Source organism: Emys orbicularis, chromosome 10 (genome assembly GCF_028017835.1).
Source record: "Emys orbicularis isolate rEmyOrb1 chromosome 10, rEmyOrb1.hap1, whole genome shotgun sequence".
Classification (NCBI taxonomy): domain Eukaryota; kingdom Metazoa; phylum Chordata; order Testudines; family Emydidae; genus Emys; species Emys orbicularis.
Window position 1 is genome coordinate 7,205,152 of NC_088692.1, and position 119,436 is coordinate 7,324,587.

The 119,436-nt window shown below is 45.8% G+C and overlaps 4 protein-coding genes across 6 annotated transcripts; 2 read left to right on the plus strand and 2 right to left on the minus strand.

The window, feature by feature from the left end:
• Positions 1 to 229: 229 nt before the first annotated feature.
• GID4 (GID complex subunit 4 homolog) lies at positions 230 to 13,581 on the minus strand. Its single transcript, XM_065411734.1, has 6 exons — positions 13,390 to 13,581; positions 9,118 to 9,177; positions 7,995 to 8,102; positions 6,106 to 6,207; positions 5,238 to 5,368; positions 230 to 3,068 (listed from the first exon to the last, which is right to left on the minus strand). Exons 1-6 carry the CDS (start codon positions 13,579 to 13,581, stop codon positions 3,005 to 3,007), a joined length of 657 nt encoding a protein of 218 aa, XP_065267806.1. The 3' UTR covers positions 230 to 3,004.
• A 294-nt stretch (positions 13,582 to 13,875) lies between these two features.
• Positions 13,876 to 24,502, plus strand: ATPAF2 (ATP synthase mitochondrial F1 complex assembly factor 2). 2 transcript variants are annotated; one of them, XM_065412165.1, is made up of 9 exons: positions 13,876 to 13,910; positions 14,268 to 14,420; positions 17,733 to 17,777; positions 18,207 to 18,352; positions 19,008 to 19,105; positions 20,604 to 20,684; positions 21,273 to 21,385; positions 22,994 to 23,109; positions 23,769 to 24,502. In XM_065412165.1, exons 2-9 carry the CDS (start codon positions 14,291 to 14,293, stop codon positions 23,904 to 23,906), a joined length of 867 nt encoding a protein of 288 aa, XP_065268237.1. In that variant the 5' UTR covers positions 13,876 to 13,910; positions 14,268 to 14,290; the 3' UTR covers positions 23,907 to 24,502. The 2 variants fall into 2 exon arrangements, with proteins under 2 accessions (XP_065268237.1, XP_065268236.1); XM_065412164.1 differs by lacking the exons at positions 13,876 to 13,910; positions 14,268 to 14,420 and adding an exon at positions 14,786 to 14,834.
• A 1,652-nt stretch (positions 24,503 to 26,154) lies between these two features.
• Positions 26,155 to 45,978, minus strand: DRC3 (dynein regulatory complex subunit 3). The gene is made up of 12 exons (XM_065412461.1): positions 45,819 to 45,978; positions 44,043 to 44,159; positions 40,671 to 40,837; positions 39,560 to 39,706; positions 39,097 to 39,216; positions 37,264 to 37,376; positions 34,966 to 35,140; positions 31,919 to 32,050; positions 30,682 to 30,752; positions 29,637 to 29,760; positions 26,603 to 26,734; positions 26,155 to 26,331 (listed from the first exon to the last, which is right to left on the minus strand). Exons 1-12 carry the CDS (start codon positions 45,976 to 45,978, stop codon positions 26,218 to 26,220), a joined length of 1,572 nt encoding a protein of 523 aa, XP_065268533.1. The 3' UTR covers positions 26,155 to 26,217.
• A 1,486-nt stretch (positions 45,979 to 47,464) lies between these two features.
• Positions 47,465 to 109,281, plus strand: TOM1L2 (target of myb1 like 2 membrane trafficking protein). 2 transcript variants are annotated; one of them, XM_065411662.1, is made up of 15 exons: positions 47,465 to 47,577; positions 70,295 to 70,379; positions 71,162 to 71,240; positions 73,430 to 73,579; positions 78,471 to 78,605; positions 79,721 to 79,879; positions 82,178 to 82,294; positions 84,955 to 85,088; positions 89,265 to 89,313; positions 89,845 to 89,968; positions 92,140 to 92,257; positions 95,061 to 95,136; positions 103,622 to 103,681; positions 105,554 to 105,590; positions 107,892 to 109,281. In XM_065411662.1, the coding sequence occupies exons 1-15, from the start codon at positions 47,526 to 47,528 to the stop codon at positions 108,038 to 108,040; spliced, it is 1,524 nt and encodes a 507-aa protein (XP_065267734.1). In that variant the 5' UTR covers positions 47,465 to 47,525; the 3' UTR covers positions 108,041 to 109,281. The 2 variants fall into 2 exon arrangements, with proteins under 2 accessions (XP_065267734.1, XP_065267736.1); XM_065411664.1 differs by lacking the exon at positions 103,622 to 103,681.
• The last annotated feature ends 10,155 nt before the right edge of the window (positions 109,282 to 119,436 follow it).

A 119,436-nucleotide genomic window follows, 5' to 3' on the forward strand; every position in this document is an offset into this window, starting at 1 on the left:
ATAAAGCTAACGATCAGGAAGAGTTTTACAGAGAACTTTCTCACTATGAGAATTTGATTGTTAGCTTATTTTCTGCTTGCCATCCTATTCCAGTTAAAGTCAGGGTAATTCACTTAAGACAATCAGTGGCTTATTGGATTCTCCAGCCATAAAGCTTGATCAGCAAGATGCAACTTGCTGTTCCTATAAAACAAGAATTGCTTTGATTTACAAACACACAAACAAGCGCTCCTTAAAATACATTTCTTTTTAATTTGGACGTTGATAGCTCTGCAAAATACTTCTCCCAGTCCCTGTTCCACAATTAATCATAAATATACTCAGACTCTGCACCCACGTTAGGGGTTGTTTTTTTTTTAAACTTTCACAAGACTCAAAGACCCACCCTCCCACTTACTCTCCCCAAGAAGTCTCACCTTGTTAGTTTTCTTTCACCACAATGCAATATAATTAAGAGCATTTCCTCTTAGCTTAAACAGTTTCAGAAGAAAAAAAAAAAAAACCAAGCAAATCAAGGCTTTAGAGAATAAAAGCTTCTCCTTTTCTGAATGTAAGACAATCCTTTAAAAAAAAATTGCATTCCTTTGCAACTTTTGGATTTCAGCTGAAATATGCTTTATGTGAGGGGGAAAGAGCCCCTTCTGTCCCAAATCCCTCTCAAAAACATCAAGTCTCAGTGGTTTAGGGAACACATTAGGAGAGCTTCCTGATTATAAGATGACCCGAGGGACCTCCTGCAACCCGGTTTCTGCATGTGGCCACCACAATGTTTAAAGTTAAAGCCTAACAATAATTGTCACAAAAATGTCATCATGATGGGTTGGGTATCAGTGACAATATTGCACACCGCTCCAGAGGCACAGAAACCACTAACAGATTAAAAGTATTTGCACATTTCATTTTTGTTAAAAGGGTCTAAGGAGACGTTACCGCAGATGGGCCTGATCAGTTTTCGTTTGGAAAACAGAGAAAAATGCTCCATTCATATTTTGTGGCCACAACCGCCTTTTCCGAAATAAGACAAACCCCTCCCAGTACACAGGAGTGAGCCAGCAGCCCCTGTACTGCCAAGGTGCCTTATTCAAGTCATTGTGTCATCAGAATAGTGGACCTAGACGAGACGCCTCTCTCACCCACCCTGTCCTCTGGCTGTTATCGGAGATCATTTCAGCATTTGTCTTCTAGCCATTTTTTAACTCCATTGTTGCTGTCCATCAAGACCTACAAGAAGTTACGTTCCCTCATCCTTCACCTTTTTTAATACACCAGGTGGTTTCCCATCTAACCTTTAAGATGGAAACCTACTCCTTGCCTGTTTAGGCAACTTTTCCCAAATGTGTCTTGAAGATGGGGTACAGCTAGGATAAATAGGGCCACAGGACTTTGACTATTATGTCACCGAGCAAATTAAACCGGTTCATTTTCTTAAGCAAAATAAACCAAGTCCCCAGTGTGGAATATACAAAGTGAGCCCACTGAGACCTGAATGCTTTCCCATTAAGGCTTAAACTATCAACTCAGCCTCTGCAAAATACAATACGGACACTGTGAAAAGGAAAAGTTAGTTAAAAAAACAACTTCGCACTCCATAAGTGAAGGGCTTTGCTTTTTGATTGCAAGTGGCAAACATTCTTTAAAAATGATTTGCTCTGTTGGTACAAATCTCCCTTTTCTTAATAGCTTTTTTTTTTTTTTTTTTTTTTTAAATAGAACAGCCAGAAAAAAGCAAGGTAAGTTGTCTCACAAAAGCCCTGCACGCATAGAGTATCATATTAAATATACAACTGATGCCAACTTTTAAAATGTCTTAAAAAAACCTCCCCACACACAGACACGCACACACTTTGGCACACAAGCCTTAAGTTATTTCACTTGAATGTTTCAAAGTTGTAGGACAGCCACTGTTCTTTTTGTTGTTTTTTCCGTTTTGCCTGGTATAAAGGTATCAAGCAGTGATGTTGGTGGAGCACGAAAAGTAGGTACAAATGCTAAACAGGTCACTAGCATCATTTCTGCAATGCTGCTAAACACTTGTACCAGGACGATTTTTCCAAAGCTGCTGGTTGATTACATACATATATATATAAAAAACTAATGTAGACATTCACGGTTTTCAATGTGAAAACAGTAAAATGTAATTCTGAATAATTGTGCATTTGCCATAGGGTCCTTGGGAAGAGGAACCATAAAAATATTTTTTTTTTTATTAAAAGTCTTTTTTATTTTTTTACCCTTAAGTAAAGAGCAAATATACACTTAGTAAGCAGAGCTCAGATCCACTTCTACTGAGGGCCTGGAAGTCTTTACATTTAATCTATTCCCCGTGGCATATCAAGACAAAGGAACAGCTTGCAGCTCAGAAGTGGCTAGCGTTCCTGAGAGATCTGCAGCTCCGGCTAACCTCATTAGCCAGTATGAGCTGGAGATTCATTAGGTCTTCAAGACTTGTCTGTCTCAGCCAAATGCTTCTGTAGTGGACTCTGCAGATCAGCAGTTCTCTCCGCTAGGCAAAGCCTCGCTAATGCATCGACACGCCCAGGCTCTGGAAGCGGCAGAGCTGTCAGACAGAGCGACAAATGTGAACGGCCGCAGTTCTTTGTATTTCAACCCATACTAGGATGTAACATGAAACCATAAGTGCTGAGCTTATGTTTTCTTATTACTCAGAGGAGAAGGTATTGATTCCAGCTCGGACCAAACTTCCAGAAGGGGGTCGGGAGGAATTTCAGTGATAAAGAAACTAGCTGTGCAAAAAGAAAGTGCATTTAAAGGTAGCTTTAAAACCAGATTAAAGATCAAATTGCCACTTGGCAGGAGGGAGACTCCAGCTCCTGCAGCCATGCTCCTTGGGTCGGATGGGCTGACATTCATGCTTTCTTTCACAAGTCCGTTGGGCAGAAGAGAAGCGCGTGTCCCCCCCACTCCGACAGGGACACATCTCTCGTGGCAGATCACGCTCTCTCCTGCCCGGGTTGTTTTCACTTGGTATCATTCTGTCCGCCTGTCATCGGAACTCATAGATGGGTGCACTGTGCTCAGGGACATGAGTTAGATTCAGAGACTGATACCTGAGAGGAAGGAAAAACAGGGACGATAACGACAAGACATAATGAGCCATTTCCCCTTCCGACCTTTCCCTGAGCTCTGCATCTGTTCAGCTGGTTACACTTTAGGATCGGACCATTCGACTTCAGAATGGACGCAAGCTCTAAAACGTGCCTCTTCGATTTAATCCTGATTGTCAGCCCCAGCACTTTGGATTGGCTACAGCTGGTTGTATTTTGCTGCAATTCACAAAACACTTTTAAATTAACGTCTGACACATTCAGAAAAAGCTGCACCCGCATCAAGGGCTCTCAAACTCTTAGACCGTTCCATTCATCGCTGTGCAGACTTCCCACCCATTCACAATCACCTAACAGCTCTGGCCGTTGCTTACTTTCCGAATATTGCTAAAAATACAGGGCTAAGAGTCTTTTCAAGCTATCTAGCAAAGGAAAGCCAGCACCCTAGGCCTTGCCTGCTCACCATGGGTCCGTGGCAGAGGCTCTGCAGACTGGGATGAAATGAATGAAACCTGACTGAAGGTTGTAACCGCAGAACTGTTAGCTACGAGAACACTCTTCGCTCTCTTTTCAGAGGGCCCTTACCTGCCTCCTCCACAGATGCCTGCTTTGCAGTTGGTCCTACCCAGGGCAGATGCAGAGTGTTGGGTGCATGGAAGCTCAAGTCAGAGGAGATGAGCAGAACAAGTAGTACAGGGGAGGCCAATCCTGGAGCGGCAAGACTGTATTGCTGTCCCCCGCCTCTTTTACCCTAGCATGGGAGAGGCTTGTGACTTGCTAGTGCGGAGGACACAATCTTACCGAGCCCACAGGCAGCCTCCGCGCCACTGCTCAGGAGAGCACCTGACTCTGCACCTTGCTAGAAGCATGGTGCACCAAGGCTGTAGCAGCGCAGCACCGGCATGGCCAGCAGTTTGGCTCTGGAAAGAGCCTCTTGCATGGTGTCAAGTATCAGAGGGGTAGCCGTGTTAGTCTGAATCTGTAAAAAGCAACAGAGGGTCCTGTGGCACCTTTAAGACTAACAGAAGTATTGGGAGCATAAGCTTTCGTGGGTAAGAACCTCACTTCTTCAGATGCAAGACATCTTGCATCTGAAGAAGTGAGGTTCTTACCCACGAAAGCTTATGCTCCCAATACTTCTGTTAGTCTTAAAGGTGCCACAGGACCCTCTGTTGCCTCTTGCACGGTGGTTCCTCCATTCCTTCCCCATGAACTACAGAGATTTCGGGATAGTAAAGCTGGAGGGGGGCTAGCTGTTCAGGAAGCCCGCACCTGCTGTATGCGTGGAATTACTGAAGGGGTCAAGTTAGCAGCTACTCACCACAAGGCTTGACATCAGTTCTTGGGATGGTGTTACCAAGATGGGGATATTAATAGAAGGACAGCTCTATAGCCAGTCAGAAAACCCTATTCACAGTATCTAACAGTGCCCCCAAAGCCTCAGCATCGAGCAAGAGCCAAGTCCAGGAGGCAGCCATGAGCCCATGACTTTGACCTGCTGGTGAGCCCTGCAACTAAGTGATTGACACTGGGCATCAGCACACCATGCTAACAGGGCAAGCGGGGAAGGGAAAACATCCCGAAAGTCAATCCTGAAGAGGTTAAAAGTGAATCGCCAGCATCACAGAGACAGTATTTTAATCTCAAGATGCCGAGTGTTCTTCGCTATGCCATCATGTGTAACACAAGTCATGGCTTCCTCTCAACAGCGGGCAGCTGAAGAATGAGTCACTCGGGTAGCATACAGTAAGTATGATGCCAGACAAGTAGAAGGAGGGAAAGAAAAGCTTTTGACATGTAGCAATAGTATTTGGCAGCAATTCACCAACAGCTGCCTGACCTCTCACTTCAGATCTTCTGACCTTGATTTTACTGTGCTCCATGGCTAGTGACAGGTATGTGAACGGGCAGAGCTGTCAGACAGAGCGACAAATGTGACACCACTTTTGGTGCTGGCACCTACAGCTGACCTAACCACACACGGTGTAGAAACTCTCTCTCCATGCGAGCCTGAGTTTCAGATGCCAGGGGCTGTGAGTAGGGCTGGTGGGACATTGTTCTTTCAGTAGCACAGTAAGGTCCTACATCCAATCCCAGGGCTGTGAAGTGACAGAGGAGCCCAGACACTGCCAGCATCCTTCAGCCTGTAGAAGGGAAGGAAGCTCCCCTTACCATTCTGAACTCCTGTGGTAGTAATAGCCCTCTATAGATGCTGCAGACTTCTGGAAGCTGATGTAATAAAACCCAGCAAAGGAAGCACCGCTGATGTCTTTGATCGTGTGATCTGGGACTAGGAACTGCTCCTGCACAAAAGGTAACAAGGGTTTGTATTTAAAATGGGTTTGAACCTTTGCCTCCCGGAAATCCTGGGGTGCAGATTTGCACTTGTTATAAGTCAGAGGGGCCGAGCGCTGGAAACTGAACAGAGAAAGATGTCAAGTGAGTATTTCATAGCTGTGAACTCATTTTAGTCATCCCAGCATGGACCAAAGGGACTATTCAGCATGTATATAGTGACCATTGTACCCTTTCACAAGATCTCCACTACAATGGTCTTAAAGGGACACTGTCCATTTGCAACCCAACCTGTTTTAAAGAACACATCAGAAGTCGTTTCAGCTCTTTCACCTGCCAATCTGTGGTTTGACAACCACATTTTCCTATTTTTAAAGACAGCGATTTTCTCCCACTGTAACAGCATGAAAGACCCACATAAATGGGAGGGAACAGACTTAGCTACCCAGTGGAAACAATGAAATTGGCTATACAGTGTGTCAAAACCACACAGCCAAAAAAAGTCTCTCTGATTGCTTCCAGCTACCTACATGTGTTGAGTGGTGCAGAATAACTCGACAGAAGTGCCATTTTTAAGATGTTTATGTCTCTCTCAAGCAAGGAGGGATAAATCCTTAGTGTTGCTTCAGAGACACCCTTCCCGGAATTTCATTCTGTATGCAGCGCCCATGTGTTTCATGTTCTAAGTGTTGGCAGTTTCAGACCAGCTGGCTGGGGGACACACATCTACAGGGAGTTTTTTTACCTTCCACCTCATGAAGACATAGTCCCCGTTCTTCAAATCCTCGTAATCAAAATCATCTGAGTTAAATGTTTTCGCATATTGGTAAAAGGCCTGGAATTTCCCCTGAAAGCACAGGAAAAACAAAAATCAATTCCTAGAGCACAGCCGACTTTCAGTTAGCAGAGTTTATGAAGGGAAGAACGTGTTACCAGGTAAGAGACTCTGGGAACCGCACCCTGCCTTGTCAGGAATGGGAAATGGATGATCCAGTAGGATTTTTTGCTTTTATCTCCAAGTTTGGCAATTTATGATTTCTAAGCTGTTGCATCACAGATTCAAGCTAGACTAGCTAGCCAACTTGCCTTGATCCAGGGCAAGCATCCATATCAAAAGCCACCACTGCTACTGGGCCCACTGCTGGCAAGTCACAGCAGAGGCACTAGGGATGGAATCTGAACTCCCCGTGTTCTCTCCAGAGCTGGCTGAAGATCGTACCCCTACAGCTACTCCTCCTGTAACTGTTCTGTTGTTAAAGCAGTGGCCCCAAAACTTTTCAGGATCGCCTCCCCCCCCAGCCAGAGATGGGAGTGGGGCTACAGCTCCCAGGGTGGGGGAGGATCGTGTACAGGGGTAAGGGGAATGAGGCTGGGGGTGGGAGCGGGGCCGCGGCCTGCGGGCAGGGCGGGGCTGCGTGGCGCTCCCTCCCTGCCCCGTGTGGGCTGGCCTGGGCCCTGCCGCACCACCTCTGAATATTCCTCCAAGCCCCCAAGAGGGGCCCGCCCCACAGTTTGGGGGACCTCTGTGTTAAAGGTTCTCAGTTTCCAGGACTGTCAAGCCAGCACCTTTCACCAACAATCGAGAACATTTTTAATGTTAAGGGCAAAACTCAAAAATACTTGACTGCAGAAATCCAACGTCCCTTCATCCCTCCCTACAGGAGAGAGAGGGCTCCAATGTCTAAGGCCTGCCACAGTTTGTGAAATGACTTCAATCAACCTGCAAGTGAGACTCTGGGGTATAACCAGCTTCGGCTGCGAAACACACAGCCGCTCCTTATACTCGCTGGGTAGAGACATGCAACTCACTGCGGTGAAGATGGGAAGGGATTGGTGCCCAAGAGAGGTACACCAGCATACATGTGAAATCCACCCTCAGTGAGGAGAGAGAAGCCCCCACACACAGGAGAAATCCCCTAGCCTGCCTCTCCCTCAGCACAAGTACTATGTTCCATTAGGAACTGAGAGGCAGAAATTCCTCCTACTCAACAGGTATCTATGTTGGTCTCTTCCACACCACTCCACTCCACTCCCCCTAGGCCTTACTCCAGATGTGGTCCCATCCGCCAGAAGATCATTATCATTCGTTCTCAGGAACAGATCAGAGATTTTGGCTGGCAGCACTTGTAAAGTCTGCAAAGAAATCCTCCAGCCAAGCCAGGGAAGGTCAGAACTGACATTCCTGATCTAGGGGCTTGTCTACACGGGTGATTCTTGCACGGACATAGCAGCACAGATGTCACTGCACTGCTGGAAATCACTAGTGCTGCACTTGGGTAAAGAGCGACTTGTGCCAGAGGAGCTTCCCCCAGTTTCAAACCAGCTGAGTCATGCTGGTGCCAGTCACTTTTTTCACCAGGACAGAGTGTCCGTACTGGTGCAGCAACATCAGTGGAGCTACATTAGCAGGAGTGAAAAAAAGGAAAGGAAAGAATCCCTATGGGAGAAAGCGACCAGGAGAAAAGCCTAAGGAGAGAACTTTTCAGGCTGTCTTTGTATATCAACAACAAAGATACACCACAACAAAGCCTTAATTGTTTCTTTTTTTAAAAAACATTTGCATATCCCTTTTAACCAGTTAACACGTTTGGGGTGGTTTTAGATCCGTAGTTGGTTGCCAATATGTTTAATTACCCAGTGTTTACGATCGACGTCTTCATCCGCATCCCATTTCCGCGTTAAGAAGGGGTGTTTTTTACTGATTATTTCCCCTTCAAAGAAAGTGGTAAGGGTCGGGTATTCCTAGGAGGAGGGTAAAAAAGATTAAAGAATTTTGCCAACAACAAAACAAAAAACTGGGCCCTGTATAGGAGAGGAGACACACTCAGATACTGGCTAGCATTTCAGCAAACAATGACATGTCAGCACCAACCCCCCCGAAGTGGTCGGAGAGTTCGGTCTGATGTCCCTCTCTCTCTGCTTTGCACCTTACTTTATCCCGTTCCAGACACTTCTAAAGGGATGCCCCTTCCCATCTCTCTCCCATAGCCCATTTCTTCCATTCATCTCTCCTACACTGGTCCCCTTGCCTGCAATCTGTCTGCTGACTCCCCACACCTTTAATTTGCTCCTTGAGAAGGGATCAGAGGCTATGGTGAAATTAAAGAAAAAGGTGACAGAGATCAGCCAAAGACATACAAAAGAATTAGGCTGGATGGGCTTCCCCTGCTCACATACGTTGAACCTATGATCTACTTTAGAGTTCCACTGTGTGGAAACTCTCAGCGAGCTCTACAACAGCGGTGAGCCATCGCATATCATCAGCTGAAATAAGGAGCCTGTGTCAGGAGAAGCTTGTGAGGAAAGGAATGCAGAGGTAGAAAGAAACCTGACAATCTGCATGTTAAACCAGTCATCTTGCTGAATGCCTGAGAGGTCCGCTGTTAATACAGGCAGGTCCTATATGAAAGGTGTGGAAAGAAGAAGTTCAGGAAGATCTGGCTTGTCTGGAGGTTTGGGGCAACAAAGATACACGCACAGCCAATTAACTGGTGATGGCAAAGTCAGGTCTGCTTCAGCTCAGCCCTTACAGTGCTGCTATCAAGTTAAAACAATTTTTAATTAAGTTGCTACAAAACCATTTATATTTGGTTTACACTGTGTAAAAAAAACAAAGGAAAGGGATTAAGGTACCCAACAGTCTTCTTAATTATGGGCTCAACCTCACAGACCTTCATACCTTTAGCCAGAAATTGGAGCAGAGGCTGCCCTTCACTCCCATGGAGTATAGAAAAGGAGTTTAGTAACACGTGCTCACCTCTGTAAGGCCTTTAATCTTCAAGTATCCACAAAGATAGGAGTTTTCCATATCCACATGCTAGGACAGAGAGCACAAAATCTGTAAGTGTGTGTATCCAGGGACAAGATACCCAAGTTGGCCCAATGCACTTTGGTCTCAGCTCTGTTAAGGATGGTACAGAACTGCATTGCCCAGCTTTGTTCATAGGTCATTCACGTTGATCACACAGTGGTATCTGGACTCAGGAGAGAATCATTTAGAGGTATCCACTTTACCTTTTCTGCAAGCGGGCTGGGGAATGTCTCATGTGCTTTCAACTAATTAATAATACGTTCTACTTGTATAGCACCTTTTTACCCAAGGATCTCAAAATGTTTTACAAAGATGGGTAAGCATCCCCGTTTTACAGAAGGGGAAGTTGAGATGGAAGTGAAGTGATTTGCCCAATGTCACAGCACATCAACAGAGCCAGATCTCCTGATTTGTCTGTCACCTGCTCTAACCACATGCTACCAGCAATCTAGACATCTGCGAGTGACAAGAAGGGAGGGAACATCCTCAAACAATCAGATCTTTCTCCCTCGCCACCAGAAACTCTGGTTTCATCCTTGGCTTTGATGGTGACTGTTAGTAAATCTGTCTCTCATCACTTCCATAACGTGACTACCCCAATGAGTTCTCTCTACTTATCTGGCACTAAGGCCTGGTTCCTTCTAAACAATCCCATCACTGCTGTACACAAGAGCCTTCTCTGGAATGTCTGCCATCCGGAAAAGTCTGCATGTACCTCTCTTCAAACTGTATCTTAACACATACCTGTCTCCCATTCCCAATGCCTTCATTTCTTCCCCGCTTCTGACTGAATGCTCCATTTACTTGCCACGCAGTGTCTAATTACTGGGATACTTCCATTTCTAGAAACTTCTGCTCAGAAACCCACAAATCACCAGATCAGCTCTCAAAGCCAAATGAAGAGTTTGAAAAACCCTGACATCAAAGGCAAAAATGCATCTTTCCCATCTGTAGCTAATTAAGTGCAAATATTTCACTGTGCTTATGCAGAATAATTGTAGTTAACTCCGCCCCTCAGAGGACATGCAAAACATCAGGGTTTAAGCTAAAAGACTGGGTATTCTTGGGGGGGGGGGTAAGAAGAGCTGTAATGAAGCTGATCTGCCATAGGAGGACTCCACTGAAGCTAGCTGTTTCAGGTACTCTTGTGCTGTTGACAAACGTAGCACTGTATGGGAAGGTTGAGTGTGGTTTAAATGCTACTCGTGTCTGCTGACCTTAGGACTTTGACATCGTTCCACAACACTGACCAATGCGTCAGGCTTCATCCTAGCTCTCGTTATATAAACCACCAGATCTTTTGCAATCCAGTAGGAAACAGAGCTGTAACAGGCAGCATGTTTTATAGCAAGAGTGTATCAGATATCTGGCTTGCCACTTATACACGACCCTACATCTCGCCAGCCCTGCCCAAAGTGATCATGCCAGTGCCTACAACTAAAAATAAAGCACGGAGAAACAATCACTCTAAACAGGAATGGGAGGGCTGCAGAGACAAGTGCTCATTTAAAGAGATCCCTGGAGCACAGCCGGGCCCAACAGCTGCTCTTGCTACACTCTGTTCCAGGACTGATTGCTTCGGTTTGCTCTAACCCCTGGTCTACACTTACAATTTATCAACCTCACTGAGGGCTGTGAAAGAATCACACCTGAGCACCGTAGTTAAGCTGACCTAGTTCCCAGTGTAGAAGCAGCTAGGCTAACAGAAGAATTCTGTCGACTTAGGCTATGTCTACACTTAAACCACTACAGTGGCATGCTGCACTGCTTCAGTGTAGACCCTCACTACAGCGATGGGAGGGTTCAATCCCCGTCCCTGAGTGTCCATTGACCTAGCACTGGGGGTTTGGTCAGCTTAACTACATCGCTCAGGGGTGTGGATTTTTCACACCCCTAAGCAACACAGCTGGGTCGACCTAACTTTTACTGTAGACTTGGCCTCAGCTACTGCTGCCCGCAGAGGTGGATTAACTACCGCAACAGAAAACGCCCGAGCCTCGCAGCAGGAAGGCCCACACTACGGCACAACGGCATAGCTGCAGCGCTGGAGCAGATGTGGCCGTCGTTCCCTTGTCAGCGTGAGATCCAAAGGCTTCAGAGCCAGGAACTAGACATGCAGGGATGGTGAATCTCAGGGCTGGAGAGCTGAAGTCCCAGGGTGAGCCCCTCAGGGCCAAACCACCTGTGGTGGCTGGAAAACCTGATGTCTGGGGCATCTTACGCCCAGATGACTAGTATCAAGTAGTTTCCTCCCCAGCCCTCCTGATGCAGGCTGGCCTGGCATGCAACTACCCACTCAGCCTATTACTCACCCACTCAGCCAATCCCAGCTGCTTGCTTTTTCTTCCTCAACTGAAGCTGAGGGACAAGCCCCCAGACTAGCAAAGGGTTTTGTTCATTTACTACGTTCTACCCCCACTGCTCCATGAAGGATGAGGGGGAGACATCATTTGCTGAGCAGATTTGCTCTAGCTCATGCAGGGGCAATCTGGGGTGGGGGCCTGGTGGGTCCCTAGAGAGGTCTCACCTGCCTCGCCCAGCTTAGAGGCTGTTCTTGTCAGTATTACAGCTGCCCTTGTGTTGCAGGCCTGGATTGGGGGATCCACCTGCATCACCGCCACCTCGCAGGTGCTGCTGGCCCAAGGTACATTTAGAGCCGTGAAGGGTCCCTAACCTCCCCTGGACGTCCACCTCACAGGCACTGATCTCTGAGAATGAAGTGTTCTACAGGTAGGGTGACCAGATGTCCCGATTTTATAGGGACAGTCCCGATTTTTGGGTCTTTTTCTTATATAGGCTCCTATTACCCCCCACCCCCTGGTTTTTCACATTTGCTGTCTGGTCACCCTACCTACAGGCAGGGGACCCCATGCAGAGGTCTCAGGAGGCAGTAGGTCCTGATCTGAGGGAAGGGGTGCCCTGGGGGGAGGGTGCGGTGCGTGTGTGTGTTTTGGGGACAATGTAGATCCCAGTCTCTGCTAGACAAGGTATGCGAGGGCAGGGGGCCCATGTGGAGATCTCAGGGAGCGGGGGTCCCAATCTAAGAGAGGAAGATATTTTAAGAGCAGATATTGCATGTATTGGATCCTGGTCTCTGTGAAATGGGGGGATTAGGGAAAGAGGTCTCCATGGGGTGGTCTTTGGGGGAGGGTCCTCAGGGGGCAGTGGGTGCCTGGACTCAGGGGGGCTGATGTGCATGGGGGTCCAGACTCTGGGCAACAGGCATCATTCTAGGGAGGCCCTGGTGGGTGCTCAAGAGGATCCCCAAGAGGTGCTCTAGGAGAACAGGGGGGATCTTGGGAGAAAGGCCCTAAGAGGCAATACAGGGAGCACTGGAGCGGATCCCGGGGAGGAATGGGTGCTCAAGAGGGTCCATGGGAGGCACTCTAGAATGGATTGAGGGGCCCCAGAAGGGAAGATCCCAAGGGGCACTCAAGTGGGAGGTCTCTGGGAGGGGAGCAGAGGATGTTCTAGGGGGGGATCCCCATGGGGAGGACCTCAGGGGGTGCTCTGGGGGATCCCAGGGAGGGGTCACTCTAGGGGGACCCAGGGAAGGACCCCAGGAGGGGGCAGGGATGCTCTAGGAGGTCCCCAGAGGAGGGGTGCTCTGGGGTCCCCAGGGGGAGGACCCCAGGAAGGGAGACGAGGGGTGCTCTGGGGATTCCTGGGGGAGGACCCTAGGAGGAAATGTGGGGGGCACTCTAGGAGGGTCCCTGGGAGGGGAGCAGAGGATGCTTTAAGGGGGTCCCCAGGAGGGGGGACCTCAGAGAGGGCGCCCTGTGGGGTCCAAGGGAGGGGGGGCTCTAGGGAGATCCAGGTGAGGACCCCAGAAATGGATGCAGGGGGTGCTTTAGGGGGGTCCCTAGGAGGGGGGATCTCGGGTGGGCGGCGGACGCTCTAGGGGAGTCCAGGGGAGGACCCCAGGAAGGGATGCAGGAGGTGCTTTAGGGGGGTCCCTAGGAGGGGGGATCTCGGGTGGGCGGCGGACGCTCTAGGGGAGTCCAGGGGAGGACCCCAGGAAGGGATGCAGGAGGTGCTTTAGGGGGGTCCCTAGGAGGGGGGATCTCGGGTGGGCGGCGGACGCTCTAGGGGGGGACCCCAGGAAGGGATGCAGGGGGTGCTCTGGGGGGGTCCCCAGGAGGGGGGACGCTCTAGGGGGTCCGGTGCGCTCCGGGGGGGTTCCCGAGAGGCGGGGCGGGGGATCCCCGCGCGGCTCACCTGCATCACCACCTCCACCTCGTAGGCGTTGCCCTTGCTGCGCTGCTGGCCGCGGAACTTGGCCCCGCTGTAGAGCAGGGAGGTGGCGACCCCGGGCTGCGCCGTGTTGATGGGGGGCGGCGGCACCAGGCTGGCGGCGGCCCCGCGGCCTCGGGCTCCCCCCGGGCAGCAGCACTCGCTCCGCACCGGCATCTCGGGGGGGTCCCCGGGCGCCAGCGTGACACGGGCTGCGGGGAGCCGGCCCGGCCGCCTTACCGACCCGGGAACTCGCCGGTACCCCCGCCGCCTGGCTCAGGGCCTCCCGGCGGCGCCTCCGCACATGCTGATTGGCCCAGAGGGCGCTGCGGGGGGCGGGACGCCATTCCCATTGGTCTACCGAAGCCACGTGGGCGGCTGCAATGCCCCCTGGGACTCGTAGTTTCCTGTAGGTCCCAGTGACGGTGCAGTCGGAGGGACAAAATAGCGATTATGATGCTGATTGGACGTCGGTGAGCAAGATGGCGGCGCCCAGAGGCAGAGAGGTTAGCTGAGCAGCGGGTGTGAGGGGAAGGCAGTTGTTCCGCAAGCCGCGTCCGTGAGGCCCCTACAGGGAGCGGGAGAAGGGCCTAGAGCCCTTATATACTCTATAGGGTCGTACAGGGGGTTCCGTGGGGGTCTGTCTTTGGGGCCCGGTGATCCCGGCTGGGGGCCTTGGGGAGCCCATCAATCCTGGCGGAGGCTCTTGGGGGGGGGTTCCTCTGAGGGGGGCCGTTGATCCCGGTTGGGAGCTTTTTGTGGCGGCATTGATCCCAGCCTGGGGTTCTTGGGGCGGGGGGAGGCGTTGATCCCGAGTCATTAGGAGCCCAGGTCTTTAACAGGGCCAGATCGTCCCCATCTAGCTGTTGCTCGCGGCCTCCCGAGAATGTGGCGCCGTTGTCAGCGGCTGTTCTACGCCAGGCCGCCCCAGACCCCACGGCTGTGCCCGACTCCTCCCGTTGCGGGCCCCAGCCTTTCACTGCCGGGCACGGCACGGACATACACCCCGCCGACAGGTGAGGACAAAGCTGGACAGCGATCCTGCTGCACACGCGGCACATTTCAACATGCTCAGTTCCACATTGCAGGGACGTTCGTCCGTGGTGGATTTAGCCAATCCTAAAAGATGGCTGCAACCACAGTTTATGAGAGGGGCATGATCCCCTATTTACAGAGGAGGGCTCTGGCTTGTGGGGTGGGCCCCAACTGAACCGTTGTAGCAGTAGTTGTGGAGACCCAGGTATTTCAAGCCTGACCATGAACATTTATTATTCACATATGTGCAGGGCACTGCAGAGGCAAAAGAAAACCACATCCCTGCCCCAGCTTGAAGTCTAATGCCTGCTGCTGACAGTGTGTGAGTCTGCTGCTGTGCCTGCATTCGGCCTCACAGATGCAGCAGTTAGCACGTGCTGTCAGTTTTATTTTAGGTACTGCTATTACCTCAGTCACCACGGTAGCCGAGTACCTCACATTGTTTAATTTATTCCTTCTCACCACCCCCCTGTAAGGTTAGGCAGTGCTGTGATTCCTCACTTTATAGACAGGGAACGGAGGGAAAGAGAACCCGAGGTCACACACAAAGTCTGTGGCAGAGCAGCGAATCAAATCCAGGTCTCCTAAGTCACAGGCTAACACCTGCACCACTAGTCCATCCTTCCTTAGTTGTAGAAGTGGCGCTTTAAACATCTTTCCCCTGTGGTTTCAGTGGTTTCTATGAGGATGGTGAAATTTGACCCTTTGTTTCTCACAAGCCAAGACCCTGAACTGGCAATGAAATGCATGTCCTGGAGCCCCATTAAAACAGGACTAGGGGATGTGTCTTGTTGCAGGATGAAGGCCTTGGGCGCATGCTGGAATAGTCCTAACAACATGGCATTCTTTAAGTCCCTTGATCCTGCAACTGGCTTGGTCTGGGCAGACTCCCTTTGCCTTCACTGGGACTCTGGAAACCCAGGGGCCTGCGTGCGCAGTCAGATGTAGGAAGGGAGCCATAGTCCAGACCCAGTAAGGACACGGGTTTGGAGGGGTAGCCCATTCTCCCTGCTTTGTGTGGGGAAATGGAGCCAGGTGTCTATCTGTCTCTGTAAGTGGTCCAGTCCTGTGTTAACACAGACTCGGATCTGGATCCACACCACAGACACGTAGCTCCGAGTTTGGGACTTGTTTATCTGCTGTGCTCTGCATGGCCTCAAAGAGCCTGTCTTCCTATGTTAATATATTACTACATTATAAAGCCAGATGGAACCACTGTGATCATCTAGTCTGGCCTGCGTAACAAAGGCCCTAGGATTCCCTTGAATTCATTCATTAATGTCGCGTGTGGTTTTTGTTTGGAGCGGGGAATACTGTGGGTGTGATGGCTGTCAGCGCCGGGATCTAGCTGTGTTACGTGTGGGCGCAGTCAGGGAATTAGCAGGTGCCGTTCATGCCATTTAGAAGTCTCATGGTTGTGCCTGGCAACAGTGCAGGTGCCAAATGGAAACTGCTTCTAAAACTGGGGCCTGCAACCCCTAGTGGTAGATTTGCTATTGCACCAGGTGGGCTCCTGGACATAGCAGGTGCAGCTGGGAGGGAGATCCTCCGTTTAAAGGCCTGGGGAAGAGCAAAGAGATCAGTGCTCCCCCAGTATATTAAATTGCACGCTGCAGTATACCTGGCATCTACGTGAACGCACTCAGGACATGGCTTCGTGCATTGTGGGCAATGCTCCTGGATCCAGCCAGAGGGCATTCAGGGCAGGATGACAGGCTAGCTTGTTGCTGTAAGTTAGGGGCTATTCTAGACTCAGGCACATCATTGGCTTCCGTCTGAAATCACACCCGAGGGAGCTGTTTGAAAAGCTGGCTGGATATTTGGTGACCCACCTAAGCTACATGGGAGTTGTAGCTCCTGCTGATTGGAGTTGCTGCATCACTCCAGCAGGTGGAACAGCTTTGACCAGCTGAGCAAAGCTCCTGACAGGTCACATAACTTTTGTTTCCAAGACAGTGTCCGGAGAGCTGGTCGACTGACCCAGAGCTAGTTTAATATTCAGTCCGGCAAAGAGGGGCTTCGGTGGTAGGGATTGCACCAGCATGTATTCCAGGCCTGCTCTGTGCCCTGGGGTCTCACATCTCTTTAATATTATCATCTGTCATGTTTATTACAATAGTACCTATGGGCCAATCAAGGGTGGGCCCCCACTGTGCAAGGTGCTGGACATACACAGAGTAGCAGATGGTCCCTGCCCCAAAGAGTTTACAGTCTAATTATACCAGACAGATGTGAGTGGGGCAGGTAGAAGAGTCAAGCAGAGTGGACACTGGGGTGACAGCAAATGACATGTTAGTGCCACGTTTTGTTTGTTTTTGTTTTGTTTTTCTGTGGTGGGTTTAGTTAGGAACGGATCAGCTAACTGGAGAGAAAAGGGCAGGGCAGGGGAGAAGAGGGGCCAGTGTGGAGAGAAACAGGTGAAGAGACTGGGAGAGCAGGTTGGAGCAAACAGCTGATCAGAACTGGCACAGACAGTCCAGTCAAAATTGCTGCAAATTCTCTGAGTGTCTTGCTTTGGCTTTTCCTGCCCTGATCAGCTGGAGTCTCTGGCTCCTCCTCCCTACAGGTGTCCCCCAAGGCCACCTGGTGTGAGGGAGGAGAAGCAGCACCTGGTCCTAGTGCCCCCAGAGTAAACAGCATTTGAGAGCTGTATGTAGAAAAAGATCTGGAGTGCGTAACAGGCCAACACCGTATTCCTCTGTTGAAATACACAGGACAAGGATTGCTTTTAGGAGGGAGGGAGTAGAAGAATGGTGCTATAAGTTGGGTGTCTCCCTTCTACCTGGGCACAGTTGGTGCTTAGAAAGTGGGTGGGGGGAGGGGTTAAAACTAGAATGGATGACCCAGATGCATCCCTGGGGTGACTCTTTGGCTTCAAAGGGCTCACAGCAGGGCTGAGCCTGACACGTTACTAAGCCAAATGAGCCATAACACACCTGTCGATGTCATGCCCATTGCTTTGTGTATGGGTGCCGCACAACAGGCATGAGACTACAGCTGGGCCTGGCGTGCTAGAGGGAAGCAGCTGCTCTGCTTAAAGAGGGGCCCCTGGTTCATGGTGAGTCCTCTCCCAGGACAGGCCTCGCACCAAAGCTCTGAGGCAGGTCCAGAGGGACTCGGGCACATGGGCTTGTGTAGAGGGACTCTGAACCAGCAAGGGAGGGAGGCCAGCTGTGCCATGCTCAGCACTGCCGAGGAGAGCCGGCATGTCAGATCCGCAGTGGGCGGGGATGAGGAGAGGGGCTTGACTGTCGTTCTCGCTGCTTTCTGAGTGGATGTAATTTCCCCCCCAGAAAGGAAGAGGTTTTACCAGAACGTTAGCATCTCCCAAGGCGAAGGTGAGTGCTTCCGCCAGGAGTCTGGCGGGGTGTCCACACATGGCCCTTTGTGTGAAAACCGGGCACAGGGAAGGGTGGTTATGGAACGCGGGCCCTGCCTACCGGCAGATGCTGGCCAGGCCTGGAAACCAGACCTTGAGAGCCAGCTTTGTCACAAACCTGGTTTGCCCTTTCCCCATTGACTGGCAAAACCATGGGAAGGGAAATGGCTTCCAAGAATGGTTCTTGGAAATTCTTTTCTGGTAGAGCGGGGCCCCCATGACCTTCAGTGGGGAGACTCCTGGGCCAGGTGTATCACTGGCCTTGCCCGGGGATGAGTTTGCCCCCTTCAGCTTAATCTCTGAATCTGCCCCCTGCCTGGGGGTTGCATGTGGATCCCTCGTGTGCTTTACCCTGGAATCCTGCTGGGTTTCTAATCTGATCCCCCAGGTGGCTTTGAAATAAACCTGGACCACAGGAAGCTGAAAACGCCCCAGGCCAAACTCTTCACTGTCCCCAGCGAGGCCCTGGCTATTGCTGTTGCTACGGAATGGGATTCCCAGCAGGACACCATCAAGTCCTACACCATGCATCTGGTGAGCACCGTGGGCTTTGGTGGAAGGGGAGCCCCAAGGTGGGAAGGAATCTAACAAGTGGTTTTGCTGGGGCCACTGCTATGGACAGCCTCATCTTGGATAAAGGTGGAGCATAGCCTGCTGGGAGCTGTAGTCTGTGCGGGCCCCATCTCTGAGCTAAATACATAAACTAGATTGATGTATAAAGGGGCTGAGTCTAGTCATTTTTTTAATTTTTTTTTTTACACTTTCTTGGCTTTTGCCTGACCCACAGTGCTGGGGCAAAGCGTGCCTCACCCGTTAGCAGCTATTGGGTCTAACCCCAGGATGAAAAACTGCCCCCTAACATGGGCCAAACTCCCATGTGAATGGGACCTGACTCGCAGCTGGAAATGCTTCTCATCCAGATTATTTTACCTCAAGGCCTCCAGCATGCTCCCGTCCTGTCACTGCTCACAGGAGCACTGTGTTTGTGGGCCTGATCCAAAGCCGGGAAGATTCCCGTTGCCTCCAGTGGGCTTGGACTCATTCACCTCCCGGGCTAGGTTTTGCATCACTATCCCTTAATCTGTCGCTAGCACAATAAGGATTCTTCAGCTGTTGTCTGGGACCTTGTAAAATCAGAGCTGCCGCCTCCCCAGGACTCTGGCCGGTGTAATTGCCTTTTGTTTTGCAGACCACATTGTGCAACACAGTTTTGGACAACCCATCTCAGCGAAACAAAGATCAGCTAATCAGAGCAGCTGTGAAGTTCCTGGAGACAGATACTGTCTGGTAGGAAACTGAATGGGCTTGCAATTCACTAGGGAAACCTCTGGCTTAGAAGCCAGGCCAGTCTCAGTGCATTATTATGGGTTATTACATCTTCCAGCTGGGCAGACCGGAAGGGTGACGAGAGGTTTGGAAACACATTAAGCTGGATGACTGGTTGGCACAAATACAGCCTTTGGGACAGACACCCTGGCTTGAACAATGCATCTGCCCTTCTCTTTCTGTAGTGGTACAGCCCCGGCAATGACCCCAGTGTGTAGTACGTCCCCTTGAGCCTAGCAGCCAGTGTGGATCAGAGGACAGGCCCCTTCTGAAAGGGGACCAGCACAGAGCCACTCCTTAGGGGTAGAGGAGCAGAACTCACTCATAGTGTCAACATACTGCCACGCCTTCTCCCCCAAACTCACGAACCCCAGGGAGATTTCACCACCTGCAAGGGGGGCCAGTTCAGCCCTGGCGTGATGGGGTTCAGCTCCATTGAGACTTTGCCCTAGGCCTGAATTGCTCCCCACAAGATGTTGCTGTCTGTAAGAATTTGGCAGTGCAAGAGCCTTGGATTTAGCTATAAGGAGCATGGCAGTTTCCGTGCTCGGCCTTAACACCTGGTTTGCTCTAGAATTCCTTTCTATTGTATTTTATTTTTTCACTGAACCCATCGGCCTGCCCTGTTGAACTCCAGGAGCTCTGACCAAGGGATCGGAACTGTCTTTGAAAACTGCAAAGAAAAACTTGTGGCGCCGAGTCTCTGAGCCCAGATCAATTGACTTGGGCTCCTGCTGTCGTGTAGACATTCGGGCTGGAGCGTGGGCTCTGAGACCCTCCCCCCTTGCCAGATTTTGTGGAAGTGTTTTTTAAAACAGATCGCTAACAAGTTTGTGCTTCAGGGGTCAGTGCCCCTACTCTGACCACTGGACAGCACTTAATCCCGCTGCTGATTTAGGGCCTGATCCAGTGTGCACTGAGGTCGACTGCTGGCCCATTTGGTAGCAGACAAGTCAGTGGCCTTCCCTGTGCCTCGGTTTCCCCATCTGTAAAACTGACTCATCTTTAGTCAAAGTGCTTTGCGGCCTGTGGCTGCAGAGGTCTCTAGTGGTGTGAAGCAGAGCTGTAGGCTGGCACTCCAGCGGGCTGTGAACAGCCCCCACAGTTATGTCAGGAGGACACAGGCACAGACCTGGAATTGATATCACAGCATCAGGCCCTAAATTTGGGCAGGGCTGTTGGAGCAGCATCCCTCCATACAGGGATCAAGAGCTGGCTGGTTGTCTGTCCAGCAGAGGGCTCTGGATCTGGGGGAGGGACATCAATGGAAGCTCTTCCTTTCCTTAGCCGGCAGCATCTGCTCACTTGAAGCTTACGGTCGGTACCTGCTCTTCAAATACTGGGCTCCCCTTGCCACCCCCGAAACAGGCTTAGCTGCCCGGTGGGTTTGCTCCACGTACTACGTGAAGAAGGCCAGTGATTTGTCAGTGAAGGCTGTTTTCTTGTTGCAATGTTCTAGCTACAGGGTGGAGGAGCCAGCCGGCCTAGTAGAACTGCAGAAGAATGAATGGGATCCCATGATCGAGTGGGCTGAGAAAAGGTAAGAAGTCAAAGACTTTTCCCTTCTTGTTGCTAGCTGCCCTCTCTGTGGTATTCCAAGGGTGCTCGTCACTGCACTATCCAAAAACCAATCATGCCAATGACAGTTTAGTTCATGAGCTAGGCTGGGGCCAGCCCGTTGGGCCACGGAAAGAGGCACTGTGGGGTACTGAGGAGGCTTTGGAGGGCAGAGACTGTACCTAAGGGGTGTCAAGTCTCCAGCAGCGAGGAGCTGCTGTTGGCCAGTCTCCAGCATGATGTCAGGGTGACCCCTTCACGGTGTTTCTCAGCCCATTGAGGAGGAAGGGAATTAGACTTGTAAATTCCATAAGCAAGACCAGATGTTGCTGCACATGCAACATTGCACTGACTGGCTCTGTGAATGAATTAGAGCGGTGCAGTGTGGGTAGGAAATGTCCCCACATAGATCCCGAGGGGAAAAAGCAGGTATAATCCCAGCTGACATCCGTGAGGGTCATATCTGCTTACGCCAGGGCTAAATTTAGCCAGAGTCTTGCTTCATAATGATACTGAGGCTCACGTGCCTCCACGACCAATCGTTTGTCTGGTACCATCTAACTCATTCCAGGTACAACGTGGAGATCGGCTCCTCTACTAGCATCCTGGGACCCAACATCCCAGCCAGGACCAAAGACACTTTCACCAGCCATTTGGCATCTTACAACACGTGGGCACTGCAAGGTACTGAGGACGACTTATCTGGTGTGTCCATCCCTCCAGGGTACACGAAGCACCGTTCGCATATATGCCTTTTCCTCTCTCAGAGCAGTAACCAGCACAACAAAAACGTTTTGGGGAAGGAAGGGAGACTTTAAATCAATGGGGGAAAACAAAGGGGGATTGGAGTTTAAAAGAAATAAATCCAAGCTAGACCTTTAGTTCTAGCTCTGTACGGCAGGGGGTCTCTCTTCACTGTACAGGGTCTTGTTGTATTAGGCCCTGATTCTCTCAGAGCTACTGACATCTATTTTTTTCCTTAACATGACATTTTCAGGTGATTTCGGTCCAAAATTTAGGCTCTGTTACCAAGAAAAGGGGTTTGAAACCCCAAGTGCACAGAAACGATTTTATGGTTTCGTGACTACCCCCTCCCCCAGTAAATGAAAACCCCTTGAGTTTAGATTTAAAATGTAAGAGCTGTGATTATTGGCAGCCCAGCTGTTCTACTCTTGTGCAACTGAAGGAGATCCAGAAAGTGAATGTGACTGGAAAGGAAGGTGAAACTAACTAATCTGTTCTCATTGCTCATCCTCCTTGAAGCGCAAGATGCGACTAAACAGCAAAAATGGTGAAAAGTGCCCAAGACTTTAAAAATTCTTTCAGGTCAATGGTAAATATTTTAAAATGGATTTTTACCCCGACACATCCCCTCTTTATTCCTTGTGTCATTCTCCTTTCAAAATAAAGATGTTTTAAACAAAGTAGACTAGAAACCCACCGGAATCCCTGGCTACCTCGTCAGAAGACAATGAGAGACACCAAATTCCTAGTAGAAAAGTGTGCTCTTTGTTCTGATTTCAGGGCCTCCAATCCTTCCTGCAAACATTTCTGGTCACCTTTTGTTCACACCTTGTGTTTGGGGTAAGGTCGGGGGTGCTTCTTTTAGTTGGTTGGTTGGTATTTTGGCACGTCTGTCTTCAGCTGGGGAAGGCAAGGCCCCAGGCCCCGGCTGTTGTATTCCTGGGCAGTCAGTTGACTATTGATCCCAAATCTGGCCTTGACTCTAGCTGATCACTTAGCTTAGACTGAGCATGATTCCTGCTTCTTTGTCTCCTCCCTTTGCCCTGTACAAGTGCCTGATGGTCAGTGGTGCTCAGCACCTCCAGCTGTCACAAATGCTCATCATCTCTGCAGATCAGGCCCCTTTTCTCTCTCTCCCTCTCCTAGATGGTTGTGTGTGTTCTCTGATCTCATCCCCAGCTCTTTAGCGGTAAGATGTGAGCTCTGCCATCCTGCAGAAGGGAATCCTTCCACATTTGTATCCAGTGGTGTGGCATTATTACGTTATAAGGGTGTGTTTCAGAATGAGAGAAAGCGGTTTGCAGTCAGAGATGCAACCATTTGCATCAAAGTAACAATGGATCCTGATTAGCAACAGAAATTTAATGTGTTTATGAACTGTGGACTTGACTCTGTAGAGTGCATTGATCCAAGGTGTGGGGGATCATCTACCCGTCTGATCCTGCTGAACATGTTATGCCTTGGCTGCACCTTCAGAAGGTGTGAAGATGCCGATGTGATTTTGTATAAATAACTGTGGTTCATGTTTGATATTTTCCCCCCTCCCAGGTATAGAATATGCGATTGCACAGTTGAAATCTCTGATTCTGTCCATGGGAGTGATTGACAGACACATTCCGGTAGAAAAAGCCGTGCTGCTGTCTCGCCTGGAGGAAGAATACCAGGTAAATTATGTTCCAGAGCAACCCTATCATTCAAATAGTGATAATCTCAGCATGACAAGTGATCTCCCAGCACAAACGACTGGCCACAGAACTGCCTGCTATTACAGGAGACGTTCACTCCGCCAGGCTGCCTCTGGTCAATACGGTTTGAGTGTTCAGCCACTCAAGTCACGTGATGAACAGCTAAAGGCGCTCTGAGTCCAACCTGCTGAGGGCTTTGGATTTCTTTTGCAGAAGTTGGACTGCTGCTTTTCGGCCCTCCTCCAACCTGCAGTGCAAAGCCCAAGGATGGTCTTTATTCTGTGTATTGGCCAGGCCTAAGCACTTTGCCAAGGACTAAGCTAATGCTAACGTGATTGTTGTGAACAGAAAAAGCTCTGTCCTTGCACAAAACCATCCTTGACCCAAAGTCCAGTGAAGTTAATGGAAGTCTGACTTGAATGAGCTTTGGATCAGGCCCTAATACGTTGCCTTCTATAGCCCCTTTCACTTGAGGGTCTCCGAGCGCTGGGCATGCACTGGTTAGTGAGGCTTTGGTGCCACTCCTGGGAGGTATTATCTCTGTTTTACAGACAGGAAAATGGAGGCCAAGAAGTCCTGAAGTCCAAACCGCTTTCTAATGAACTCTTGAGTGAGCTGCTTGTTCTCTCTTCTCTCAGATCCAGCGGTGGGGCAACGTGGAGTGGGCCCACGACTATGACCTGTACGAGCTGCGTGCCCGCACGGCCGCCGGGACCCTCTTTGCTCACCTTTGTTCAGAGAGCTCGACTGTAAAACACAAGCTGCTGCAGGACTGAGGCTCTGGGGAGCGACGCGTCAGGCAGAGCCGGAGAATGCCCAGTACAGATGACAAATGCAGCCTGGTGGATTCGAGCCACTGGCCGGCAATCAGCGCCTGCCAGCATGGTGACTTAGCATTGAGAGGGCCATGACTTTATAATGATTCCTAGTGGAGGCATTTCTTCCCTAGCTTGGCTAGTGCTGGAGGATGCCAGTGACTCTCAGCAGCCCTGACTTTTGTTACAAAGGAAGTACAGTCTGAGCTCCCTTCAGCCCCAATTAAATGCCCTGTCCCTGGCAGTTGCCAGAGGCTGCAGCTCAGCCAGTGTTTATGATCACTCAGAGGGGTAGCTAGTCTACATTCTACCCTCCAAGGCTCCCAGCCGTGGGGCCAGCAGCCCAGCAAAAGGGCTTCGGTAAGGCTAGGCACACACTCCAGCATAGGTCCCATCTTGGCATCTGCCTGCCCATGGCCCACGTTTGTTGCTAAAATCCAAAGTCATATCCTTGGAGACAAGACCCAGTTGTACCTGTTCCTCACCCAGTAATGTGCTTCTGCCCCTGTGCAAAGCTGGGCTCAATCCCAGTTTGATTAAAGGCGTCTCGTGCTAGATACTGGAAGCCAGTGCGTGTGGTCAGTTATTTTGTACTTCCCCACCGCACTGTGGGATGTGCGCTGCCTCTCTGCCCAAGAGCGCCCAGACAGCAGCAGAGCCATCACTGATTGACAGCTGTCTGCTTCCTCGCCCGCAGGCTTCGGCTGTGTCCCTGCCTGAGGATCTCCATGCTCAGTGCTCTGTCGCAAGCACCGGCTTGCCCGCCGAGGACTGGACAGGAGCTCCCCCTTGTTTTTGGACTAATTCTAACTCCCCAACTGTCTGAGGCCCTGATCCTGCAATGGCTTATGCACATGCTCAACTCTGAACTCGGAGCAAACCCACTGACTTCAGTGGGACTCCTAATGCATAATATGTATTGAGCAGGCACGTATGAGTTGTGGGATCAATGCCTGTGCCTCACCAACCAGGCCTGTGCTGCAAAGTTCTGATCTAACCTGCCTCTCTTCCCCAAGTTCAGGGGTGTTTGGCCCCTGGGCTTTCATTTAGGCCTGTCTGTGAAGACTTCAGACTCTTAAAGGAAAAGAAAATGTCAGCTGGGCAGTTGTTATGAAAACCTCCTATGAGCACAATCACCCCTGGCATCCTCATTTAGAATCAGCTTCGTTTCCAGTTAACACGCGGGGGAATCAGTAGCGCCAGCACTTTCATAAGTGACCACAGACTGGGGGCCCAACTACACGTGTAGAGCTTGACCTTCCAGAGGGGCTGAGCACCCGCAGATCCCATTGATTTCAGTTGGCGCCACGAGTGCTCAGCTCTGCCGAAAAGCCGGAGCCCGTGTGCAGCCAGTCAGGGCCGTTTCTCAGTGAGCAGGCGTGGGGTTAGCAATGATCAGAGGAGAGCCTGCTCTCACACCAGCCCAAGGGAGGACAGTGTTTTGTCAGTTGAACCAGAGCAACTGCAATCAGCCCACGGGCAGGGCTAGTGCCAGGAAAGGAGGAGTGGAAGTCTCGGGGTATTTGTCTCTTTCCCAAACTGGGCACTGCCACATCCGTTCCACAAGCATGGGTTTCCCTTCTTCCCCCTCTTCAGTGCCCTGCCTCCAGCAAGGAGTCCGAGCTCCCTGCCAAGCAAACGGAGCAGCTGCTGCTGAGCAAGGAGGGAAATTAATGACTCGGCACTGAGCAGCCGCAGGTGGGCTGCTGCAGAGCCACTGGTCTCCCTGCTGGTCAGAGGCCACTCTGAGCACGCTGCAGGAAGCTGCCTTAGTGTGGGGCAGAGGAAAGAGGAGGCTACCGGGAGTGCAGAGCCTCAAACCTCAGGCTTGCTGGGCCAGAAACCCCTGATTGTTAGGGAGAGGGCGGTTAGTCTGATGGAGAGTGTTCTCTTCCCCATCACCGCCCCGTGCCAGCTGCTGCATGAGTCCCAGGCTCCTACCACTGCCCGCAGGTGACAAACCTTCCAGGCATGGCCTGGTGGTGGAGAGTCGCAGCTCAATCTGGGACCTAGCTGTTTGTGAGCTGGCTTTGATTTGCACCATAAGTCTCAGGGCTTCAAAGTGAAATCCTCAGCTCCTCTTGAAGAGCTTTTCCAAACTCAAATGGTATTTTTATTTCCATATGATTTTTTTTTTGTGTGTGTGGGGGGGGTGACACCCCAGGATGAAACATCCCCACCAGTGAGTATTTACAAGGGGGCTGTCAGAAAGGGCGAGGCGCACCTGTTAGATCACCAAGGCCTGTGTCCTAACAGGGGAGCCACTGTTGGCCTACTCCATCTGCTCCAGGCTTTCCATGTTGTCCAGCTCCTCCTGCAGATGGTCGATGTGTTGATTAATCTCTCTCACACGGTTGCGGTTTCTGTTGAGCTCATTCTTGTGAACCTGAGGAGAGTGTGATCAGACAGTGGGTCCTGGGGCTTATTTCAAACCTTCAGTCACCTGCTGTTGCCAAAGGGCCCAGCAGAAAGTTAGGAGATACCTCCCCCCAGCCCCTCTGACTTCCTGGCAGTGGCCCAGTTACATTGGCTGGACCCTGGTGCCTCTCTGCCCGCTGCGCTAGGAAGCAGCTGCAGGCCAGTGTGCTTTCATTGCCTTGCTGCTTGTCTTTTCCCTAAGCAGGGTTTTGCTCCCCGAGCCGCAGGGGTTTCCTTACCTCCTCGATCACCGAAGATGACCAGCTATTGGCTTTAGTGACGATGTCATCCTCTCTGTTATCGATCTTCAGCAGGTGGATATCGTGGGAGGCATTCACTGCGTTGACGATGGTGTCTTTGTCCACAAAAAGCTAGGGAGTGAAATTGACCGAGCGATGGGAGATGTGGATTTTACATATAAATGCAGCAGGTCTCAAAACTAGATGTGTCGCATTGCAACGCTTAGTAGCACCATCAGAGAAGAAAATAAAAGCTCTCTCTGGTACATCTCATGCTGTTCAAAGCCCTGTACAAACTTAGCCTCACTATAGCCTTGTGCAAGGACTATTTTACAGATGGGGAAACTGAGGCAGCGCTGAAGTAAGTCGCCAAAGGCTGCATAGCAAGCAAGAGCTGGGAGTAAACTCCTAACCCCATGCTCATTCCTCCAGACAGTGCTGCCTTCCAGCATCTGGCAAGCCCATCTTGGCAGCTGTCAGTCCCGGGGAAGGCTGCATATGCTCCAACCTGCCTCTCCCAGCAGGTATAGTAAATGGAAAACTGCACTCAGAAGAGGTTGCTTTAACTGGTGGCATTTACTGTGTCTCTTTGTTCTGGCACCACAACTTTGAACAGAGGCAGCAGCTTCCCCCTGAGATTTTAAATAGAGGATGGCTTCTATAAACTATAATTACTATCCTCCTGCAGCCAAGCCTGCCTGTTAAACACCTGAAGATCGCTTCTCAGTGGAGATGGACAGGAGTGAGGAAAACTTGGTATGGGGCAATGGTGCAGGCTGCACTCACAGTCCATAAAGCTGGCAGCTGCCCCTGCCCCGGAGGGCTATTTTCTGAACACATGGCACAAAAGTCACTTATTTCCTTCTGACTTTACCTCATTACAACAGGTAAGAAATAATTACCTGTCACACCTGGTAGGCAGGGCACCAGCTCAGAGAATCTGCCATGCTAGGCTCGGAGCTGGCAGGGTGTTGGCTCAGAGGGGCCCTGGGCAAGCAGGGCAGTGGCTGAGAGGAGCCGTGGCTCTGGAAAGGCAGGGCACAGGCTCAAAGGGACACTGACATGCCGTTTTGGATATGTGAATTTCCCTTGCAGAAGCTTCTGCACTGAGCCAATCCCTAAAGAGTGATAGTAAAATTGGAACTAGATGTCTCCTATGAAACCATGCGCGAACCCCATTCACTCCTTAAGCACCTGGAGACAGGAGCAGCGATTGGAACGGAGCTTAATAAAAGTGGTGGAAGCCTGGATCTGTTTATTTTTCAGCAGTAATAGAAATGTTGGAGGCGCAGTACATCTGCTCAGTGCTAAAAATGTGGATTTGTTTTTTGGGGCTGGGGGTAAAGATGGGGAAATCCAGACTGACACATGTTAAAACTCTGAGACAGGTCAGGTGTAGTACCCACATTGGGAATGTAGTCCCTACTATTTCAATCCCCACCCCACCAAACCCCCTCGCCTGTAAGAAACTGTCATTTGTTTAAGAGCAGCAAAAGGCCTCAGGCTAGACGCTGGGCTCCTACCAACGTTAAATGGAGAGCCTTCCCAGGTAGGCTTTCTGAGGGGCCAGAATCCAGGAAACTGATCTCTAACCAAACTCCCGTCCTGTCCGTTCATATGAAAAACAGATCTTGCATCTGCAAACCTCTATGAAATCTTTGCCCATCATTTTTTTCCTTTAATTATAAAGCTTGGTAAATAGAGTTTAATAATGTAATTTTCAATGTATACAGCAGCTTTTGTTCTGATAGACTGCAACCTGCATTACGCACTACCTCCATCCACTGCCACTGAAATGCGGCCACCTGGGGCAGCAAGGAGGGGGGAGATTTTGGCCAAGGACACCAGGCCTAGCACTGCACTCTTACAAGTGCGCCATGGGATCTCGACTATTCCTGCAGAGCAGACAGGACCTTGGTTTGTGAGGTCTCAGCTGAAAGACCTATGTGGAATTCAATATATCGGTTTCAAAAGGACTGATTGATCTCTATGGAGATATGAAACTGTAGGGCCAAATAAAACCCTAATTAAGCAGGTGCAACTCTACTGACTTTAAAGGAGTGACAGCCACGTTACATTTAGCTCATAGGGTTGGGAAATCTACCAGTAGTGCACACTGCCCCAAACTCCTGCTGTGTTGGAGGGCTTAGAGATCAGCCTGAGAGAGCCATGCTGGCCTAGGAGGGGGCAGGACTGGGCCAGTCAGAACAGACACCTCTCCCAGGCAGCTTCCAGCAGCAGAGCTCTGGCCACAACACAAATAGGTCTTCATCCCTGGTGGAAAGCTGCAGTGCCATCACCCTCTTCCCTTCCCCATTCCAGCAGAGAGGCCCAGCGGTGCAATTTGTCCAGCACCGGTGCTTTTCGGGTACAGGTGTCAGAAAATTCTGGGCTGCGATTTTATTGTCAAACATAACGTAACTTTTTAACAAACATGGCAACTTTTTATAATTGCTGCAGCTTTGAGCGGCGCTATGCCCTGTGCACCAGCTCACAATGCCACTCACTCAGATTTGGCCTGGCTGCCCCTCCATCCTGCTTGCCTTCAAAAGTCAAGGGGGGGGTGTCACATGGTGTCTCTTCCGTGCCACTGCCATGCTTTGGAGGGGAGGCTGCATGCCTTGGAAGAAGTTGCTGAAGCAAGGGTAGTGCTACTTGGGGGGGGATACCCAGAGTGGGATCTTCATTTCTCATCAGGAAACAGGTTGAGGGGAAGCCTGAGACGAGGCTTTTGAGACCCCTAGGGAGTATCTGCCTCGTGCCATGCTGATATCTGACCATGCCAAAACCGCAACTTCAACAAACTTCAGCCACAATGTTTGAACCGACAAACCACGACTTCCTTGTAGCCTTATCTGGGGGCGGGGGGTTTGAAAGGAAACTATTTCTAGCTTTGGCAGAATAATTCAAAACGATATTGGGTCTCTGAAACCCAATCCTGATTGGGAACATGCTGCGCTCCCTTCCTCCTCCACACTCGGGATCCCTGCTTCCTAGAAGAGCCTAAGCTCCATACACAAGTGGGGGGCCTCACCAGTCGGACATCATCTGGCATCTCCTCATCAAACTCGCTCTTGACTATCTTCTCCAGAGTGTTGATTGCAATCTCCAGCAGTTTCTCGTGGTGATGATTTTCTAGATCCCGGCATTGAGCCATCGTATGGAAGAAGGTTAAGAAACAAAGAACAGTGGCATTTGACTGGCCTCTGACAGGCTGGACCTGGTCCTGAACATCGACAGAGAATGACGTTCTACATAAGCAAGCACTGCTAACCCTAAAAGGGGATTCGTCCACCTCCTGTGAAGCAGGTGACCAGTAATTGACCTGGCTGGTGGAGAAGGTCCTGGAGTGTTCAAAAGCAATATCCCCACTACCCTCATTGTGGTACGTTATCCAGAACAGACACTGGGGGCCGTTGGCACAGGAAGTTCAACGAGGCCTTTGTTTGCGTGTACAAAACTCTGACTGTGACAAGCACTTGCACAGGGCCAAGAGTTTTGTGTGTATAAAAATCATTTCACCTGCCACTGCAATGCAACCACCTCTGAGGCAGAAGAGGGCAACTGTTCTAGAGCACACAGCTGCACAACAATCTAGGGCACAAAGAGACAGTACAGGAGGAGTTTTAGGTATTTCACCTCTTAAAATGTCAGCAATACATAGATATCACATGGTCAGATTTACCAAGAATTTGCTCAGAAACAGAGGTGGACTTTCAAAGGCACAAAGAGCAGCTAGGAATCTAATTCCCATTGACTTTCACTGAGAATTAGGTACCTAACTCTGTAATTTCATTACATCCTCATCACTGAGTTGTGTAGCAGTTCCTGACTGTGTTCTCTTGCTGAGAATATGGTAGAGAAGTATTTGAGCAGAGTCTGTATTTCATGAACAGGGAAATGTTCCTAAGAATTAATCAATCAAAGCCTACAACACATTAATAAGCAACAATCCATTTCCGCACAGTGAGTGCTGACTTCTGGGCCTTGCAGTAATCTTGTGAAGTGAAACAACACATTTGCCACGGATCAGATTTATACAACACAGAGTTCAGGCCAGTAGACTGCCAAAAGGATATATCCCTTGGACGTTCTCAATAAATGTTGACACCTGGTCGGCAATGTTTCTTTCAAAATCCTTTATTATTTCCTTAACATGGAAAAGAAAAGGAAAAGTTACCAAGTACTCAAACACACACAACACAGATCAGAACCAGGGAGGAGTCTAAAATGCAGTATACTTTTGATCTGATCCATCAGTTTTATCAGCACCGCTGGGGACTGAAGGTACCTCAGATAAATTAATTGTGCTGAAGCACCGAAGGCATGTGCTTTTCTGCACTGGTATGCATGTGTCAGGGAAGATTAGATTCAATCCTTTTGGGAAGAGTTGATGGAGCGATGCATTTATAACAGACTCTGGGAAGTTCACTCCATCAAATCACTTTGAACCTTCTATGTACATTATGACTAGAGAACATTTTGTCTCTGATTAGAGACAGGTGTCAAAGTTTCTCATTCGGTTTATGAGGCTGCAGGCTTCTTGAAGACTTTGCCATCAGGAGCATAACTAACAGCTGGGATTATGAGAGATTTTGTTTAAATCCTGGAAGGTGGGTGCTGCTTCTTGCTGCCTCTCTCAAAAACAGGGGATAGTCTCTTAGAGCTTCTGCTTTCCCTAACATCCCTAATAAAGTGTTTAAAACATTCCGGTGCCTCAAATAGGGCATGTGAAAAGCACCTCTGATATTTCTGCAAAATCTATTGGTAATAATGAAATAAATAAATTAACACCCACTCACCCCCCCACACCCCCCGGATCTGCTAAGCATCCGGTTTGAACTCCGCTACGAGCTACCATAGTCATGCTCCCAGTGGGGTGCTCAGGAAAGTGGACTAACTTGGGGTTGAGGCATGAGAGTAATTTTTCAGTCATAGCAACGATCCCTTTGAAAGAATCACACCACTAGAACCTTGAAAATGGGTCCTATACTAGGGGGCAGCTTCCACAAAACGGCCCAATAACCTCCCGGATGACCCTTTAGCCAACGCCGATGCCTTCATCCTCAGTAGCAGCGCATGAATAGTAAGTGCCGATGCAACATATAAATACACTGGGTCCAATTCTCCACTGCCTTACACTTCGTGTACTCGCTCCTGTGCAGAGTGAGAATAAAGCCGGTGTCAGACACTACCCAGAATGATCGAGTTCTACGCTCATTCTGCACAAGTGGGACTATGCAAGGCATAAGGCAACAGAGAAGCAGCCCCAGTGTTTTCTATCTGAGGCTTAGCAGATATATCCCCTTGCCTTACCTCTAGCTGGTCAACCGTCTGCATTTCCAGGGTCATAAGTGTGTCTGACAGCTGACTGATGTCCTCATTGTACTTTACGAGTTTAGACTCTGCAATCTCAAAACTACTCATGTTTTGAATCATGTCCAACAACTAAACAGAGAGAGAGACATACAATATCATTTTGCTCACCATTCCATTGCAATTTAATGAACTGTTATTGTTACATGCCTGAGAAAAGTTCTGGCTCATGATTGGCTGAAATGAAATGTGATGGCTTGCTAAGTGGCTCTGGTTTACATACTCCGAGGTCAGTAATACCAAAGTGCACTACAATGTTAACCAACAAGATTCCACTGCAGCGAGTTGCGTGAAAACTCTCATTTGCTTGCCAGTCAGCAAATGGCTTTTTCCCTAGACCTCCTACTTCTTCTCACATGTAGAAAGTCCGTGTCAAAGGAAAAACGATAAGCCTTCTGAAATTCATAGCCACAGGGGAGAGACTTCCAATTACTCCTTATTAAGAAATGCAGGTCTAAATCCTGATCTCTTGAAAGTCAAGCAGAATTTTGCCTGACTTCAATGGGCCCAGGATTTTGCACTCAGAAGCTATGTAATAGAACATCACAAGTAATGAGTTCTTGTTGCAGTGAATGACAATAAATCTTGCTCTTCAGAGTTAAATACTGACATCAGCCTCACAGCGGTCAACAATCTTAATATTGCTGAGCAAAGTATATGCTAAGCAAAGGTTATTTTCAAGACACGTCTTTGTAATAAATCTCTCCTACTAAAATCTGAGCGTTAAAAATATATTTTGAAGGACCCTAATGCACCTCACAGTTGGAGCCAATAGAAGGGGCTAAAATTAGGCACGAACCATTGCAGAGGGCTATCTGTAAATCAAACGAGATTATGCAGACACTGTAATGTTAAAGGGGGCATTTCTTTATATAAGTTAATCAAGCCAGGAGGCCCCAAGCAATTAAAACCGGGCTCCTGTTAGCAACACCTGCTGCTTTAGGGCTTTGGCATAATTCTTTGCTCCTTAACCAACTTCAGAGCAAGCTGAGCTGTCTTGCCGTTCATATAGACCTGCACGATGGAATTATAGCTAGGCAAATGGAGCCTAGCAATGGTTTATACTTTATCACCTTCTAATCTCCTCCCACCCATTTTTAAACTGGTATGACTAAGCCTGCAAGATCCATTTAGCAGCATTTCTGACTGACTGTGACTCCCTCTCTCACCTTGACCAGCTCATTTAGGTCAGGATTTTTCATACGCCACAAGGTGCCTACATTCAGCACCTAAATCCGTATCTAAGCTTGTAAGCAGGCAGAGGAGTACACAGACATATTGCCAAAAATCCAAACTTACCCGCATTTTGAGTGTGGATTTATTGGTAACTCAAATAAAAACGCTTTGGGGCTGGGACTTTTTGTTCTGTTTGTACAGTACCTAGCACAATGGGGTTGCGAACATATTCCCAAGTGTGCTTCCCCCCCCTGGATTTCCATTCAACACCTCTGAGGCCTCAACCCCACTTCTACCCTGGCTGGAGTTAAGTCCACTTGCTCATGAGTCGGCGTTAATATACACTGTGCCTGCAGACAGGCTTCAAGCACTTGGTAACAGAATGACTCAGCATCCTGCCACATTGTTAAAAGCAGCCTGTTTTCAGAGGTGCTGAGCACAGGAGATCTCACTGCCACCAATCATGAGCGGCTTGTTCTATACAGTTGACAAAGCCCTTGACCAGAGTTTAGCCATGCTGATATTTCCAGGGACCTCTAGAAACAATAATAACTGCCCCTCTATTTTAAATGGGTAGAAAGGGATGCAGCTAGAAGCTATGACCTTGCCTTCCCCAGTGATGTGGCTGCAGCTCTCTGGAAAGCAGAGCTGGTTGAAAAATGGTATTTGGTGCCAAAATATTCAAACAAAATGAACATTTTTTTCTGTTCAAAGTCATTTCGTGGCTTCTTTTTTTTACAAAATGAATTGAAACCAAAATGATTTGAATCAATCATTTTTTGCAGTGTCGTTGTAGCCATGTTGGTCCCAGGATAAGGAGACAAGGAAGGTGAGGTAATATCTTTTATTGGACCAACTTCTGTTGATGAGAGACAAGCTTTCGAGGTTCCCAGTCGGGAAGAAGAGCTCTGTGTAGCTTGAAAGCTTGTCTCTCTCACCAATTGACATTAGTCCAATAAAATATACGTCGCCCATCTTGTCTCTTGAATAAATAATGATCATCTTGTCAGGTTTTCCCTTTCTTTCTCCTTTTCCAGTGGAGGCACAGTATCTGGGTATGGACCAAAAGGCAAAAATAAAATGAAAACTTCTATAGCTCAGTGGTTTGAGCATTGGCCTGCTAAACCCAGAGTTGTGAGTTCAATCCTTAAGGGGCCATTTAGGGATCTGGGGGAAAAAATAGTGGGGGATTGGCCCTGCTTTGAGCAGGGGGTTAGACTAGATGACCTGAGGTCCCTTCCGATTCTATAATGGAATCAAAAAATTTCATTTCAGTTAGTTTCATGAAAATTTTCAAAAGAAACTTTTTTCGTGAACATTGTCATTTTCTTAAAAAAACACCAATTTTGTGGAAAAAAATTTCAGTTAAAAATCTTTGACAGCCCTCCTTCCAAGCCTTTAAGAAGAACCATTAACATGAAGACTTGTCTGTAGTAGGAAAAGACTTGGTGTTATCATTATGTTGAATACACAGAGACAAGGACTGTCATGTTTAAAATCACACCAGCTGGTTGTGCTTAGCCCCAGAGTCCAGGTTTAACCACTTCCAGTTGATGTGATTTTAAACACACCAGCCCTTGTTTATACTCGATATTATGTTAGTTAACACAATGTCAATCCCTCCAGTGTAGACAAGCCCATAGAAACATATACAGTAAAATCTGGGGCTATATTCTGATTTCCCTTAACCTAGTGTAAACCTGGAGTCATTAAACTGATCTCCGTGGAGTTACTCCATACATCCCTGAGATCAGACTCTGGCCTCTGATACACAGAAATCATTTCAACAAATAAAAGCTGTAATCAAATACCCCCTGGTTGTCATTTTCAAAATCTAGGATTATTTTTGTGCCCTGCTTTTGACTGTCCTGTATCGCTTCTTGAAGGCACTCGTAGAAGGTTGAGACTTCAGCTTGTCGCTTTTCATGCTCTTTCAGACCATAGGCAAAGAGGTTCTCACAAATTAATACAAATTTACTCTTGTATGTGAAACCAGAGTCAAGGTATATAATCTGTAATAGTTTAAATGAGTCAACACACTAAGCATGGCTGCATGATAATCAACACTGCTCTATTGTGTCCAGCTATTACCAACCTAAATGCAAGGCAAAGCATCTTGACTGATAACTCCACCGAGCTCACTGACAGTTGAGGTGCTGAGCTGAGCATTCTTCACCTCGAAGGCTTGGGCCACATCATCTTTTCGCACTGGGGTTTTGCTCCCTTAACTGTGTGGAGAGGGCAACATGGTGGGCACAAAAGGAAACAACATGTGCATTCGCCCCTGGCTCTTCTCTGCCCTGTAAGTAGAATGGAGCATCTGACCCTATCTCTCTGCACAGCTGGGAGTACAGTGTTTGTAAAGTTAAAAAACCCTGCTCAAGAGCCAGAGCCCCAAACACACTGATTTGGTAGCACCACAAAGATAATGGCTATGGGGGAGGGGGGGTTGCAAGTTGCTTGGCAGTGGAATTGTTTCAAAAGTCTATTATATTTAGTCTCTGATGAACTTTCCTGACAACAGTCTTGAGCAATCATAAGCAAGGTCAAATGTGGAGCCTTGCCAATGTTCCATTAATCTGAGCTAGAAAAGGAAAGATACAATGATCTGCTTTTTGATCATTGTCCAGGATCAGTGATTAGAAAAATGTACCAGCCATGAATGTGTTTGTACTGGTCCTATAGGGTTAGTGTTTCTAACTGGCAGATTTTGAGTTTATAAGCTCAAAAGCTTGTTTCTCTGACCAATAGAAGTTGGTCTGTAGCGGGGTGGTTACCCGCTCCAGCCCTGACAGGGTTAAGGTCAGCCCTGGGAGAGGGCTGGGGCTGTAAGGAAAAGCCCAGGCCGCTTAGGAAAGCAGGCACAGCTGGGGCCACGCCCCAAACAGAGCACAGCAGGTCCTTATAAAAGGCTGCTAGCTTGGTGCTAGAGTAACTCTCTCTCCGGTCTTGGAGGGAGCAGGGCCTGGCTGTCGGTAGCAAAGGTACTGGGAGTGAAGCAGGGCTGGGGAAAGACCAGGGGAGCTCCAGGCTGGCAACCCCCCAGGCTGCAGGGCCTGGTCCTAGGCCCACCCCTGAGGAAGACAGCAGGTCCTACCCCCTTGCCTGTGATGACTGGCTCTTATACTGCAGTCTGCTCCAGGGAGCAGGGGCTCATTGCTGACTGGCAGTAACCACCGGCTGAGGCAAGGTGGGATTAGGGGGTTGGGGGTCCCTGGGGCGGGGAGACCCTGAGAGTGAGGGGTTACTGCCAGGGGGCAGCACCCCAGATAACGGGGCACCGGAGTCTGGGAGGGACACAGGGGCCAAGCAGCAGTGGGACACCGGCCTGCAGAGGGCACGCCAATGGCTGGAGAGCTAATTCCCTGAGATGACCAGCAGGAGGTGCCGCAGGGGTGAGTCCCACACGTTTACATGGTCCAATAAAAGATATTACCTCATCCACCTTGTCTCTCTAACATCCTGGGACTGACATGGCTTCCACAACACTGCATATAACTGGCAGGTTGTGAGATATTTGACTTAGATAATCCTGATTATTCTTACTGTGCCCTACCACTTCAACTGAAACATGATTTTAGCAATTGCTATCTCACAATCTGCTGCAGATGTAAATGAAATCTCTATGCCATCTGAAAGGTCAGATGCATTCTGGGCTTTAAGAGACTGTAAACGCCCTGATTTCTAGAGGTTCAGAAGGCATTGGCTTTTAATAGCAAGTCTGATTCAAGTGGAGAAAAAGCAAGATGGTAATCAGAATGATGTGATTGTAAAACTCTGAAATCTCATGACCTGTCAGTGTTGGAAGAAAGCCCTTTATACAAATGGGATTTCCTAATTTGGGGTTTCCAGTTAGCCAATGGGACAAAGCATTTGTTTATAGCCCTTGTGTTTCATGAAATATCAGACCTTAAAACTGTCAGTGGTCTCACGGTCTAGCAGTACTTTTAAGGCACTGGTCCAAGACTGAATACAGCAAGTCTCCAATCTCAGATCAATATAGCTTTCAGTTCTGCGTAAAAAGAACAGATGAAGAGTCCCTGTTGATGCACATCCTTGTGAACTGAAGTCATCAGCTTTTATCACTAGATTTTCTAACAGAAGGATATGTCTCCAGCAGGTCAGCCATTCCAGGGAGGTAAGCCAGCCTGGCAGCTTCTGTATCTTCTGCGTACATACTCTCAAATAAGAAGGGTCCATTCAGGTACTCGATGTAAGCAGCCTTTGGAGAGAACCAGTACAATATTAAAAAAAAAAAAAAAAAAAACAACAACAACAAAACCCCCCCAAAGAGCACCAACTTGCTGCAGAACTTAAGTAACACCTTGCTGCTTCTTGCAAAGTGCTAAGGAAGGTTCAGTCAGTCAGGCTGAACGGCCCATTGAAATCAATGGCACCTAAATATCTTTGAGGATCTGGGCTGACATTAACTCTCCAGTTCTGAATGATGGGTGCCTCCTGCTGTGGAATGTGAATCTCATAACAATGGACCAGATCATTATTACTATATAGTGGGGGGGAGGTTTTTGGCTTTCCAAGGCAAACACTATACAATCCTTGATAAGTCCCCTACTGGAATTAGACAGTGGCTCTTTCACTAAACAATGTGACAGAGAAGTTCAACTCCACTTTGTGGTCCTGCAATGTGGTATCTAAGGCTACATCTACACTACAGGGGGGGGTCGATTTAAGATACGCAAATTCAGCTACGCGAATAGCGTAGCTGAATTAGACGTATCGCAGCCGACTTACCCCGCTGTGAGGACGGCGGCAAAATCGACCTCCGCGGCTTCCCGTCGACGGCTCTTACTCCCACCTTCGCTGGTGGAGTAAGAGCGTCGATTCGGGGATCGATTGTCACGTCCTGACGGGACGCGATAAATCGATCCCCGAGAGGTCGATTTCTACCCGCCGATTCAGACGGGTAGTGTAGACCAGGCCTAAGCTACTCAGGCATAAATGGGACAGATTTTTTGAGGCCCTATGCAAAGGAAGACATGAAGGGCCCCATGCAGGTCCCTCAGCATCTATGACTTTTCCTCCTGGACCCTATCTCCATGTATTCGGCACTCCTCCACGTCAATCTTAATGCACAGGGATCTATGTCCTTGTGGAGGAGGCACAGGCCTCCAACAGCCACCCCGTGGAAGTGCTCCTCTGCTCGCTATCTGCTCCTTGCTCTGCCCATGTGCTTTGAGTGGGGAGCAATGCTGATGCCAAGCAGAGTGCGTGGAACAAGCAAGTGGCATGGAAACAAACCTGCAGCGCTCCCATATAGCCAGCAGATCAATGGCGGCAGGAGAGCAACACGCAGACAGCCTGAGGGTAGCCGAGGGCACCACTCTGCTCTATCCCATTCTCACTACATATCTTGACAGTTTCCCCATTGTGATCTTGCAATCACTCGTAAGATTAAATTAATACTGCAGTGTTATCCAGTCACTAAGTCTGAAGGGGGAAAATCACTGCACTGTGAATAATGCTAACAGCTCCATCAGATCTGATATTGTGTTAATCTAGCATCAGGCTGACAAGAAACCAAACTATGATTTACTCTGGAGCTTCCCTCGGTCCGACATGTAGGTTTAGTTGTTCAGCCCAATGAATTATGTTCTTCCATATCATGCGTATGACATACAGGGTGACCAGATGTCCCGATTTTATAGGGACAGTCCGGATTTTTGGGTCTTTTCTTATATAGGTTCCTATTACCTCCCCCACCTCCATCCTGATTTTTCACATTTGCTTGTCTGGTCACCCTAATGACATAGCAGCTTCTGTTTTCATTCAAAAGGTGAGATTTACAGACCCCAGAGATTAACACTGACCTTATTTTTATCTCAATCAATGTCAACCTCCCATTAAATCTTCTAACGGATAAAAGAGAAGCCGTTTGGTTTCTTTGGCGTGGGGTAACATACAGTCAGCTCCAGAGAACATACCTTGTGGTGCTCCAACTCTTTCTGCCTAGCCTGCTCTTCCACCAGCTTAGCCAGGGCCTGTGCTTCACCTTGCTTTAGCTCATCAATGACGTACTGATATTTTATGTCTGCAAGTTCTCGCTGGGAAATACACACAAAGAAAACATGTGGGTTAGATTACCCTGTCTCCTAATAAATCTGGTCAGATACAGCTCTGTGTGTAACATACAGCCAGACTGCTGTTGCTTTCCTATGTTAGGTGTAATCTACATCCTGTGCATGTTAAAAAAAACGGCCCCGGGAGGACATTTCTGATGGCTCTTATTTGTCTAGGTAGTATTTCAGTAAGACAGCAACTGAAAAAAGAGTTACTCTAACCCTTTGAATGCTGGTGTATTCCCAGAGTGCCAGCACGATGAATGCTTTGGAAAGTGTGTGGCTAGTCTCCAAATGGTTAAATAAAGGGGAAGGTGGAAGTACTTACTGTATTCTCATCCACAAGCCTGAAGTCCAAGTACACCAGATCTGGAAGGTGAGCGGCAATGAACATTGAATATTGTTCATTTTCGCAGACAGGGTTCCCAGTGAGATTCAATGTGCGTAGGTTTTTAAACTTCCTGAGGTAGACCACCTATGCCAAAAGAAAGGAGATGCTGCATTCCCGCACACCATGGGAACAACAAGCAGCAATGCCTTGAAATTCATGACATTTATCATCTCCGTCCTAGCTCAGGACCTTGCTCACATCTCCATCCTTCAGCGAGAGCTGGCACAACACATTGGACTGAATGTCTAAGCACAATTACAGGTTTAAAGCAGTGGCTTCTATCACAGTGTTGAACCATTTTATTTGAGAAAGAAACTGCTTTCTATATGGTTCTTATACATACAGTATAACTCTTATTCTGGACATACAATCTGTGGGCCTGGCGATGTGTTCTTTATATGGATGGATGATAAGCTTCCAGGGGTCTCAGACTAGTAAAACCGCTCTCCATAAAGGCCCAAGCATAAAATCAAAGCACCCAAAATAAATCTTTGCCTCTGTTTTCTAGTCACATAAGCTATTTCCCCTTTTTCTGGAGTCAACAGGAGTTTTGCCATTGATATCAATCGTAGCACGATCTGTGAGTGAATAATCCAAAAATGGGAAAAGGTAGCTGAAATAAGTATTTCCTACTTTAATATCTTACTAGAACCTTACTGTAGACTATACAGAAAGTGAGACTTTGAAGGGGAAGTCGCCCCTCTAAAAAGATGTTCAGATTCAGTGAGAGGTGGCAATATAAGAAAGACAGAGAGAGAGAGAGAATATGTATGAGGGTGCGTGGATATATATAGATGGATAATGGGTATATATGGGGATGGATGGATGATGGGTATATATCGGGAGGCATGAATGGATGGATAATAGGTATATATTGGGAGAAAGGGACGGATGGATAATGGATATATTTGGGGAGAAAGGGATGGATGGACAATGGATATATATGAGGATGGAGGGAGGGGAAGACGGATATATGGATAGATAATTGGTATGTATAGGGATAGATAAGGAAGGAAGGAAACACTGGCAAAAACAATGGGATTCTTACATTTTCCAAAGCAGTTAGATTATTGTTTCCTATAGAGAAGACCTGTAGTTCTTGTAGCGTGTCCAGATTCTCAATCTTAGATATTCTATTATTGTAGAGGCTCAAGTCCTGCAGTTTAACCAGAGATTCCAGACCTTCAATGACTTCAATATTGTTGAAGGACAAATCTAGAAAAAAAATTGTAAGTCAAGAAGTTTTAAATCAAACAATTTGCTTGTATCTTCAACTAAACATCATTGCTTGGGGCCTGCAGTTCAGTTTGTACCTTGCGTCTAGCATATATATTAATTGTTTTCCCTGGCAGTGATCAGTATTCCTGATGAAGCCCTAAGAAAGACTTTCCCCTTTACTCTCAAGGATCTGCATAAAATCACCACTCTTTTGGCAAAGAAGGAATAGATGCAACTTTTTCTACCACTTGTCCATGCAACTCTTAAATCAGACAGAGGAGTCACTGAAGTCCTCCTCTGCCCAGAGGCCGTGTGCACGACCAGCATATGACTCCTACCTTTTAGTGACACAGAGAGCAAGAGGCGTAGAGAAGAAATCCACCTACATCTCTTGTATGGAAGTGCAGAGCACAGGGGAATGGGTTAGGAAATGCCTAAAGAGATGCAATTTACAAGAAAATTTCTGCAACAAATTTGATAGCACCAGCTAGCTTCCTTTCCCTTAGACTGTTACCTGCATCACAAAACCATCACCCTAGTGGTGATGCACCCTGGGCCAACTCCTGCTCTCAGTTCATGCAACCCCAATGAAATCAGTGGAGATACACCAGGGAAGAGTTTGCCCATTGTGGCTATTTGACTCATGAATACTTTCACTCATCTTATTCTTCAAGAACATCCCATTCAGCACCTAAACTTATATAAAGATCTAGAGTAAAAATTTCAAACTTGTATAAGTGATTTAGGAGCCTACTCAAAGGCGCCGACTTCTACTCGCGCCGGTGGGTGCTTGACCCCCCCCTCTGGCCCTGCCCTGACTCCACCCCTACCCCGCCCCCTCCTGCCCCGCCCCCATTCCAACCTTTCCCCAAAGTCCCCGCCCCAACTCCGCCCTCTCCCTGCCCCTATTCTGACTCCTTCCCCAAATGCCCGTCCCGGCCCTGCCTCCTCCCCTGAGCACGCCACGTTCCCGCTCCTCCCCCTCCCTCCCGGAGCTTGCTACCAGGGCCGGCTCTAGGTTTTTTGCCGCCCCAAGCAAAACAAAAAACAAAACAAAAACCCTGAGAGTGCAACTGCCGAAGCAAAAAAAATGCCGCCCCTGAAATTGTGCTGCCCCAAGCACATGCTTGGTTTGCTGGTGCCTAGAGTTGGTCCTGCTTACTATGCCGCCAAACAGCTGTTTGGCAGCGGCAAGCACTGGGAGGAAGGCGGAGGAGCGGGGACGCGGCGCACTCAGGGGAGGAGGTGAGGTGGGGCAGGGAGGGGAGCTTGGCTGCCGGTGGGTGCAGAGCACCCACTAATTTTTCCCCATGGGTGCTCTAGCCTCGGAGCACCCATAGAGTCGGCGCCTATGAGCCTACTTCCCATTTTCCAGACTTAGGCACTTAGGAGCCTACCTCCTATTGACTTTCAATGAGACTTTGGCTCCAAAGTGCCTGAATCACTTTTGAAATTGGGACTTAGGAGCCTAAGTCAGTTAAGCACTTTTGAAAATGACACCCTAAGATGAGACTTTCCAAGCTAGAAGATGGACAGGCAGCTTTGAAAATCTCAGTCTCCCCTAAAATGTTTTCTTAAATATATATTTTTAATACTTTAGTTAAAAAAAATATTTTATGATATCCATGTCCTCTGACAATTAAATTGAGGGGCACTTCAGAGAGCTGACTGTATCCCTGGGGAATGTCCCCCTGAGCAGTGTTTGAGACGGGGCATAACATCCTGTTTTCATTGTGGAGCCGCAGATGGTGAGAGATGCTTTTGTTCGCAGTAGAACTGAGCTCCACTGTGTTCAAGTTCCAGCTTCTTAGAGCCGCACGATGACATCATCAGGATGGGTTTTGTTTTATTTCAAATAGGTCGATATGCCCAAAATAACACTCTTTGCAAACCGATTCCTGATACTAGTAAAGCAGCTAGATCATAAATGGAAGCTAGAGTTGTAGGATTCTACTGGCAGACTCAGAATAGTGGCCAGAGAAGGATAGATCTCTATCTCTTAAGAGTTTACTCTGTATATCTTAATTACTTGAATGCTACCAAACATAACAGGCATATCTGGCAAAATGCCCCCTACCATGATACCAGATTGATCAGCTGCATCCTCCTGAACATACCAGCAAATGACTGAGTCTGGGGTAACAGCAATGAAGGTGCTCCAAACCTCTCCTCACAGTGTCACAGCCTGGAGTGTGCATTCAGGCAAAACACCCGTTGATTTACTTCAATGGGTCTTTGCCTGAACAAGGACTGAGTAAGCAGGACTGGGCTGGGGGCCAAACTCCAGCTTCACACTGGAGTACCACCACTGAAATCAAGGCAGTAGTGAATCAGGCCCCAAGTCTGTCATGGGCTTGCCTGAGCCAGTGGAGCATCTCGCAACATGAGCTCGCCTAGTCTTACAGCAGTCACATTAATACTTGACTCCAAATGGCCCACTCTGGGGCCTTACATTCCACAAAGTACAAAACAGGCTTTTGTTGGCTCAAAGAACAAAGGAGCAGTCAGAGTTCAGCCAGGCTTCTTGGGTTAAGCCAGATGGACCTCCTTCCTCCTCCATCCCAGCATCACTCAGATCTAGTCCCTGGAAGCAGACAGCCTTTTTTATCCCGCCTGCTGGGCCCTGATTGGTTTCTGGCTGCTCCCAGTCCTTCTAGCTGCTGGAGGTCTGATTTTCACTAGTTCCACCCATAGCTGATCCCAAGTGGCCTTTCTTGGCAGCTCCTGGAGGTCTAAACTCTGTGCTTTTTTCCCCAGAAGGACACTTTCTTTGGGCAGGGTGCACCAAGGTCGCAGGGTCTCCATCTGGGGGCAACAAATACCTGGTACATCCCATCATATTCTATCACCCTTCCCCGTGCTAGCATAGGGTGATTGTTGCCAGTATCTCCTTCCAAACACCGTTACAGTGGAATTTAAAATCTTGCGTAGGCATTTCAAAGTACAATTCTATTTCATTCTAGAAGTGCAGCATACTCAATCTACAGACACCAATTTCATTTCAACTATCAAGCAAAATACATTTAACATATACTAAAAGCTGAGCCATCAACTGACAGTACCACTAACTGCCTTTTTCCAGTTATGACATGGACCTGAATCTGATCTCACTTACACCAGTGTAACTCCACTGATTTTAATGGAATTGCTCCTGCTTTACACCAGTGCAAGGTGAAGCCAGCCTCATACCCCTAACTCTTACCAAGCCAGATTAGGTGGACCAGACTATCCAGTGCCTCTATCTTCTCAATGATGTTGTTGTCTAGCTGCAGTTTAGTCAGATTCACAAACTGCCATAGGTTATCAATCTTCAGGATATCTAAACACACACAAAAAAATGCTGCAGTTCACACACGCCAGACTTTAGTTGCAATGCACACTATGTTGTACTAAGGACACATGCCCAATATTACCTCTTTGAGCAGATTATGATGGTGCACTGCTGTGTGAAAAGCACCGTGGAGACTGCTGAAAGGTCCTTAGGCTAGATGAGGGTTTAGATTGAAACAGCTGGGATAACCTCATTGTCTTGCACCACTGCCCACTGCTAATCAGTACTGCCAGGAAGTCATTGAGGGGATGCTGACTGCAACACTACAGTCAAGAGTGGCTTTATGGATTCACTACAAGAAGGCCTTGACCTTCACTTTGAGTTGTAACTTAAAGAGTGAGGCTTGGAATGAGACAGTACTTTCCTCTGAAGTTGCAGGCTACTGGTGGGTAGGACCTAATTGTAAACAGCTACCCTATCACATTATAAAGTTACCCCACATTCTGTAATGCTCTCCACCTGCTGAGGTTATGGAATCACTGCATGAGAACAAGGTGGAACTACTATGAGAATTACAACTCAATTTTTATGCATCGTATAGTCTTCTGTCTGGAGTGAAAACAAGAGTTATTGCATTTTGATTCTTGGAGAAAATTAGACACATGAGGGCAGGCTGATATGGATTACAGCAAAACATTGGGGTCATGGTGATGGAATGCATAGGAAATTCTCATTTCCCTTCTCTTTATACGAGTGGGAGTCGAGATAAAAAGTAAGAGTAGAAATACAGAAGAGGAAAACAACATAAAAAACATGTTTTGACCTCAGACAAACACGGCATGATTTTTTTTTTTTAACATTAGGCATGCAACTGCATGTGAAAAATGTGCACACAACTGCACATTCCACTTGCAAGCAAATGCATGCACAAATCAGGAAATGGTGTGTGCAAATTACCAGAAGTCATCATTTGCACACACCATTACCTCATTGGCATGCACACAATCACGATAACTGCATGAACAAATTAAGTGTACATTTTGCCCATCAATTTATTTTAATTTTTGTGTATTAATTTACTGCTGGTTTGACAGCGCTAGGGACCGAATTCCTATATCGACACAGTAATGGGGCACACTTCTCCCACACCACCTCTGGATGTACCTAGACCTGCAATGGGAAGGGCAAGTGGGGTAGTTCAGTCTCCTTCACCAATTAAATCTTTGGCCTCTTTGCTGAGCCCTTCAACAAAGCTGTCAATCAGTACCTATTGTGGTGCTGGGATATTATTTTAATATAGATGCTCGTCCACTCTGAACTGGACTGTGTCCACCATAAGCTACTCAAGTGCCATCAGATGAGGACAACTTGTGGTTACCAGAAGCTTGGGTTGGATTTGATTTGGCCTACCACAACAGGGCCAAGCTTGGTTGTTGCCATTAGGTGCCACCATGAGATAAATATTAAATAATAATAATAATAATTAATAATAACAGAGTTGAGAAGCTTTATAGCCCATTACCATTCAGCTAAGCCATCCAGCCCCTAATATTGTAACTATTTCATATGGCTACAGCTAAAAAGGTAAATTTAGTCACTTACTGTTTACATGACAAATTCCAGGCTAGTCACAATTATTTAATGGCCAATTTGTCACTTCAAACATACTACTATTATCCTTTAATTAAAAAAAAATCTGATACTTACTTCTAAAATCAAGCTGTAGCTCTATGACATCTTTGTAATCAATGCCTTCCCTTTTGGCAAGCTGTCCTAATTCCTCTTGGGGACCTTGCTCTTCCACAGCTTTTTGAAGCATCTTTTCATCAATCACATTTGGCTCTATGGTATCGTATAACCGACTCATTTTCACATGAAACAGGCCTTCACGAGCAGAACAAACAGTATCCCACCGTTACCTTTTTCAATGTGTTCACTGAACTGCACGCAGTATACAAAGAAACAATAGCACAGTGGGATATTCAGAGAGCCCAATCCTGCACCACTCAACTCAGATTTCTTAGACTTTACTAAACAGCTACCCAGCGCAGGGCCAGAAGACTGTCAAACTCATAGGCCCGATCCTGATCCCATGTAGAAAACCTGCATCGAGTTTAAGGAGAAATTTCCATGCAGAAGAACTGCAGCTTTGGGCACAATGAGTCTTCCCACAACCATCAATGAGCTGTTGCCACAGCCTTCCAAAGGAGCAGAAGAGGGCCCATCCCACTACAAGTATCTATGGGTGAAATTCACCCTAGTGGAGAGGGCATGTACCAGGCTCTATGTTGGGCCTCCACACTGGGGTGAATGTCGCCTCCTAATAAGACTAGATGTACCAGTCAAGAGATGGTATAATGTGCATGTGAGAATTACCAGTAACAGGTTTCTAAACTTTAAGCGCCCATCTGACGCTGCAAATTCTGGCATCACTCAGACTGGGCGGGGGCGGGGGGGGGGGGGGGGGGAATTTACACACACGCTGAGACTAGCCTGCCACACAGCCACCTGCCCAATTGCCACCCATTCTGCCATGCAACCATCCACTCACTGGCCGCCCAGCCTGTCACGCAGCCACCTGTCCACCTACCCATTCAGGCTGCCCCCCACCCACAGCCGCCTGCCCATCTACCCACCCAGCCAGCCACTGCTATCTCCCTAGAAGCTCAGCCGGCCAGCCGCGGGGCCAGGCGATGATCCAGGCAGCCAGAGCCCAAGATGCCCAGCAGGTGGAGGGCGCAGAAGCTGACGAAAGCGGCCACGCGCTCCCCAGACACCCGGCCCCAGTGACACTCGGAGGTCCCGCCAGCTCGTCCCACACCATGGGCACTAGGGCTCGCTGCTAAGGAAGCCTGCGCGGTTGCTAAGCAGAGTCATGTGATCTCAGGCGCAGGGTGACCTCAGAGGCTCTCTCCGTCACGTGACAGACCGCCTCTGCCAATCGCAGCTCAGTTCGGGGGTGACTTCGAACAGCGGGTCTGAAGCTTTTACACCAATCAGAAGGCAAAGAAGCAGTGTCGGCCAATCAGAACCGGTTCTAGATATAGGAGGGCTGGAGCTTCAGCGGACTGGTGTGGCCATTGCCCAATAGAATTGGAGGCTTAGTGGAGGATTGTCCAATGGCGGGAATCGGTAGAGGGGGTTCCTGCCTCTCTTATGTCAGTCAATGTGGTGGTGGGGGGGAATGTAACTCTGGGGCGGGGGCGCTGATTGGCGGAGGGGGCGGGGAGGCAGGACTGACGGTGATTGGCATGGTCCTCCCCCAATGCGGTCGGGGGAGGTGGGTGTCCCGGCCAGTGGGCGGGCTGTTGACGGAGGCGAAGTCCCCGGTTGGTCAGTGAGGGTGCCGGTCAGGGCGAGGAGGAGGCCGCAGCTGGAGCGGAGGCCGGGCCGGCTGTTTGTTGTCATCCCAAGATGGAGTTTCTGCTGGGGAATCCGTTCAGCACCCCGGTGGGGCAGAGCCTGGGTGAGGGGGGGCCGGGGCACAGCCGGGCCTGGGGAGGTGGGCGGAGAGCCTGGGGGGCCGGGGGAGTAAGAGGGGGCAGAGCCGGGCCGGGCAGGAGGGGGCAGAGCCCGAGGGGCGAGGGGGGCCGGGGGAGAGGAGACAGAGGCGGGGGGAATAAAGGGGCGCAGAGCCTGGGGGGTAAGTGGGGGCAGAGCCAGGTTGGGTGGGGGAGGTGGCGGTAGAGCCCGGGGGAGGGGGGCTGGGGAATAAGGGGGCGCAGAACCTGGGGGAGGGTGAGGGGGGGCCGGGGGAGTAAGTAGGGGCAGAGCCAGGCTGAGTGGGGGAGGAGGGGGCAGAGCCCCCGGGGGGGGGGTAAAGGGGGCAGAGCCAGGCTGAGTGGGGGAGGAGGGGGCAGAGCCCCCGGGGGGGGGTAAAGGGGGCAGAGTCAGGCCGAGTGGGGGAGGAGGGGGCAGAGCCCGGGGTGGGGGCTAAAGGGGGCAGAGCCAGGCTGCGTGGGGGAGGAGGGAGTAGTGCCCCTGGGGGGGGGTAAAGAGGGCAGAGCCAGGCTGAGTGGGGGAGGAGGGGGTAGAGCCTGGGGTGGCAGGTAAAGGGGGCAGAGCCAAGCTGGGTGGGGGAAGGAGAGGACAGAGCTCAGGGGGCTAGAGCTGGGCCGGGGGAGGAGCCATGCCTGCAGCAGAGCTGGGGAGGGGCAGATCCGCATAAACGGGACCCCAGCCAGTGGGGGGAGGATGGACTCCAGTAGGGTTAGGCTTGGTGGAGACGGGAGTCCCGCCACAGAAAAGGGTGGGTGAGGGGGGACACAAACCCTGGTGGGATCTAGAGAGTCTGGCACCTTAGGGTGAGAGCTTGTGTGGGGAGGCGCTGGCCAGGTAGGGCTGCAGAGCCCCTGTGGAGGTGAGTGCTGGGGTGCTCATGGCCTGTTCATTGCTGTTGTCCGTGATTCCCAGGGTTGTCCCCAGGGCTTGGTTTGCAAGGTACGGGTGCCCTACTTCACAAACAAAATCCTGCTGAAATCGTCTTTCTCCTGTGGGGTTTCCGGTGACAGCCCAGGTACTAGCGCACCTGTGCTAGTGAAGGCAGGGGACTGGACTCGATGACCTTTCAAGGTCCCTTCCAGTTCTATGAGATAGGTATATCTCCATATATATATAAAGCAGGAGTATAACAGGGCCAAAGCATCATGATGCAGTGGTTCTGCAAAGGGGAACAGAAGTCCCACCTGAAGGATCTTGCCTCACTTCAATCTGCGTTTCTAAGCAACCGGTGTTATGGTGTCCCAGGAAGTCAATTCCTTCCTAGACCCAAATAACCTGTATTTGGGCTGCTGCTTCTTTCCCTTGAATATCTGCTTTGGGGGTTGTATGTTTATATACAGGGAAGGCTGCATAGTTTGGAGACATAAGCACAGGCTTAGAAGTCAACAAGTTCCAAGTTTTAATCCTGTCCCTGCTCTTGGCTTTCTCTCTCTCTTTTTTTTGACCCTGGGCAAGTAAGTCATGCAGGGTATGTGTTCATGGGAGACACCCCCCTCATGTGTTGCCCCAACCCTCTTCCCAGGTGTGTACACAGGTTTTACTGGTGTTTTTAACCCTGGCTAGCTGGAGTCTGGCTTAAAGCCTAGGTTTTACTTTCACTCGGGCTGTGAACTCACTCACCTTGCAATGAGGACACAGACTGAGTGCTGATAGTCCTCCAGAGCCTTCCCACAATTCCCCTGTGTGCCCAATAGGACAGACACATTCTTCCACAATTCACTGGGAAAGAATTATAGAGCGGCTTAGCTTACTGCAGCACAAAGAGCCATGGAATATAACCCCAGAAGTCCTAGTGACACACATAGGAGCGCAGCACCAGTGAGGGCACAGTAACCTGGATAAGGCTTTGCTGTGTGGCTGCTCACCCCTGGGCTAGAGTAACTCTGGTGCTCAGACCCAGGTGCAGATCTTCAGGGAAAACCTTACCCTTAACTACTCTGTGTCTCAGATAATACTTCTCTACCTTGCCTGGGGGTTGTGCAGACTGTGTGAGTACAAAAATGAAAATCCTTTATAAAATGGCAGTTCTGGCCACAAAACCGGAAAGTTCCTATACTTTACCTTCCCACTCCAGCACTCCCTATTAGAACCAAAAGATGTGATCAAACAGATAAGTCTTTGCACTGTGCTTTGAAGATGACTGAACTCTGACTTTGGCAGAATACATATAGCATATGTATATCTGTCAAGCCAGCTGTCAATAGCGATCTCGGGGAGGTTGGTTTGTTCTAGATTATGGTAAGCAGTGCTGACTGTTTCTGGATATAATAATGGTGGTGAAAGTTAAATGTTATCTTAAAGTGGATTTGCTTTGTTGCATTTATCCACCTGATAAGCATCTGCCAGGGCAGCTGTCTGCTTAGCTGCTTGGATAAGGGAGCTACAGGAAACAATGTTAGAGAAAGGAATAGTGTCTGATCTATTTATTGTCTGATTCATTTAACATCAGTAAGTGATGTAACGGTGCCTTCTTAAGTCTTAGTAATTTTATATAATAAAATCTGTGTTCCAGCCTTCTTTTTCTTCTGCTTCTCCATCTATTCCTTGTAATCATGCTCAAGGCATTTAAAGCTTCATGTTAGTTCTTTCATCCCTTTCCTGCCCCTTGTTCTCTTGGAATTAATAATAGACGGTGACTGCCTGTTCAAAGTCTCTTATGACAGCAAAGCTTTGAGTGAGCTATGTTTAAGTCAATTATGCAGCTTTAGTGATGTGTACATACTGTAAGATTCTGTTGTATTTTAAGAATTTTCCTCCTCTTTTGGTGGAAGACATCAGCAGATTTTGTTCTGGAAGAAAAGTTTTGCTGCCTGTCTTATAATTGCCAGGCATGTTTTTCCAAGGTAACAATACAACAAAAGCAAGACTTTCCCACAGAGCGCTGCGTTTGTCCAGGGTTCCGCAGTTCTGCTTGAATGAGCTTGTGAGATACAATTATTTGTTTGTTGTATTATTTCTATTGGTGATTTAAATAAACCCCCATAAATAATTTCGTAGTTCCAGTTAAGCAAGTTGTGTTGAACATTGTGTTGGTGTTTGCAGTCGAGGCCTGATGCTTACCGTATTAGAGAACTGTAGAAAATTATGGAAGGCCGTAAGCGCATGAGGAGTGTGTGTTTTCTCTGCCAGGAAGCAGCAGTGGTTCACATGAAAATTTAATTAGGAGCATACAGAATGTCTTCAGGTAAATGTCAGGTTTGAAAAAGCAGATTTCAGAGAGGGTTTTGAAGAGCGGGGGGAGCTAATACAAGGCATTTCATCTTTCCTCTGAAGCTGGAGCGACCTTTCCAATAAACTGTTGCTTGAAGTATGGTTATGATCAGGAAAATACTATTATTTATTTGGATTACTAGGATGGGATTCTGTTGGACTCAGAGGTTTAGTAATGGGAATATATAGCATCTTTCGCATCTAAACTGGCCGATCAAATTCCAGCCCAGTTCATGGTGTGTGAAAGTTATTTACATCTGATTTTTGGCAAGTTGCTTTCTGTGTCCACTGCACAGAAATCACCACAGCTGCCTTTAACTGAAAAGCACAATGGAAGTGGAAGGAGAGAGGCTATGGATTAGATGGGCTATAAAGAAAATGGACTGTGAAGGTTGAGCTATCTTTTCATCTCTAAAAATGGTCCCCGCAGAGCAGGGCTGAGGTGTGTTGGTGGGGTGTTGTGGGGAAGCTCACTCCGCTGTTGGGATACACCTGGATGCTGTGTGTGAATTTATTTAAACAAATAATACTTGATTCATTTTGTAATGCTTTTCATCTGTACTTCTCAAATGTGGGTAAGTATCATTATCCCCATTTTATAGGTGGGGAAACGGAGGTACAGAGAGGTTAATATAGACAATATACTGCTTCTCAATACATGTTTTATGGGTAAATAGAAGATTACAGTGTCCCCACCAGGCTGTCAGATGACTAGGAGGTTGCGACCATCCCTTCTAGATGTGGTCCTCACCAGTTTTCTACACCTTAGTAACCTTCTGATTGGATTAATGCAGTGCACTCTACACAGGGCTACTCTTGAAGATGACCTGGAAAGTTTGCTTGTTCAGAATGTGGCCCCTCACATGCTTAACTGTGGTTCTGGCACGGAGCATAACATTACAGCTGTGCTCCATGATTGTACTGGCTTTCCAGATGCAATTCAAATTGTTGGACTCAGAACTATAATCCCCTTTTGTGATTTCGGCTCTGTATATCCCTGCCTCTCACCTCAGATTCTACTCCTGTAGTTGAGACCAGCTGAGTCAAATATGCTGATAGTGTCTAGATTTGTAAATCTAGGACTGGTGGCAGAATATTCTTAGTGAAAGGCGCTTGCCTGTGGAATTTACATCTTCTCATGGACTAAAAGAGCCTAAATGTGTTGACTTTCATGGAACAATGTAAAGCTTATCTATTTACCCAGGCTTTTCTGAAGGGTCTAGGCTAAATGTGTGGAGGCTCTCAATGGAGCAGAATGGCTGTGTTGTCGCATCTGTTCAGATTAATTTTAGGTAGTGAATGCAAACCTAGATTTTTATGATAGGCTCACAGAGTAAATTGGGGAAAATAGTTTTATGTGGAAGGGTGAACTCCAGGTAAATCTATATTCTGAGAATGCAAAACATTGTTTAGAAATGCTGCTGACCTGAGAATAGGAAGAATACAGAAAGGTGTGTACTAAAGTGGTGAAGCTAGCACTCTCCCCAGATGATACTACATTTTCCAATAGCAAGAGTCCGTGCGTCCAGGTGGGCATCCTCTCTTTAAATTGCATGCTTAGTTTTGCTTGCTCAAGAGAATCATCTTTAAAGGGTCACTGCTTGATTAAAGGTTATTAAAATAAATATCCTTTCCATATGTTGCTAAACTCATTTTAGATTATTAAAACTGATTGGATTACAAGAATCTGAAGTACAGCTGACCTTTTTGTTCATGCTTCCTGTGTATTTTTTGCTTTTCATTCTGCTTGCACAAGGAAATCAGTTCCATTTTCTACATCTCCTGAACTGGTGAGATCTTTGTAAACACTGCAGGGGAACGTTTAAATCCAAATCAAATCTTGCTGTGTTGAATTTTTGTTAATTTCCTCAAGTGCAAAGGGCTGACAATGAGCAGTGATCTGTGAAATGGGCTCCTCGCAGGTAGAACAAATAGCGAATGTGCACCTTTGGGAACAATGAGGTCCATCATGAGAACTGCTTCAATCAATCCTTTTCAACAGAGACCTAGGAGGCCTGATTGGCTGTGACCAAAAGGCCTTGCTAACCCAGGTCCAGGATAAAACTTGAATGCACAATTACAACTACCTAAAACTTGCAGTCTGACAACAATGTACTAGAAATGGAGAAGGGAGTTTCTGGAGCGAAACCTTGCGCCATGCCCAGAGTAATTTTGGAAGTTGTTTTTCTAATAACCAGGACTCCAAATGTTTGGCACTATAGTACCTTTATGGCTGTCATGCTGCATTTATTAGTCAAACACCAACTGATTCTAAGACCTTTGCCTGAGGATGGAGTGCGGGATTGGACCCTTGCCCGGGAATCCTTTTTCAGCAGGAGGCACAGTGCTAACTGTTGTGATTTACTAAATAGGATTGTTTAAGGAAGTTACAAAAACAGTGTTTCAGCAGAGGATACAGAGGCACTTTATTGAAGCAACAGTGAAACCAGACAACCTTTCAATCGATTTGTATCAAAGCACTCTCAGTTTCCATTTCAAGGCAGTTAAAGTGATGATGAATATGGTGCAGAGAGAATCTGTTTGTAGAGCTTTTTTTCATAAAATGAAATATTGGTGCAGGCTTCTTGGCTCTTAACATCTTTTATTTTCCTTTTTTTTCCCCCATGGGAAATATTTCGATGCTTCCTTGAAATATCCTCTAACATGTTTTATGACAGACTTAAACACATTTGTTCAAGAGCTATTTTTATTTTTAACAGCAAATGCAGGTCTAGAAAAATGTATTATGGTGGACAAGGACAACAAAAACTAAAAATCTAGAGAAAATTAACCCATGTTTCATTGTCCATATGTGCAGTGTCTCTAAATTCCTTTCAGAGTAAATGTTTGCTTTGTTGTGGTGTAAACCTGGTAAGATTCATTCTTCAGGAAAATGCCTTTTCCCAAGGACAAAATCAAGGCTTTAAAGAGCACGTTTATCTGCTTTGCTAGTAAAGTGTTCCATTCTCATGACTTCTGTTGTAAACCCCCCACTCCACCTGCTCAAAAAAAAAAAAAAAAAAGCCAGCATATGTCTTGGGACTTTATACAGAGACACATATGTACAGTGCACTGTTTTGAAGGTGGATTATCCTCCACTACAAAATTGGAATAGCTATTTAGTGTCAGATTTCTAGACACAATATATGGTACTTGAATACATCAAAAAGATGCATGACTTGCCAGCCCACTGTGAATGGGATGGAGATGCTATTCTCTGTATAGGTACCTAAAATAACATGGACTGTGGTCAAAACCCAGTCTCCCAGTGTTCATACAGAATTATGCTAGTCATGCAAAACAGTCTGACGATAAAGTGCTTTTAGTTTTATAAGATTACTTGGATCTGCTTTCACTTCATGATAATGTATTGTGTTGCAGAGAAAATCTCTTAGCAAAATGAATATCTTGCTTTTAAAAGGAGCAAATAAATACTGAGTCATGAATCTGGTAGCTTAGGGAAACTACATATATGTGAGAAGCTGGATAATTACTATAATACCATTTAATACCAGATTCCTAAAGCTGGATTGATTTTTTTTTTTATAGTCACAAAAGCAGATTGCCGCTCATGAAAGTATTAGACTGTGTGTTTTTGAATAATGTAGTTTTATCTGCTGCAGCATAGCATGCTTAAATGTATATTCCATTTGTTTCTAATATAAACCTATATGTACCAGGTTACAATTTGAGGATGGCCAGCTCATAGTTTGATATTGCTTTAAGTCCTATATCTTTAAAAGTGTGCTAAAAAATTAATGGACACCCAATATTTGGTTTTGGTTTTTAAACCTCCCATTGATGTCTCTTTATTTGAAACAATTTGCTTGCGGTACTGTTTCTTGCGTTCTCTACATATGTTTGTGGAATGCTGAATTAAGACAACTTTCATGAAAGGAATGTTAGAACAATTTGAATTCTTAAATTGGGACCAGCCTTTAATAAAACTTTCATTGAAGGTGAATGAGGCGTTTGATATGGTGCTTGGTGATACTTCTGTAAAATGATCTCTTACTGGGAGGAAAGAAACTTTTAGTATTTGGAGAGACGGTGTTGTGTTTAGTTGGGTGGTGTTGGACTGGCCAGCACTTCTGCCTTTTATTCTTGGCTCTGCCAGAGTCTTAGTAGGTGACCTTGGGCTAGTCACTTAATTCTGTGTGCCTTGGTTTCAGAATCTTTACAACATATTGTTGATGAGAGGCTAAAATGTTTAAGTGCTTTGAACTCATTGGAAGAAAGATTCTTATAGCAGCCCCAAGTATTATGAAATATACTCAAGGGTGAGCCTGTTTGTGGTGGCTAGTGTTTGGTGTAATATCAAAGGGATTTTTGTGACGACTGGTGCTGTGAACCTGCACAGGTCCTGCAGCACTAGCATTCAAACACAGCTTTCTGCTTGCATCCATGCAAACATCTTAGGAAGTGTTACTTCTCTGCATTTTAAAAACTGGTTTAATGTGGGAGGGCAAAAACCCAATCCTCTCTAAACAGCCATGTCTGCTGTGTTTTAGTCACATACTATGCTGCCAGAAGATCTACTTTATTCCTGATTATTCTGTTTATTCATTTCAGTTATTCTTCCTTGAAAAGGATTCTTTTGAAAGAGGCTGGTTCTTGTGCCCAAGAAAGCGTTAACCTGAATGCCTAGCTATATCTGAACCCCTTTTCCCTTAAGAGCAGATGGTTTACTTTAGTTTAACGAGTTGTTTCTCCACGGTTCCAAATCTTCCAACTCTCTTATTTATAAATACTCCTAAAGCTGTTCCAGAAGGTGAAATGAAAATGGAGTCAACCAATCTATCAGCCTCTTTTAAAAAACAAAACACTACATTACGACTGTCCTGTACAATCTGGAGCAGTATGATGAGTAATGCAGGGATCAAATGCTATAGTCAATAGTGTAATAAAGTATCCCAAAAAATCAAGGGTTGCATAAATGCATAAATTAATTAAGTGTATTTGTATCAAGACAATGCCGAGGTCAGACTATCCACACTGGACCATATTTGCCATTGCTTCTCTAACTTGGGAATCAGAGTAACCCAGGAACCCTCCAGGGGCTCAGCGTATGAACATTGCCAAACTATGCCACAAGATGCAAAGAGGAGGCTGACTCGTCACAAGCAGTGTCAGGAGACCGAGAAGACAAGTACACGTTCCAGTTAAACCTGTTGTATGCGTTGGGTAAGAGCTTGTAAATCTGGTTATTGTATGGCAGGCATGGGCAGACTGTTCTCCCAGTTAGCAGTCGGACATTCTGGCCTAGAAAGAGTGACTGCCAGGCAAGAGCTAGGCTGTTAAAATTCGGGTCAGAAGATGCCATGCAAAATGAGAGCAGATAATTGTTACAAACTTGTTACACTTCTAGGCTGTGTCTACACTTAAAATGCTCCGACGACACAGCTGTGGCACTGTAGTGTTTCAGTGTAGATGCTTATCTCTTCTGTTGCTTTGGGTAACCCGCCTCCCTGAGAGGTAGTAGCTAAGTTGACAGAAGAATTCTGTTAACTTAGCCATGTTGCATCCTTTGTATTTTATGGGATACATCTGCTGAGAGAAGTGTAGTGAACTTTGCATTTGACAAGAATAATGGGAATAAAAAAAAATTCATATTCATGGCATGGCTGAGGTAATATGGCAGAAGGGACCTTAATGCTGACTTTTGAGTGCTTGTTTCTCCACTTTAACCTTGCATTCATTACAGCTTTCTTCATTTATTTTCCCAATGGTTTTTTTTTTTTTTAAGAAAAAGACATTCTTCTCCTCCCCGCCCCCAAAAAATCCAACAACTCATGATTAGACTTACAGAAATTGCAAGCTCCAACAGCTTTGCCAGCAGAGCTTGAAGGTTCCTTTAAACCTCAAAGGGTTGCAGTCCTGCAGCGCTTAGTAATTCTGGGCCACTTTGGCTTCCCCAAGCTAACAAATGCATCCTGAAGTCCACCCGTTCTTAACAGAAGCATCCTACTTGCATTCTGAGAACCAAATACTACTTTTAATGGGGAAGTATGAAATTACTTGTTTTCAGCATTGGTAATTTTAAAAAGACTGATCATGATGATTTCAAAGTTAGCCCTTTAAGTCTCTGTGAGAACAATCCAAGAGGGGAAGTCTGAAGTCTCTACTTTCAATCATTTTTGATCTAGAAAAGCCGAAGAATGGTTGTCTTTTCCCCTTGTATTCGCATAACTCAAACTGTTTAACTGGTTCCTTGTGGACTAAAATGTTGCCTGCTTGACTTCTATCTAAAGGGTTTATTTTTGGAGCTGTAGAAGATACATTGATGAGATAGTGGTTACTGTAGATTAAAATGTAATGGCGTTAAGAATGTTAAGCAAAAGAGTTTGCATTGAGTCCTTTGTCAGTTAAGCCATCTGGAGTTTTGATTGCTTAGTATCTATGAAAGAGCACCCCTGTTGTGTGCTAAATTGCTTATCTGTATATTAAGCAGATGTTGACCACTACATAATTTGGCTACTTGCTTTTCATCTCACTATTTAGACTCTTAGGCTCTGCTAGCACGTTTTGTTTATAATCTAGAAATCTGTCTTGTATCATTGTGAGCAGTTATAATCCGAGTGCTCTGGAGTATTTCCCAAGAAATCAAGTACATGGCAAGCGATGTCACAATAACAGGGACACAAGCAGAAGAAAAGGTGCAAGCAAGGAACCTTGATTTATGGGTGCCATTATGTCTTGCCACTAGGGCCTGATGTGGAATAGGCAATAATAAATAATTTGGTTTATCTGTGAACTGTCTTCTATAGTGATGACATTTTAAGTTCTAAGTCAGGGGTAGGCAACCTATGGCACGCGTGCCAAAGGCAGCACGCAAGCTGATTTTCAGTGGCACTCACACTGCCTGGGTCCTGGCCACTGGTCCGGGGGGCTCTGCATTTTAATTTAATTTTAAATGAAGCTTCTTAAACATTTTAAAAAACTTATTTACTTTACATACAACAATAGTTTAGTTATATATTATAGACTTATAGAAAGAGACCTTTTAAAAACATTAATGTATGACTGGCACGCGAAACCTTAAATTAGAGTGAATAAATGAAGACTCGGCACACCACTTCTGAAAGGTTGCCGACCCCTGTTCTAAGTAAAAGGGTATTTTAGAGAAAAGAAACAGCGTACCACCAATATATTTTGCTAAGATTTGGGAAATACTGCTAAACATCAAATCATTTATTAACCAAGAAATTATTGTGGCAGCCATAAAATGGTTGGCTAATCAGAGTAAGATCAGTTTTTATTTACAGGCATAATGAGCAATTAAGTTTGAGCAGCTGTCAGACTTGGAAAGTGATTAAAGTTCAACAGAAAACAAAATGGGTCAGCATTTGGTTGTGATTGTTTTCTTGACATTGCAGCTCATTAGTGTGTGTGTGTTGTAGTTACTATAATAAGTAAAGCAGCCTTTAAAATCTCTATCTAATGCAGTGGCTTAACATAATGAGTGAGTGGTGAAGATCTGGTTTCCAACAAAGTTCCCTGGAAGCATAAATTTTTTTTTTGATGCAGCTGGATGAGTTGGGAGTTTTTGTATGGACCTCTTCTGGGGATGGTGGCAGAGTCAGGTGGTGCAATGCAAGACCTTATTTGAGGAGGAGAATGTGGAATGGTCTGTGAGGTCCTTGACACCATATAGCTCTATCCCAACAGAAAGTGATGACTTCACCCACCTACAAGACATCCTTTTCTAACAGATTTTTTATTTCATTGACCCAATCTGAAACTTTTTATGGATTTTTTTTTTGGTTCATAAAATCTTCAGGATTTTGGCTTTTTGTCCTGATTTGGGATGGGAAACACTTTTTTTAAGTTTGAATTCCTGCAGGACTGGAAAACTGTTTCCTGCCCAGTACTAATGAAAATTGCAAAGAAATTTTCCAGATATAAAATGTAGCACCTAAGCTCTATTTTGGCTTCATGGCTAAACATTGCACTGGGCCATGAAACCCAAGGGCTTGGAAGCAGAATTGAAATCGTTAACCCTCGGGTCAGTAGAGACTGAGGAGCTACATTTTGAAGGCAGTACAAGAAGGGTTACATGCGTGCATCTTGTTAACCATTGTAGGATTTATGCCCAGAACTTCCGAACAAGTGCTTTGAAAATGTAACCCCCTAAGCATTTGCCCGACTAATGAGCGTGGCCTCTTGGAAGGGGCGGCTGACAACAGACTACCCCAATGGAAACGGCTTTAGCGCAAAATTATTTCTTTCACCTGATAGGGCTTCATTGAATCCAACTTCCATAGAAAGGAAACTTTTAAAACTAGTGTCGGTGCTGTACTAGTTAAGCCACAGGAGCTTGAGTGAGGCAGAGATTGTTGCCTTTTAACAAAGTCTACTGTGTTCTTTTTAGCGGTGTGAAGGAAGGCTATGGATTAGAGAAGCAAATTGATGCACTTCCTGGTGCGTATTGCAACTTGGCTACCTCTAAAAGCTACAGATATCTGACTGCCTTGTTTTCTGCTGCTTGTTGGGTAACCAGCATCTTCCAGATGGCACTGAATTCAAGTTTTCTTATGCATAGAAATATTGGAGACGGATGAGGTGGAATGTTGTGCAATCATAGTAGTTCATGATTTGTTTGGTTCCACCCATGTTGTTGTTACATGCATATATTTTAATGGTTCCACCTATAATTATTAAGTACATTGTTTTGCTTGTCAATCTGCAGTAGTGCTATAGTTGTGAAGTAAGTCTGTTTTTATAACTAGTTTCTGTGTGGGAATGACAGAGTTTGCTTCTCTTTCTTACTAAGTGTAATTAATGTTTAAATTTATTTTGAACAAGTGAGAATGCAGGCAATTGACTTTAGTAGTGACCTGCAAAAAATAGAATACTGATTAGGGGTTCTACAAGGTGAAAAAAATCCAGCAGTTTGTTGTTTGCAGCAAACAAAACTTGTTACGAATGGGTGGGCAGGCGGGGGAGTTTTTTAAATATGAGAAGGGATTTTAGCCTTTGAGGCTACAGTGGTTTGGAAATTCTTAGAACATTTCACCCATGAAAGGTAATTAGTTTTGTTTTATGAATATGAAAGACACATCGCTTGTAAGTACCAGAGTGAAGTCCCAAATGGGTTATTAGAACTTGCTTTATTCATGTAGTACAGAATTAGCCATCAAGCACCGATGGATTTCAAATGTAGTTCACGGACACACTGATCGTCCATAATTTTCATAAAGGCTGCTTCTTTACCTGTAATTGTTTGAAATTAAACACCCTCCAATGAGCGAGGAGGTGACAGAACTACACACTGACACCCATCCTCACTCTTATTTGTGCTTTGAAGCTTGTCACGTAATGTAACTAGGCTGTCAAGCTCCAGAACTCTTAGATGTAATGTAAATGCTGACCTGTGGTACACTCTCCCCTCTTCCATATCTCATGGTTTCATCTCTTTGGTCTCAAAGGTAGTAATTCTTTTACTTTGTATGTATGGTGTCAGTCCACCTGTATTTTTTTAATGTATTTTAAACCAGCTTGTTTATGCAATTTTCCCTTTGCCATCCTATGAAATTTTAAGGACAATATATCTATTATATAGAGTATTTGTATATACCTATTAATTGGAAAAAGGCCAGGTTGGAAGATAAATCCTTAGCTTCACCCCCTTGGAATTTTGGGCAAACAAATATTGGAAGTTCAGTTGTGTTTTCTAACAGAATAGGAAAGGTTCATGAACGTGAGTAAGAAGCTTGTTGAGGCTTTCATTGGAGCTTTAATATGGACTCTAACGACTTGTCTTTATTGGTAAGGACAGTATTTTCTGGCTATTAAAGTACATACTGGAAAAGCTTTTCAGGATTTTTAAAAAATATCTTGTGATAGATATTCAGATCTCCCACCTTCCTCCAATCATAAATAATTTGTATATGGTCAGTCTTTGAATTAAGCAATCTTTTGTTCTCCTTAAAGGAAGCCTTTTTTTAATACCTGCTGTGTTCAGTTAAAACACCATGCGGTTCACCCTTGCATAACGTGAGGAATCTGGTCTGCTTAGTTATCCAAAACCGATAGAGAACTGAAAACTGTACAAAAAATGTTTTGGCCTACAATTGGTGGAATGTGTACACTAGCCAACCAAGATGCATGTCTGTAACTTCATGACATCTGTACACAAACACGGCTGCCTTGTTGTGGTCAGGGGAAGGAGTGAAAGTTGATTTGATGTATCAGAATGGATCGGATGACTAATCCGAACTCAGCACTCAACCATACCACTCAGTCACAACTGTACTTTGTTCAGTAAGTCACAGCTTAGTACAGAAAAGGCCAGGGAGAACATTGTTACGTTTATACTATCCAGAAGGTTTTGATTTATGCTTCCTTTGTCACTTCCATCCACAAACAAAAGATGGACGCTCAGGATGTGTTAATACTAGAGCACTGGAAGTGTTGCTTAATAGATCACAGGGGTTTGCACACTAATAATAAATCAAGACATGAAGTTGTCAAAGAACTTGATTTTTAGAGGAAGGTGTAACCTGTCCTTTTAAGAGTACTTTAGTTCATTGCCCTCATACAGTGAACTGAACAAGCATTACTTTCTCTATGAAATAACACAGTAAACACCTAAATTCAAGTAAATCCATCGAAGAAAAACTGTTATGTACACATGTGTGTACACACACACACACACACACACACACACACACACACACACACACACACCTGTCCAGAATTCCGATGGAAGGTTTCCTCTGCACTGACTTCTGACATGAGCTGGAACTCACTAGCCAATTCCACACCCTGTTGGGAAAGTGCACAACCCTTGCAGTACTTCAGGCTCACGGTGAGGTAGGAATTTTGCAGAGGTCATCACTGAAAGAGCTAATGTAGCATATTGGTGCAATATATGCTGCTTTTAAAGTTCCTAGTTCAGATAAATGCCTCTGGATTTTTGAAAATGGTTTGATGTGGCAAGGAAACATTTTCACTTGACCTAGTTCTGAAGGACAGCTATTTACAGTACTTGGGTCAGCGCCTTAGCTTTAATGAGGATACAGCACGGAGACAAGGGAAGCTTTTTATTTTCTGACGTGTAAAAATCCACTAGATTTCAAATGTTTTTGTTGTTGGTTTTTTTTTTTTTTTAAAGCTATGGCCTCCTGCTTGTCCCTAGCATAAGACAGACAGGTGTCCATACGCACATTGCATCCCGCCCTTAGCGAAGCATGACATCGCCAGCAATAATTTCAAACTGATGGGAAGCTGCAGTGAGAAGATTGAGTAAGGATGTTCTTCCTGGCCTGGAAGCGTATTGCTCTGCTTGGGGCACAGACTCCACTTCACCCCTTGGGGCAGCACATTTAAACCATCAAGCCGCACCAGAAAAACTTGTTTTTAATTACCTATCTATAGGTACCTCTATAGGAAGCTGTATGGCTCCCATCACTGTAGGACGTGAGAGCCTCCCAAATGTTTAAAAATAGCTACCACCAATATTTCTTTTCCTCTGCCTGTTGGAGAGAGAGCTTGATTGATAGGGTTTTCCTTTGCCATGTGTGGAAAGGAGTTTTGCATTCACTGCTGAAAGGGGTGAAGACTCTGGTCATTCTTATTTCATGTGACAGAGTTGCTGTGTCTACGTCCAGCTCCGGTGATAGTTCTGTCTCCCACACTCATGAGCCCTATTTCTCAACACTTATGGTTCCAATGGAACATAGCTGTCATGGGAGGTCATGGTCATGAAGGAAGAGTAGTGGTAGATAGTATTCAGAGCCCTCTGTGAAACTGGTCCTGAAACCTTGAACTGGGTTCTGCCTTGGTTGGGGAGTCAGTGCAGAGCATGAAACAGCAGTTTCAAGTTTTGTACCAAATGGGTATTTCAGGGCATGATGTGGCTTCATTCTGAGACAAGAGTTTTGATAAAGACTAACAGTCAGACATGCCTGGTTTGCTTCCGCCTGGTCTGTATCTTTCTCCCTGCTTTTTCTACCTCAGTTCCCAGTAAGGATGTGTTAATTGGCAGGGATGCCTACCTGCTCATCAGGTGCGGAGATCATTGACCCCTTTTGAAGGCTGCTGTTCACCTCTCCTGTTCTCTGCATTGAAGAGAGGAGTCTATGGACACAGGAGGGATTTTACATAAAAGTGGCTTTCTTAAAACACAAATCTTTACAGTTTGAATGAGATTTGGATGCTGAGGCCCCACTTTTCATCACAGTCCAAGATTGCCTTGTTGGAGCCCAGCCTATATGAGTTCGTACTCTAAGGTTAGTCAGGGTTTTATTCACCTCCAAACATGCTGAGATCCTTATGGGATCTCCTAAGCTAAGCCAGGTCAGGCTGATTAAAGAGACCTTATTCTGACATGTAAGGATGTCTATTTTATTCTTCCCCTTGTCTATTGAAGTTGTGAACCTAATGTAGGCACAAGGCATTCTTAGTTCTATATAAATGTTAAGTTTAATTAAGTTAATTATTTAATTTAATTTGTATATTAATCCTCTTTGGCATGGATATGGTAGGCTTTGCTTCTTGTTCTAACTGTCTGCTGTTAAACAGATGCTGTGTTCTGCTCCAGAAGTGGCTGGATTTCAGTGGTAGTTAAACAATACGCTTTATATACTGTACCTGTATCACAGGGATGTTGAAACGTAACTGTTAGTAAAGCACCTTGAGATCCTCTTAAGAGACGCAGTAGCAGAACATGGTTTGTAGCTGTGCACTGTTTATTTGTAATCACAGTCTAATGCCATATGGTGAGTAGTCTTCAAAAAGAGAATCAGACTGTTCATTGGGGAAATGACTGTTCCTAAATAAATTTGAACAGACTTCTTTCAAACTTGGAATGTGGGCTAAATATTTTAAAGTTTAAGTCTTGAGCACGTGCCCATTCTTTTGCTATTTTGGTGTTTAGTAAGTCTGTGGGTTCAGTACAAATTATTCATTCAGAACCACAAATGTGCATGGTGCTCTAGAGACAAGACAGTCGGCCTGCCCCAAATAGTTTTCAACCCAAGCGTAGCTAAAACAGGATGTAGGGTGACAGTAGGCAGGAGAGAGGACCAGGGCTACAGCAGTCCAATTCAAATCATGTTTCTCTATGCTGATCCATTTTCTTTGGAGAGCCAAGCTCAGCAGTTTTAGAATAGGGAGAGCAGAGAGAGAATGGAGTAAGCAAGGTGACAGAGTGGAAAATGTTGGCCTTTTGTCTAGCAAAGAAACTGACCTCCTTTCTGAATGACTTACTTAAAGACGCCCTCAGAATTGATCTCTAAATACTGAATGGTGGTTCATATTCAGTTTTAATAGCAGCACTTTGATCAGAAATTCACATCAGCTGCAGTGATATCTAATAGTTGCTTTTTAGAACAAACCTTTTGGCTCATTTGGTAGTTTGGGATGGTGAGATTATCCATGTACAAATAAATCCATGGATTTTTCACACCAAGGGCTTATCCAGCTGTTAGAACGTAGATCCACATAGCAGAATGTTTACTATTCAGACTGGAGACCACACCTACATAAACACCAGTCTCCCTTTCTCTTTGCATGTAGTTTGTACACAAGGCAGGACTTAAATGTCCATGAACAATAACTTGCTGCCTTTGCCCAATACTGGCATTTCCACTTGCGTTTTTCAAGCGTGTTGTGCAGCACAATGACTCTTGCTGTTCGATACTTGGTAGACAGACTTACTGATGGAAGGAAAGGGCACAGTGTTCAGAAAGCTCTATCCTAGCGAATGTCTTCACAGCAAATGAAAGGTGTGTTCTTAACTGGGGTTGGCTAAGATGGGTGAAAATAGCAGTGAAGACACAACAAGTCAGCTTTTAACTCGGGTTAGCAGCTCAAGTTAAAGCCTACAGGGGAACCTGGGATTGGACTCTAGTGATCTAACCCGAGTTAAAGGCCACGTTGCCACTGACCTTAAAGTATATGAGTCTTCACTGCTATTTTAACCGAGTATGAGCACATTTTTTTTTCATTATAGACATACCCCCACATCAGCCTGTTGCCTCATTTACTGCATGCTGTCACCATTCAGCTAGAGCAAGTTTCCATAGTGCTTCCTGAGACCAGCACTTCGTTCTCCAGTCTAGAAACATGCATAGGGTATATGTATTAAATACAGTTCCTACCTGAAACTAGTCTTCTCAGTTCAGATCCTGTTGAAAGTGTTAATCAAAAAACATACAGTGGCAGCTGGCATCATTAGTAGCAGATGAACCAGCGTGGTCAGATTGAGTATGGAGATCGAACTACCCTCGTGTTCATCAGTGGAGGTCTCTGAGGTCAGGGTTAAGGTGCGTTGTCAGGGCAGGGAGAGGGAAGCTTGCACTGCTGTTGCTTGTGCTGTATCTGTCCTGTCTCCAGGGCTATCAGGCCTGTAGCTTTAAAACAAAAGTACTAAGGGCTGAGTATGAGAGGATTGTGTAATAGGTGACCTTTTGTGCACTCCATGTCAGCTTTCATTTGTTAGGATGCTACTGAGCAGAGCTTGAAATGAATGCTCCTCCTAAGGGCAAGCAGCTGTTTTGTCCTTGCATTTAATTAAAACAAAAGAGCACTTTCTACCTCTCCTGCATAGCCTGTTCCGACACAGTTTCTGGGCACTATTCCTTAAGAAGGAATAATCAATTGCACAAATACAAAAATGGGAAATGACTGCCTGGGAAAGACTACTGCAGAAAAGGACCTGGGAGTTATGGTGGATCACAAACTAAATGAGTCAACAATGTAATACTGTTGTGTCCCCCCGCCCCCCCCCCCCAAAAAAGAGAACATCATTCTGGGATGTATTAGCAGGAGTGTTGAAAGCAAGAGACAAGAAGTGATTCTTTCACTCTACTCAGCACTACCAGTTCTGGGCACCACACTTCAGGAAAGATGGGGACAAATTGGAGACAGTCCGGAGGAGAGCAACATAAATGATTAAAGGTCTAGAAAACATGACCAGTGAGGGAAGATTGAAAAATTGGGTTTGTTTAGTCTGGAAAAGAGAAGACTGAGGGAGGACATAAGTCTTCAAGTACATAAAAGGTTGCCATAAAGAGGAGGGTGATAAATTGTGCTCCTTAACCACGGAGGACGGGACAAGAAGCAATGGGTCTAAATTGCAGCAAGGGAGATTTAGGTTAGACCAGGAGTTCTCAAACTTCATTGCACCGCGACCCCCTTCTGACAACAAAAATTACTACAGGACCCCAGGAGGGGGGACTAAAGCATGAGCCTGCCTGAGCCCCGCCATCCCAGGTGGGGGGCCAAAGCCCAAGGGCTTCAAGCCCTGTAACCTGAAGCCTAAGCCTGAGCCCCAGGTGCTGGGGCTCAGGTTTCGACCCTGGGCATTGGGGCTCGGGCTTCAGCTTTGGCCCTGTGTCCCAGTCTAACTCCAGCTCTGGAGACCCCATTAAAACAGGGTCATGACCCACAGTTTGAGAACCACTGGGTTAGGAAAAACTTCTTAACTTTCAGGGTAGTTAGGCACTGGAACAAATTACCTAGGGAGGCTGTGGAATCTACATCATTGGAGGTTTAACTAGTTAGACAATCCCCTGTGAGGGATGGTCTAGATAATATTCAGACCTGCCTCAGTGCAGGGGACTGGAATGGATGACCTGTTGAGGTCCCTTCCAGTCCTACATTTCTATGATTCTATGTCTAGCTTATTTCCTTATGGTGACCTCATCCTGGTCATACTTTCGAGAGTGGGCATAGCCTTGGCTAGTAGATGACGTTCATGAAGATTGATGCACAGGAGGCATTCTTAGTTGAGGAGCACCTTGTCTGAGTGCCGTAAAATGGGCAGCACGTAGCACTTTTACATAGATTTATCACCTAACAACCCACGGAGGTAGGATGGTATTAGCTGTCATTTTACAGATGGGCAAACTGCTTAACCCCTTTGCCTCCATTTCCCCAAGATGTCAGTGGCAGCCTGGAATTAGAACTCCAGAATTTCTGGCTATGTCCTGTGACTGGACTTCTCTGAGATTTAATGTTCAACAGCCATGAGCGCCTTAGATGTAAGGTGCTATCGAAGTGCAAAGTATTATTCTTTCCCATCGCTGGCCCTGGGAACTAGAGACTTAAGTTTGTATGAGGTGTTGTTTGTATATTGCCCAATAAAAGTCTCCCAGAAATTATTCACTTTTCTTCTGCCTTTTTACTTTATCTTGTCTGGGGTGGGTATCAATTAAGATGCCCTGCACCATCCCAGAGTTGTGCTGATTGTCTCCAAATCCTTTGCAAGCTAATGCCAATTGACATGTGCTACGGACCTGTTGTGGGCAGTGGGGGAACTGATGCTTTTCTAATATATTGACTATAGGTGCACCTACATGAGGAAAGTGTGCCATTCTTCCAGGATTCCTGCACTAGGCGTTGGAAACAGTTTGACCCTGTCAGTATTATCAGCCAACTATTTCCTGTCCAGTTTGAGAGTGAGTCACAGGGAGATGCGTGATTGACACCCAATATCAGTTTTTCCAGCATTTAAAAACATTTCTAGTGGTTCTTAAGGTTCTGCAGTTTCCCAGGTACAGGATGGGGATTTTCTTACTCAGAGAAGCATGCTACATGACCCCTAGTTTATACTAATAGTACTGTTCTGATGAGTTTCTTGGGGAGCTGGAATCTATCCCTGCATTGTTGGAGCTACTTGTGAACATGGTTGTTGCTAATACTGTTTCAGTTTTGGTGTACACGCGGCTTTAATGTAATCAAGGGAAGTGCTTTCACAACTGTTAGTTCCTCTTGTCCATGTAATGTGTGCTGCTTTTGAAGTGATTTGTATTTAAAATCAGAATCTCAACACTCAGTCAGAAAGTCACAACCTCTTCTCCATGCTCTGAGGGGAAGAATGATCACTGAAACAGCAGGAACATACTAGCACAGTGCCACCAGAGAGAATAGTATGCCTTAAATATGGGGTATTTCTAAGCATGGGCACTTGACATGCTTTGTAAAGAAAATCCAAAAATGTGCTAAAGAAAATTGTGTTCCCCGTTGCTCTTGCTCAGTCCCTGTCCTGATGTCAGCTTTCATACTGTCTGACTCAGTCAAAGGCTTAACTTGTCTTTAGAAATCATGTGGGAAAATGCTAACCCTGCACATGGCAATGCCAGCAGCCAATTCATTCATTGATCTTGTGATAAATATTTGGCCATGGTTTATTTGGGCAAAATGTCCATGTGACACGGCTCTGTGACTGAGAATCATGAAATCTTTTGAAACTCTTTCTCCATTTAGTGCAGCGCTGTCTCCACTTGATGTTATTGGAAGTAGCAGAGAGATTGGCCATTCAGTTAGGGCCACCAATAATTTGATTCGTGTGTTGTTGTTTTTTTGTTTTTTGTCTTGTTGGTTTTGTGTGGCCAAGCTGGAGAATATAGATAATGTTGTGCCCCTTTAAATGTTTTGTTACTGACACTGACTGTACTTTTATTTTACAGTTTGGTTATTTCCTTGGCATAATATGTGGTTCAGGGCTTCTGGTCTGTCTGTCTGTCTCTTTCTCTCTCACACGCACACTGACACAGAGTTGTAAATATTTAAAAAAGCCTTTGTGAGGGGTACTGATTCTAGAAACAATTAGAAGCTTATTTGTTTGTTCATCTTTCCTTAGAGAAAAACAGAATATGTTATTTTTGTCGTCCGTAATCCTTTGTCCATTTCGGTGGTGCGACCCAGATTCGCTGCTGTGATGCTTTGTGAAGTGCAGCAAAGGGGTTAAGCTGCTGGAAAGAAGTCTCACGAGTATGCATTTGGTTTGTTTGAAGAACAGTATTAAACTTCAGTGACTAGAAACCACCTTGAAATCTTAGGAATGCTACTATTGGTCAAAACACAGTAGGTCATAGTCTCTGAACTCCCTCGTTGAATTGCTGGGGAATGGGCGTACTTCATATGTGAATAGATTTTGTGCTACTTGAACTATACCATGAGATAAGGTTGACTGACTTTTTCGAATCTGTGTCCTGTACAAAGATGGCGCTATGGCTGGGTTTTTTTTCTATTCCTCTTTGGACTTGTGGGACCCAGACAGAGATTGTTTGAGTGCCTTTCAACACTCCTTATGAGGCTGAAAGTGTCACTGTTGAGAAATGGGATGATCTCACTTTTCCTGTGTTCCTCCCACTCTGGGATTGAGCGAACCTCTCTTCAGCGCTTCTAACTTTGGCCATGTCTATGCCAGTCTTTTTTCTCAAGTTGCTACCGTTGGTGGAACTGCCGTGGTGGGAATACTGGTTGCTGGCATTTTAAGCACCATGTTATGTGGCCCTTGCTCTGAGCTGGCACTTGGTCTGTGCTAACATTGCCACAGTTACTACTGCCAGGGGAGCTGTAACCTTGGTCTCAATGGTAGGAATTTTTTTGGGAACAGTGTTACCATAGATGCAGCTTTCTGGCCCGGGAAGCACAAGGCAGAGTTATAGAACAGGTTCAGTCTTCTAAAAGTGAATCCACCCTGTTCAGGCAATTTTATCCTTTGCGACAAATGGGTTTGATTTGGGGAATTTGATATAAAGAATTCAAGGTGATTACAAGGGGAACAAAGGAAACTGCACTTCTGCTGTTCTTGCTGCTTTATAATGTATAAACTATGCCTGAAAGATTTATTTAGGAAAGTTTTGCTTGTGTGTTGTACTTTTTGTTGATTGGTTGGGTTTTTTGTTTTGGTTTGGTTTTTTTATGTCAAAAATTCAGGTCTTGTTTACCCTATTTTCCTGGAAGCTTGGTAGTAGGTCTGTAATTTCAGATGACAAGGGATCTGAAATAAAACATGATTAATTGAGGAGGGAAAGTGATGTTTATCCAGACAGCTGAGAGCCCTTTTTGTTTGTAAGCATATTTAAATCAAACATCCAACAAACAGGTGGGAGAAAACTCCTCTTGTTAAAGATTCAACACTACCACCTCTTCTGTTAAGGTCTGAGTGCACTTCCAAACTACATCTCCGGGTCCTCCAAGAGACACTTTCTGTAAAATAGGGAAGGCAGGAATTTTACATTTTTGACACTTCGAAGGTAAAAAAAACAAGCAAGGAAAAACCCTTGGTGTACAAAAAGGAGCCAGGTCTTCCCCATGAAAAGAGAAATATGAATTCTGACTCCACAAAAATAGGGAGGGTTGACATAGAGGTGTTAAAATATAGTAAATTAGAACTTTGAATGATTAGCCCCTTCTCCCATCAAAATATCAGAGCTAAAGTAGGGTGGTAGCTAAGAAGATAGGGCAGGAATTAACTGACAGCCCGTCTGTGGATATTGAGTAATCCAGCCCACAGGATTGACTTTTACTCCGGAAGCTTTTAGACTGGTTTCTAAATTAGGAAAAACGGTATGATGTTGTCCAGAGTCAACAGTGCAAGAGCTTGGAAAATTTGTCCCTTCCTCATATGGGGAGTGCTAACTTGTGTACAAGGCACAGTAATAGAGTGAAGATAAGATGAACTATAGTAACTTAATCAAGGAGAGGTGACAGAGATTTTTGTGTTGACTTCACAGAAAAGGCGACTGATGGCTCCTTGCAGAGTGAGGATTGGACACTTAACATGGAGATCTGCGACATTATCAACGAGACAGAAGAAGGGTATGTGCTATTACAGATAACTTTGGGCAGTTCACACGTTTTGCTGTCACGCTGACACTGAGCTTTGTTCTTCAGCATGCTAGGTGGTGCAGTGGGCTAATGCACAGGTGTCCTCAGATTAAATCCCATTTTTAGGTAGCAAATGAGTTGTTTGGTCTCCTCATCCCAAACTGACACTGCTCCACTTCAGACAACCAGCATGTCTTATGGCACTTGCTAGTGTAGACCTCTGCTCAGGAGAGTTGGAGGGTTAGAATAACATGGGATGTGGCATGTCAGGATTGAGATTCATTAGCAGAGCTCTATGTTGGCCCAGCACCAAAATGACAGCACTAGATTTTCATGGTGCAATATCTAATTCCTGGGTGTTTCCAAAAAGCACATACTAAATGTGCTACAATAGGGATCATTGATCCTGTATTTTTAGGAGACTTGCTTGTAACTGCCAAGCTGCCAAATGCTGCAATGCTACCAGATCCTAACATTTGAAGAGCGGGACCTCTCCAGTATCATCTGTCCCTTCAGCACTCAGGCTGTGTTGCTTGCGCTACACAGCAGGCCTGTTCTCAATGGTGTTACGCCTGTGGCCTCTTCCTGAGTGCCTGTCAGTCTTGCTGTCTCATTCAAACATCGCCCTTGTATCTGCATTCACATGCTGAGCTTTCAATGATTATAGCTGGGTTATCTAAAGTTAACGCAAGTGCTCCTGCCCTGTCAGGAAGGGTTAGGGAATGCCGATGTTCCCACCTTATGAGTGAAAATGATATGTTTTTCTCCTTCAGTCCAAAGGATGCTATCCGAGCACTGAAGAAAAGGCTGAATGGAAACAGAAATTACAGAGAGGTGATGCTGGCTCTAACGGTGAGTGTGGTGAGCTGGGAAAGTGCCAAAGAAACCTACCACAGTAGCGTTTACCTTCAGAAAGGGGAACTACACAAAAACGAGGATGCTAGTTAAATGGAAATTAAAAGGAACAGTCACGAGGGTGAAATGCCTGAAAACTGCATGGAGACTATTTAAAAACACCATAATAGAGGCTCAAACTAAATGTATTCTCCAAATTAAAAAAAAAAAAAAAAAAGCAGTAAGAGGACCAAAAAAAAAAAAGCCACTGTCACTAAATAGCAGAGCAAAAGAAGCAGAGGCAAAAAGGCATCCTTTAAAAATTGGAAGTCGGATCCTAGTGAGGGAAAATAGAAAGCAGCATCTACTCTGGCAAGTCAACTATAAAAGTATAAGGCAGGCCAAGAAAGAATTTGGAGAGCAACTAGCTAAGGGCACAAAAACGAATAGTGTAATTTTTTTTGTAAGTACATCAGAAACAGGAAGCCTAAGCTAAATCAGCATAAATTACTACATTGTGCATTTGCACAGCCCTACTGGAGTGTGAGGTAATTTAGCAGTGACCTTTCCTGCTGATCATGTCAGCAAGGCTATTGGTTGAAAAGGGCCTACTGGGTGACATGGCAGATCAGAATGTGTTTTGGTGGGTGAAACTTGCACTTCCTGAATGTAAGGGACAAATACCATTGACTAGATCAAGGCATAATGTGGGTAGGTGATCTGCATGTGTTTCCCCTGCACTCTGCCAGCACACTTCAGTCCTCCCTTGCTACATCCTATGCTGCTCCCTCCTTAGCATAGATGGTTGCCAGTTGTGCTGACCTGTGTGGTGGTTGTCACTTGTATGAAGATGACCGTTCTAAATTCTTTTTCATTCTTTACCTAACTGGCTTTGACTCAGTCTCTGAAGATGAAGTGCTCTTGCACTAATCCATTGTTAGCTCTGTCTCCTCGTGGCCACTTCCTGCCCTGGGTTGTCATTCTGATAGCTGCCAGTTAAGGGTTTTGTTGGAGAGAATTAAAATAAGGTGCTAGTGCCCCAGGGAGCAAAATGAGACTGCTTTGTCCATCATAATGTGGATATGGAATTATATGTTGTCTTGAAAAGAGGCTGAAATCTGGACTTGCAGGCCTCAATGCCCATGTCGTCAGGTGTGAGGACATCAGTAGGAGCAGAAGCTCCTCGGCTATGGGGTCATGGCAGTTATTAGCCATGGTTATATGTAAAAGCTGTGTGTTGTATTCATCTCCATGTGCATCATGTTCGTCACAGAAAAGAGTCAATAGCTGCTGTTCCATGGTAATTGAATGTCCAAGTGAGAATGACTCCAGCTAAGTTATGGGGAAAATGTGTATTGGGGTATAACCTGTCAAATAATTCAAAAGCAGAGTGTTTTGAAGGATTTAAGATAATTTGGCATAATCCCCATGTAAAACTCCATAACATGGATTGTAAATTGGGGTGTCCTGGTTCAATCACATTTCAGAAGCATTGAAAATGGGTATCTCTAAACCCGACCCTGTGACAGGATATCCATTTGACATGTCCTTGCTGTAACAACCTATGTGCTGAAATTTGGTGTACAAACAGCATTAGTGAGCAAATTTGAATGAAAATGGCAGAAACTTTTATTTCTTCATCTTGACAATGAGAAAAGTTGGATCACAAAAGTCTCAGGTGTTAATATTAGTGATTTATTTTATCACAAGACAAAAGCTATCAAGAAAGGAAAAAACTTTAATATGAATCACATTTTGTCAGCATCTTTTGGTGCCCAAGGCATAATTTCTAGTGATATTGTCTCATCAGCTGGATCACCCCCTCACTGACTAATGTCCAAAAGCAAAGGTCCAAAATTACTAGTGAAAATTATAATGAGAAAGGGCTACATATTTGATCTAATTCAGCTTCAGGGTACATCTAAAGGAAAATTGCTACACTTTGGCTATTAACCAATCGACTGGTTTGCATGGTTCCTGGTAAAGGTGACTGAACATATCAATGAATTCCTAGGGTTGTGTGTAGAGGAGGAAGCTCTGGAGGGGTACTGTGGGGGGTGCGCAGGGGAAAGAAGCAAAAACCGGGTACTAAGCCTCCTCTTCCTCTCTCCTCCCCCCCCTCATGCCCCCTCCCCCCAATGCAGACACTTTGTACCAGGAGGACTCTTCCTTTGTTCCATCAGAGGTTATTTGTGTTTCTTGTGTAGGTATTGGAGACCTGTGTGAAAAACTGTGGCCATCGCTTCCATGTCCTCGTGGCAAACCGAGACTTCATAGATGGTGTTCTGGTGAAAATCATCTCGCCCAAGAACAATCCTCCCACCATTGTACAGGATAAAGTACTCGCCCTGATTCAGGTATGCAAGTCAGCTCTTCAGTTCTGTACGCCATCTCTGAGATGGGGGCTGTCTCGCTGAGCACTGTACCGTGCTGAGCATGGTGTTCGTGCTAAATGTGCAATGGCAAACCCACAATGAAATGGGAGACACTAATATATGACGTTTAGGGGCAGAACTTACCTAGGGAAAAATGCCTTCTCAATTCTGAATACACAGGATTCTTTAAAGACACCACTTTGGTAGTGAGTTTTTTTTTTAAGGGCAGCACATCTACTGGTTAGACAGGCGACCTAGAAGTTGGTGACCTATATTCTGTTTCCAACCCTAATTGACTCACTGCGTGAGGTTAGACAAGTCATTTTAGCAGCACATTCTGCTCTCAATGAAATAAATGGGAGAACTCCTGTTGATTATTTTTTTAAATAGTACAAGATCAATCTTTAATCTCTCTCTGCTCCATTTCCCTGTCTGAAAATGGGACTACTTTTCCATCTTTAATAAGCCCTTTGTACTTCTATAAGGAACATTCATCGAAAGATCTCATTGCCTCTGCTTGCTCTGCAGCAGCAGTTTACTCTCATACTGTTTCCTGAACTGTCAGCTCCTTGCCCAAAGTGGTAAAGGTCAGAAGTGCACATCTGCCACTTATTTGTATGCTGCACAAAAAGCTAAAGCAAGCCGTGCTAATTTCACGTCCCATTAGAATTGCATGAAGAAACACTGTTGCTGGAGGAAACTTGACAGTCATAGGAAGCTTTATTTGCAAGCTTCTACTAGGCTATTGCAAATACCAGGCAGTTAAAAACTTTGTATATTAAAAACTATATAAAGGTGCTGTGGTGGTTCTTGGTGGGAATAGGTTTACAGGCCCATAATGCAGTTTTCAAAACATATCTTGAATTTGAGCGGGGAAACGGGCTACTGAATCTCTAGTTGTTTCTCAGGTGGTACATATTTAAAGCATATACAGGAACATAAACAAAGCCACTAAGACTTACTAAATAAGTTGTATTTCTTTAAAACAGGAAATAAATTTGGTGGAAGACTTAGGAGTGGACTGCATAGGTGCTTCAGAAGCTCCTTCGCCCTCCCTTCCAACCCACTGCTTCTTCCATAAATAATGCAACTTGAATAGAACTGTTTAAAAAAGACTCCTCTTAGTCCGAGTGAACCTTCACACGTCCCCTCCCTTCGGTGGGAAAGCCGACGGGTGAGGTCACAGTACAATAATCTGTATTATGTGCTATTAATAGAAACTTCTTAACACCAAAGTGTGTTTATTTCCTTACTAAGGCTTCTACAGTGGTTTTTTAGGATGCTGGCTAACTTGATACCCAGATTCACGTCGTTTCCATCCATTAATAGAACCAGAGTGGAACAGTGGTTGCAACGTTACCATGAAGCCAGAGTCATTGCTCTCTATAGTTACATATATTTATATCTGAATAGTTCTAGTGCGGTGGGGTTAAAAACCTTCATTGGTTTAGAATCCGAAATGCCTTTTGGCGTATACAAAATGGAAATTGTGAAGAGTTGCCTGTGGTTGGCTCCTCTCACAACGTCTTTGTTTTGTCAGAGGTGGTGAGTGACTTTGTTTTCTAGATTATCAGATAATTCAGAGAAAGGGACTACAGAAGTACTTCTCAGCTCCCTGATGGGGGCACACAAACATGGAATATCCTGCCTCTCATCCAGCTTTCCTCAGCTTTAAGACTCTACTCTTCTTGTTCTCTGATCCAAGGGGTTGCTGTCTCTTCCCAGCTCCACTCTATTATAGCGTTTTAATGGCCCACACTTCCCTCTTCTGTAGACTTTGTGACAAAGTTCCTCCTCTATCTTGGTGGGTCCTGCGCTTATTGGCAGATTTTCTTGCCTCAGAGATTCACCATGTGGGTTGGGGAACAGCCCAGAAACCTTCCCCTCTGGAAGAACCCACAGTCCAGGTCAATTGGGAGGTTTGGGGGGAACCCGGGCCCACCCTCTACTCCGGGTTCCAGCCCAGGGCCCTGTGGACTGCAGCTGTCTATAGTGCCTCCTGTAACAGCTGCATGACAGCTACAACTCCCTGGGCTACTTCCCCATGGCCTCCTCCAAACACCTTCCTTATTCTCACCACAGGACCTTCCTCCTGGTGTCTGATAACGCTTGTGCTCCTCAGTCCTCCAGCAGCACACCCTCTCACTCTCAGCTCCTTGCGCCTCTTGCTCCCAGCTCCTCACACTCGCACCACAAACTGAAGTGAGCTCCTTTTAAAACCCAGGTGCCCTGAGTAACCTGCCTTAATTGATTCTAGCAGCTTCTTCTTAATTGGCTCCAGGTGTCCTAATTAGCCTGCCTGCCTTAACTGGTTCTAGCAGGTTCCTGATTACTCTAGTGCAGCCCCTGCTCAGGTCACTCAGGGAACAGAAAACTACTCATCCAGTGACCAGTATATTTGCCCTCTACCAGACTCCTGTACCCCACTGGTCTGGGTCTGTCACAACTTATGATTTAATAATAGGGAATTTTAATGCCTATACAAGTGAGGACTAATAGCATAAGCTAGAAGTATGGGAATGTGCTGTGCAAACATCTCCTGAAACAACCCTAGCTGTTATACTCCTGTGTCTTTCCTGAGTGTGGATTGCTGCAAATTGGATGGTGTCTCCATCTTAAAACTAGTTAGGTAGTTTGTGCCCCCTACTGCTGTTGGGAAGCTGTTCCAGAACCTCCCTCCTCTGATGGTTGGAAACCTTCTTCTGATTTCTAGCCTAACTTTATTCATGGCCAGTTTTATACTCATTTGTTCTTGTGCCAACATGGTTCTTTAGCTTAAATAGCTCTTCTCCCTCCCTTGTGTTTACTCCCTGATGTATTTGTCAGCCTTCGTTTTGCGAGGCTAAACAAGCCAAGCTGTTTTAGTCTCCACTAATAAAATTGGCTTTCAATTCCCCCAATCATCCTCCCAGCCCCTCTCTGAAGATGTTAGTTTGAATCCATCTTTCTTGAACATGCGTGACTAGAACTGTACACAGTATTCCAGATGAGTTCTTCTCAGTGCCTTGTACAGTGGCATTAACAGTACTACCAGTACTACATTAACTATCCCTGTCAGTACTGGAAATAGCTCACCTGGGTGCTCTAGGTGCTACAGTAATACAAATGATGTTGCACTGACTAAGGTGACCATAACAAGTAGGGCATGTAGTGTGGCCTCTATAGTCAACCAACAGATTTCACAACATTTTAAATTTATTCATAGAGTGTCAATTAAAACTGTATTTTGGAAATGTTTTTATAGAATACGGCTCTCGCCTGGATCAGGTGCTCACAAGATCAAATCTAGCAGGGTTAGGGCCTGCACTATGCCACACTGCAACTTTTGGAAATAAGAGTTCAGTGGTTCAGCTATTTGGATGTGGGGTGAACCGAAGTTCCTTCTGCCCGGCTGTGCCACGGTCCAGGTGAAACCTGGACCCCTCAAAGAAAGAAGCTCAAATCAAAAGGCAAGATTTAAAGACTGGAGATGATTCAATGCAGAGGGAGATCCACACAGGCAAAGCAGCACAAATGAGTGTGTCTCCCCTTTCTGCAGGGGTGGAGAGTTGCAGAGGAGAGGCCAGATTAGCAGGTAGAAGAGTAGGAAGCCCCAGAGCTAGGGTGATGTGAGCTCACTGATTTTGAATTGGATGCAGAAATAGCTACAGGAAACCAGTGAAACAGGGGTGCAATTGTCCCTCTTCCTGGGGAACCAAACCATAGTAAGAGCTCTGTGCAGCAATGCAGTGCACATGGGGTGGTACTCGGCGCATGAGTCATTCTGTGCAATGGCTAAACAGAGCTCACCTGGGGCCACTTCAGTTTCACTCTATTAGTTAAGGGCCAATAGAAAAGCAGAGTGGAAAATGCTATTCTATAGAAATGGGTTTAAACTGCCTCTCATGTAAATTACAAACATCAGGACAGTACAAGATTGGTTACTTCTGCAACAAGGATGCTTCTGTTGTAATTAAGGAAGCTTCCTTGAAACTGACCTTTCAAACCGGAATGGCTCTTGCCAATTGGAGATAGTTTCTCCTGCTGAAATGAGATTGGTGGAACTCCCATTGCATCTGAACAATCAATGCAATTAATTTACTGTAACAGTACTGGGAAGCAGAACTGTTAGCCTCCAAGAAATGATGGAGGTATATAGGGTACTAAATACAATTTCCTAGAAGTGAGCAGAGTAAGAGTGTAAGTCAAATACTTAATCTTATTTTTAATCTATTTTATCCTTGATTGAAATGATGGCTGAAAACTTTTTTGGGGTGAAAATAGTCAAAGTATATTTTCAGAAAATGACTACATGGTGAGCGTTCGTGGAGAACTTTTTCCAATCTTACCCACATTTCTCTGAATAGCTCTCTAATTTAACAGTAGTTCTTTTCCTTCCATGTGGCTTCTTTCATATGAAAAGCCATGTGGATCAAACTTTTAATGAAACTATGGTCTTTTGGAATATGACCTAAGAGATTTTCGTGTGTGCACTTAGATTATCCTTTGCCTTTTATTACATTTCTTAGGAATTTTACTTAAATTGCTTCTGTCTCAAAGTTTATTGCAGGGCTAGAGTTAAGTATGAGGACAAATATCAATGTACCACCAAATATAACTAAACGAGTGCATTAACCGCTTCTGCCTATGTAATTGTTATGTGGGACTGCTATCCACTGTGAATCCCCATTTATGTTCTGTTTGATGCTTGACCATCTGGGTAGAAACCCAGAATCTTTCAGATAAGCTGTAATATAAGCTTTCAGATAAGCTTTGAGACTGAAATGCATGGATGTGTTTCTGGTTTGGATGAGTCTCGTGTGACAGAAGAGGTAGAAGGGAACTTGCAGAGCATATGGAAGTTTTATGAATAATCCTGTATATTGTTTTCCAGGCTTGGGCAGATGCATTTCGAAGTAGCCCCGATCTAACTGGAGTAGTGCATATTTATGAAGAACTCAAAAGGAAAGGGATAGAATTTCCTATGGCAGATCTTGATGCTTTGTCTCCAATACACACACCACAGAGGGTAAGCTGCAGTGAAGCATTTTCCAGGGTCATATGAATAATTGGATACTACTCTTTTAACTTCTGCTCTTTTCCTCAGCTATTGATTTATTAAACTTGCCCCAAACTTTCTCAAACCTGGATGGCCTTTGTAATAGTAAAAGGGAATGGAAACAAATAAGGGAACTTGGTTGACAGGCTGATAAACTACTGGCATCCCCTTGAGACAAACATCAGCGCAAGAACAGAATGAGTTTGAAGGAGTTTTATACACTTATTCTGTACTGAATATTGTGATGTATCACCAAACTGCCACACAAACGTAACTAATCTGCTCAGGACCAGCCCTGGCAGGATCTATTGTTCAGTTAATTATCTCTCCCCCAGAGAGGACAATTGTTTCTGTTGATGATATGGCGGCACTGCCTTCAATGAATCTTGTGCAGATGAACAAAGAAGGCCTGACTTTCAAAGGTTGCAAGCCAGTGTTCTGCATTTTGTGTATTTTTTATTTTGCTTTACACAATTCATGGGCGACATCACGAGAAACCAGTAGACGTCCCCCACTTTCAAAGGTGCTAAGCAACCACAGCTCCCACTGACTTTGTGTGAGCCGCAGGTACTCAGTACCTTTGAAAATCCGGGCTTACAAACTCGACTCCGCTATTACTGTTGGAAAGTAAACTTACTGATCGCAAATATTCAGACTGTTCACTGTGAAACTATATGGCGATGCACATTTAAATACACAGAAAAACAGGAAATGCACTTACGGTTGCGACAGCAGAATAAAGTACCTGCAATGTGCGTGTAGCAAATGATTTTGTAAAATGTGAGTTCGTTTCTAGGCTACGTTTCTTTCACTCTCTGACCCTTGTTTTTATTTTCCTTCTTGCCTTTCTTGTGGAGGAAAACTGGAACTAAAAGTTATGGATTGGGACAGAAGAGATTAACGTAGCTTGTCATTGCTATTCCACATTTGTGCTCTGATAGGTCAGCTTGTATTCCAGAACAAAAATGGACCTTTTCCTGAAGGTGGAGCTATGGCCTGTATTTGGGCATATTGCTTTAGGATTGATGCAAACCGAGCACTGTCAGCATTCAGCATTTGAACCCTTTCTTTTTCTGGCGTAACAGAGTGTTCCTGAAGTAGATCCAGCAGCAAATATGCATGTGTCCCAGTCCCAGCAAAAGACGAGCACGAGTTCCTATTCATCCCCATCTCCAACTGCATATTCAGCTCCTCAGGCCCCACCTCTGAATGTGACTGGTCCCATCACTGCCAATTCTGAACAGGTACTGGGCTATAATTCTGGTTATTTCAAGTGAATAGGTGAGTAAGGCTCTTAGCTCAGCAAATCAGCCTGTCGTCATAGTCACCTATTTTAATTTTTCTGAAGGTAAGTTTCAGTTGCAACCGAGACCTGGTTTTGTCTAGTGACCGTTTCTCCTGTTGTGGATTGTGAAATCAATCTGCCTTTAAGGCTGTAAGAAAGTTGTGATTTTTGTGGTTGTTTAAAAGTTGTGGCCATGATGGTTAAAGTTGCAGTTCAAGGCATGTAGCCTGCCTTCCAAAGCAGGGCAGCGGCGCAGAAGAGACATCGTGTGTCCTGCTTGGCTCTCGAAGGCAAGCGTGGCAGTGGGTGGAGTGGGGCAAATTTGAGTGGTGGTGTGACCCTGTCCAACAGGTTGCGACGCCACTTGCTCAGATTACACCCAGCCATCCTTCTGCCATGGCGGGAAGGGAGGGCAGGCCTAAAGTGATGAGTGGCTTTGCGACCTGGTGCAGGGGATCGTAGCATCACTCAAATTTGCGGCAGCTGTAAAAGGTTTTAAAAGGTATTAAAAGTTGTGGTTTCCACAACAAAATTGTGGGCTGCAATTTTCTTACATCTGTGTCTATCTTAGGGTACGTCTATACTTACCTCCGGGTTCAGCGGTAAGCAATCGATCTTCTGGGATCGATTTATCGCGTCTTGTCTAGACGTGATAAATCGATCCCGGAAGTGCTCGCCGTCGACACCGGTACTCCTGCTCCGCGAGAGGAGTACGCGGAGTCGACGGGGGAGCCTGCCTGCCGCATGTGGACCCGCGGTAAGTACCTTGTAGTTCGAACTAAGATATTTCGACTTCAGCCACGTTATTCACGTAGCTGAAGTTGCGTATCTTAGTTCGAACTGGGGGGTTAGTGTGGACCAGCCCGAAGATACACACATGAGCCCTATTGCTGTAGTATCTGAGCATCTGTCTTTTAATGTATCCATCCTCCCAGCCCCTGTGTGGTAGGTAAGTCTTACTATTCCCACCTCATGGATGGGGAACTGAGGCACAGAGAGACTAAATAACTTGGCCAAGGTCACAAAGGGAGTCTGTGCCAGAGCTGGGAACTGAATTTGGGGCTCTCAAGTCCCAAGCTAGCCCCCTAACCATTGGCCCATCCTTCCTGTGAGATGAAATGAATGCAACTCCAAAGTGGAAAAGCCCTGATCAAGAGGTCATGCCTCCTTTTCCCCCTCATCCGTCTGCATTTTGAGAGAAGAGCGTTATGTTTTGTAGCATAATTCGGTTTAATTTAGCTGCTCTTCTTGTTTGCTTCCATGTTTCCATCTGAGTGTTAGCACAGCTGGCTTTGTCATGGTGATGAATAACTAAGCTTGGCAGGATTTGATTTCAATCCACAAAGGTCAGTAAACGTCGATTTCAGCTGACACTGAAATCGACAGAAAAAAATCAATCGGTAACAGTTGGTGCGCCTGCAGGGAGAGGGTTCCCAGCCCTGCAGCAGCACAGGGAGCCCTCTGCAGTCCTGCTGTCATGGGAGTGAGGGAGCAGGGCCGCTGGGGCTCCCTGCACTGCCGCAGGGCCGATGAACCCAGACTCTGCAGGTGCAAGGTGCAGGGAAGTCTGCTGTCCTGGCCCAGAGAAGCAGAGACCTCCTGGCCAAGACTGCGAGGAGTTGTTGTCCTGGGCCACCGCGGAGGCCACCTTGCTGCTGAATGGCTCCATCCCCAGGTAGGAGCCATTCAGCAACAGGAATGTCTCCCCTACAGCCAGGGACTCCTTGTGGTCCTTGTGGCTCTGGCTGGGGGTGTCTGTTCTGCCCCACCAGGACCACAGCCTTCCCCACACCTTGTGCCTTGTGATTCAATGTCACCAGCCTTCCGGCAGCACAGGGAACCATCTGCAACCCGGCTATCAGTGCTGCCCTAATCCCAACCCTGCCACCCCTTAATTTCCAGCAACTGTAAAAAGAAAAATGGTTAAAAATCAAAAAAAGTCTTAAAAATAAAACTGAATATTAATTGTTGAAATTAGAGAAAACAAAAATCGAATTCTGCCAAGCCTGTGAATTCTGCCACGTCCTTCATAGCTTCTTTCTTCATCACCGATCTAAAATTTACATTACTCTAGATAAGTAATCTTCTTTATGATGACATGTAGTAGCCTCTCTGTGATCTCCAATGACAAGCACCAGATGTACTGCTCCCAAGTCAAATCGCAGAAGCAGGGGAGCTGCAGAGCCAGTTCTTAAAAATGTTCTGCTTAACACTGAAAGGTAATATGGTCCTTGCTTTCCCTCCTCCCCAAAAACAGATCGCCCGGCTGCGTAGTGAACTGGATATTGTTCGTGGGAACACACACGTGATGTCTGAAATGTTAACAGAAATGGTTCCTGGACAGGAGGATTCATCAGACCTTGAGTTACTACAGGTAAGTGTGTTTTCCAGCAAATCTGTTCCTGCAGCCTGGCATGATGGGGTTTCCTTTTCCTACACTCCACTTCAGTTCCTTGGTTTGCCTGGTTCTGTATTGGAGGTGTGCTTGTGTCTGGACTCCTTAACTGGGCAATAGTCACGCTTTTTGGATGCTGTTGTGCAATTGAGGTATGTGATGAAACACTCAAGGCAACTTCAGTCCTGTTCTGTGAACTTTGCGTGCTCCTTAAGCTTTCGCTAATGCTGTGATATGGAACCCGACGAAAGAATGGAAATTGGAGGAAGGCCTAAGCTATCTATACTTCAGCAAATACTCAGGATCATCTTTGTAATGGCAAAAAGACCCAAATCCTGACAGAGCACAAACCTATTCTCTGTTCCAGGATGGATTAAATTTTACCAAGGGATACTGTCGATTCTTCGTCACTTGAAATCTTTAAATCCAGACTGGATGTCTCTTTCTAAAAGGTACTCTAGCTCAACCAGAAGTTATGGGCTTGATATGGGTTTGTTCTCTGGCTTGTGCTGTGCATGTCAGACTAGATAATCATAATGGCCCTTCTGGATCTGAATCAACAGTGTTCCAGATGAGCCAGCCTTAGTGTGGGACTAAGTTCATCTCCCAGGCTTCATGTCTTGTTCCCCAAGCCAGCAATGGTTAAGGGTGCTACTGGGGCAGTGCACTCAATTTGGGGGCAGGCAGGTAGCGCTATACAAACATGAAGTAAACAAGGTCTCTGCCCTGAGAAACTGATGAGCTGACTTTCCCCCTCCTGTCCCTGTTCCTGTAGTTGTCTACTTTGGAAGAGAAGGCATCGTCTCATCATTGGACCAGTGGGAGGATGGGCCCCCCCCCGAGTGGCACAGTGGGAGCAAGGCAGGGAATTGCTTTCTGTGATGCACCAGAGTTTGAAGTTGGTCCAAAAACTGCTCTCTCTGATGCAGCAGCAGTGTGTGTTGTCTCGGAGCCATCATGGCAGCTGATGAGACACTTTACAATAGATAAAGAGCCTTTCAGCTCCTAAGCCGATTGGATTGATCAAAACAAAAGCAGCTTCCAGGACACCGTGGCAGACCAAAACCGCACAGAACCATTTGTTTACATTTATAAACTACCACGAAAATCCTGACCCAGTGTAATCTCAGTCTAGCTCTGAGGTTAGAGAAATGATCACACAGCGAAGTGTGAGAGTAGTGATTCTTTATTCAGACTGGTTCTCTCCAGCTGATGCAGCCTAAATCTGGGTCACCGAGGAGAGAGACTATTTTTGACTTTTCAAGAAGGAAAGGTGTGAGCTGGATACTTATATGTGAAGGACTTCTTGCTTTGAGGTTTTATATAGTCGTGCTTCTTAAATAGTTCCTGACATTTTCCTCCACAATTAAATGTAAACAGCCTGCCTAAGAGCCAAGTCTGAGCAGAATAGATAGGGACTGTCAGCCCTATCCACTATGGCAGCAAGCAAACCTCTGAAATGTCACAATCTGCTTCTAAAGTGATGGGATCAAAACTGACATTGGAGAACATGTTCCTCAAGCTGTTAAGGCAGCTGGATTGCATGAAGTGAAATTTATCCAGAGCTTAGAATGTCAGAGCAAGCAAGGAAAACAAACACGTTTTGCTTTCATCCCAAAGGTTATGTACCAACAAGTCATCCTTGTTTAGTGCTGAATTTCCTCCCTGGGGAGGGGTGGGAGAAGAAGTGGGACATGATTTGGTTGAAAAGCTTATGCTCATTGGAGTAAAACTGGGGTCTCACCAGTAGCGTCAGGCAGCTCTCCTGACATGTCAGTTTTAACCTCTGGTCCATACAATTGCAACCCTGTGCCCTCTGTGACTAACAGAGGTGAAAGAGTATACCCATTAATTTGGTGATGGCAGAGAAAGCAGGAGATCACTTAACTAGGCAAACTAGAACCCATATCCTTTGGGGTGAAAGACTTCTACAATGCACACATCTATGCAGCCTAGCCTTTAAGGTTCTCTCCTTAATCACTCAGTGCTCTGGGTTACATCTTATCAGTGGACACACTGACCATGACGAGACGCTACTATTTGGTGTTGCGTAATACTACTATCCAGAATGTGTCCGCATGTAGTTCAGCAATGTGTGTAGTTTTTGTGTTTGTTTCCATAATACATGGTCACACTTCATGCTGTGTGCCTCCACTTTCCCAGCTGCTGGGGTGTTCCTTTTTCACTGTGTCTAGCCAAACCAGTGGCAAATACCAGTGATCGCTTCCCCATGCTCCCAAGCCCCACAGGACAATACCTTTGGTGCTTTGTGCTGCTAGGCAGAAAACCCGGTGTCTCCATTCTGGGAGGCCCTGGCTGTAGTATGCTTACTCTCAAAAATATTTATGAAAATAATCCATAGGTATTTAATTTTTAAAAAAGCTTTGCCATGTATTTATGATTAAAGAAGAACTGGACACAGTCATAAATAGGCCCTCAAGGTTTTAGGCCATGGTCCTTCTGAAGTGTGTGTTCTCTTGGGTGGCATTTAATCTTCCATAATCCACATTGTGTTGGTACTTCTCAGCTGATTGAGAACGCTGAGCCACTGATGCATGTGGCTGCAAACAGAGCCCAAGCAAATATACTTGTTCTTCACTGGTTATCGTAATACAGGCGTGTGCAATTTATTTCCTTAGGAATTGAACCGAACCTGTAGAGCTATGCAACAGAGGATTGTGGAACTTATCTCCCGAGTGTCCAATGAAGAAGTCACGGAGGAACTGCTGCATGTGAATGATGATTTAAATAACGTCTTCCTCAGATATGAGAGGTGGGACACCTTTTCCAGTAGTCCTATTTACTCCCACATGTTGGGTTTTCTCACAAATGGAGGACAAATTATTAAGCAACCAATAAGATGAAACACAAAGCAAATGGGAGGAACTGGACCAAGAAACTTGTATGAAGAATTCATATGTTCTCTGTTGTGATTGGCCTTAAATTCCTCCGCGTCCCCCAGAAGGCTTACAGATACCGGTTTTAAAAGCTGCTGAGATTTTTTTCATAGCCACTGAATTTTGGTTTCTTTTAGAATCGCAAAAAAGAGAACTGATTTGAATGTAGCTGTGTCTTCTCAAAGCACTGGGTTGTAAAAGTTGCAAATAAGGGCTGGGCTCCTACCTTTTAAATTCAAAACCAGAAATGTGTTTTAAAATTAGGAGACTGATTGCTGTTACATTACATACCCTACTAACTGTAGCACTCTTGGGGGAAAGTTTAATCTTTCCCTGACAGATTGGTGCAGGAGGCAAACCTATTAAAAAAAGGATGCTTGTCTCCCCTACTGATAACACAAGCCTCGTTTATAAAAAGCTTTTTAAAAATAATTTAGACTCTAGCTGTGTGATTTTTGCTGTCACAGAAAAACTGCACATTGATGCAAAAAATCCGTATCCCCCAATCCATTTCACCTAGTCTTTTGCACCAGACTCGTCACAATTTCCAAACTAGAATTGTTCCTCATGCTCTGAACTGGGACAATTCAGCACCTGTGAGCAGGATTTTACAAGTAGCCAAGTGTAAATGTCTCTGATTAAGGCTCAGAATGAGACCGATCACCCATAAAATGGTGAAACTTCAAACATTTTTCTCCATCTTGGATCTCACTGAATGGGGGTAAGCTGCTTATTGCATTTTACACCTAAAGGTCAGCTGCACAGTTGAAAAAAATGTTTGAAAAGAGCAAATAAATTGCAGAATCACTACCCCTGCTTCTGTTTTCCCTGCCAGCTCAGGACTCCAGCACCCTGTTTTGCTGAGCCAGACACTCCAGTCTGCTCTAACAAAGACTCAGGGTCTGAATCACTTGTCCCAAAGCTGCAAGTTTACCCAAAAACAGCGTACAGTAGTGTGCTTGTCTTTAGCACTCAGATGCCCAACTCCCAATGGGGTCTAAACCCAGATAAATCCGTTTTACCCTGCATAAAGCTTATGCAAGGCAAACTCATAAATTGTTCGCCCTCTATAACACTGATAGAGAGATATGCACAGCTGTTTGCTCCCCCAGGTATTAATACATACTCTGAGTAAATTACTAAATAAAAAGTGATTTTATTAAATACAGACAGTAGGATTTAAGTGGTTCAAAGTAGTAACAGACAGAACAAAGTAAGTCACAAGCAAAATAAAATAAAATGCGCAAATCTATGCCTAATCAAACTAAATACAGATAAGTTCCTCATCACTAACTAAATTTGTTAGTCTCTAAGGTGCCACAAGTACTCCTGTTATTTTTGCGGATACAGACTAACACGGCTGCTACTCTGAAACCTGTGTAGGTTTGAATATTTCAAGCATGTGAAAACCAGTTTATCCTCCTCCTCCGTTACTCAGCGTTCAAAATTCCAGATGTTGGTTTCTGGCGCCACTGAGGACATAAAATGCAATCAGTGGATGCAAGCAGGAACTGACTTCTTGAATTTGGGGCTTGTTGGTTAAGAGGAGTAAGTGGCTTGTAAATCTTTCTAGTGAGAAATGTGTGCTACTATGGGGATGCTTTCATTTTTGGGAGCAAGCAGAGGGGGACTTGATATTTCAGAGAAGCTGAGCATGCACAGTCTCCACAGACACTTACAGAAATCTGGGCCTAAACTTCCCTTTGTTTGCACTTAATTAAAAATTTAGCTTCCACTGTTAGTTTAAGAAATCTTTGCAGTTCACTCTGACATTGTCCTGCTGACAGAAGGCCCATGGTATTGAATGAACATGCACAGGTCCGGACTTTCATTCCGGGTGGAGAGGGTTGAAGTTTCTAATTGATCTTTATTCAGAAACAGGCTGACTTTAAAATGTTTTGTTGGGTTTCATAATAAGGAAAGAGGATGATAGACGGCTTTTGTAAAGGGAAATCATGCCTTGCCAATCTATTAGAATTCTTTGAGAGGGTCAACAAACGCAGACAAGGGTGATCCAGTGGATACAGTGTACTTAGACTTTCAGAAAGCCTTTGACAAGGCTCTGAAGCAAAGCAAGCACTCATGGGATAAGCTGGAAGGCCCTCTCATGGATCAATAACTGGTTAAAAGCTAGGAACAAAGGGTAGGAATAAATGGTCAGTTTTCAGATTGGAGAGAGTTAAATAATGGTGTCCCCCAGGGGTCTGTACTGGGACCAGTCCTATTTAACATATTCATAAATGATCTGGAAAAAGGGGTAAACAGCAAGGTGGCACAATTTGCAGATGATACAAACCTACTCAAGATAGTTAAGTCCCAGGCAGACTGCGAAGGGTTACAAAGGGATCTCACAAAACTGTGGGACTGGGCAACAAAATGGCAGGTGAAATTCAATGTTGATAAATGCAAAGCAATGCACATTGGAAAACATAATCCGAACTAGACATATAAAATGATGGGGTCTAAATTAGCGGTTACCACTCAAGAAAGAGATCTTGGAGTCAGTGTGATAGTTCTCTGAAAACATCCACTCAATGTGCAGCAGCAGTCAAACAAGCTAACTGAATGTTAGGAACCATTAGGAAAGGGTTAGATAATAAGACAGAAAATATCATAATGCCTCTATATAAATCCATTGTACACCCACACCTTGAATGCTGCGTGCAGATCTTGTTGCCGCATCTCAAAAAAGATCTATTTAGAATTGGAAAAGATACAGAGCAGGGCAACAAAAACGAGGGGTGGGGGAACAGCTTCCATATGAGGAGAGATTAAAAAGACTGAGATTTTTCAGCTTGGAAAAATATGAAATCAGGTCTATAAAATCGTGACTGGTGTGGAGAAAGTAAATAAGGAAGTGTTATTTACTCCTTCTCATAACACAAGAACTAGGGGTCACCAAATGAAATTAATATGCAGTAGATTTAAAACAAACACAAAAGGAAATATTTCTTCACACAATGCACAGTCAACCTATGGAACTCCTTGCCAGGGGATGTTGTGAAGACCAAAACTATAACAGGGTTCAAAAAAGAACTAGATAAATTCATGGAGAATAGGTCCCTTAGTGGCTATTAGCCAGGGTGGTTAGAGATGTAGTCCCATGCTCTGAGTGTCCCTAGCCTCTGTTTGCCAGAAGCTGAGAGTGGAGGACAGGGGATGGATCACTTGATGATTATCTGTTCATTCTCTCTGAAGCACGTGGCATTGGCCACTGTCGGAAGTCAGGATACTGGGCTAGATGGACCATGGATCTGACCCAATATGGCCATTCTTATGTTCTTAGATCTGCATGAGGGCAACCCCGGAGAGTAGGGAAGATCCATTTTTAGTGACTGTTAAGGCTTAGTCTGGGCCACAGACGTACAGCTAGTGGAAACAAATGACCCTGCCCAGCCAGGCTTTTTCCTCTAATCAATCTATTTTAGCTGAAGTGGTTTATTTTGTGCTTGGGGAGTGTCTGCCTGGGCATTGGCCCTGAGCAGCTGCTGAGTGCTGGGGAGTGTTTAGACAAGGGGACGGACCCATGAGATGGGGTTTGCAGAAGCACTGAATGTACTGTAGCGTGCTCCTTGGGCAGAGCTGTGCTAGGGTGCTGCTCTGCAAAGCAGGAAATGCTTGGGGAAGGGCGTGTACAGAAGTTTTTCGGGTGATGGGGAGCTCTTAGATGGGAGCAAGACTTGTTAGTACTCAACTCTCCGGTCAGGGGTATTACCCTTCTGGCTCCAAGTTCTCCTACCCCGTTTCTTCAGAAACTCCTTTCAAGTGGAGGTTGATGAAGGGAAGCTGTGCAGGTTCCTTCACGCTGCTTACCCTGGATGTACTGACCTCTATGTGCTGTAAGAGCAAATTAGTCAACACCATCCCTGCTGGAGCCCAAGAACACAACCTCTGTAATAGTTTCCTTTCTTCCTTCATAGCAGCTGGGAGATCCCACCAGAAGCCAAGGAAAGCTATCTTCACCCTCGCTGACGTGTCCTGGCTTTGTCTTGAACTTGACTTGCTCAGAGTGCATGTGTGGGTTTGATAGTCTCTCTTTTGTTTTATAACAGGTTTGAACGGTACAGATCAGGCCGTTCGGCACAAAGCGCCAGTAATGGAGTAAGTATCCAGTTCACCTTCGACAGTTGTGGTACACTCGGAGGAAACTTCTGCCAAACACACGCTGAGTGTCGGCGTTGTAACACTAGTTATGGTGAAGAACATTTCCATGACTGGTATTGAATGTACAAAATGAGGTGAAAGATAGAGGCCTTTTGCGGCTCAGCTCTTGCTATTACCCGGCTCCAAAGCTAAAGGGGGTGCAGAAACAGAAGGCAACTTAACTAATTCTGAGGTAATAGGGGAGATGTGTGAGAGGTTTTTCAAGGCTGTGTTGGATGGGATAATACCATAAAAGCAAGCCAGATGTTGAGCCTATACTGCTTTTTGGACAGTGACCCAGCAAGATAAATATCTTTTCTGTCTACTTGTGTTGCATTCATAGTCTAAAAGCCTAATTAAAATACTCCCATTTGCAACAGCTTTCCACAGAGGGCTTTTTTAGGAAGCATCCATCATTCTCATTTTATTTTGTCTCTGTTATAATTGCTCGGCAGGAAGTATAACCTACCATCTTGACTGTCCCAACAGGTGCTGAGTGAAGTGACGGAGGATAATTTAATAGATCTGGGCCCTGGTTCCCCAGCTGTTGTGAGTCCAATGGTGGGGAGCACAGCACCTCCAACTTCACTTTCCTCGCAACTTGCAGGGCTTGGTAAGTACCTAGTTTTTAAAGGGCAGATCAGCATGGAACGGTAGCTGCATACGACTAGTCCCAAGCCACTCTGTGGTGGGCCTACATTTGGGTCATTGGGTTAACAAGTGCCTGTATTTTGTTTGAGGTAGTAGTTACTGGTAACAGTCTGGTGACATTAAGAAGAGCTGTGGGTAAAAAGCATTGTCCAGCGGTTAGAACAGGGGAAAAGGAGATGGATATGGGCTTTAGTCTGTCACAGATTCACTCTGTAACCTTGGGCTATTCACTTAACCTCTGTGCTTCCATTTTCCTATCTGTAAAGTCAGGATATTACTCATTTACTTGCTCCGAAGGGGTTTGAGGCTTAGAAGCACTTTTACAAACTTTAATAGAAATCCTCGGATGAATGGTTCTATGCAAGCGCAAAATCTTGTGTTTTAAACTAGATGAAAGGGCTCTTGATCTGGTCATTCCATTTGACCTCTGCATTGGATTCCCAGCCGATTTAACAATGGAGAGACGCATAGGACTAAGAACTACAGCTGAGAAGACTGGAATCCTTGTGCAAAATAGCTGTCCTCTTCTGAACCTTAAATGAACAGTACTGAACCTTACTGAACAGTAAATAGTTCAGCGTGAGCATTTTTCAACAAAGAGAAATGCCAACATTTGGAACTTGGTGTTCTGTATTAATGCAAGGGACATTGGGGTTTAAAACCAATTAAAATATAAAATTTGTAAAACATGGTGAAAAGATTAAAAAACAAACCCCAAATCATCACTGATAGTTTGCAGATGAGACAAATGTTGGGGGAGTGGAAAATGAAGAGATCAGGTCACTGATACAGAGCGATTTGGATCACTTGGCGCAAGCAAACAATATGCATTTTAATATAGCCAAATGTAAAGTCATACATCTAGGAACAAAGCGCTGCCAGCTTTTCTGCCGCCCTAGGCGGCAGAAGGTCCCGCCCCGAAATGCCGCCCCCCCACAGAGGCGGCGGAAGGTCCTGCCCCCGAAATACCACCGCGGGCGCCGCCCCCCAAATTGTAGTGCCCTAGGCGACCGCCTAGGTCGCCTAATGGGTTGTGCCGGCCCTGCAAAGAATGCAGACCATGCTTACAGGATGGGGGACTCTCTTCTGGGAAGCAGTGACTCTGCAAAAGACTTGGGGTCACGGTGGATAATCAGATGAACATGTGTGATGCTGCAGCCAAAAGGGCTAATGTGATCCTTGGATTTATAAACAGCGGAATATCGAGTAGGAGTAAGGAGGGTTATAGTACTACTTTGTTTGGCACTGGTGCAACTGCTCCTGGAATACTGTGTCCAGTTCTGCTGTCCACAATTCAAGAAGGATGTGGGTAAATGCACACTGAAAATAATGCACACATTTTTAATAGGCTAAGTAACCATTGGAACAACTTAACAAGAGTTGTGGCAGATTTCACCATCACTGGCCAATTTTTAAATCGAGATTGGATGCTTTTCCAAGAGAGAGGCTCTGGTTCAAACAGGGAATTAATTCTGGGAAGTCCTTTGCCCTGTGTTACACAGGAGGTCAGACTAGATGTCACAGGAGTCCATTCTGGCTTTATCATCTATGAATCTATGAAAATTGTTTAAAATTAGCTATGTGGCTGTGATTGCTCCCTTATCACCGACAGAACCATGTGAAACCAATTGAATCTCAGTGCAAATTCATAATACAGAAAAATGCAAATGACTTTCTCTCATTCCATTAACTTTCTTCGTCTCCTCACTTTCCTGCGTTTGTTTTTCCTCATTCCCTCCCTGCCTGGGTTCTCAAAAACATAACGAAACTGGGGGATGGGAGGAGAGAAGGCAGCTTTGTACTACTTAGGCGGTATAGTCTGTATCATGGTTCTTGAGAGATGGGAAATCTCTCTCGATGCTACTCAGAGTAAAAACTCTGCTAGTAGTTACCATCTATAAACAGGACTGTGGCTAGTACAGTTTCAACCCTTTTGTGGACAGGGCCCAGAGGATGTCTCCTACACACTTCATCAGTGCTCAGTGCAACATTATGACTCATCTACTTTTCACTGTAACTAACCTATATTGCTGATGATTTCTTGTGTATCCTAGGTATTCCTGACTGGTACTTGATCACAATTCACTATTCTATTGGTCCCTTATACTCTGTACTTTGTTGTTGTTGTTGTAGACTTGGGCACAGACAGCGTCAGTGGAACACTCAGCTCCCTTCAACACTGTAACCCTCGCGACGACTTTGACATGTTTGCGCAGACAAGAGGCAGTTCCTTGGCTGACCAACGGAAGAGGTAAATTGGCATTTGGTTTTAATGCTCTTTATTCCTAGGGAACAAAAATGTGAGGCCTCTTCAGATCAAAGTGATTTTATAGCTCAAATTATGTGGATTTTCGTCCTCTGACTTTACTTAATCTAAATTTTCTCCTGCTGGATTTCATCGGATTATTTGGGTAGGTGGAGAGAGTGTTTTTATAGGCCAAGGTCCACTGTAGATTGGTTCAGTAATTTCAGGTGCCGTCTCATTTCACCTCTGAATTTCCAAGTCACCTAGAAACTTAGGAATTAAGTCACTTAAATTATTTTTCTACACAGTGAGGGTGTGGGAATTAACCTCCCCTAATAACCCTGAAGGTATCAGAGCATGAGAGTCAACTTTGGGAGACTAGCAGTGGCTTAGGGTAAGTCCATACTGCAGTTAAAAACCCGTTGCTGGCCCATGCCACCTGCGTTGGGCTCAGGCTGGGGTGCTATTTATTTGCAGTGTAGACATCCACAGTCAGCCTGGAGCCTGGGCTCTAGGACCCTGCAAGGTTGGAGGTTCCCAGAGCTCAGGCTGCAGCCAAACTGGAACGTCTGCACTGCAATTAAATCGTCCCGCAGCCTGAGCCCCGCAACCCCAAATCAGCTGGCACGGGCCGGCTGCAGGTGTCTAATTGCTGTGTAGACATGCCCTTGGAGTCTTTCGCCTATAGGTCATGGCTTCAAATCCTGCACAGGTCTGTAATGACCAGTGGTTATCACCTGGGCCTGGGAACTGAATTACCATCTCACACTTAGGGCTGGTTCCTGCTGCTCCAGATCGAGGTATGTTGGCTGGGCACCATGAAGAAGCTCCCACGCTCTACCTAGTCTGTAGAAAACAAGACTTCAGCCTCCAGGGCTGCAGATCAGGCACCTTTCCAGGCACTAAATAGGCATGAATATTTTTAGTGGAAAACTAACCCAGGTTCTTCTGAGAGCTTTTGATCTCTCTCAAGTGAGGCTCATTAAGAGGAGACTGTCAAGTATTTTTGTTCCACGTAACCCTTCTCTAGGGCTCTCCCTGGTTTCAAATTCAAGGAAATACAGGTAGTATCAGAGATTGGAAGCGAGTCCAAGTATCACAGTAGGAACAGCACCAATATCCTTCAGTGACAGGCACCTTAGAAATGCAGCTAGATAGCATCCCATGCACCGTAATTACCTTTCTCAGCTAGTAACTACCCACTGCATTCTATTTGTGCCTGTTTTCTCCAAAAAAATCATCCTCGTCAGGCAGAGACCGGGTCTGGAAAATCACAGCTATGAAGTTACAACTCAAAGGTCCTTAAGAGCAGGAGGGCTTAAGCAGCCATAAGTACGGATGTCCACGCTGCTCCAGCTGTAATAGAAATATATTTGATCAGTTTAGCATTTTAATTTAGAGTTGCTAAATTAGCACTAAGGGTTTCTAAATTCACACTGAGGTGCTAAGCCTGGGGTAAATACATAATAGTGGGATCTAAATCCAGATCCCTTACAGGGTTTCCATTATGCCCGTTGTACTAAATGAAACGTGAAACTGCTCTTCTCAGCCTGCAACTCCATCTCCATCGTATGGGAAGTAATGGAGCAAAGAGCACGCTGAAATCCATCATTTCAGAAGGGAGGATTATTGTACCTTCATTAGCTCTTATGCTGTTAAAATAGAGCGAAGCAACTCCCTAAAGACTTGGCTGTAGCTTATTCTGCTGCTGAAGCAAGGCAGAGGTGCCACAAGGACTCCTCATTGTTCAGGCAGAGACTGTGGATTGCCGGCCCTCAGGCTGGTAGAAGCAGGCATGCCAGGGAGAGGTGTTTCACCAAGTCAGGCATGTAGCACCACCCAGTGGCTAATTTACAGGTAGGTGTTGGTATCGGCTTGAGAGAGTCGATTACTAGCCCTTGGGCATGAAGGGGAAGTGATGGTAGTGCTCCCTTAGCTTAATAACTATGATTATGATCCTTTTCAGTAGCAATTTTGCTTATCTTTTTAAATACCCAGTAAACAGGCAGCAGATCTGGTGAACTGAGCTAGTGGGTTTTCCTGCATCTTTGTTTCCTTATACCACTTGTTGATTACTGTGGCCACCTCCATCATGACCTCCCCATAACTGGTAGGACCTTCTTCCCTACCTGTTATCTGATGAGGTCATATCTCCCCTTCCCTCCACTGGCTCCCCCTTCACCACATCATGTTCAAGCTTCTTGTCACCACCTTTTAAGGCTTCACAGAAACTTAAGTGCTCTCTATCCAGTCCCAGCATTTTGCGCCCCACCCCCACCCCCACTCTACCATTGATGACAGCTTCCAAGCCCCGTGTGCCTGTTTCTTCCCAATCACCTTCAGGCATTCTTCTGTGCTGTCCTCTGCATTTGGAATGCCCTTTCTGAGCTGACCTCCAAAGCCACCTGAAGGCTCACTTCTACCATGATAACTGTAAGAAACTTGCCGATTTAAATCTCATTCTGTCTCAAAAAAACCCAAAACTGTTTGCTCCATTGTACTATGCCCTAGCCTTCAGTAAGTAACTTGGTAATCATATTTGATGCCTGTCCAGCCTCCCCTCTCGCTCCCTACTCTGTCTCTTACACATCACATGTTGCATCATATCTGAAATCCATTTGTAATCTCCTCGGGTCAGAGAATGTATTTTTATCTGTACTGAGAGGCACCTACTGCACTCAAAAAAATATGCTCCATGCTAGTCTCAAATAAAACAAGAGGCAGACTAGTAGATTAGTGCCTAATGCATTTGTCCTGGCATTCAGTGATGGCTGGATTTGCATCAGTTCTGTTTGTTCCTTTGTTTCAGTGTGACGTATGAGGATCCACAGGCTGTCAAAGGACTGGCATCTGCTCTGGATGTTCGAAAACAAAATACAGGAGGGGTACGTCATTGCTCTGAATTACTGCCGTCTGAAACAAGCACAAAGCTGGGAGCATGGCTTGCAATGCTGCATCTGTGTCTGAGTTAAACTTTTCATTTGGTATCCCACCAATAATTCGGAAGGGACCATTGTCCAGTGCGTTTAATGTGGATGCCAGTGAGGGCCATTTTGAAAGAAATATCAAAAGAGCACGTACTTGCTTTGTAACCATTCCTAAGGAGAATTGCTACTTAGTGTAATCAGTATAGTGGGTGAATGCTTCTGTAATCTTGCAGTCTGCCTGGATGTCTAGCTTTCTGGGAGGAGCCGCTGCAGAACTGAGTGTGGGTAACCTTCTATGAACGCTGATTAATTCTTGTCTATGAAAGTTAATATAGTTGTGCAGAAGGAACACAACCTGTCTCTAGTTGTAACAAACTAGATAGTAGTGACTTAGAGCGAGAGATCAGACTGGGATGCCTTTAAATCCTTTGGCCAGCCCCATCTAGGGATGTGAGCTGAGTAAGGAGCAAGTGAAATTCTCAGATATTCCCTTAACCCCTTTTTACCACTTTGTACTCTCATAGTTGTCAGTATAAGTCTAGTGATGGCTGAAGGAGTTCAGAGCCTCTGCCTAACCTGGCTTTGTATTGACCACTAGGGAGCATGGAAGAGCCAAGCAGCACACAGCCTTCTCCATCAGCTGAGTTGCATCTCCCCATCCCCTCTCGATTCTCTCACGTGCTGGCAGGTTGCAATCTATTCTGAGCCATCTGGCCAGCCCAGTGAACTTTCACTCTGAGCCAGTGAGAAATGGGAATGAATGTTTGTGAGTGAGTCAGGTCAGGTGTGCCCAGCTCCCGCTTAGACTATTGAGAACAGAATCTTTAATCCCTTCTTTGTTGCTGGCTAACTTTGGAATTACCAATGGTGAGTGCTGATGTGAGGCACAAGCCCTTGGCAATGGGGGCTCTATTCCACTGGTGGCTAAGGGGTTAGTATCCTTAATCATTAGCAATTTTGTTCTTATTTTATACCTGCTTCAGGCACTTCCGCCACCTGTCACTCACACCAGCATAGCTGTTACTCTGCCTGAAGCATTGTCAGTTCAAAGGACCATGTCTGAATTAATCTGACTGGTCAAAGTATTTGAAAGCAGTCACTCTCCTGGACTATTGAACTTTGGGCTGTGGGATGTCATTACAGCTCAGATCTTCACCCTCTTTTCAAAGGTCCCGATGACTGTACCACGTAGTCAAAATAGCCCATTTTATGATTAGTTAACATGGGCACTGCTTGTCTGGGAGGAAACATAAACCTGAATAGCTAGGAGACAAAATACACTTTACAAAATGATGCAAGGATGTTGGGCACTGCTACTTAGAGGTGATAAAAATGCTAATAACGTCTAGAAGTTATCAACCCCTGTTGGTGTAATAAGAGTAAAGTTGTTGGTAGCTCCTTGTTCTCTATAAACTAATGTGTGGTTTAAATAGGACAGAAGGCTTAACTGAAGGATATTTCACTTATAGGGCATCCAGGAAGGGGCCAAAGCCTATTACAGCACATTCTGCTCAGGCTTCTCATTTTAATGAGGTTTTCTTACGTTAAAATTCTTCTCATCTAACTGAAGTAGTGCAGTCGTTCTCAAATGGTGGTCCATGGAGAGATGGCTGGTCATAGGCAGTTGACTATCCTTGTTTTCAGCTGCTAAATCATATGACAACAGCTAAAAATATATTACTTTTACCTTTCCATTTTGGGAATTGCTGTAGTTGCCAGCGAGATGTTGCAGGATGGCAACTGGGAAGGGCAGTGCCCATGAGATAATCTTTGTTAGCCACACTGTGGAGAAGTTGAGAAGATGAAGTGTTTCCACCTTATGATACGTTCTCCAGCCCAACTCCTGAAATGAGAGATTATGGTTTTGGTCCCCTTAAACTGTGAAGCCCTTAAAGATGTGCGTTTTGAAAGACTGCCAAAACATTTCATCCAGCTTGGGTTATTTGCTCTCCCCTGGCCACTATCATCATGTCCTTCATAAGGTTGGCATTGCCAGGCTAAGCATGGACAGTCTGTCTGGAGACCAAGAAAAATTGGAGGAGAAATAATGTTTGCTGGGAATTATAAACTCCAAAAAGGGAAGTTCCAGAATGTCTTAAACTTAGGGATTTTTGTGAGGTCCAACAGATTTCTGAGTCATCCAGTCCACAATCTGCCGACTTTTAAGAAAAATAGAAACGTCAGCCTCACTTAGAAATGGTTAGTTCTCTAACCTACTCAAAGGAAGCCAAGAGGCCAGGACTGCTGTTTCTGATGTACAGATCGCACAGAAGGGTGACTGACGCGGGTGGTGTCTTTAAGTGGGTATTACCAGAAAGGACCCTATGCATAGTATATGCTTCTATTTTACTGCTGTTGTATTATTACCTTATCACGGGTGTTGCTGTGGTTTCTTTCTTTATGGGCATTTCTGTTCTCAACACAGAGGAGAGGTAAAGGTGGGAGCTCAGACATGGAGCCCATAGACAAGTGGCTAATTACACAAGGAATGGTGAGGATTTCACCAATTAACATGAACCCTGTTCCCCACTCCCGTTCCTTCTGTAGAATAACCATCCTGTGTTTACCTCTCACCCAACCTGCTAAGCTACCCCAAATCAGACAGTACAAGGATTTTATTCCCCACCTGTATAATTGTCTAGGGGATGGGGAAAGATTAATATTCAGGGGGTAGGTTTCCCCAAATTCATTTTTATATTGCCCAGAGACCTGCAGCCCCGTAAGTCTCTTGTTGGCCTCAGTTGTAGCAGTTTCTATTGTCCATATTCACCTTCGAAACAGGGCTGGGGATCCAGTTAGTTCCTTTTACTGTCTCGATTTATATATGCAGTATCCACTTTTCAAGCATAAACACAAGCTCCATGTATTTAATTCAGGGATGGGTCATTTTCTAGGCTCCTTTTTGAACTCCTTTAATAGCAGCCCACTCCTGTGGCACTTAACTTCATGTGCTGCACTCACCATGGAGTTTGCAGGATCAAACCTCATTGGACTGAGTAGCATAGGAGAAGCGTACTTCTCTTTTTCTGCTTACTCTAAAACAAGGGAACCTGAGTATGCTAGCTGGATTGATATGTTCCATTGGTACTGGCAAATGTCCCATTAAGGAATATTTCCTGCATTAAGGCTTTCAGGATTGGACTTTATTGGGAGGACCTGGTGCAGTGTTTCCAACACTTTTGGAAGTGGGCTGAGGCTTTTTACTATTAAGCTTTAGAACTGGGACTATCAAAAGAGCTTACAGGGGCTGGGTATCCAATTCCTACTGAGATTCAATGTGGCACCCAACTCCTGGAGGGGCCTTTGAAGATCTCAGCCTAAAGGGGACATGTTGGGAGAAAAATTAAGGTCCAGAAAGTAAAGGGTGTAGGGCATCAGGGGGGAGGGATAGCTCAGTGGTTTGAGCATTGGCCTGCTAAACCCAGGGTTGTGAGTTCAATCCTTGAGGGGGCCACTTAGGGATCTGGGGCAAAATCAGTACTTGGTCCTGCTAGTGAAGGCAGGGGGCTGGACTCGATGACCTTTCAAGGTCCCTTCCAGTTCTAGGAGATGGGATATCACCTCAATTTAAATGAAATCGATGGATGCGAAATCGAAAAATATAACACAAGCCCAGGTTTTTAAATGAGGTGTGTGAAACTGCACGTTGCCTAAAACATGCATGCCAGTGCCCAGTGGAGACACGGCAATCGGATATTTGGGCATGTACATAGCCAGTAAGGTGCCTGACTTGGTCACGTTCATTTGCAAATGCCTGAGTGCATGCTGGGTTCTCTGCGTGTATCAGGGGCACACTGTGTGCCCAGTTGCGTGCACCTAACTTTGAAATGGAACTCTGGTTCCCAGTGTTTGTCAGACCCACAGTTACTAATATAAGCTTGAAAGAGCCGTAAAAGGAATGGCACCTGCTTCTCCACTGATGCCTTAGGAAGCAGTTCTGGTCTGTGGAGCTGTAGCGGACACTGATGATCTATTCCATTTTGTTCGAGGCTCATCCATTATGAATAATCCTGTGATTGAGTTGGTTCCCCGTGTTTGCTCTTCCACTGTTTACAAGTGCAGGGAAGCATGAAATTGGCGCCCCTGCTGTTCACGCCACTCAGGCCACTGCCTTATTAAAAAACCAAACACAATATCTGCTTATTGGCTTGTGGTTATTCGGCCTGGAAAAAAGGATACTGCAGCATTCATGGAGGCACACAGGTTTTGGGGGGGATCTGGCTGCCCTAGTATGAACAAGGTGCCAGTTTCTGCCCTCACAAGGTGCTCACCCTTGTTCATATTATATCCCTACAATAAAACAGGACTAATCATTAACTCAGTTTCTCTCAACCGGCTGTAGTTCTTAACCATATTTATTAATCCCACTTTGTAGTATTTACAGTGTAAATGGAATAACTAGCATCCTAGTCCTGAACTACTGTGTGTTCAAATTCTTTGGAAACTTTTTGTACAGTTGACATATGGAAAAGAGGGATGATATTGACACACCTCTCAACTGTGTCTGGGCAACGTTAGGGATGTTAAAGGGGAGGTTTTTTGCCTTTTTAAAAAGCTGCCAGAGCATCATTTAAACTTTTCATGAACCGGCACTTGGGATTGCCTTCTTTCCAAACTGTGACAGCCTTAATTTAGGATTAGTTCCTTCCTCTCTCTCCCCCACCCCCTTTGTGCCATCCCCCAGCACCATACCCACATGCATAAGAAGTTCACTCTAGGATTCTGTGCACACTGTTCTAGTGAACTTTGCACTATTTGCTCCTGCTTATGGTGCTAGCCCATTGGGGGCACCAGGCAGGAATATTTTGGGGGGCTGCCCACTCAACACATACTAATAATTAATAGGGGCCCACCTTGAGCTGCTTGGGGCCCTAAGCATTTGCTTAGTCTGCTTACACCTAGCGCCGGCTCTGACTGAAGGTAGGGCAACGTAGTTCCAGTGTCTCTCTCCTAGATTTGAACAGCTGCCAAAGTGTAATGAAGATGTTGGTTTGTCTGTTATCTACACACTACCTAGCAGCATGCCAGCTGGGTGCCTGTTACGTAAGTCAAAAGCTTACATCGCATAAGCCACCCACTTTACTTTACAATTCAAAACCACCACTGTTGCCAGCAGGTCAGTAGCCAAATTGTTTGGGATAAAAAAACCAAACCAGAATTCGCCTAAAGCTAAAACAAACTGCTCTCCGCAGCAGATCCTAAAAGACACGACGCTGGCAGGGGAAGGGGCAGGTTCCTCTCAATAATTAAGATACTTTGATATACTACCTTTATTGTTGGGTACTAACAAATTGGAACGCCACCACGTCTGCCTGGGATAAAGGAAGATTTGGGACTCAAATGTAACAGTGGCCTGTATGACATGGGACAATTGAGAGGTACATCCTCTTCCCAGAGATAAAATCCTCTTTCCCTGGAGCCTGGTCTGCTCTTCCTTGTGCCACAGACGAGCTACAAAAATAAACTTTTGGTGAAAATAGCGTCAAACGTGCCCAGATGAACTCTCTCAGCCAGAGTTTTTGGAGATCTTTATTTCCCTTAGCGGCAGGATCCCTGTCCCCGTCCTCAATACACACAGGGCCAGTTGAGTCACTTCCTTCTGAAGACAATGTCAAGCTCATTGTCTGTCATTTCATTTTCACTTTTCCAGGGATTCTGTAAAGCGCTTCCTACAGTGTTCTGAAAAGGCTAATTCCCTGTACCCATGATGGCTTCAACTGCCTGGGCTTGCCTGACCCATAAGATGTTGCATCTTATTTACAACGTCTCGGGCACAACAGGCCGTGTTAGTGAACATATTGTACATGAGTTAAAACCTCCACTACGGTATATGCAGTAAACACACACAGTTACAAGTTGCAGACAATCAAGTAGCCAATTAAATTGTTTAAAATTAGGATTCACTTTAGCTGCGTGAGGGTCACTGCAGCCTTAAAAAGACAAGATTGAAGGATTCCTCTGAAATAGGAGTCATCACACGTGCCTTAGAGCTCTACTGTTACCGTAATATATCATACGAAGAATTTTTGATCACCAAGCGAGGGAAGAAATGAATAGCAGCTAAGCAAGTATTGGTGTCAGTTGTATTAAATATCCAGAAAGGAACAGAATTAGCTATGCTAGTACAAGGCTGTAGTCTAGCGACAAGTAGTATGAACCTTGTTGGACAGACATTCTAAGAGCATGAATGAGTTCACCTAGAGACTCAAGGTGTCATTTCATACCTGCTTCTTTTCCAGTGGGATCCTAGTGAGTAGAAACATAATTTGTGTTATTAACAACACCCCAGGCCTTTTAAAGGGTAGAATATTGGATGTTATCAGCACTAAGGAAACGGTTTGGCAGTATTTCTTTGGTGGGGTCTTTATTGCTGATGAAACCACAAACAAAAACTGCCTTCAAATAATGGTGTCTAACTTTAATTCCAAGTTTCCTTGGATTTTATGAGTTGAAGGTTCATCCTCTGTTCTCTTACCCCTCCTTTTTCATCTTTCCCGATTGTCCAAGTGATCTCACTAATTTTGGAAAAACCCTACGAAATCGCAAAGAAATCTTAACAATCCGTCCTTAGTTTTTGAACTGAAGTCTATTCTTAATGTTGCTTGAATATTTTTATAGGTTAATTCCCATTTTCTGTTTGTATGTAGACTTTTGAAAAAAAAAATGTATTGCAATAGCTTTATAAAATAACCCTCCTTTAAAACAAAACATCATAGGGGCCACATAAATACATGAGAAAGAGAGACCGTAGTTTAAAACTCCTATGATGGTTTTTAAATTGCCACTGGCTGAATAATTGCACGGCTGGGGCTCGTGTCTGAAGTCTGTAATCTCCAAAGCTATTAAACCAACTAGTCAGCTCTGCAAGACACAACTTGTTCGTGGAGGCTAGCAAGTCAAAAACTGTCTACAGAATCTCTCTTCCAGTTAATGGCTGTTTAAGCTAGTGCTCAGCAACTTGGAACCACTGCCTTCAGCATCATACATGCACGATCCAATTTATCCTTGCAAATTAAAAACGGAGACTTGTCCTGCACAGAAATCTGGCCTATTCCAATCTAAACTGCAAGTGCTCCTGTGGTGTTCAGGATTTTCATATCATTACTGTCAGTTACTGGGCAAACTGCATCTCTGCCCCATCCTGGTTCGGTCAAGTGCACCCTGGCGTCAACCCTCTAGCCATCACCTGTCTCTGGGTGGAATCACATGATTCTCCCACTCTCAGACTGGACCTAGTTTACCAGATGTTTTACCATCATCCACACAGGGATCCTGGTAGGACTAACTTCCCTGAGCCTCTTCCATGGAGCTTTGGTCTGTCACCTTGTTTCCCCAGCTTAGTGACCTCTTCCTGGACAGCCCCTGGCAACTCACCCCCCTTCTTTTCCTCCGAAGGCTCTAACTGTTTAGTGTTTAGTCTCCCTGCCTGACAGAACAGCTGTGCCACTTCAGCTTAGAGCCTGCAAGCATGCCATTGTCTTCCAAGTGCGTGCTGGGGTGTCCTTATTTAGGTCTATTGCGTTACTTTCCTGTTGGCTCTTTCCACAGCCCCTCTGTTAAGTTAGAGCCATACAGTCCTACAGGAACTTCTAAGAGCCCAGTGTACAAGAACTTCCCCTCGCTGACCAATCATACGCAGCATTAATACAAAGTTACATCCAAGTATCCATAACATTATTACAGATCAGATCCACGTCCGTAACCATTACAAAGCAGGAGATGGTGGTTTTTATCATAATGTGTTTGAATAAGTAGGAAGAGAGCCATAAATAATGAAGAGTCCTCTTTAGACAAACTACCTTAGCAAGATTCGGGGAGAATCTCCTGTGGAAGAAACATTTCGGTATAATTTACTTTTGATTCTGAAGAGTTTATCCTCAATATGGTCATTCTGGGTTACGTTCTCTCTGGAAGGGCTGATCAAATTGGCTTCATTTGCCTTTGGGAAGACTGCAGTATTTGAGCCCCTTTGTTATGTTTGTTACTAACCTTAGACAATGATTAATGTCCATTTAATAATAATAATAATAATAAAAAAAAAAAAGTGTGGTGGGGGGACATGGTTCTGAAGTTCGGTATTTCAAAATGTAATCCATATCCAATATTCTATCCTCAAAAGTGTTACGTGATCCAGATTAGAGCCATCAGTCCGCATTGATGGCTTTAATATGTAATCAAAAAGTTCTTGCATCTGGTCATATTCTCCATAATCTTTTGTTTTGGTTTTGTTAGCCTCACTGTTCATAATTGACCTTTAAGTGTTGCTTTGTTTGCGTGCTATTTGTATTTTGTTGCTTTTTCAGTGCATCTTACAGCTTATTTTGTGGTTTTTTGTTTTGTTTTTTTCCATCTTATTTCTGGCATTTTCCATCATTCTGTGGCCATGATTGTGGATGTATTTTGGTTTTGCCTGCCTTGCTGTGTCTCTTGCTGCACTCCATAGATCCCCGTTGCACAGTCCTCTGTCATGGATGACATTGAGGAGTGGCTCAGTACCGACTTGGTGAGACTTGACTTTTTATATTTCGTTTTTCATGTAGGAAGTAGGACTTGTGCATATGCATAACTTTTAATGCAAGCTATTGGTGCCCCTCTGTGGTTACATATACAGGGAGGGAATGACACCGTATAAAGCATATATTTGGGTTTTTTCCCCAGGGAAGGAAATAAATAAGTACATGGACTTATAGTTGCCATTTGCAGTCACCTCATCCAAAACACGTTTCTGAGCTGCTGTTGTATTTTCACTTCTCCATTCTCAGTGTCGCCGAGGTGGTATGATTATCAGGAATTTGGATTTAAGGAACTCAATTAAGGAAAGCATTTAAGCACATGCTGCAGTCCACCTTTATTTAACACAGTATTTAAGCACATGCTTAAGGCCTATTGAAGTCATTGGGATTTAAGCACATGCTTAATTTTAAATCTATGCTCAAGTGCTGAATCGGGGCCTAAGTTCTTTACAGTTAAACAGTAAATCTTACCTGTCTCCATTTAAATTGGTTTGACAGCAGTGGCACACTTTCAAGAACTTTTAAATGTCTGTTCTCTGCCCCTGCACTCCTCTTCTTTTGGCTAATGTCATTTTACAATCTTGAAACTTCACTGGGGAAGGGAGGGGGGAGTTTCTCTGCTGATTTTTGCTTTTCCCTATTTTGACAAATGTTTAGTTCAGCCTCCTGTTCCCCAGTTCAAAGTACGTGACCAGGCCTTGTCACGGAATACTTCAAGGAAGTAACATCAGTACAGCTCAGCTGATGGACACGGTAGAGCAAGCAATAGCGTCATACACTAAGCTCTGGCTACGTTAAAAAACTCATTAAAAAACTTCTGTACAATAGAATGATGCTTACACCTTACATGATGCTTAATCTTCAAAGTGTTAGTCTTCCCAAAACCCTGGTAAGGCAGGTGGTATTCCTGTTTTACAGATGAGGAAAGTGAGGCAGAGAAGTTACTCCTCACTTCCAAAGGAGACTAGATTTGGGGCGGGGGGGGGGGGGGGGGTTAAATACTTGACAGTGTCATTTTTTTTAATGTGGTAATTATTTGAAAATTATGCCACCTAGTTGGGATTTATTACAGTTTCCTTATTTAATCATTGTGAATTCTCAAATCCTGGTGAAACACATGCTAGATGTCTGAAGGTAAAAATGTACAGTACTAAACTTGTGGCATGTTAACCATTGCTACTTCTCCTGGCAACACACTAGCTTCCTATCATTTTATTTCAGCCCTCCCATCTTATTCTTGTCTACGTTCATGGCGTCACATGCTTTACAATCAGCTTTCCCCCCCCCCCCCCCCCCAATCATGAATTCTAAATCCAAAATGAACCATCCATTTTATTCAGGAAAAATATTGTCCCTAAACACTTCATTGGGGGTCTCTACCTCATTTGATTAAGCTTTTAAATAAGATGCCCTATTAACGAAAGCCACAGCCATGATGTCCTAAAGGAATTGTAAACAGGTGAGGTGGCATCTCCTGTAGCTATTCAGTTTTGTATCAGGTAATGGCTTCTCTTGATAAGAAAAGGCCTGCTCTCTTGAAAGTGGAGAAGATGGAGATTAACTGACTGTCACTCAGGTCTAATGGAGAGTGCACTGATAATGGATGTCACCAATAATCAATAGCACCATCATTTGGACTATTTCTCTTGCTCTGCAACGCAGAGAAATACTGGGTCGTTCGTCTGCCTCCTGACATGAGCACCATGTGACTCATCTAAATCATCTTGCTCCAGTAGTAACTGTGGTTAAATAAAGGGGCAGAGGCAATGAATGGTTTCAGTTACTTGTAAACTTGCTTAGGGTGAAACTGAAAGCGAAGTGAAGTACATATGTTCATACTTGTTTCTTTGTTCCAACTGCAGAAAGGAGAAGAACTGGAAGAAGGCGTGACAAGTGAAGGTAAGCAGGGAAGCCTCTGGCTTTCAGAGCTGTCTCAGTCCAGTGCCTTTGAGTAGAATATCCATATTGCTCTCTTCTGATACAATCACCCAGCAGAGATCCTCTTCCAATCCACCAAACTCATGGTAGCTGATGTTCCATAGTGCATCCTTCTGGGGCATCTTCACTGAAATGGGAAGTGGTGGAGAATTTCAGGAGGGAACTACAAAAAACCCACCTGTTTGTGCTGGTTACCTTGGTAGCTTTCTGTGCTTCACTTCTTCACTGTAGCGGTGTAGTGCCTCTGTAGCAACATATGAGACACTGAACTCCCTAAGCACTTTGAAATGATTGTCCCTTGTTTATATCAGGATGGGATGTTTCTGTTCCCAGTTTCCAGGACTCTTTTCTCTCGCCCACCCTGCCTCCTGGTGGAAGGAACTGAGTTTTCTCTTCCTTTTCATCTCACTACTTTCCCCTTTTATTTCAAATCTCCCCTCTGCTGATCTAGCTGCCATGTGGCGCCTCCCTGGCAGATGGGCATAACCTTGTATATTTATCCTTCTTGCCCCTAGCAGGAGTGATCAGGCACCTTGAGCAGCTTTTATTAGTTACTTTTAGAAAAATAGATTAATCAAGAGCTGGGTAAACATCCCAAATGATCATCTTAAAACGAGCTGTTTAAAAGGGTTAAATCAAGAGCCCAGAAAGCTCCTATTTTAGCCTCATTAACAGAAAAAATAATTCTGCAAAAGCAGCCGCACTGACTTTGAGGAGCCGGAGAAGGCAGGCAGACAGCAGGATAGATCCAAACAAGAGAGCAATCTTTTAAAAAAATGCAGTAGCCATATCCAAGCAGTAAGACATGTTGGGGCATATTCTGTTGGCTCTGTGGAGGTAGATGCCATGCTTCCACGGTGTTAACTAGTTAATCCTGATGTAAACAGTGCGTCTGATTTCTGAACTTCAATGAGACACCACAGTTAATGTATAGGTTGAGGGTTAATGAAGCATGCCCAGGCATGTCATAAAGCTGTAACGAGCTACGCACTATATAGTGCTCAGCAAAAAACAAGCCCAAGAAAATGCCCTCCAACTTTTCAACTCTTTTCCTCCTCGCTGCAGTTTTTTCACTTTCCCTGGATATGCCCCACTTGTACTGTGTGTTCCCAGACTTTGTTCCTGCCCAACATGCCTGTACGCGATGCTCCGAAACGAATCCTGGCACGTGATTTGCCCATGTGCTTTGCTTAGCAATTGAGTGTGTGTGAGAGAGAGAGCAAAGCTCACTTAAGGGATTCTAAACTCCATAAGAATGGTGGGGGAACCTATAAATATTGACAGGCATGACTCCGATACCATCCATTGGAGTGTGGGAAATGTTCATTTCCTCCCCCTTTCCCTACCCACAAGAATAGCACTTGATGGTATTTCTCCCTATGTTTGGGATTGCACCGTTGACTGGCATTTGAGTTTTGATCTACTCTGCTGACTAAACTGTATTACTGTGATGCTTAATATAATATATGGAGATATACCTATCTCATAGAACTGGAAGGGACCCTGAAGGGTCATCAAGTCCAGCCCCCTGCCTTCACTAGCAGGACCAAGTACTGATTTTACCCCAGACACTTAAGTGGCCCCCTCAAGGACTGAACTCACAACCCTGGGTTTAGCATGCCAATGCTCAAACCACTGAGCTATCCCTCCCCCCAAGGCTAGCTGTACCCTTGTGAGGAAGCCATATTTGTGCATGTGGCTTGTGTCTACGAAAGGTTGGCCCAGGGGATTGACAGTGGGGACAGAGCAACCTAGGGCTCGTAACCCTGTATTGACAGCATTCCCCCTCCCGTGTAGCAAGGTGGGAGGAGGTTGTTCCAAAGTGGGGAAAAAATTGAGACCCACTGGTACAGAGCCTTTCACTTTGGTCAGCGGTGACCATAAGTAGTTGTTACCCTCAGATGGCTGTACCGGGGGCCTTGTGTGAAATGCGTTTGGGTCTCTGTGCTAGTTCTGGTAGTGGATTCTCTGGCATGGATACCTGTGCTCTGTGAACTGGACCAACTGCTCACTTTGTTGGCAAGCTCAGCAAAGGGATAAGAGGTTTTGATGGCCCATGGAGACAACTCTTATCCCTTGCGGGGTCAAGGATGGGACACACTGGGGCAGGGGGCAGCATGAGGAAGCTTTCAGTGATAGTGCCTATGCTCTGCTTGCCCTGTGCGTACCCAGAGAACCGTCAGTGCACTGCTAGAGTCATGCAGAGGACCATCCCTAGTTCGACCTTAACTCTGATTCTTCTCCATGGTTTTTGCGTTGCAGAGTTTGACAAATTTTTAGAAGAACGAGCCAAAGCTGCCGAGACGGTCCCAAATTTACCTTCTCCTCCGCTGGAGGCCCCCACTCCTCCTACGAATCCTTCAGGCAGGAAGAAGCAGGAGCGCTCGGAGGATGCCCTCTTCGCACTGTAAAGAGCACTCCTGGCTACCGTCCCCGTGCTCTGCGGAAGAATGTCTCTGTACAGTCACATTGTCCTCTCACCGTTCTTGGCTAACCATGACCCCCTTACCCTCCTGGTTTCATCAATTGCTTCTCCTGCTTATCTCTGAAACACCCCCCCCCTCAGCTGACTTTTGTATTAAAGGCCAGCTCTGCTTCTGCCAGACCACAGTTCTCCAGCACTAGCTTAACCTGCCCCCCTCCCCATTCCCATCCAAACAGCTCTTAATGCCGAAAACCCCTTTAAAACGCATGAGTATTTCTTTACCTTGTTGATATGAAAGTGTAGAGAGAGCAGCCTTGCCTTTGACTTACATAGGGACCACCCCCTTCTGCAGGTAGGTGCTTCCGAATAGGCCGGTCTGAGTGTCAATCCGCATGTAATTGACTGAAACGGAATGGAGATGTATTTTAATTTTAGATACAAATGTCAAGCTATCAGCTTCTAATAGGTTTAGACAGCAAAGAACAACAGCTTTTCCCTTTCAACATGTGCTTCACAAGTTACGTTTCGCCCCCCACCCCCAAATCTCCTAGTACCGCATGGTGGTTGCTTTTCTCCACTCTGTGGTGCTTCCAGTGTGTAGTCTCACGGGATTTTTTTTCTGAGTTGATCTAAGCTTGCTCTGATTTGAAAGCAATTTGTTAGCTTTGTCCAGCAGAGTCGTGAATAGGAAAATGCTGGGATAAATGGCTATTGTAACACTAACTATTATATGAAGTATTTCACTCATTGAGGGAGCTTTTCCCCTATAGTATTTTGTCTAGAATGTGTGCCTTTTTAAAACCGTTACATTTCTCCCTAGCTGGAGAATACTTCTCCAGTAATTAGCTCTGATACTAAGCAGGCGCTGCCTTCATCTCCTCAACTGTTTGAATAACATCCATTTGCATGGATGGGACTGAAAGACGTAATGAGTGTGACTGGCCACACTGGAGGGGCATGTTTCCTGAATGTCCCTGGTATGCCCTGTAGCACTGGAGGGGTAAAAACAGAAATGTTGTTAGAGGTAGGTCATCAGAAAAAGGGGCCAGAGTTGTGATTTCTTGTAGGAGACTTCCTAGACAAATGGATACTGGGGGAAAGATTTTAACTGGCACTTTGGCTGTGCATATTGGAGAGGCCGTTCTTTATTTTCCTGCTAGAAGGTTTGGGCTCAAACACTGGCTGGCTGCGGTCCCATTGTATGTAATGTGAAATAGACGTGGGATGCCCTTTGCCGTCTCTGCCTCCTTACAACCACCTAGTGCTAAGAGGCGCCTGTATTCCCCCCCCCCCCCCGCTTCTGCCTGCATGCTTGGATTCTGTTCCCTCTGCTCGTCAGAGGAATAAACTAACAATGCTGTCCTCCTTGGAGCTGCCCCAAAGGATTCTGCAGTGTGTTTGCCGTGTGGAGACCAGCATTTCCAGTATAGTCCTATGCTACTCTCCCCCACGCCCACCCCCTCACATACCCTGCACAGATTCCTGGATAGCAAGCCAGTGGAGCAAGATGGAACAATAGAGTCCATACACTTGAGAGCCGAGTTAACAGAGGCGCTGTATCAGTTAAGCACACTTGCACTTAGAACGCTGTTTCTCCCAACTCACTAGTCGTTGTTACTGAGGGCACAAGAATTTTTAGGCAGCAAACTGCTTCGTTTTGATTCGGCACGTCATGACTTCCCTGCGTACTGCTATGTGTGCACCACTCTCACCTGCTTTAGACCACACTTCGAACCATTCTTACAGTCTAGTATTTGGATTTAGCTAACGCTTCTCTCCCCCATGCCAGCTCCCTGAATGTTGATCTGAAATTGGTTTTATTCTGGTCAGTCTCCATTAGCCTGCACGTGTAGGATACTTCAGGCTTTGGCTAGGCCGTGATATATGCATGAAACGTTGTCAGTCCCCTAATGGCCCACTGCAGTGTGTTAGTCTTAGAGACACAGCGGTGAAGCAGAATTGTCCATGTTTACTCTTACTCTGAAAAACAAATGTAGCTTGCCAGTAGGGGCAGACCTCGGGACAGGACCGTGCATGACTTGGAGCATCAGTTATAGAGGGGAGGGGGAAGTGCCATCTCAGCCTGCGTTTGTTGGCACAGAACAGCTTGGGTGCAGTTACAATCTCTGAAACAGGCCAGCTGGGGACGGGGCTGTTCAACAGTGAGTCTTGGAAGAGGAGCAAAGCAGGAAGTTGCAAGAGAATTGTTAGGCGGGGCAGGCGAGGGGAGAGACAGAGCGGGGGTCGTCCGTGATGGCAGCTGAAGGAATGTGACTTGTAAGTCTTGTTGGATAGAAGGCCAGGCAATGTGTGATTGGTGAATGGGCTGCCGAGAAGGACTATACCAGCTTGCTCAAAGACTTTGGGGGAGTGTGTGGTATGATCTCTAGTCATCCAAGCATGCGTGGTTTCCCGCCCTTTCATTCTCCAGCTGCCACCTCCCTCCCTTGCCCCAGGCAGCCCTCTTCCTCTCTCTCTGCCCCTCTCCTTCCATTGCTTCACTCACCCTTGGTTCATTCCTCTTTGTTTAGGGGCTGAGATTGTCCTTCCCTGCTCTGGATGTGCCTGTTCTCAGCCAGCCCTGTGCTGTGCAGAATGTAGGCCTGCCTGCGAGTGGATTCAAAACTGGTGCCAGGCCACGGAGATGGCTTGATCTAAGCAGGGGGAATGAAACTATCCTTTGCCTCTTCTCTGCTACCCCACCCCCAACTTAAAATTCCAGCTGTGAGGGCTAGATATGCTGTGCTCAGCTAGAAATCTGGGTCTTGTACAGAACTTGAGTTACCTGAGGAGGGGAGGGCCAGTGGGATGGGATCACTGTGAGGCTTGGAGATGAAATGTAGTGGTATTGGCTTCACGTGATATTGCCATTGGAGATCTCCTGTGGAGTCCTCTTCCCCCCGAGAAAGACAGGTAATCTGCCTGCAGTTGTCCGTCATCTGCAGGGAAAGAAGGGGTTAACCCCCCCTCCCCTCTCTACCATGCATAAACTAGAGTTGCTTCCTTGGAAAGAGATTGGTCCCTGGGGCAAAATCTCGTAGAGCTGCTAATTGGCTGACTGCAGTCTCTGATAGGGGAAAAATAAAATGGAACAAAACTGATAAGGCTGAGTGGAAATGTGCTGCGTGTTGCTGAGAGTCAAAGGGCCTCTGAGCTGTGCTGCTAACCTTACTAACCTCCATCTCTGTGGGTTCCCCTTTGCCATCTGGTATTATCAGGGAGACAGACGTAACATTGGTTTCAGAGGGTAGCAGGTGTTGCAAGCTAACATCAGTTAGTTAATGGAGTAGGCTAGACATTAGCTAGGAAAATATCCCACCTTGGGAGACATGGGCGCACATGCTAGAGGAGGAGATTGCGGATAGTGAGTTGCGTTAACTTGTCCTCGTGCTCAGTCTTGCTTCTGGTCGGACCTTTGATAGATAAATTATTTAAGAACCACCAGTTCTCTCATGCACATTCACCCCTCCTCGCACCACCTAAGGAGCCCTGCTATCCAGGCAGGTCAGATCTGGAGCCTAAAACCCTGGGGCCTGACTCGGCATGCTGAGCACTCATGAGGGCTGTAGAAGTCAACAGGAGCTGCGAGTGCCCAGAATGTCTGAAAGTCGAGCCCATGGCCTCTGTTGTAAATGTCAGAGCTACTGCTGGAGCTTTCCAATGTCCTGCATCAGGATCTCCCATCTTCTCTGTTCTGTTCATTGTGATTTGCAAGAATGGGAGCAGTTGAATCCCTTTGAGGAAAGGAATGGCTTGTTCCATTTGTCCTTGGAAGATGGTTACCTCAATTACTCTTCCACCCCTTTATTGTAAATGCTTCCTCTACACGAGTGAGAGAACTGACACGGCTCTGGTATTCATGGGTGAAGGGGAAGGACGTGTCAGAAGAGCAGCATGGCTCAGCAGAAAGCCTTTCTCATAGTGTTTAGAAATCACAGCTACGTACTCAGTGACACTAAATTAACGTTGGGATCCGTTGTAAGTTCTAATGATACTTTATTCTAGGTTCTAGTATTTATTTTGTCAAGATATGCTTTCCAATGTGTTTTTTAACATCATCTGTTAACTCCTTGTGTGCTGAGATGTAAAAAATGAATTGTTTCTATTTAAACCTCTTTTGGGTTTTGGTTTTAAATGTTGCATGTAGATTGCAGGTGCATCTTTGGCGAGTGTAATAGATAACAATGTGCTGTACAGACTTTTAGGCTGTTTAACACGTATGCAAGGTTCAAGGGAGAAAAAGCTCATAAAAACGTAGCATGGTCCCTCTTAAAGGGCAGAGTATATGTATGCTAAGTGGTCTGAGTTGGACCATCATGTAGCCTCCAATGTCCCTTTCTCCTGCCAACTTTAATGACCCCGTCCCCCAAATTACATTGACCAAATCAGCTCGGGTGCCAGCATTTCAGGTTTCTTTTTACACTTCCAGGCAGAGGGAGTTTTTAAGGAATGAAACTAGCTGCTTCCACCTTAAATGGAGGACTTTTACCCAGCCAGACATAGTGATGAGACTTGGTTTCCTCCAGTGGTGTAGCAGTAGATCTAGACGGGGGCTTCCAAAGGCACAGAAGGAGTTAATTGCCCAACTCCTGTTGGATTTTAGTGGGAGTTGTGCACCTCCTCGACTCCTTTGAAAGCCCCAGCCAATGTGACCTGTATCTGCTGCTTCCCATTCGCTACTCTTCTGTTTCCACCAGTGAGGATGGTACATATGGTGGTGCTCCCATGTACCATTTTTTTTTTATTTTATTTTTTTTGCCTTATAAATTCTAGGGCCTCCTGTGTTGTTGGGATGTGCTGTGGGGCAGGGTTACGCTGGTTGGCTCCATCCCTGGGCTGAGCTGATCGAGCTTGGTCTGTATTTGTTTACCTCCTCAGTACCAACCCCAAGGCTTGCAGAGGCTGTCCTGGGGGAAAAAAACAAAACTCAGGACAGTTTTTTTTTTCATGGAAATAATGAAGCAATCGGTGGGTAAATCGCATTCTTCTGGCAGGTAACTCTTTGACTGCCATAGGCATCCTGTTGGCATCTTCCCATTGCCTTTGTCTGACTGGCCCAGTAGAAGAATGCTGGCAGAAAACCCCTTCCTGCATGCATTTATAAGCACTCAGGTGCTGCTACCGTCCACTTAATAACCCGCTCCTGTCCCTTTCGAACTCACCCCTGTAGGACCAGTTTGCCCCTGTACTCACCGTCCACAACTTCCCCCACGTAGCGGGTTGTCCAGATCACAACATGCCCTTTGACATGGGACTTTCAAACCTCGCCACTCCCATCCCTGCCTCGTACAAGCAGCAGCAGCAACTGCACTATCCATCTGGGCTAAGTGCAAGGCTCCATTTGCCTGCGAGCTGGCTTTACCCACCCATTGCTCCCTCCTGCTGTCTCCACCTAGTCAATGGCAAGCATATGCCAAACACCCCCCCCCCCACCCGCGCTGTGTTTTTCTAAGTGTGAGCTCTTCTTCATTCTGTAATGTTGTTATGAGCGACCATTAACACTACAAATGTAACCTGTGTAATAGCGTCTCTGTATATTAAAGCTGTAGGCTTTCCAGATAAAAGTGGATAATATTTATTTACTGAAGATACTGGGTATTTTTTTGTTTGGGGGAGGGGGGAGGGCAAGGGGACTTAACTGTTAAAAATATTGACTATGTACAAACAGAAGAAACACGCACTCAATAAATGTGTTGCTGTCTCTCTGTAGAAAGCCAGTGTGTCTACGTAAGGCTGATCCAAGTGTATTACTCGACCAGACGTAACTTACAGAAATCATCTCTCTAGTTTGGCTCTTGCATGTGCAACACTCCAATAAAAGCACTACTAGTGTGGACTGTACAGTGATGGCTGTGAATCTGTGTCTTAGATACACCTGGTGTTTTGCTTTCCTTTCCGCCTGCTCTTCCTAACCAGACTGCTGATCACGTTGATTTTCGTCCATAGCTGCCGTGAGTTGCTCATCAGCCCACCAAGACTTTCCAGTGTTCCTTTCACATGATGCTCATTGTACAAAGCCGTCTTTCAGGTATCTTGAGTTGGTTTAAATGCACTAATTCTCAGACTTGACCCACTTCTAAAATTGTCCGCTGGTGGGAGATGTTCTCTGCGTTTGTGTTGAGGTGGATCTAGTTCCTGTGTGATGGTGTTGGATTGACAACCTGGAAACCAAAGATCTGTCCATAGAACTGGTATAATATGGGCGACAGCAATGCAGGCTTCTCCTCGCTGCCCAGACCCAGACCTGGAGCTTGAGTAGAATGGAGATTGAAATCCACACATCCTTGGCATCTGAAATTGACTGCAAATTGGTGCTGGTTGTGTTGGTGACACCTGTCCACCTAGTACCAAACAACACACTCATTTCATAGGGACTACTGGATGGTCCTCAGATGATCACTCATTGAGAATCTGATTTGGTGACCTAGTAGCAAGAGGGCATTACTAATCCCCCGTCTGTCTGGTTCCTTTTGTGTGCTGTGGATTCTAGGTAGACCCCTTCTTATAATGAGTCTTCTACCTTGCACCACAGAACTCACAATGCAAGTGCTACCAGACACCTATTCTGGGCACTTCCCCTGCTGGCTGTGCAGGATCAGTAAACTGCTGAAAATGCTGTCTCCCTAGAGCTGTGTCCACTTGTACCGTTCTGTGGTGGCTGACAGCATACTCAGTACAGTAGTAAATGGAAGAGTAATTACTTTGCTAGTGTAGAACTAGAAATGCCATGAAATACGTTTTCCAAATGCAAACAGGCAGGGAAAGAAATTGTGCTGTCTAGTTCCCAAGAGGAAAGTAAAAGCAGTAGTGGGTAGTTTAAAAAACACCTGTTTAAAAAAATTTTTTTTTTAAGTATGGAGTTTGCTAACTTGAACTGTTCTGAGAATTAAGCATTTCCCCTCATAATAGCTGCAGGTTGGCTTTCAAAGCAGCTGAATTAAAGTGAAACAGGATAACTCTGAGATATCACAAATAAAGCTGTAGTGAAGGTAAGGGCTGATTTCTCTCCCCCCCCCCCCCCCCCACACTCCATTCCCGACTGGTTAGATCAAGAGTAGGTGAGCGGTGCTAATAACTGATGCCTTTGACAGTAAGCTTGTCCCTACTAAAGAACTGAAATTTCAATGGTTGTTTCAGACTCATCCATTCTACTGCCAAAGGGTGTTTAGAAATGATGTGCCACACATAGCCAATCCACTGCTGCTCCCATCGCCTTTCCAAACATTGCACTGGTTTGTTCACTGTTAGTCAGATCATGTGCCTGACTCTTTGTGTGTCAAACGCTCTGGCAGGAGCTGTAGTGCCCAGTTCTATTCAGGACAAAGGTGCATAGCTACCATTGGCCTGACAGAGCAGAAATGGCATGAAAGTCACTAAGTTGTACATTCCCCAAACAACAAATGCTGGACTTGCGGTAGCACATTTTAGAATGCAAAACAAACATCAGCAGGAAGCTATGCCTGGATGGAGAATACAGCCCCATAGGAAGTACAGGGGTGTAACAGGCCTTCGTTCTGAAGACCTGGGTTCGAATCCCTGTGCATATGGTGCCATCCCATCCCCATCTGACTGCATGGCTAAGTCAAGCATGCTTGACAGTTACTACTCAGGAGAGGCCCACAGTGGGATGCATGGTGGGAGGGAGTTGGGAGTACCCACAGCGCCTGAGTCTGTTTGCTGTATATATTTTGATTGTGTACATTCTCCTATAAAAGAAAAGGCACCAACACTGTTCTAGCAAGGGATACTGTAGATCAGGACTGAGGTGCATTAGCAAAGTCCTCTAGGGAGTTCAGGCCTGCAGTATAGGGACGCTGCATACCGGTGCTGTAACAAGGGCAAGGTGAGTGAGGCACTTGCCCCGAGCACGCAAAGCGGAGGGGCGCAGCTCTACCACCCAAGCGGGGCAGAGGGGAAAGGAAAAAAAAAAAGTCGCGATCAGCGGCAATTCGGCGGCGGGTCCTTCTCTCCGAGAGGGACTGAGGGACTTGCCGCCGAAGAGCCTGCAGCCGGCCCTTGCCTAGGGCGTAAAAATTCCTTTTTACGGCTCTGCTGCATACTGAGGAGCTGTAGGGGGACCCAGAATTGGAATAGCTGGGTGTGCTACAGGCCAGATTTAGTGGCGGAGCTGTTGGACCCTGGCCCTGGGGGTGCTGAAGGTTGGGATGGGAGGTGCATGGGAAGGGTTGTTTGTATGGAACTCCAGGCTGGAAAGCAGAAGTGCAGGGGATGAATGGAGGTGCATCAACAGCTGCGTAGGCAAAGCTTGCATGGCTACCTCAAGTTTCTATTTAAAAATTTTATTAAGATGATGTTAAAAAAAAAAATAGTGAACAGAGTTTGAGCATAGAAGTTTCTGGTTATCAGGGAATAACATACAGATCATAGAGGGTGCAACGTTTGGTTTAAGATAAAGTGGCATGAGGAATACATAATCTGCACTATCCCCGATTGGGGGTAAAAGGTTGATGGGTCAACATACAGACATTGAGATATGAGGGTATGAAGTTCATAAAGTGGCTATGTTCGGGTGTGGATTATAATGAGTGGATATGATGAGGAGGAGGATGGACTGACCCTCATTCCGTGAGATTTAATGTTTAGGGAGTTTATGGTTCCAGTTCATATGATCCAACGGAGAAGGTCACTTGGTCCCTTTCTCGTAGTGGGAGAACGATGTCACTCTGGCTCATGCCTCCTGGTACTGTCGGTGGCCGGTGATGTGCTCGATGTAGATCTACCTAGTGTCTCATACTGCGCTCACTAGGATGACCAGACAGCAACTGTGAAAAATTGGGACGGGGGTGGGGGGTAATAGGAGCCTATATAAGAAAAAGACCCCAAAAATTGGGACTGTCCCTATAAAATCAGGACATCTGGTCACCCTACGCTCAGCACTGGCGTATCTGAGAGCCTTTTGGTTGTGCATTAAGCGCGGGGACTGACATCTGTCCCCAGGTGTTTGCTCTCACATCCTGCTCCCCGCTTGGCTTGGGGTGGTGGTAGTCCTCCATGCACCTCAAACAAGCAAGCAAGCAAGCGGGCCTGACCAGCTGGGCCCTGGGCTGTGTCCCCTCCCAGCGCACTCAGGGAAAAGGTTGGGTGACTCTGAACCACGTGCACCGGCTGCTGCGTCCCCTGGGGCATGTACATGATGTAATCGCAGCCGGGCCGGAGCTGTGACGCAGAATCACTCCACTCCGGCCGGGCTCGCCCATTGGCTGCTTCCCACTGGTTCTACAGGCGGGGTTTCCCTGCTTCTCAAGCAAACTTAAGCGGGGGGGAGTCCCGCCCCTGATTGTAGCCCATTGGTCACCTGAAACGCGGCCCCGCCTATGGAGCCTGGTCCTGTTTTAACCCCTTCTTCTCCACTCTAGTTGGTATTGTTCTACCCGGGACCTTCAGGAAGCTTGTGTGGGTCTAAATAATCCTGCAATAGGCCGCATCCGCATTAGCAGGGGCTGAGCCCTGCAAAATTCTGCTTCTGCAGAGCAGGGAGCTTTCTGAGGGACAGGAAAAATAAATACTTGTCATTGTAATTCCTCGTGGTGGAGAGCCACTGTAGATTGTGTGTGGGGACCAGTAAATGTTCACGACCATCTTTTAAGGCTAATAACTCCTGATCTTTCCAAATCTTTCCCCTGTGCCGTGTAAGTCCGAGATCAGCCTGAGAAGCTCTTACTACCCCCCGGGATACACTTCAGGAACAGTAAGAGATTCTCTGAAAGAGAACGTAAGAACAGCCAGACTGGGTCAGCCCAATGGCCCAGTATCCTGTATCCAACAGTGGCCAGTGCCAGAGCTTCAGGGGGAGTGTACAGAACAGAGCGTTTGGAGTAATCCATCCCTGTCTTCCCCTCCTGGCAGGCAGGCTTGGGGGCACTCCAAGCATGGGGTTGCATTGCTGACCATCTTGGCTAGTACCCATTGATGGACCTTTGCCATAAACTCATCTAGTTTTGACCTTCCCAACATCCTATGGCAATGAGTTCCACAGGTTGTGAAGTGTGTGGAAAAAGTACTTACTTTTGTTTGTATTAAACCTGCTGCCTATTAATTTCCTTGCGTGATTCTTGGTTTTTGTATTGTGGGAAAGGATACATAACATTTTCCCCCACACCACTCATGATTTTACAGACCTCCATCATATCCCCCACCCTTCATTGTCTCTTTTCTAAGCTGAGCAACCCTCATCTTCTTAGCCTTTCCCCATATGGAAGCCGTTCTATACCCTTGATCAACAGAGAAGGGAAAAGCTATTACGTGATGCTCGCTACTGTGCCTTTTGCCCAAGAGGCTAAAGCAGAGGGATTAGTGTGGTCTAGACTTTAGAGCAGAGTGGTGAGTTGGAACTCCTGGGTTCTGTTCTCATCTCTGCCACTGACCTCTCTGTGCATCAGTTTCAAGCCTCTGCTGAAAGGTGCTGTAGAAAGAAAGGGTATTGTGTGTGTAGGCCTCCACTTTCAGTGAGCTCCATCCACATTCTATGGCAGGAGTACGTCATGTATTGCTTGTGTTTAAAACATGGAACAAACTGAAAGATGCTGTCTGGATTGGAGACAGGCAGGCACCTGCAGGTTTCTTTCTCTGCATTAATATCATTAGTTTACGGCTAGCTTTAGACTGCGTTGGAGGGCTAGGAGCACCAGCCTGGCTGCTCATTACCAACAGGGAGTAAGGGTGCATGGAGGGATGCCAGCTAGTCACCTCTTTCAGAGGCAGGGGGCTGTTCTTTGATACTTTCCACTGAATGACTGATGGTTTGTTTCATACCTGGGAACAATGACCCTGTCTGAAAGATACTTCTGAAGTCCTTTGCCATGGTTTTGGGTGAAAGCATCTGTTATGCACACTAGGGTCAGCCTGATTACGTGAGCCATATCCAATAGCAGCAAAGAGGTAAGCTGCAGAATAGTAAACGATATCTGATTTCATTCCAGGCATTGAACTAGGCAGAGACTCGTGACACATGCCTATGAAAAACCTTTCCAGTTCTGTCACCTCTAGAACTTCCTTCAAGGCATGGTGTGAGACTGCATGCATAAAGTGTGAATGCCTAGAGCCCTGCACGGATACAAAATTTGTATCCCCCATCCAATCAGCAAACATGATCTGCAAGTATCTGCGAATTTGCAGGGCTCTAGATATAAAATTTGTATCTGGATCGATCCGAAAACATAGTCTGCGGGCGTCCGCAGAGATAAAGTGGACAGCGGTAGATTGGCAGGGCTGTACTAATGTCACCGACTTGCTATAATCTTATTAGATTACACCATGGTAACCACACTTCTGTAAAACAGCCCTAGGCCTGTTCAGGAGAGTTCCACTTTCCCTGTTCACCACCACCTCTTGCTTCAGAACAAGTCTCCTTCCAAAGGGTTC

Bases quoted from the DNA above. Each gene is read 5' to 3' on its own strand.
- TOM1L2 (XM_065411662.1), top strand. From the start codon at position 47,526: ATGGAGTTTCTGCTGGGGAATCCGTTCAGCACCCCGGTGGGGCAGAGC. The intron at 79,880-82,177 runs GTACTGGGCTAT...CCCCAAAAACAG, and splicing joins TCACTGCCAATTCTGAACAG to ATCGCCCGGCTGCGTAGTGA. The intron at 105,591-107,891 runs GTAAGCAGGGAA...TTTGCGTTGCAG, and splicing joins AGAAGGCGTGACAAGTGAAG to AGTTTGACAAATTTTTAGAA.
- DRC3 (XM_065412461.1), bottom strand. From the start codon at position 45,978: ATGAGTCGGTTATACGATACCATAGAGCCAAATGTGATTGATGAAAAG. The intron at 35,141-37,263 runs ATATCCTTCTGT...CTCTGGTTTCAC, and splicing joins ATGGCTGACCTGCTGGAGAC to ATACAAGAGTAAATTTGTAT. The intron at 26,735-29,636 runs GTGAGGCCCCCC...TTCACTCCCTAG, and splicing joins TGCCAGATGATGTCCGACTG to CTTTTTGTGGACAAAGACAC.
- ATPAF2 (XM_065412165.1), top strand. From the start codon at position 14,291: ATGTGGCGCCGTTGTCAGCGGCTGTTCTACGCCAGGCCGCCCCAGACC. The intron at 19,106-20,603 runs GTAGGAAACTGA...GCAATGTTCTAG, and splicing joins CTGGAGACAGATACTGTCTG to CTACAGGGTGGAGGAGCCAG. The intron at 23,110-23,768 runs GTAAATTATGTT...CTCTTCTCTCAG, and splicing joins GCCTGGAGGAAGAATACCAG to ATCCAGCGGTGGGGCAACGT.
- GID4 (XM_065411734.1), bottom strand. From the start codon at position 13,581: ATGCCGGTGCGGAGCGAGTGCTGCTGCCCGGGGGGAGCCCGAGGCCGC. The intron at 8,103-9,117 runs GTGAGCACGTGT...CCCTCCTCCTAG, and splicing joins AGATTAAAGGCCTTACAGAG to GAATACCCGACCCTTACCAC. The intron at 5,369-6,105 runs GTAAAAAAACTC...CCTTTTGTGCAG, and splicing joins ATGTCTTCATGAGGTGGAAG to GAGCAGTTCCTAGTCCCAGA.